Here is a 144,179-nt window from a genome sequence, read left to right as displayed (position 1 = left end):
GTGGCAGTGCACTAACTGCCTTATCTTCTTGTAAGGACAGAATCCCTTGGAGAGATAGTCTCCAGGCTCAGCTGGGATTATGCTAACTTCCCCAGGCAAATGGAGCTAGTTGCAATGCTCAACACATTAGCTTTGACTTTCTAAGTCTCACTTACTTTGGAATAGAGAGAACACAAGCAAGTTCAGGGGAGCAAATTAGCCAAGGGAAGTCTTCTTCTATCTGTCTTAATTAAGCATTAATAAAATCTGTCATTGACTCTCCCCTGCAGTTATCAGTCAGTCAGTGGTATGTAGTACTCCAGTCAATCATCTTTCCCCTCAGGGTCAGTGAAGGACTGTCCCAGTTGCACCAAAGGCAGTGGGAGCCACTTCATTGACATCAGTTGGGCTCTGTCTGGTGCTGTCTTGAGTATAAAATGCCTTATGATACGGAGGCAGAGGGCTTAGCCAGTAGTAAATCCACCCCATGTGCTGAGATTGATCAAAAGGTTTTCATGCACCTGGCCATCCACATTCCAAGGGGATTTGTGCCCAGAAACCAACCAACCAGACCTCTGTGTATGTACATAGACCTTGTACTTGGTTCGTCCTGCTGATGCTCGAGAAGATTGGTATCCCCTCTTGGGGAAATAAGGCTGGTTAGGGGTTAAATGAAGTGTGAGCCCATAAGAGCCAGAGGAAAGCTTCTGTCATGTCAGTTCTGCCACCAGACTTGAAGATTAGGGAGCTGAAGGGAAAACCAAAGTGATACATCCACAGACCCAGAGACTTCCAAATCAGAGTACTCAGACTGCAGCTCCAGGTCCAAAGGTGGAGATTTCCATGGCAGGTTTCTGTGTGGTATAGACCTGAGCCTCTGTTGAACCAGCTTAGGGAGTCAAAACTGTGTGCAGAAAGAGGTGGGGGACTGTGATAGTGCTTTTCTGTCTGGGCAGCTGCATATTAACAATTAAATATACATTGGACATTTCTCATTAGGCAACTCAGCCACATATAGCCAAGTATATAAGTACAGGAAGCCAAATTCTTCAGTGCAGTTTGAAAACAGTGAGTTTTGCACACCATAAGTTGTATGTAAATGAGTTTTTGCACATCCTTGTACCAGTTACATTAAAACATTGTGTGAGCTCAGGAAAAAAATCCACTATTCGGGAGATACCAGCGTGTGTGTTTGCCACATACAGAGTGTTTGCAAAACAGTGGCTGGAAGAACAGCTCTGGGTTTGGTTTCATGAATCAATGACAGCCTGAAGAAGTTCAGTCTCTTTAGTTCCCCACTCTCTGTACTGCGAGATGCAGGAAGGAGCAGCCTGGTCTTAAAGTGAGAGCCGAAACAAACAGGGTTGAAGCCTTTCAAATAGATGCTCACTTCCTAGCCATGGGAGCAAGCACATAAATCAGCCCTGCCTCTGGCTGCCTGTCACTGCGTCCCACAGCCTCTCTTTGTACCCTATCTTGGGCAGCCCAAGTGCTGTCTATGCTCGAGCTGCATGTGATTCTGCAGGGTCAGCATTCCTGGCAGACAGTGACACTGCATGTGTGATAACAGACCTCCTTTGGTTTGCACAAAAGGAGACTTCACCAGCAACCCAGTTGTAATTCAGTTCAAAACTGAAGCTAAAAGCTTTTCCATTACTCTAAGCTGTTTGTTTAATTCTCTGTATTAATGTTCTATTAAAAGTCTCTCTCCTTAAATGCCTATTGAAGCAAGCCAGAAGTGTGTAAAACTAATGTAATTAGCAATCAAAATAATTCTAAAACCCACTTGCTTCCTGAATATGGAAAGAAGTGCAAATTGCAAAGAAGCAAATTTGCTTACAGGTACAAAGCTGGTGCAGCACCATTAATGGTAACAGACTGTTAAGACCAGGGATATGGGCTCTTCTTGCTCCAACAGGGTCCACATCAGGAGAATGGCATCAGCTTCTGGCAGTGCTTTTGTCTGGTTTTGTTGCTCTTTTCTGTTTGTTTGGGGTTTTTTATTCGAGACTGGTGACATTCACAGGGCCTAGGACTTTTTACTGTTGTTTTTTAACCAAATCTAGAAGAGTGAAGTACCGGTAATATCTTTCTTTGATGTTACCCATCCTTCCCACCACATTATTGCCTGCTTTGTACCTGCAGCATCTCCAGGAGATAATTCCTTGCCCCTTTCCTCCCCATAAAGAACAAATTCCTTCTTGTCAACACTGCAAGCAGCGCTTTTCAGCTCTGGCAGCATCCAGTAGCTAAGCAACAAACAGCATCCCCAAACAAGAAATCAAGGTGTGGGGGAGGAAAAAGCCTGCTGTGCACATTAGAGTGCAATCCAGAGAAAATTGCTGCATCACGGTTACTTTTGCTTCGTGCTAAAAAGGAATCAGGCTGCCACATCTTGAAAACAACCAATGCTCTGAAGTGTAAAGGTGCCTGCTGCCTCCTTTTGCATTAGCCATCGGCAGGGTTTTGGTTCTCAGTCTAGAACAGCTTTCATAGGGGTCATCTGGACACACAGGGCTGAGAACATGGCCTTGATTCCCATCTTCTGCAGGTAGCAGAAATACTCAGGGACTATTGCTCCTAAATACCAACATATTCTACGTAAGAAAAATGTACCTGGTATACTTACAGTCGGGGGTCTTGCTGCTTGGTGGTTGGAAGAGTTCTTGGTTGGTTTTGGTTTTGACCCCTGCACTTCATAACTGCTCCTCACACTGCTTGGTTAAAGCCAAGAGACGATGCCAATCTAAGCAGCTGTGTCTTAAACATCCCCTTCCACTTGTTTCTTTATCCTCTTTCCATTTTCTTTTCCTTCTCCCACATACACTGCCTTGACTGGATAGACTGAAGAACAATTTCCTTTTAACAGGCAAGTTCAAGACCAGGTTGGACGAGGCCTTGGGTGACATGGTTTAGTGTGAGGTGTCCCTGCCCATGGCAGGAGGGTTGGAACTGGATGATCTTAAGGTCCTTTCCAACCCTAACTATTCTATGATTCTATAAGTGACTTTTAGCTGGTGCCTGAGTTATGGCCTAACGTGTTTCATTATGCAAGTCATATTAACCTTTCCAGATAGTGTACATTTTATTTTTAACACGTTTATTAATGAGAAAACAAAGTCCATCATGTAAACAGAGTAAAAGCACCTAATGGACAGAATCCCTTGCATAACTGACTGGATTGACAGCTCAGCAAGGCTGCTATAAGAAGCAAACAATAAATGTATAACTGAGCTGTTTCTGATTCTCAAATCAGGCTCCTTTGACTTATTCTGGAGAAGATATTAATAATATTATTAGTATGAGCTTGGTGCAAGGCTGTGTACGAAGAGAATTAGAGCTGAACGGTCTTCTGTGGTGTTATATTTAGAACTTCACTAGGAGTACATTATTGACTATAATCAATAAACAGGACGGCCAATACATCAGGAACATTTAAAGAGGATGCTCTGGATCAACAGAGTTCACAAGGTGTACTTGTTCACTTGTGAATCTGAGTGTGACAACAAAAATCCTTGCTAAGAAACGTGCTTGGGATGGAGTGCAGTCAACAGAGCACATTAAATACCAATACTCAGAGAGTGAAATACACACCTAGAAAGGGAAAATGCAAATGTTAAGAAATTGCATCTAATGCAAGTGTGCAGAGAGCAGAGAGCACCTGACAGCCACCAGCTGAATGCAGCATGATTCTGCTGCCGAGTGCTATTCCCTTTGGCATGTTTGTGGGGAGGGGAGAGGCAATCCAGAAGATATAAAGCAGGGAGCAAGGGTCGATCTAGATATCTGTCCTACTCCTGCATGAATTTAAAGGCAGCAAATTCCCATTCCTTCAATTGCTAGGGGCATCTCCACAGTCTCAGCAGAGACATCCACCCCAACGCGATTGCATTCTTAAACCAACAGAGGAAATGTGACCCTTTGGGCACAATGAGGTGATAAAAAAGGTGGCAGAAAGCTTTTATTGACAGGAATACACACACTCATACCTTCTAATGTAGTGATGATGATGATGATAATCCATGGCCTCATTCAAGAGCCACTAGGGTCATTGGAAACACAGGCTGGCCTTCAGGGATGGAGGTGATCCACATATCTGTGTTGTCTATTGAATCCTGTAATTAACAATAATAACAGATAAATAGCTGACAACCTTACTGTGAGGATCCCACACCACGTGTGAGACCCCTGAGCTGCCCTTCCTTCCCCAGGACAGCATATATGGTGTTTGAAGGGAGTTCAAAGCATTTTGTTGCCTGAAGTTATGGGTGGAGGGGACTTCTACTCCTTTTGGAGCTCAGACTTGGCACCAGCCAGTTCAGCAGTGCTGACTTATGCCAGCTTTTCATCTGGCTTCTATGTAGGAAACTTTTGAGAAGGAGCTAATTTCACTTCTGTCATCTTTACATAAGGTTTTTCCCCAGCTCTGGGAAGCTGCCATTCCTGACTTTCCCTGGTCCTCGCCAGAGAAAGAAGCTCATCCCTCACTTTCCAAGGTGCTAAATGGTATCTTAGAGCAGTATTGTGGAAATCATAAATCCTTCACCTCATCAGACCATTTGGAAGGCCGTCTGGGGATGGGTTGAGCAGTGTGGATGGCTCTGCCGACCTGATGTTCTCCATGGCTTGAGCCAAACCACATTGCCTATGCCCTAGGCCTGGCCATTACACTCTCATGGTGTTCTCCTGAGACTTTGGTGCCAGCATTTTGCAACTCCGAAGGTCAGGGGAACTGCTTGGAGTTAAAAAGGAGAGGGTTAATGCAGCAAATCACAGTGCAATGATAAAATACATAGAAAGAATGGCTGCTACTTCACTTGTACAATGCTGTATTTGCTTACTTACATTTTTCTGTGTTACGTGAAGCTGCCTTTCCTGTTCATGCATGTACTGAGACCTTTGATTTCTACAGCACTGTGATTTCATTCCTTTGCCCTTGGAAGCTTTTCCTTGATTGTTCCCTGCAGCTTAGCAACCTGAAACCACCTGTATAACATGAGTCTCTCTCAGGCATATAATTCTCCCCACAACCCTTTTGCTCATTTTTAACTCATAATATATGGGGGTTTTAAGTCTAAGCGCTGACCACTCCTTTGGACTGCTTTGAAATTGGCTTTGCTTTAGATTTACATTGGACTTAATGTATGTCAGGGGGTTAATAATGGAAGGCTGTGCTATGTACAGTTTTCCATAGAGGTTCACTGAAGTCAGATGGATCAGAAAGCTGGGGTGGGACCTGCATCACGTACAGCAGGTTACATCTCTGGGCCGAGATGTTCCTTTCAGGAAGGAAGAGTTGCCCTCGTGTGGTCCCAGTGTCTCCCAGTGACCGCAGAGGGATCCTGGCTTGTGCACCTAATTCCCAGACAGCTAAACTAGGGAGAACGGATCCCATTGCAAGCACCATGGCTAAGTTGAAGCAAGATATTCAATTGTGGGTTTGCTCTCGGGCACCATTGCCTTCAGTGCTGAAACACCTCGTTTTGTGCCCTCATCATGCTCTCAGCAGCAGAAACAAAGGGGAGAGAGGTTTAAGGCAACAGGCCCCAACCTGCAGGTGCAAAATGATGGAGTTATGTATTTCATCTTCAGAGATGTTCCTGGACCTTCACAGGGGCAGGGATGGCAGCACCAGGCACTGTGCATAGAGCTAAGGTAGAAAAGAGGTTGACTTCCCGCAGAGGGCAAGAAAGGTTCTGCACATGAGCAAACTCAAGCCACCTGTGCTTGGAAAATCTGTGCTGCTTCTAAACTTCTCCCTGTTCTCAGCCTGTTTAGGCACCAGCCACTGAAAATGGGCTTCTCTGGGGAGAATGCTGGGCTGAGAGGGCCTGACCTCATTGCTGGCACACATCAGGCTCAGCTATGAGCTATACAGCCATTCCCCCAGCTTTTCCCTAAACAAGAGTAAGAGCATAACTTGTCTCTAATAGCGCTTGGTGCAGCTGTATGTGCTGCTCAGCCCCTAGACTGCCCTGGCTCTCAAGAGCTGCTGTGGGCAGGGTGCCGTGTGGAGGCATTGTGCCAAGAACAAGGCTATTTTTCTTTCTGATCCTGCCTTGCTGACCATTTCTCTTTCTTATGAGGAGCATGTGCATGGGGCAGAAGGGGGAGTGATGATGCTGATCTGGCTGGGAGAGCTGCTGCTTCTCCTTTCACCATGGTAACGAGGAGGAATCTGTAGGCTTTTACTGGGCAGGGTGAAGACTTTTTATTGTGGAAAGTCTTTGGTCAAGGGGAGCAGAGGAGGAAATTGACTTTTCGGTAGATCCCTGCAATTCCTTGCTTGGCAAAAGCAGGATTGTGTTTCCCTCAGCCGGCGCAGGGTCCTGTCAGTGCTCAAATAATAACTCAGAGTCAGTAGCTGCCCCTGTGAGCCAGGGGAAATCCTTTCCCTCCTCTGCTGTCTCTAGGTCTTTATGAAGGAGCACACACATGCATAGGACCAGGGTGGTCAGACCCTATTTACTGCCCAGTGGAGTTTTCACCTAGTTTCCAGCCTATTCATTCTCCTCATCTTACAATTTTCCACTCTCCCCTTCTCATTTCCCTTCATTATTTGGAAAACTGTCCTCTAACCTGGCCCCATGCACTGCTGGAGCAAGGTTTGCCATCTGGAATAGCTGCCAGGGCTGTATGGTGGCCCAGGACACCTCATCCAAGAACCTTCACATTGAAGGAGAGAGGGAGGTTGCTCCCAGCACCTCTGGACTGGGATAACTGGGAAGCCTGGGCTTGGAGAGCCACAAGTGGGGCCAGGATGGTGGCAGCAAGCAAGTTCATAGCTGAGAACAACTGCTTTGGCTTTACTTTCAGCACTAAAAAATGGGGTACCCATGGAAGGGAGAATTAAAAGCAACATAACAAATGCTCTGTGGTGATCATCCCACTGGATTGTTGCATAAACAAGGCACTGATGCCAGAACCGCCCCATAGTTGTCCTTCAAACACTGGTGGCATCACCTGGGAGCATCGCAGCCAAGGCTGGAGCGCTGCTCCCACCAGGTTTGTGCCAGACCAGCTATCCCAGGTGAGTTTATTGTGCAATAAATCACAGCTTCTTCTTCAAAGTATCTCCTCCCCCTTCCCTTTTGCTTCCCTGGATTGCATCCCGCACAGTTCCGCTGCACTGGCAGAGTATCCAGCTGCAAAGGTTTACTAGCGCAAACACCTTCCACTATTAAGGATGCTTCATTGACTGGGACAGGACTCTGTGCTCGGGGAAGAACACTGCCAAGCAGTTAGACATGTTGTTCTACAAAAAAAATGAGAGCTAAAATATGAAGCAGTTTGGGTTTTTACCATTCAGCTGTAATCTCTGCTTTACACTATTTGTCCTTTGGAGCTGGATAGAAATCGACACTCTCCCTGATCTGCAGCCATTCTTTTGTGTTGGCAGCAGCTCTAATTATCCACCAATTAACCTTAATTAAACCAATTCCTGTGTAACTGCACATGCAGACAATGCACTGAACAAATGGCCTGACAAATATTGTCACTTAAAAGGCATAAAATCCTTAATTGGAAAGTCGGATTGTGAATTGCTGCAGATTTGTAGCTCTTTGTTCTTAAAATGGGAGTAGTGGCCAAACACCCCGAATGCTCCCAAAGCCTTGGCTGAATTCATTTTCTCAGGCTGTTGAGGCCAAAATATGTTATTTGCATAGGAAAAGGGAGAGATGGAGCATCCTTAGTTGTAGCAGCTGGTTCTAGAGGGCATCAGGATGTGATCCCAGGTAGAGAGCCACCAAGTTCTCCTCCTCAGAGCATGGATTATGTGGTGATCCCCACTGACCTCTGCCTGGCTGCTTGTCCACAAGGCGCTGCTTAAAGCTGGGACTGTCCCTTGTGGCTGTGTTGGAAATGGGATGCAGTTTGCCCCCTGTAAGTAGTAACAGCCAACAGATGGTGCTCGTACATACAGTTACAACAGGTTTAGTCCGCAAACGCCGCGCAAGTGTTCTAGATGCAATGTGTTTTGGGGGAAGCTGCTGCAAACAGCATAGGTTCTACCTTTATTTTCCCGAGCAGAACGAGCCCCTGAGTGCTGGTCTGTGGACAGAATCCTTGCCAAAGGGGTTGCATGCCTCCAGTTTAGCCCTTTTTCAAAGTTTGGTATAGGGGAAATAAGTTGGACTGAGAAAAGGTCTATTGTTAACTATGGATAAGTGAACACAAAAAGACTGCAAGGCCCCAAGACTGGTTTTAAGCAGCAAGGAAAAAAGAAGTCATAAACTAGCACTGAATTCAGAGTTTTGCTTCCCTGCTGTTCATTGGGAAACAAAAACCTTCAAATCATTTAATATGTATTGACTTGCTGGTGGTTCAGTTATACGCTACTGAAATGCTTTCCTTTCAGTAGTTAATCAAACAGGCTCTAGGCATAGCAGTTTGTGGTAAAATATTCTGCCTTGTGAATACTGCAAATAAAAGCAAAGCTAATTAAGCATGTAAATCATGCCCATATAAATTAGTTACTAACACATTCACTTGGCCACTGGCGCTGATTGCGATGGGGAGGGGGATTTGTACGATCCGTGTGCCTCTGCAGAGAGCCTGCTGCAAGGACCTGCTTGGGAAAGGAAGGTACAAGTAGAGCGGTGGGATGACAGTGGTGTATTGCAGTCAGACACAGCCGCGTTGATGAGGAGTTGAAGGTGGCAGTGGGTGCTAGAGCATCAAGTTGGGGATGAGGACAAAGATAAACCAGCCACTGTGCTCTGGGAGCAGAGCTAGGGATGAACGGCCTGATGTGAAGAAGAGAGAAAGAGGAATGAAAAACCTTTTGCAAATGAGGAAGCAGCAGAAAATGTGCTTTGGCATCTGGGCAGGTGTGTGAAAGCCCAGGCAAAATATAGATAAGGGGTAATAGGTTCAAACTGAAACAGGGGAAGTTTAGATTGGATATAAGGAGGAAGTTCTTTACTGTTAGGGTGGTGAGGCACTGGAATGGGTTGCCCAGGGAAGTGGTGAATTCTCCATTCCTGGCAGGGCTCAAGGCCAGGTTGGACAGGGCTTTGGGTGACACGGTTTTATGTGAGGCATCCCTTCCCATGGCAGGGGGGTGGAACTGGATGATCTTAAGGTCCTTTCCAACCCTAACTATTCTATGATTCTCCCCCAAAAGCACCTTCACTGGCTTCAGCATTGACTCATCCTCCTGCTTGGAGCTGCATCAGTGCATAATCACAAACAGGAGTAGCCACAAGATGAAGGAGAGGGAGGCTTGTAATCAAATGGTTGGTCCATTCCCCTGGCTGGCTCCAGTCTGTGCTGCCTGGACACTTCATTTGTCGTTTTACATTATCCTGGCAGGGGATGAAAAGTAATGGTCTTTACTAGGACATCGATGTGAACACTGGGGACAAACTGCACTACGGCTGTGAGTCTAAAACGAGTTTCGTCTCTTGTCTGCCGTCAGTGATGTATTTTCCTATGACAAACTGTTGAGTACTAATGGACTGTCTGGTAGCAGTGGAAGGAGTAGCACTGTAATTTCTAGTATCTGGGGGCAAATCCACTTACACTAAAACTAAACAGCCAACAGGAGCTAGTTCACAGATTTTTCCCAACTCAAGCGCAAAAGGCACAAGGAAGACGTTCCCTGGAAGCTTATTTCAGCCACAGGTCCTGATGGTGAGGATCCAGCTACAGTGACAAGATCCATGCATCTGGTTGGGATTCAAATGGAGTCAATCTAATCGCAGATCAAGTCATCAGGCAAGTCCCCCAGTATCACTTTCCCTCCCACAGCACAGTCTCAGCACTGTCATTACTGCAGGCGGTTCTACCATTTGCATCTCCTGCTGCAGTCATTACAGGAGCAGCAGACATGCCAGCCCAATGTGTCACCCTCACCCTGCCCCTCTTGATGTCCCAAAGAGAATTCCTGGTGCCTTCAGCAGAGGAGCAGAGAAAAGCAGCCTGGGGAAGACAATGGCACTGACTATGGGCTGTTTGGTGGTGTGTCCTAGGACATGGATCTGCAGTCCACAATTAGAAGCTGGAGGAAAACCCTGAGGAGCAAATGTACCCACTGTTCAGAGTGGGAGTGATGGTCCCCTGGCTATGCCGAGACCTGAAATTCTCCCATTCTGGAACAGATATTTTGGGTCACCTTGAGGAAAACACTTAATCTCCCTGTGTTTCCCAAGTGAAAGACAGAAATAGCAGCACTGCTTTTCTTCCAGCAGAGCAAGTGCATTAAAGATTGCAAGGTGATGGGAGCCCTGAAACTGCCTCGATGGAAGAGATTCATCTGAATACATTTGTTGTGCATTACTCACTCAGCCCTGAGTTTTAATCTTCTCCTCCTCTCCATCATTGTAATCTAAATTTCTTTGAGCTCAGTCTCAGTTTAATCCCTGCCTCGTTTGAGTGATTTCTCCAATTTCTCCTTTAGCAAATGGCAAGGCTTATGTAGCTCTCTTCTCTAAGTCTACCGCAGGAGAGCTGCTAACGCTTCCTTTGCAGGGAGCACCAGCAGTTCATTTGGGAGCTTGCAAACTCCTCTGTATAATTTCTCTTCTGTTTTTCCAGTCCAATGGCTCGTGTTGCACAGTCTTTTCCAGACCTGCTGAACCATCTCATGTCTGGGGGGGTTGGACATCTACTTTGCATCAAAGCAGCGGCATCCTGCCCTTCCTCTTCCATCCCATGGGATGTGTTGGTTTGGGCAGAGATGCATGGGGCAGGCAGAGGTGGTATGTTGCAGAGGTGCAGCTGGCAAGCACGGAAAGCAGCAGGACCAAGCCCTGGGGCCCTGTGTTGCACGCAGAAAGCTGTGCTGCTTTCCACTCCAATAGCCCTTCAGCAGGGATGAGTGCTCAGGATGCTCCCGGGGGGCAGCAAGTCTACATCTTATTTCTGTGGGTTTGTTACTGCTGCTGGGGCTGGAGCAGAGGTTCTGCTTTGCTAAAGGTGATTTTCTTTCACATACCCTGTGTGCAACTCTGCAGAAGTCAGCGTTCCTGCACAGGAGGTGCCACGTTTGGATGTTACTGGCTTGTTAACTTCCAGCCTTCTCAACTGTTTTTCCAGCAGGATTATTTGTTACTCTATTAGCAAACAGGTCCTCCCATGCAGGAGGCATATAATTCCTAATTTATTAGCTTGGTTCACATGATGTTATCAAGAATTGATCGTAATGCTTGGTGGCATTAGCAGTACCTTCCTATCATAACAATGGTATTTACCGTCAGGCACGCTATTTGGGCAGCAGTTGTGTTACACCACGAATAATTGTATTACTTACATCCAATTTGTATCATTACACATAACACAACTGCGCCTGCTGCACAGTATCATACCTCATTAACGCCCAAGGCAGAACAGCAGCTCATAAATACCCTCCTTGGCACTTTTCATTTGAAATGATATTCTACTAATTATTAAAATGTAGATCAAAAATGACATATCCCAACTATTAAAAATACAGAGAGAAAAGGCTCCGCTGTATTAACAGAGAAAGAACACCAATTAAAGTTCATTGCTCTGAAAATGATCGCTCTATAAAGTTAAGGAGATGCTGCCAAGTTTGGTAAACCCCAGAAATGACAGATCTTCTCTTCCTGCATTTCTCTACAATTCTGTGTGTCCTTGTCATGATAAAACGCTCAAGTGAGATTTTGAAAGCAATGAAAACTCAGTTATTTATATGTAGCTCTACAATACAAGGACACCACAATAGTGGCCTTAAGGGGCCAGTACTCTGCTGTTGGTGTGACCCTGACAGTGTGCCCTGGACAGGCTGTGAATGATGCTGCAAAGAAGGGACAGTCCATGTTAGAGTAACTTGGCCAACTGTCCCTTCAAGAGGGTCCTGGACTCCCAGAAACCCCACACAAGCCCTTCCATCCTGCAGCTTAGGGTGCTGCTGAGCTGTTAAGTAAGCTTCTGCCTTTGGGAGCAACTGCTACATGGCTATTGCTGGAATTCCCTTTAGGGCTCCTCTAGCTATTTAGGGCTTCTCATAAAGGCTGTTCAGAAAAGGACCTATGTAGCCAATCTCCATATGTGACAATACCTAATGGGGGCTTAGAAGAAGTCTGCAGAGGGACTTTTTACAAGGGCATGTAGCAATAGGACAAGGGAAGATGGATTTAAACTGACAGAAGGGATATTTAGATTAGACATTAGGAAGAAATTCTTCACTATGATGAGACACTATCCTCATGAAAATACATCTACGAAGTGCCAGATTAAAGTGAACTTGTTTTGGAAGCACTTAAGGGCACATTATGTCACCTGTGCCATGCTGTGGGAAGGAAGAGATTTCAAAGAGGCTATTTGTAAAATAAGGAACCAAGAGCTTAGGTCAGTTTTCATCCCAGCTCGTGGTGAGGAACTCCTCTTTATGTCAGTGGATACCGAATAGTGTCCAAGTGAACATGGATAACAAAGTCTAAACCGAAGCCAAGGGCTGAGGGTCAAGTCCACTTAGTCTTGTGAAACTGCTGTATCTGGCAGGTTTGGGGTACTTTAGAGGGGAGTGAGGTGGATTTCATTAAATTAAAGGACTTTTGAGCATTTCTAGGAAACAGGAGGATTTTCAACTTTAAGTGTAAGACAAGGTGAAGGCGGCAGAATGCAGATGGAAGATAATTGCATATATGATATTAAAGCACACGAGTTACCTTTATTTGTAAGACAGAACCCAAGTACACAGAGATAACACATAGCTCACCTCTAACTTGGGATATAGTTTAAAGATAATAGAGATTTTTAACACATTCCTTGAAGAACTCCCTAAAACTAATGGCAGTTGAAAGCCAGATGAAGTAGCTATATTATCTGGCAAGCTTCCATGCAAAATTTCCTGCTGATGCTGGCTCAGACAGATGGAGATTTGAGGGTGGAAGAACAAAGTGCTATAGGGCTTTATTGCATGAGGCTTGAAAGGTTTCTACAGGCTTCTATGATAAGATTTATGAGCCTTGGGCTTGTTAACGTCAACACTGTTTTGTTGGGTGTTTTAACCCTGCCTCGTTTCCTGTGGTCCAGATGACATATATACACATCCTAAGCAAATTTAGTAGGATGCTCTTCAAACCAAGTGTTTCTGCACAAGTAAGGACAGAAACTTGCTGGGTTCACCTGTCTATATAAAAAGGTTTTGAGTATCGCTATATAAAGTGCTTTTCTCTCTTCTTTGGTTAGATCATGCAAATTTAGTGCTGGCTGATGCTTCTGTGAGATGAAATGTATGAACAACTCATGAATATTTCATCACTTGTTTCTGCACTGGTCAGAAATGGTAATTTAAGCTCCAGACTGCAGAGATTTAGCAAAAAGAGTTGGACACTCAAGGGGATAAAGAGAGAAAAAAGCACTTTTGACAGGATTTTTCCTTGCCAGTGCTGGTATGTTGCGTAAAGGATGTGAAACTAGGGTCATCTACTGAGGGCACATATTTGGGCTATGCTACTGAAGCAATTCTTGATCTGCAATCCATTTAACACTATAGTATTCTTTTAACTTACCTTTTTTTCCCCTCAGAGAACAACCAAAAGCACCATGTCACCCAAGATCACAAGCAAAGCACCATACAGAAGACAGCCTTGGACAGGGTCCTCATGCACCAACATCTCCCTCAGGATGTGAGCACTGCCCTGAAAAGGCTGTGAAGAGGAAAGTGTCAGCCAAGGTGCTATAGCTAAATGTACATCATAGAATCATAGAATAGTTAGGGCTGGAAAGGACCTTAAGATCATCCAGTTCCAGCCTTCATTCTCCTCTTAAGACTTCCTTTATCTTTGCCTATAACGTCCATAGCCAACTAACTTGCTGTCTTTTATTCAGTTGACCATCCTATGAAAGACCTGAGGTGCTAGAATTCAAAGCAATGTTGTTCCTCATATCCAGTTGCACTAATCATATGAATGCCAGTTTCAACCTTTCATGAATATTAAGGGATGGGGCTTGGGTCACATTATTTTGGGAGCAGGAAATGCCATTGCCCCGTTTTCTGCCTTAGCAATAGCACTTGGAAAATTGCCCTTTTCACCATTTATCCAAATTCCCAGCTGGCTTCCTTTCTCTGGTGCATTCCTCTAGAAAGAGGAGAGGGGAGAGATTCTGCCATAAGCAGATGAAGCCTCTTTTCAGTAGCTCAGATGCTGACTCCCCATTTCCTCAGCATCCAGAGCAGGCGGTCCACGCTGGACTGGAATTTGTCTCCTCAGACTTGCATCTCGCCATTGCCACCTGATGTGTTGTGACAAGCCTTCAACTTTTGAGCAGAGGTGGATGGAAATGTGTCACTGCTGTGGGAGCAGCACAGCTCAGGTGCCAAGTACAGGTCATGCTGCAGCAGTGTCAGCCTCTCCAAAGCAGACACCTATTGAGCCATGGCACTCGATGGGTGAAGGACTCTTCTAGTGGCCTAAACATACCTGAGGTAAATAGTTCTCTGCATGAACTACAACAAGTAAGAGGTTGAGCATTAAGAAGGGAAGCTGGGAGGCATTTTACAAGAAATAGGTGTTTATAGGTTTGCAGTACCAAGACTGCCTGTGATAGAACCCTAAAAGCAGATGGTGGAACTGGAATCTTCTCATGGGAACCAGTTGGTTAATAAGCACCTGTCTGGGCTCTGCTAGTTCACCTGTGCTTATTGCTGCTGGTGGTGAAGGGGAAATAGAACATCAGTCTGAAAACATTCCCAGAGCTGAGAGCCTCTCCTTCAAAGGGCTAGAGCCACAGAGCAGGAACTGGTGCTGCTTTCAGGGCCTCTTAATGCCTTATTTTGTGTTCAGTCCCTTGCTGCTCTCTATCCATTTAGGCACATCTGAGTGTCACAGTAAAGAAAGCTCTTTGTGGTTGTTCCTGCTTTTCCAGCTGGCTGATGTGCGGCAGGTTTTTCTCTGCTTTGGTGCTGCAGTGGCTCTGTTGTGCCCTGAGGACATGGTCAGCTCTAAAAGAGATGGTTGCTGATGCTGCCAAGCACCCCTGGGTGCTGAGCCCATCCCACTTGCGTTGCATTGCTGCACTGAAAGAACTGATCACAGCAGGTAAGCAGCCTTTCAACCAGCTTTGTGAGTTCAGGATGCATTTGGAAGATGGCTTCAGTGTTGACAGTGGCCATACAAGTGTTTAGATACCCAGGCACTGAACAGCTGAAGCTCTCACTAATTTTCTGTGGAGTAATGAGCACTTGGGGCTTCTGAAAAACCCATTAATTAACCTGTCTGACACTTTAAACAACCTGTGCCTTGACCTGAGGGTACAGCTACACCAGTAAATACACCTTGCTAGCCCTCAGAGCAAACAGCGTGACCCAGCCTATGTCCCTACAGCTGAGAACTCTTCACCCCTCAACCAAGGTGGCTTTACTCATGTCTGACCACAGCCTGAAAGCAAGCTGGCATAAGCCAAATCCATGCCAGGGAGTGTGCTCAGCACAAAACCAGCATTGGATCATCCCTGGACAAGGCGCGGGTCCTGGCCATGTTCAGCACATGTTCTTGAAGATAAGGATGGGCTGTGTGGAATCTGTATGCTGAAAACCCCTCTATCCATAAGCAGCATGAGAAGCACAGGTTGGTCATGGCCACGTTTCAGCAATAGACCACAGGAAAAATCTCACTGTCTTCTTGCTTTCTGAATTCTTGGGAAGGAAAAGACCTTACTCTCAGCTGGAGGAGTGAGGGCTGGCATGGGAGCAACTCAGCTACTACAACAGCACCACCCCAGAGCATCTGGGGTTGATCCCAGCTTGCCGTTTCATGGGCATGGTGGGCAGATAAGATGCCGAAAAAGCAACAAGTGGCTTAGCTGCACCCCACTGGCACTGTCTGCATTGGCTCTCCTGCTCTTCTGCCCCACTTCCCTATTGTGTGGGCTCCGTACTGCTCCTTCCTTCAGGCCCTTAGCAGGAAGGGATGGCTGATCTTGCCAGATGGCTCACATGCATGTGCACCCGGAGCAATGGCGGGTGTTACCCAGGAGGAGAAATCATGTGGATAAGAAGGGAAAATGCATCCTTGGTCTCTCAGTGCTCCCAAAAGCAGCCTGCAGTGAGGGCTGCATCGCTGCAGCACTGCTGGCTTTATCACAGCCAAATGCCAGCAGCCGAGTTATCTTCATTTTGAGCTGTATGATAAGCTTTTCTGTGACTGCATCGTTTCGATTGAATGTTCCCTGGGACTGGTTCGATTTCCTACTGACAACAGGCCCAAGCTGGAGCTTGGAGTCTTCTAATGAGGTCAAAAAGCTACCGCAAAATTTAGAGCAAATGAGAGAAAAGAAACATCGGTGACAGGTCACTTACAATTTGAAAGAGCAAGAGCCAGCCTCCCTGGCAGGCTGCCCTTTTCTATTTGTAATCTGTCCTACAGTGTGGATGGGAGATAACTCACTGGTGGATCCCTCCCCTGGACTGATAAAAGGGGGTTTAATTTACAAGTGTGTTGGCTTGGCTCTGCAGAGCAGTATTAGAATGATGACTCCGCTCATGCTCAATGCACTTTCATACCCTGTTTATAAGCTTTAAAAGAAGGAGCTGAGGGTTCATTGTGCTTTCAATGAAGAAGAAGAAAAATGGCACACGTCTTGAAGTTTCCCTTGGTTTAATACCCATTTTGTTCTGATGCGTTGCCTTCAATCAAAACCAATGTGTAGTTTTCCTGGGGTTAACCTCTTGTTTTCTTAGACTATAAAAAGGAAAAGAAAATTATCACCTCTATAGAATGGAAAGCAGGGGCAAAAAGAGGGCAAGAGACCTGTTGTGCAGAGCTGGAGAAAGATCACATCGCTGATGATGAGAGTACTAATTTGATCACAAGTCCTGTAACTTTGAGGGCAGATTAGCTAATGATGCAATTCGCTAAGAAAATGCCCACACTGCTGCTTCCAATGTGCTGGGCTAATCTGTCACTTGTTAAATATCTGTCTACCTACAGCTGGAATCAACATATAATTTAGAAAACCCTTTCTGTCTACTGATAACCCTTTGAAGTCACAAAAAGACTTCACTGGGTCCTTCCCCAAGCCCCAGCGTTCAGGGCAGGGCAGGATGCTCTTTGTTCTCATCCCTATGCTAGTGTTTAATATGTATGTTAGAAAAATAGACATTTTTTAGTCTTATTTCCTGAAAGAAAACAACTGGCTTTTTCCATAAGGTTGTTCTGCCTCTCTGCCTGTCAGATCCTCCTTAAAGACTTGTGCATCCTTTAGCTAGTGTTAACCATGCTTGCTGGAAGCGTTGAGCTCTTGGCAGTGATTGCGTTCACATGAGCTTTGTGGAGTTTAATCACAAAGAGAGGGGAGGCAGAAGACAGTGCCTCCTGGAAGGCAAAAATCCCTCTGGAAAGGTGGAAAAGCTGGGAGGGTCTGGGCAAAAACCAAAACAAACCCCAAAACAATGAGACCCCATGGGGTCAGCATAGTGTTCATGGGTGGTTGGTACCCTTGCACTTGAATGAGAAGGACCCACCAGTAAGCACAGCCTGGCCTATTGGTGGGACATCTCCACCTACTTTTCCAGCCATACTAGATTTAAGAACCCATTAATGTTAGAAATCAGTCAAACTGAGGAAAAGACAAAACAGAAGTAATCCTTTTGTGTGACCCTGATAGCTTCAATTTCAGAGCTAGAAAAAGAGGGGGTTTGTACTTCTCTTTGAGGCCGGAGAGTTCTTTGTCTCAGTCTATGTCTCCTGCAGGACAGACTGGCTGGAGGGAGGCAAAGAGTAGTTTTTATTCTTACTGTTTTGCGTTTAACGATAATGAGAGGCAATATGAAGGAGGGTGGAGGCTCTTTGGTTTTGCTTGAAGCTTTCTGAAGGCTGCTAAAAACCCCCATAACTGGGATTTCTAATTGGGGCAGGGAAACAAATGCCTCTGTGCTAATCCTATTAGAGAGTGAAGTTTAAACCTGGGTATCTGTCAGCATGAACCTGTTCCCCCAGGCCGTGGTAGTGCTGGCTTCTGAGCCAGGGCTTCCTGCTGTGTATAAAGTATTGTATCATTAAGCCTACAGGCAGAGCAAGGCTGCAGTAGCTTTCCCATGGTGCTGCTGAGACCGGCTCCAAGCCATAGATGACACAATGGCAAACACAGCATCAGGTCACCAAGGTCAGCATCTCATCACTGCCAGCACTGGTATTAGTACAAGGAGAGAGCTTCACTATGTCCTCACCAGGGCCCTGCCTTGGACTGACTGCGAAGATGGAGCTGTACCATGCATGGCATCTCTCCTGCGTGTCATCACAGAGAGGACACAAAAACCCATTGAGGAAACTGCCATCTCCTGGTAAAGTTCTGCCTGGAAGCAACAGCATCAGCAGCCACTTTGAGAGACCACATTTGAGGTCCATCAGCTGCCCTTTGTCTTATGGGAATTGAAATGCACTGGATCTGGACTGATCCTGAGCAGAGTGCAGTGAAGAGAAAGGCAGTAACTTTCATTGCAGGCCACATGAATGCAGGCAAAGGTGATTTTGGGAGCAGACGTGTCTAACAACTACTAGAATTGTATGTCAACAGATTTCAAATATCTTCTTAAGTCCCAGTAGCCTGATTGAAAGTGGTATGTCTTTATCAGACCAGTTATGGCCCTTCTGAAATGCGAGTTTCACTGTCTGCATCCAAATCTTGTGCTTCGAGTATGTTCCCTATTAAAGCAGATTGGGCCTTTGGGGAGGGAGAAGCTGCAGAGCATTTCCTAAAGCACTTCCTACTTGAATTTCATTCTAGAGAAAATATACCTGAAGGATGGTGCAGGAAGTAGGACAGAGACAAATTTGGGGTTGGTGGGTCAATTATACTTTCATAGTGTGCTTCTGAGGGACAGTGAGAATCACAGGAAGCACAAGTGATGAGCCCAAGGTAGCCTAAGTGTTTGATACAGAGGTTTCATCTTCAGAAACTCAAGGCATGAACATAAAGCCACTGTTAATTTGCTGACATCTTTTTATTTCAGAAACCCCTTTGAGCTGTTTTCCACATTCATTTTGGGATGTGAGCTGGAAAAAAAAAAAGCCATTTGGGATAAACTGCCCATCTCCTCGGTAAGATAAGTGTCAGTTCAGACAAATGAAATCACCTCTCATCAGACAGGCCCTACAATGTTATGCCATAGCCTTTCTGCTGCCACCTACGCAAGAAACCATCAGGCAGGAAATAAGGACACGAAAAACAGGTTTCTGCAGTGGTAAAGCAGAGCTGGTTTGATGGCTGACGCAGGATGACGTGAGCTCATGAGGAGGAACATGTAGATGCATCTGAGTCACCTTCCTCCCGGCATCATCAGCCTTTGTTCGAACATCAAATAGTCATTTTGCAGTTGTTTCTACTGCTAAAATTCTTTGTCTGCAGAGATCTGGGCACATCTCATGGGCAAATGGTATCAGCTGGGTTTGCGATGCTGCTGGGTAAAGCACAGTCCTCACCACCCTCCAGGTGGGGCATTTGGCTTGCCCAGGTGATGCTGCTAATGAGCATAGGGAGAATGGATATAAAGAGGGGATAGAAGCATTCCCCCAGCAGTATGGCTTTGTGAGGTGCTGGTATGGGGTCTCTGGTTTCCTGTATAGTTAATTTTACTTGTAGAGAAACTCTTTGCTGTTCTTTTCCCCATCATCTCCAGGTACCCTTCAGAGTGTTTTGTGGTTTTCTGAGTGCAGTTCTAGAGCTAAGGATCCATCCCTGTCTGTGGGAGGGTAGTGAAGTTCAAGGTTATGGCCTGGCCTACCTAATGCCATGGGAGAACTTGGGCTTCTCAGCCTTCCCTGCAAAGCCCACTAGCAATGTGGTCCTTTAGCAGCACTTGCTGCCCCAGAGAGGAGTTTCCCAAAGGGTCCTTGGGCTTAGAGCAGTTCTTTGTTTTGTTGCCAGCTTCTTCCATGGCTTTTTTTGTATGCCACCTTGGGGAGGTGCTGCCTTGGAGAAATGTGATGTGCTGGGAAGAGAAAAGGCTGTGCTGTGGCTGGGTAAGTGTTTGCTTTCCCTTCTCCTCACCTTCCCTGCCTCAGGCTTGCCCACAATGCTATAACATGCAGCACCAGTTCTACCCCTGAGCACCTCCTCCTGTGTAACAGGAGTCTTGATAAACCTGCTCTATGATCATGTTGGGCCAGCAGCAAAAACTTGCTAGGAGGGTGGCTGTGGAGAGGTGGGAAGGGTGTGGATGGAGCATTAACAATTCCTTTGTCTTGGTGCAGATTTTCCTGAAAAAGGAGGGGGGCTCATACAGATTGGCTGGATTAGGCTGAATGCAGAAGGTAGTGGGGAAGCTAGAAGCCCTTTGGAATAGTCATTAGGGTAAAAACCTCAATTTAGTTGTTGAAATGTGGAGAATTTGCATGGGTAGCCTAAAATAACATGGTCATTATGGTCTGGGCTGAATTGGGTGGGTAAAGTGCAAAGCAGGTGGTGTAGCAAGGTGGAGGATCCCATGCTTATTTGCCCCACTGCAGTAATGATGGACAGGATGAAATGCAGTTTTCTGTGCTTCACTTATTCCTGTGTCTTCTGAATGCTCTAAGTAGATGCACAGCAAGCAGCTGCTGAGCAGAGCGTGCTCCTACCTGCCAGCAGCAGCAGATTTGTGAAGTTAGTGCCTTACGAATGCCAAATTACCCTGAACCAGGAGAATCTGCAGCAGATACAGAGCAGCATAGAGCAGAAATATGGCTGTGAAGCTCAGGGGTGAACAAACAGTAATAACTGTTGAATCGAGTCTGAATCATTCTCCAGCTCACTGCTTAAATCTTGGTTTTCCTAAGGTATTGTCTGCAGGTATTGCCACTGGTGGCAGTGTAATGGGATGTGCGTGGTGGGAAGGTTGCATTCCTGAAGGCTCCATTTTATCTCTTTGATCAAAAACATGATTCCGAAGGAAAAGTTAATTGGAACAACACAGTTTGTGCTATTCTGCTTGCAAACCATGACTCACATCAAGAGCTATCTCCTGTGGTCACTTTAAGGCATGCACTGTGTTAAGCAGACTGGGTTATAGTACTGACTCTGCAAAGAAGGGAGCTTGACAAAGGGTTTTCATCATGAAATGAATATTTCATCACTGCTTAAGAGATCTGGTGAAGAGAGAAATGTAATAATCTGAGGTATCAACTGTCCCTCTCTGCTGGCAATGTGACTCATGCCTCTCGCTTGTGATACCTTCCCTCATTGCTTCTCCTCTCAGGAGGAAGAGAATGTATGTAATGTTTTACTTTGGACAGCCCAGTTTTTCTCTAGGTTTGAAAAGGCTGTTTCTGGAGCCTGTCTTGCTGCCCTCTCATTTATTATGAGGTAAAAGCTAAAAACATCACAGTCACATCCCCATTGCCTTGGGATCCCTAATGCTTGTGTATGGATAGAAACAGTGGCAGATGGGGCACATTTCTATCATACTGCCTCAGAGTTGCTCTTGCAGCTCAAGATTGCAGGGAATGGATAGGTTTTGCAGTGCTTAACTGCTTATAAAGCCTAATGCTCCCCAAAAAGGCACATCTCTTGCTTTGGGCAGACTTGGCAGTGCCACCTCCAGCTCTTGGAAGTATGTAACAGCAGAGTCCATAAGTGATCTTTCTCTGCTGGCTCGGGAAAATGAGCTAGCATCTAGTTGAAAACCTGGGAATGATCCAGAGACAAGGCTGCCGATAGCCTTCCTTAGCCAGCTGCTTTCCAAAAACCAGTTGCAGGGATATCTCATGTGGGTGCTTTGGCTGATAACAAGGTTGTTTCTTTCCCAGTATTTTCATTCTGGTTTCATTTCAGACTCTTCCTCCATCTTGCTGTTTGTAGCTGAATTTCTAGCTCGGGATCATAGAGAAGCAGATTTTGAGCCCCCAAGATGGTACCTAATGAGGCAGGTTTGCTCTAGCAAAGTCAATCATCCAAGCATCACATCTTACTTCCTTGACCTAACCCTAAATGAACAGCCAGCACTCACCAGACCTAAAAGAAGATTATCTTGTGTTGGCTCCTACTAGATGCCAAACTGAATTGAACTGCTTGGCAGCGTTATGCTCTGGGGATGCACGCTGGTCTCATTTCTTGAGCCCTCAGCCCCTCGGGCTGTTTGGTCTGGCAAACCTTAAGCTAATCCTACAAATATCCTTGCATTTTAACAAGCAAAGTATGTGGCATTGAGATGGAAATTTAATGAGAGGAGGCTGAGGAGCAACGCTGACAAAGCAGTGACCTTTCCTCTGTGGCAAGCCCGACCGGGTCCATCCTGAGGTGCTGAGATTAATGAACACGTTGGTTCCAGCCAAGAGAAAATGGGTGTTATATATCGTAGTGCTATTTTATTGGGATGCAGATTTCATAGCACTGAACTCTTTGCTCAAGAGAAGCCTTGAGCTGAGCCAGCACAAAGAATTATCATTGAATTATCTACAATTCCTACTGCAAGCATGCTCCAGGGTCAGGGCTGGAGCAATCTGTTTGAGTGTGGGGTTGCCCATTTGATATGATTTAGCAAATAACTCATTGAAGAGGAGTAGAGGTTTGCTGTATGTATTTCAGTTTGCAACATGAAGTAATCTGCATGCATTTCAGCCAAAAGAAAGAGATAGCTTCTTTACTAGCATAGTTTTATTACCAGGAATTTTGAGTCATCCTTGTCCAGAACACTCAAATCTTTCCAATTATAAGACCCTTTTACCGTTGTTATGAAGTGCCAAGCTTTAGCCCTTTGGCCTGCAATTCTGGCCAGTTTTGTGTTTTAAAGGCTGACTTTTTGTCTGCTAAATCATTTGACCAAGCATGCTGTAACCTATGAAGCAGAAGATCTCTGTAAAGTTTATTTGATGCTCATATTTGTTGCAGTGACAAATAGTTCTGAACTGGGAAATTAGAGCAGGGGATAGCTCTGGTGGTTTCAGAGCTTCCTCAGTGGCAGTCGGCTCCCTGCAAGAGGAAGCAATGCCATCAGCAAACAAGGGTTGGGTGGAGAGGGGCACTGCATGGCAAAAATAATTAAAAATGCTATATATATATTTAAATACCAGTCTGGGATGTGATTCAGAGCAGCCCAAGGAGAAGGACTTGGGGGTGTTGGTTGATGAGAAAATGAACATGAGCCGGCTTCAGTGTGTGCTTGCAGCCCAGAAAGCAACCGTATCCTGGGCGGCATCAAAAGGAGCGTGACCAGCAGGTCGAAGGAGGTGATCCTGCCCCTCTACTCTGCTCTTGTGAGGCCTCACCTGGAGTATTGTGTGCAGTTCTTCTGGGGTCCTCAACATAAAAAGGACATGGAACTGTTGGAACAAGTACAGAGGAGGCCACGAGGATGATCAGGGGACTGGAGCACCTCCTGTATGAAGACAGGCTGAGGAAGTTGGGGCTGTTCAGCCTGGAGCAGAGAAGGCTGTGTGGAGACCTCATAGCAGCCTTCCAGTATCTGAAGGGGGCTATAGGGATGCTGGGGAGGGACTCCTCAGCAGGGACTGTAGTGATAGGACAAGGGGTAATGGGTTAAAACTTAAACAGGGGATGTTCAGGTTGGGTATAAGGAAGAAGTTCTTTACTGTGAGGGTGGTGAGGCACTGGAATGGGTTGCCCAGGGAAGTTGTGAATGCTCCATCCCTGGCAATGTTCAAGGCCAGGTTGGACAGAGCCTTGGTCTAGTCTGCGGTGTCCGGGCCCACGGCAGGGGGTGGGAACTGGATGATTTTAAGATCCCTTCCAACTCAAGCTATTCCATGATTCTATGAATAGAATCATGGGTCGACACTGTTGTTGAAGGGACAATACTGAAAACAAGATACAAGTGTGAGATTGGGGTAAGGAGGCAAGGTATGGTGCTGCAAGTAAAGGGGTGAAGGGGGAAAGAAATGTAAAAACTGGTTTCCATGCACTTAGTCTGGAAAACTAGTACAGGGACAAAAATGCTGGAGTGCCTGGGATAGAAAGGTGTTTACCAGAATGGACTCAGTAGCTCAGCCTATCTGTTCTCAGCTGTAATTGCTGTAACTCCATCAGCAATCTGGCCTTGGCTCCTGTTGTTCCTGCCTTCTTGTGGCCATTCAATGGCAGTTGGGATTAACTCTTTAAAACCAAAACCTAAATCTCTGAAACAAACTTAATGCATATGGAATGTTGGCTTTTCAAACCTACTAATATTTTAAAAGGAAATTAAAATGGAGACACTGCTGTTGTGGCACTGACTGCCATCCCTTGGGCATCCATACCGGAAAGGAGGTGAGCCCTTGTCAAGGTCCTGTCCTCTTAGGACAGACGCTCTTAGGAGTTAAGATTAGCCTTTATTTACTGCAGACTACTCAGACCTTATTGGAAGATGGCAAGAGATCAGACAAGAGGATCGGAATGGTCCTCTTATTTGTCTTCCTGTGTGAGTAGAGAGTAATTATCTTCTCCATAAGCTGCTCTTGGCTTTAGACTGGGTTTGGTAACAAGTAAATGGCTAAAGTGTCAAAGTTAATGATATTACTAATGCATTAAAGAAATAAAACTGCTCAGCACAGGGTCTAGTGAAGTCAGTCCTGTGTCCTGGTGGATGGGGAGGGAGGGAAGGTGGAGGTGGTGGTGCCCTGGCACACACTCATCCGGGCAATGCCCAGCCACAGTAATTGCTTCAGTATTTCTGAAAGGCACCAAAGCGCCTTGCACATGGCCTCATGTTCTCAACGCCTAATTAAGCGCAGGGTCCACGGTTTGCAGAGATGATCTATGGGTCTGTATGCATCACACCATGTGTCTGTTTTATTTTAGCAAGTTTTAGTTCCATAAATTAAGTCACTCGAGTTTTATAGTTGTTTGGTGCAGCAGGCGTCTGTGGCAGGAGCCAGGGGGGTGGTTTTGGCTCTCACAAAGATTAATCTGCTCTTTTAAAGCGCTAATCCTTTCATCTAAGTTGACGTGAGAATCCCAACCACCTTTCTATTACACCCCATTACCCACACACATCAATCTAACCAGGAAAAATCGGCTTCCAGCAGCTAGGAGTGATTCATTTTTGATGCAAGCAGAGTCCACGCAGGTTTGACATGAGGTTTTCAGCAAGGTAACAGGAATTAAAGGGCACATCTTAAGCCGATGAGACATTCGGATATCAGGATTCTTCATGTTGTAGTGTAAATAGTCTCTTACCACTCCATTAAATGAGAGGCTTTCAGGGTATGCAGCTATTGTTAATGACTACCTCCTAATCCTGACTTTCACCATGTGCTAATTCAAGGTCTCGCAGTGCTTTTTGGAGAACACAACTATTTGCAAGTTAAGACTGCGCACGGGAAGGAATGATAGGCTGAAATGGGAAATGAGAGGCCAGTGAGTGCAATGAATCCTTGCTGTCAGTGCTGCTTATTTATCCCACTCGAAGATAAAGCTGCTGCAGAGGGGGAGGAGGGAAGAATAATCCTTTCTCAGCTTTAATGAGAAAGGAAGAACAGATAGATGCTAACAGATAGAAACATCTCCACTACTGACACAAAGCCGAGCCCAGAAGACGCTGATTTTTGGAGAGATGTTGAACTGCCCCTATGAAGGCTTAATTTTAGGCACTATCAGCACTACCCAGTCAGGTTTTCTTTCTGTGAAGAAAGCAATTATGTAAAAGACAGTTAAACCCAGCAAATATTTGCAGTGCTGTAATGCCTTGGGTGGTGCTGTGACAGAAACAGTGAAACATGGGAAGAAAGCTGGTAAACAGCATCCATTTAAGCTTGCAATGAAAGAAAAATCTTTATTTGATGCTTGGGAGGGTTTCATGCAGATGGTCAGAACTGTCAGCATGTCTTGAGGGTATTCTCTGCCATACAATGATGATTGTGGGGTGCTTCCTCCTGCAGGAAGGTGGGATGACTTTATCCTCTCATTGTGCTATGCAGCAGCACCACTTTTCACCCTTCACCAAACCCAGCTCTTGGTGGGGTGTGATGTTAGGGCTGCAGAGCTCTGGCTCCAGAGGGGACCTCCCTGGTGACAGCAGTGCCGGGTGGGATGCTCCTGGGCACTGGGCTTTGCAGGGATGTGTAAGAAACCCCTTTCTCCTGAGCCCTGTTACTGGTTGAGAGGTTTTATTTGGATCTTGTCAGTTAGTTTCTGTGCTTTGTGTATTTTAATTACTCAGATGATAAAGCAAAGCTTTTATGGTGTTCTAATATGACAGCTAAAAGCCCTGTTTTAATGCAGAGATAATAGCAATTTGCCAGTCCAGTTGCTGTGGTCCATCTTGGGGCTTGTGTCGATGTGCCTGTGAGGTGTTTTGTTGCCTGTTGCTGGCAGAGAGACCCTGTCCTTTCCTGGGCATTTAATAGAAGCAGAGGCAAAAGAGCTCAGAGATGAAGGTCCTCTTTCATGGATACCAAAGGAAAGGGAATCTTCTGGCTACATCTGCAAAACACCAGATTGCTGAGGATGAAAATGGATGATGATGATGATGATGATTAATGAATGCTGAAGATGCAAAACCTGTCTCTTTCTGTGCTTTGAACAACAAGGAGGTATCCTGGCTGTACTTGCAAAATGCTAGCTCATCAAGTGCAGAAATGAAGCTTATTCAGGCATCAGTGTGTGAGAGAAAGTGGTACTAATGCTAAGCATTGCCACTCACTGCTGTTTTGTTTTGGAGGGCTTATATTCAGTGTTTCTATTAAAACATCAGTTCAGCCCAGCTTGCCTGGAGCCTGCAAATCCTGATGGATATACAGCCCCCTCTTCAGCTCTTCACTGGCTCTACCAGTGGCCAGACTGCTTATTCCTCCTCAGTCACACTGGGGAGGCACAAAACCTACCTTTGTCTATATGGTAACGTGGGGAGGTGGGTAGAGATTGCACTTGTGGCTTTTTTTCCACCACAAGATGCAGAAACGTCCTCTCATGAACTCCATAAATGGCAAATAGTTGAGGCTGGAGGAGTATCTGCAAGAAGTATAGATCTATGTTTACTCTAGTCTTATACCTTTCCCCAGGGGGGATCTGCTTTTGGCTTTGTTAGAGATTGGTATGCAGGGCTACGTGGATGCTTAAACAGCTTCAGCTCTCAAAGTCCTTGGAAAGTATCTGCTTTGGGTTTTGGTAAGGATCTGCAGGGCTCTTTCCGCCTTGCCCCAGCTCTGAGCTCTCCATCCTCCCAGAGCAGCCTCAACTGCTGTTTTAAAGTAAGCCTTGCTGATCAGGAACAGACCTAATGCCTTGTTTGTTCACTACTGACAAAACAACTGCACATAAATGCTCAAATCCCTCTGTAAACAGTTCCTTACTGAGATCTTGTACCTCAGGTTTTGGCTGTGGGGGAAAGGGTATGTAAAAATCCAGTAGCTCTGAAGCAGACAAGCGAACCTCTTGCCTGTTGAAGAGCTGGGTAAAGCAAAGCTATGTCCAAATTGTAACCAGTAACCTTAACTTTCTGTTTATTGGGTGAACTCTATGGACAAAGGCTTTGTGTAAAGCTTACTAGTCTAATCTATAGAAGTGTATATGGAAATTGGCCAATAGACTCACTGCGGAGGGAGTAAGAAAAACAGATTCAACAAGACCCAAGTACCATACCAGATGCTTGGGATGCTGTCTGTCTGCTGGTCTTCTATCCTAATGGGAGAGTCTAACTTGGGGGCCAAAGTAGTCCCATGATAGCAAAGATGGGCTCAATGAAAATCAGTGTGAACCAAGGTCACAGTGACCCAAGTGGCTATAGAAATGTATGTATAGTTTGTTATAAGCCTCCATTGGCAAGCAGGAAACCTGTCCTGTAAACCAAAGCTGCTTATGGGCATGGTCTACAGCCAGTTCAAGGTGTACTATTACTATTCATGGACAAGAAACCCCATTTAATAACATCAAGGCTGTGACTTGTAATTTACAAGTGACTGTAAGCAAGGAAGCTCATAGCTGAGGTTGGTACTCCATCCTGGACTGGTCACCAGGTATGAAGGTCTTGTTTGGGTGATGGAACTACAGGAATGGAGGTCACAGAGGCCCCTTTACCCTTTATGGCTCAATTTGAGGTGCTGCAGTGGGGTGTGCTTGGTCCCATGGATGCAGGCTGGCTGGAAAGATCAAAAGGTGCCTAAAACTAGTGAGGTCTTGTCTGGAACTGTGTGTGTGTGTGTGTCTGTAAACCCACATGGTGTGGTGTTCTACAGTAACCATGGGGACCTTGGTCAAAGGCATCGCTAGGTGCAGGGCAATTAGTCCAGGGGATGGCAGCCTGAAATATGGAGGTGGAAAAGCTTATCCTGTACCAGGACAGCACCAGGTGACTGCATCAGCAATGATGTTAAGCCTTAAACCCACGACAATGTCTTACCAATAGTTGCTGTTGAGGGGAGCTGTGTTTTGGCTTGTAAACTCCAATCCTTAGAGTCTGGCTTGGTTTTTATTCTGAAGATGCGTAACATTGCAGTGTGTCAGGACCAATTTCTTGGTGCCCTTGTTTGGATCAGACCATTGATACTGGCATTGTGTGTGAGGCAGCAAGTCTTATGTTTCCATTCTGTATTTACAGTATATTTAACTCAAAACCTGCAAAATATATAGCAGGGGAGTGAGGGGGGAGCCTTGCTGACCAATTTCTCTGCCTTAGTGATGCTCATCTGGAGTGAGCAGAAAGTCCATAATCAATAAGAGGCTTTATTTAGAAAGCTGAGGCAAGAGGAGAAGCAGTAAATACTCTGCAAAAGGCAAAAAGGGTTAGACAGAGCAATTATGAAATGCAGAACATTACTCTCAACCTTTAGAGACACAAATAGGGTGCTATGTCAGCTTTTTATCATCCATCCTATTTTCAGCACTGTGTTTGGATTGAAAAAAACCCTCAATTGGATGTCCTGGGTAAATCAAGCTGGGTCAGGGGCACATTTTCTGCTCAGCCAGTGAGTTAAATATAGAAACATGTTTTTCACCTATTGAGGAGAGCTTTTCCGCAGGAGAGGAGGAGGAGTGGGAGCGCTGACTCCGCTCGCGGGTGGTGCCCGTTGTGCATTTATCTCTCCCTCTGCCTTTTTCTCTCTTTTCCAAAGGGTTTTTGAGCTTTGCTGTGCCATTCTTTGGGTGTGAGGTCCCCTTTCATTAGGGGCTGCGCTGCAGCCTCCAGCTCCTGTGACGGGTTGGATAACTCATGGCAGCGTACAGGAGGCAAAGGCCATGTGAGGCTTGAGGGCTTCTAAAATCACCATGAAACACTTCCCCCCTCACCTCGCAAAATGCCCTCAGGTTTTCAGCTTGGTGAAAGGAGGCCAAAATGTTTTCCTGTAATGGGGTGCTGTACTTTATAGTCAGGGGGGAAAAACACATAGGTTGGGAGAGGAGCTGGGTATAGCCCTTCTAAAAGGTGTCCCATGCTCTGCTGCAGCCCTTTGCATGTGAAAGCAAGGAGCAAAGTGCTTCAGTGTAGGGAAACTTCATCTTCTGCCTCGCAATTCCAGACTGCCATTCCCTGGCTTAGTGGTGTATATCAAGCAGAAATGAAGGGTATCAAAGAGAGCAGACCCAGCTCAGCAGTCGGGGTTCTGGACTCTCGTTTTAATAATTACAGGATGAGGAACTTTGGGTTTAATTGTGTGCTGTGATTTACAGCACTGTCAAACTGGTCAGCAGTCGCTGAGGACAGGGAGCAGCGCCTTCAGTGTTAGGGACAGCATCAGCAACATTGCCTCTTGAACACTGCTTTTTGTTCTTCCATCTTCCTTAAAGCCCATGTGTATCAGCTCTGCACAGCTGATGGAACTAACCATGGGAATGCACCAAGCTGAAGAACGCAGCTTGCAGCTCACTATGGAGGACTTTCCTTTTGTAGCCCTCGCTGGGGCCCCATCGCTGGCTTATGCTGTTACGGTCTGGCACCCTTTGCACAGCAGGAGGTTTTATTGACTGGAGTGTAAATCCTCCCCAACTGCTGCAGACCTGTGAGATAAACAAAACAGAAGTGGATTTTGTTTAAATGAAATCTCCCAAGTGACTTTAGCTGTCACTCAAATCAGGGTCAGCTTTAATTGAATTAAAATCGACATGAAAATGTTTAAGAAACCAAGAGCAGTTTGTCCTGAGTAACTTGAAACCTGAGTTTCAAAACTAGTTTCTTCCTTCTTGATAAGTAGCTGCTCAGTGCAATAAAACCACTGGGATTCAGGTCACACACAGGTGATTGGTTCCCAAACATGCTCCTCAGTGATGCTCTTGCTGACTGTCACAGAAGAGCCTGGTACAGCCTTTCCTGTTTTAGAGGGGAAAAGAAAAGGTGCAGAGCCTGGAGGGCTGGATTGCTCGTTTCTCATCATCCTCAGCTTCTCTGTACTCTGCATCACACCAGATAAGACACCCCAGGAGTCGTGTTAAGTCCGAAGTCAGGTGCTGTCAGTGAGGAACAGTAGGGCAAAACTGTCTCTGCAAGCAACTGTGGAGTGGTGGTAGTGAGCCCCAGACTCTGTCGTTTCTGCTGCAGACTATGTAATACGCAAAAGCTTCAAATGATTCTGGAAGAGGCAAGTTTGGCAGAAAACGGATAGGAATGAGTATACATTAAAGAATAAAAATAAAAAATGGTCACGAAATCCTTAATTTGGATAGACACAAACTGGGCCAAGAGTGAGGCTGTAGACTCACACAAGGCAATTCAGACCATGTGGTGTTTGATGCTCTGAACTTTTCCCATCTCATCGACAGCATTTATTTTGTCTGTTCCATTTTGGCTGCTGTTTCACCTTGTATAAATACCCAAGGAATGTTTTAATGCACACAAGTAGGTGTTGGAGCCTAAGGATCCATAGGATGCGTGCAAAGGCTGAGCACCTGGGGAAATGATGTCAGCCCCCACCATGTGCCTGAGCAGTGGCTGGGTTGCCCCAGGCTATTGTGTCTTGTTTCATTTTTCTTACAGCCTTGACACCATATCCAGTAAGGAAATGATTGTATAGCCTCATGTTTTTTTCCACTCTATTAATTATAATACCATTACAATTAAAGGAAATGTCAGAGAATCTTATTGAGTCAAATTGAGCTTTTGCACTTTATAGTTACAAATTAGTATGTTATACATTAGGCCCCAATTTGGTTTATTATTAGATCTTTTGGGTTCCTGAACTTTTAAATTTCTTTTGCACATTTTCATTACAATAATACTTTTAAAAATCTAAACAGTTGTCTATAATAGACCTGGTGTTTTGCCCACTTTTTGGGTGTCCTGATTTATAAGCGGTATAGGCATATAGGTGTTCTTTCTGTGCTGAGGCTGACTGTTTTCCTCCAATGCAGTCAGCATGTTTTGTAGCTGTAGCTACAGCTTGTTGGATGGTGGTTGCTTTTGGTTACAGACCTGGAGAACAGCAGGAACATGAGCAAATAGGAATACTCTGGTATCAAGAGCCATTCAGACCAAGCTTCTTGTCCAGTTGCTGACGGTGAGCTGTGTTGGCAGCTGAAAACATCTGGGATGTATAGCTGAGACCAAGGACATCATACTCAAATAGCAAAGGTTAGGCTGAGGCTGGTGGCTTGTTACTTGGCAGACTTGTTGGCCACAGATGTAGAATAAGTCTTGGAAAAGTATTTTCTTGCACTTATTTCTAATTACAAAGGAACAAGCTTGTCTGCCTTTTAAACTAGCTGGAGTTTCCGGGAGCTGCTCCTTCCAGCTAGCAGCAAATCATGTGGCATTTGAAACCTCAGTTATGAAGCCTCTTCAACTTGGAGAAGAGCTTTGGTTTGGCTTAGCTGAAGTTCTGCTGTGTAAGGCTTTCTCTGCCTTCAGGATCCTTGCTTTGCCTGCTATAGGAATATGTCCTTAAGCAAGTCACCTTGGAGAAGGTGAGGTGGACTGGAGAACAGAGCAAAGCAGAAAGATGGCGTTAAGTGAGGATCAGGGTCAGCAAGTAAAAGTCCATTTCACTGTTAATGCTTTCCTATCTGGGAGTTTAATGGTGAAAGAAATGAGATATTCAGGAAAACTACTATTAGCCAGTGGAGCACTGCAGTGTTAAGGAAATTGAGTCACTTCAGTGCTGCAGCCTTTCAGGGTCTGAGCAAGGCTTTCCCATCCAGCTGACTACTGCAGCATCTTCCTCCAACAAGCATCCCAACCAGCATCATCCAACCTTCCTGGTCATAGTAACGTGAATTAGCAACTCACCACGTAGCTGCAAAGCCAAATAGAGCTGGGATTTATAACTCTGCCATGCTGACACCTAAAAGAAGCTGCAGTGGTGGGTGGCAGGTTAGCAAGACCCAAAGCATCAGGACTACCTGTATGGAGTGGTGCTGAGACATTGTGTGTGTCTTGTAAGCTGCTTTAATAACAGTATTTTTTAGAGAGCACAACCTAAATACTTACCACACAAATCCTTGCAATGAAGGACAACCAAAAAAAAATCTCAACAGCTGTTCCTTTATTATTCAACCAACAAGAAAAGAAAACCAAGCCACAAAGCAGCACCCCAAGGTCATGTTATTCATTTACAGTAGGGAAATGAAGAGGCATGAAGCCTTTTAGTGTGCTTGAGAATTGACTGTTGTGCATTTTGGTATGCGAGGCTTCAAGCCTTGAGATAAGGGTCTTGCTGAAAGACATGTAGCTTCACTATTGCTGCTTGAACTTCTCCATAGGAGTCTAAGAGTTACAGCCTGACCCACACAAGCTGCAGGGACTTCTACAGCCATGGAGGATCCTGCAGAAGATTCCAGGAAAGGGGGGAATCAGCCCCTCTGTCCCCTCTCTGCATACAGCAGAAAAGCTTGTCTTAATTATCTCCCCTTTAGAAATAGCTCACAAGCTGTTTTTCATACAAAGCAATGGTGCCTCTTTATCCTATCCATGCCAACGAGGAAATTCAGCCTCCCGATCACGGGAACAGCGGTGTGTGCTCATCTGGGCACCTCCTCAGGCACATGAGAGGTCCAAAAATGTTTCCCAGGTGTTCTAAAAACCTATCAGCCTTTCAGTGCCGGTTCTGAGAGCTACCAAAGGGAGAAGCTGCTCCAAGCAGTGGATTGCCAAGGTGAGAACGTGCACAGCTTAGATTTAGTCATCAGAATATGCTTCCTTGCAGTGAAGTGGGGAAACTGAAATCTGCAGTTTCACAAGCAGAGTCCAATCCTCTGGTGTCAGTCTGCTTTCCTACCACCACTGAGGTGCTCAAGAGATGCAGTGCCCTTGCACATCTCATTTTACCCTGCCTGCATCTCCCTCCAGGAGGGAAGGATCTGAGTCTACTGCTGCATCTGCGGTGAACAAATGGTGCTATCCCTACCTGATAATTTCCCTGCTTCAGCTGTTTGTGTCTTCTGGCTTTGGTTTTTTTATAAAACTAGGGTATCGGGTTGTTTCTGAATCATTTTTATGTTGTGTGTTTGCTTCCAACTCTTCTGGCTCGTCAGGAAGCCAGCCCTCCTAACATTCCTTAGTAACAGGGTAAAAACCTCTCTGCCTCTGTGGTCTCCTGTAGTTACCACAGTCAGACAAAAACACCACTTATTTGGTTTGCACAGATCAGAATTTCCCTTTGAGTAGCTGACAAGTTTGGTGTATCATTGAGATCTATTGGTTTTTATTGAGATCACAGAGTAAAGGTTGCTTTTGGGGTATACGTAGCTTTGAAGCTGCAGTGAGCCATGTCTGCAAACCTCGGTGTTTAACAGAGACATCCTCTGCAGTCCTTTAATCCTCCTGGGTTTCAGCTGCTGCCCATCTAAAAAGCATTAAAAGCTTTTGTGGTTCAGGGCAGAACCATGAGACACTTATTCTCCTGCTTTTGCCCACTTGTTACTTGAGGATTTGTCAAGTCAGAGGAGTACATGTAAAGTGCAGCTCACCTCCATGCTCAGTAATAGAATAGCCAAAACCATGTTCAATACTCCTCGGATCTAGACTCTTGCCATTGTTGGAGAAACCTGGGCTCTTCGGGAGCCTTCCCAGCACAGAGCAGAGGAGCACACTTTGCTCTTCTCGCTCTTGGACACTAATAGTATAACCACACACATAATTTGAAAGCATATGAAAATGTATGATCACAGAATGACAGAACCATAGAATAGTTAGGGTTGGAAAGGACCTTAAGATCATCCAGTTCCAACCCCCTGCCATGGACAGGGACACCTCACACTAAACCATGTCACCCAAGGCTCTGTCCAACCTGGCCTTGAACACTGCCAGGGATGGAGCATTCACAACTTCCCTGGGGAACCCATTCCACTGCCTCACTCACCCTAACAGGAAAGAATTTCCTCCTTATATCCAATCTAAACTTCCTTTGTTTAAGTTTTAACCCATTACCCCTTGTCCTATCACTACAGTCCCTAATGAAGAGTCCCTAATGAAGAGTCCCTCCCCAGCATCCCTATAGGCCCCCTTCAGATGCTGGAAGGCTGCTATGAGGTCTCCACGCAGCCTTCTCTTCTCCAGGCTGAACAGCCCCAACTTCCTCAGCCTGTCTTCACACAGGAGGTGCTCCAGTCCCCTGATCATCCTCGTGGCCTCCTCTGGACTTGTTCCAACAGTTCCATGTCCTTTTTATGTTGAGGACACCAGAACTGCACACAATACTCCAGGTGAGATCTCACAAGAGCAGAGTAGAGGGGCAGGATCACCTCCTTCTACCTGCTGGTCACGCTCCTTTTGATGCAGCCCAGGATACGGTTGGTTTCTGGGCTGCAAGCGCACACTGAAGCCGGCTCATGTTCATTTTCTCATCAACCAACACCCCCAAGTCCTTCTCTGCAGGGCTGCTCTGAATCTCTTCTCTGCCCAACCTGTAGCTGTGCCTGGGATTGCTCCGACCCAGGTGTAGGACCTTGCACTTGTCATGGTTAAACTTCATGAGGTTGGCATCAGCCCACCTCACAAGTGTGTCAAGGTCCCTCTGGATGGCATTCCTTCCCTCCAGAGTATCAACCGAACCACACAGCATGGTGATTGCAAACATAGCTTGTCATGTCAGCTTTGAGGAACCCCCCAAGGCCTCGTAGTTCTCAAAAGCTTTTTGGGTGAATTCAATTGGTACTAGATGTAATGGTGAGCATCTCCTAATAAATGTACCTGAATGGCTATGGATTTGCATGCAACTTCTCCATCAGAATAATGGTAGAGAAGGTTTCTGATGTTATTACCCTAATTACATTGTCAATGGTACTTTTTCAGTGTGGCTTGACAGCTCAACTTTTCACCCCTATGGATTGGGATTCATAAAAGGGACCTGAGTGTGAAGTTAAGCTGCATTGGTAAGTTAGATTTCTAGATAGGTGGTTGGAACTGCTACTGTACCTGTTCATGTCGACTCAAACATTAGAGGGGCTTGGATGGGAGAGTGAGAAATGCAGGTGCTCAGGCTGGATCTTATTATTCAGTCATTCTCCTATAGCTGCACATCCAAGGAGACTTTTTGGTCTCTCTTGTCCTGTTCATGAGGTGGAACATCATTTTCCCAAATCCTAAGATAAGTGTGCTATACGCTAAAGTGGAGACACTTATTTGTGCTAATTTAGAGCTGTTTTAGGGCGTCTGGACAGAAGAACAGTCAGTGTTTTCTGTGTGGGGGTATTGCAGGAACAAACCACATGCAGTAAGTGCAACATGCCTGAAACTCAACCTGTCCACAGACCAACTGTGAAATACCTCTGCAGTGAGCTTGACAGTTCTCAGAAGCAAAGTAACCTGTTTGCTGGAGGCTACTGGTGAATTTTCACACATATTCTGTCAATAATGTGTTAATAAGTGATTTTCATTGACTTGTCTGTAATGCCTAAGTCCTTGGACAAGTATATATCGATCTGTTAACTTTCTGGGTAAGAAGCATCCTTACGGGCCTGTGGGGTCCTTCTGTTTGAGTGGCATTCCTTCTGTTGACCAAATGGTGATACTTTGCACTGCAGAGCTGTGATTTGTGCAGCGATGGGGTCTCATTTCTGAATCCACTTGGGCATAGAGGCTCTTGCTGGAGAGGGCCTAATTGCTAAGGAGATCACAAGGGTTTACATTTGGAGCAGTGCCTCAGGAACTGATGGGGATCAGCAGAGCTTTACAGGGAAATCTGCCCAGTGCCCATTCCTGTTTCTCTGCCTTTAGCAAAAGCTATCAAGTTAATGCTAATTTAAATTCTCACTTAGGCATCTGTAGGTATAATTGCATAAAGCACTGTGCATTAAATTGATTCCAAATCCATGCGTGGATGTAGAGTGTTCAGAAAGATGTATGTTAGCCTATTTCCAAAATACATTGTCCACTTAAGATCCAAAGCTATTATGCACCCCATTTTTTGCTTGGAAGCATAATTTACCCAAGTAGCAGTTCAGCTCCCACAGCTGTCCCACCAATGTCATTGGGAATGGGAGCCTTTAATACTTTCATGAACCATTTTACTGATGGTTCCCAAATCCCTGGATTACACAAGTTGATTATGCTGGGTAAATAAAAGCTCACAAATTCAACAGAAGCTACTTAAATCTCAGTTGTAACATGCTGTAATTAATCACTACTGCTGCATAATGCCTGGAGCCAGGCAGGAATCTGAAGGCAAACCAGGTCAGCCTGAAACCTGCATGGAAAGCAAAGCCAGAGGGCGATTCTCACCTGTGTGCACCTTGTTCTTATGGTGTCAGCTGGGATTTTTGTTTCATTATGCAAATTGCAATCTTAAAAGTGCTCCTTTAAGGAGAAATTATTTCTATCACTTAGAACTGCTGGGGAGGACCCAGTGTGAATGTGTCCCTTGCTGTCCCTCTACAGTCACCCAACCAAGGGGGTGAGGAGCCCCTTCATACAACAGAGTTGTGTTGCAGGGGGCACAACATGTGTCCAGCGGGCCAATTTGCAAGGGGAATATTATAGTTGTCATTGGGAGCTTCACACCTTTGTCGTTGAAGAATTCCTAATACCTAGGTTTGGATATCACCATAACATCAGTGGCTTTCTGCAGTTCTGTGTTTTCTAGTTAAAAGCTTCTTTTCCCAGTTTTCCCCTCTCTATCAATGTCTGGGGTGCTGCTCTGCTGGAGAAAGCTGTCTCTCACCAAGCAGCACCTGGAGCAGCTCAGGCTGTGTGTGCTGCTCTCAGTGCTGAGCTGTCTTAACACTCTACGAATTTTTGCTCCTTTGTGCAGAGGTATAATTGAAGCCTCTCTTGGGGAGGAAGCTTAGTAGAAGTTCCTAAAAAGCCAGCTGAGAGAAACCTGAAATGTTCTTTCACTTGATACAATAATCCCTGCCAAATGCACATGTGATGGGTTTTTACCCTGGTATCAGAGCTGAGTCTTGAAGAATCTCTCTATAGAATCATAGAATGGTTTGGGTTGGAAAGGACCTTCAGATCATCTAGTGCCAACCACCCTGCCATGGGCAGGGGTGCATGCCTCTTGCTTCAGTTTTGGGACCAAGTGCTGATTTCAACAAGTCTACCTAGAGAGCAATAATGATAAATACAGCATACTTGAATGGTTTATGAAAAATAAAGGACAGGCTTAGCCCAAGGCAGGTGCTATGGTCCCAGTCAGATTCTGCCTGCTGAGCATGGGGACATGTGCTTTTGGGCTCTCTGGGAAACCCCCCGCCTGGGGCAGATCATGCCACCAGCATCTCCTGCTGGGCTTCACTCCCTGCTCCTCGTAACTGATTTTTAGAGGCTTACCTGGGTTCACTGGCCAAGGAACCTCTGCTGAGACACCTGCCCATTCAATTCATTCCAGGTCTCATCAGGTTTCACAGCCTTTATGTATTTTTAAATACCTCTGACATTTGAAACTGTTCCCCCGCAAGGCCTCCTTCTAAATCCCATCTCTTCAAGCTCCAAAGGGACAGTGTTTGCCGGAGTGAAGCTCTTCTGGGCTTGTAGGCGATGTTGTTTTGGCAATTAGCAGGTCCAGAGTCCCACTCTGCTGGTTCTCCTATTGCTTTTGCAGGGGAGGAGTGAATCGGGATGTGATAAATCAGTAAATCTTCACTTCCAAATGCTGCTTGGGATGGAAGCATCATGCACAAATCCCTAAATGGTATTAGCTTTGTCCCTCTATATTTCTTCCCTCCTACACCACCACTGCTGTTCGGGAGTGTGATCTGTCTCTTAGTAGTTCAGTCTTGTTCTATTTGGATATTTATACTCATTTTCCCCGTATCTTTGAGGATTCTTTTGTTAATTTTTGATACTGAATTATTTATCCTGAGTTTAGTATAAAAAAGAGGCAAATGGCTACATGTGGTACAGGAAGAGCAATGGCTGGTGCGTGGTGCTGGAGAAGGCCCTCTGCAAGGCTGAAGGGAGTATCCATTCTCCACAGGTGGCTTATTGATGGATTCTGGTACTGTGAAGATATGGAAAGAGAGCAAGTCCTTCATCCCAGGTTGGATGTCTTGTTCTTTAAAACGTTCCCTTTCAACTCTTCAGAGTATGGTTTTAAATTCATTCTCATGTTCTCCAGTCATGGTTCTTCTACAGTTTTCTTATTAAATCCCCCTCTTTTCCCCCCTTTTCGCCAGCCTTTCCCTGCTGACATTGCCCTGCTGGCATGATGGCTGCAGGTGATGCAGTTCAGGTGCTCTTCAGCTGAAGATGCAACTCTGACATGACAGCATTAAAACTGGCCATGTCTCTTTCCCTTCTCTGATAATGATGCAGAACAGCACACGGGGTGAGACGCATGGCGGGGCGAGGATTTCATCTGCTCACACAGTTTGATGTTTAATACATGAGGCAGAACCCCGAGCACTTGATCACAACGTCAGGGTAAGCCGCAACAGAGCATGTTGACAGCCACACAGTGGCTACATGACAACCAGAATCAATCTGATCTATGGAAGGGTTTAATACCTCTAGCAGTGACACTGCAACTGAGCTGAGCCCCAGCCTGGGCCTAACTTAATCCCTGCTCTGTGTAAAACATTTATGTATGCTTTCCGGAGGCTGGGGCAGTCAAAGAGGTTGCTCTTGACAAGCATGGTGTGTGCTAAAGCTTGCTGAGCTGCCTCTCCAGCAAGTGATGGGTTGATGAGGGATTTAGAAGAGAAATCATTGCAATGTCTTTGTTAGCTTTACTTAAATAACTCAGAAGAGAGGCTCGCCTAAGCTGGCTGCTGGTGATTTGGTTTTTTTAAGAAGAGCAAAATATTCTCACTTTATAAATAAATATGCTATGAAAAGGGTTTCAAAGGAAAGATGACTAGTTAATATTTGTCTTTCTGTCACTAAATTAATAGGTGGAAGGTGCACATACTGCCTTGTTTAATGTCGCTTATACCTGATACAGACCATTAAGAAGCCATTTGGTAATCCCTTATTGGCCATCTGCAGTAGGAGTGTATTTGATCAAATGACACCCCCAAAAGCAGGGATGAGAGAAAGGGGTTAAACTGTCAGCAGGAAGGGGGAAGGCAGACACCAAGCAGCAAACAATTGGCACCTGGGCTCCATTGAAGACTAAAAGTGGAAAAAAATGGCTTAATTGAAAAATCTGCCTATTGTGTGTGAGTGCTGGGCTCCAAGGGAAACAAACAAACCCACTCAAAGGAAAAGGGAAAAAAAGGCAAAGGACTGGAAAATCTGTGCTGTTGTGCAGCCTGGGGGTGTTTAACTCTTCCCAGCCCTGCGCTGCAGGTAGGAATATTCTTCATAACCAAACAGCATCTCCCTTTTAAAAACATTCACTTCATCATGGGCTATAGCAATAGAACAAGGGGTGATGTGTTCAAACTTAAACAGGGGAAGTTCAGGTTAGATGTAAGGAAGAAATTCTTTACTGTAAGGGTGGTGAGGCACTGGAATGGGTTGCCCAAAGAGGTGGTAAATGCTCCATCCCTGGCAGTGTTCAGGCCAGGTAGGACAGAGCCTTGGGTGACATGGTCTAGTGTTGAGGTGTCCCTGCCCATGTCAGGGGGGTTGGAACTGGATGACCTTAAGGTCCTTTCCGACCCCAAACCATTCTACAACAAGCCCTAGTCCTCAAAGAGGTTGGTTCTTCCCATAACACTACCCATGTCCCTTGTGCTGTTTATTCTGCCTCTTAACAATTTACATGATTGCTGAACCACTCTTTGTGCATTTTAATGAAGTTATGTTTGCATATGGCTGATTTTCAGGCTTTGCAAATGTGACTCTTTAGGGTGTCTCTCCATATTTAACCTTGCTGATGAAAAGAAGTCTGATGTGGACAGTGTCAAAGGCTAAGGATGGAGCTAACTTTAGCCTATTCATAATGGAAAACAGAAGACTTTCCCTTCCAAATCTGGCAAGAGGAACATAAGGCATTTGGGTTTGTGTAAGGTATCTCCAGTAATGACTTCATTAGGCAGCAAATTCCATTGGTCTTTATTTTCTGTAATTATTTTGAGGGCTTTTTAAGTACTTTAATATGCATTTTGGTAGCATAACTTATTGTTTTAGAGACTTTTTTATGATACAAACTTAGAAGAGATTTTGTTGCTTTCCTCCTTTATTTGTCCTTGGCACTCCTAAAGCAGTTATGCTGATTCTGAGGTCTTAATGCATGAAATGGTGGTGGAGGCTTCCTATTAAACCAAATTTCTCTAATTGTATTTGGAACTGCTGCAGCATTTTTGTGACAATCAGGTATTTGTCTTTATTCTATTTAAGCATGCAAACAATACTGTAATTTCAGAGCATCGGAAATGTCTGCTTAGGTATGTACCCCAAATTACTGCTGCCCTCAAGAGACTAAAAAAGGTCAATCCCATGTCTGAGCCCCAGCAAGACCTCCACATTTCTGTCCATGGGTGCTGCTTCCACATCCTGTTTTAACTTGTGATCTCCTGAGGTTTGAGCACTCCCCAGGAATTCAGAAGCTCTGGGTCTCAGGTTCACTCCATAAAAAGCACGTTGTATCATCATATTTTGGAGCTACCTCTGGTGCCCCAAAGGTGCAATATCTTGTACATACTTCCCCTCTCATTCTGGTCTAACAAACCCTTAATTATGCTATGAATCTTTAACAGGAGAGACTTCTAGCCCAAATGTTCTGCAGGTTGGGGTGGTGGATGCAAGTCCACTGGGGAGGGGGGTTCTGCTGGGGTCTGGCCTGCTGTGTTTGATACCCTGATAGCTGGGTTGGGTTGTGGGAGCTTTCTGTCCTATAAAGAGGCTTCTGAAAGTGTCCTGCTTAGTGAGGGACCCTGGTCCCTTTGCCTGGAGATCTCCATGCTGCTGAGATGCAGGTGTGGGAGCAAGGAACAAGCCCCAAGGAAGTCTGTAGAGAGGAAAAAAGGCTTTTCCACGGAGAGGAGCTTGGCTAACAAGATGACTGCTGATTCACAGCACTAGTTGCTGGCAGTCTGATGCCGAGGGGTCTTTTTCTCATCTTGCTTTAATAGAAAGAGCATCCGCCTGAAGTTTGACTTGCCACATTAGAGAGATAAGTCACCTGCAAGTGATTGCAGTGCTTTCCGCACACTCGCCCCGGGCCCTGCTCTAACATTATCGTCTTTCATATTGTTAACAAAAATAATGGTGCCAGTGTGTCAGGAGTTCAACCATCTGGCTAAAAGCAGCCCACAGAGCTATGGTATATGCCTGCCTTCTTACTATAATCTAAAGGCTTTTAGCAGCATTGAGTTATGAAAGTACTGCTGGCAAAGGTGGCAATGCCTGGCTGCCATGGAGCTGGAACTAAGCATGTGGGTTTAGTTGTTTGCTAACATCTGCTCACCCTATGCCTTGCTTATAGCATCAGTCCCTTATCAGCTAAGGTTTTACCTTGAACTTTCAGAAAGGCACCTCACCGGGAGGATGGTGTTATTAGAAAGGCTTTTAACTAATTATATTTCAGCTTTAAGAGTCCACAAGAAAGAAGAGGGCCATAAATTCACATCTGCTTTGGCATCAGACACAGCTCGCCCTGGTGCCACTTCATGAAATTGCTGTGCTGGCAGGGCAGTGCCACCTCCTTGAGGAGGAGGTCAGGGCAGGACTGAGCTCGGTGTGGAGTCAGCAGTGGCACTGTCAGCACAGCAGCCAATGAATATTTCAGAGGACATGAGTGAGCGGTGACTTCGTGGCAGATTAAACCAGCCAGTGTCCCATGTGCTCCCCTAAATGCTCCTGCATCTGCTTCCTTCGTGCACCCAAAAGGCAGCTCTAATCCATATTCCTCTCAAAATCGAAACAAATGGGGAAATATATCAATTTGATAACATACTTATTTGCATTAAAAGTAAAGGATTTCGCTGTTAGGATGCAGCAGCGGCATGCAACATGCAGTGCGAGCATGTATTATTAACACCATCTATTTGACTACCACTCTAGAAAATATGAAGAGGGAATTAGAGTTGAGTTTATGGGTAAAGCACACCATAGGGATGCTTCTGCCCCAAGAAAACGCACGCTCAGGAATTTAAATTCAAACCCGAATTTAAGTTACTAACTTCTTAAAGAGAAGCACAAAGATGTTAGGACATAGAAATGTAAAAATAAGCACCCAAGCCACTTTAACCCTGCCCTCAAGTAATGTTACAAGTGGAAATGTTAATTTGGGTTCATTCTCTTTCATTAGTTAGCTTCCAACTAAATTGACTTGGTCACGGTTCCTTGTCTAATTTGTCATGAAGGAAGAATTAAGGCTGTTGGCTTCAATCAGGAATTTAAAACAAAAGTTGTTTTCAGCCTCAAATATCTGAAAATAAGCTCACTTTCCAGATTGTGGGACTAACTTTCTATATCCCTTATGCTCTCTTTCACAATATTCTCTGGTGTGCCAATACTTATTAAAGAAAACATGAAAAATTCATACGCAGAGGATGGAGACATAAAAATGTTGTGGATAATGGTGCAATAGTTGTCTTTTTTCTGCTTTTGGCATTTTTATAACATTTAAAGGCTTAGGGAGCTGTTTTGTCTCTAGAGCATACAGTAGATGGTCAGAAGACTTATGTTGCCTGTGTTGCTTTGCAGAGCCTTTCAATTTGCTCTTTTGTCCTCCCAGTGTAGAATGATGGTCTGTTTGCTCTGCAAGGCCATGGTCTGAAGCATGTCATGACAAAGTGACCAGTCATAACCCTCCCCAGGCACTCTGCCAGGTGGCCATTGCTATGCTATCTGCAGTGCAATAGGAGCTGAGGGCAAAAGATACTCATTTGGTGGGGCTTAGGAAGCAGGCAAGAATCTGCCGTTGTGTAAGTAGAAAAGCCCCTTCATAGCAGGGAGCAGATACGACTGGCTTTTGGATCAGTCAGCGTCAATAACACAAGGTGGATATTCAGAACTTCCTTGGTAGAAGAAGGAGGAGTCTACTCCCATCTTGCAGTTCATCCCTACACTGAAGCCTGCAGGCAGGAACAAGCTCTTTTCCCCCCCTGCCCTAAGAGGTTTGAAGTGCTTTGCCTGTCCGTTAACCCTCTTGGGATTTCCAAGTGCTTGTGTAGCCCAAGTGCTGCTCCTGAATCAAAGTGAGCACCTGTATCTCAGCATCCTTGGGTAGGGAGGCCCCAGATCTTCTCCCCATCATGTGAAGAACCATCTTTTCTTCCCCCTTTTTGAATCTAGCTCTTACTAGTGTCATTCAAAGGCACCTCCTTCTTGTGTAGAAAGCAGAGTGAACAACCAATATCTCTTCACCTGCCACTTGGGGTTGTGCTCTTGTAATTGATGAGGGCTGGAGAAAGACTTAGCCCTTGGTGCAGGAAAATAAGCTGCTATTGCCTTTGACCTTTCATTGTTTTCTTCAAGGAGCTACAGCTGTGGAAATGAAGAACAGGCACAGCTATAGCATTTCAACAGCTGCTGTTGGCGGGGCTAATAAACATAGGTTTTAACTGCTTCCTGGGAAAAGTAAAGATGTGTTTCATACAGGATGTGATGCACAAAATGTGGTTTCCCTGCAAAACCCATGGCAGTAATACAGAAGTTAAACTTAGCAACACAGTTGTGAAATGGAAGGGGTTTACTCATGGTTTAAGTGCAAAACTTCAATACAGAATAAAGAAGAGAACTATTATGGTATCTCCCTGCAACCAATTACTAAAATAAAGACATCCAAGAACAAATTCTGAAATTGATTTTAAGATATTTAATAACTTCTGAGTAGGAGTATAGTATTTTAATTCCAAAATAAGGATTCTAGTATCAGTTCACATCTTCCTTACGGTAATAAGATGCTGGAACTACAGGTTTCATGAGACTCAACTTTCCTTCTATTTTTCCTTCTTCTTTTTATCCTTTCTTTTTAGTAAATAAAAGAGAAACACAAGTTTTGGGACTTGTGGGAGAAAAAAGCTGAAAATGTGACCCAAATGTACACTTGGAAGGCTGAAGCATGTCAGAACAAATAAAAGGCAACTGGATTGATTATTCCCATTTAAGTTGCAGCACTTTTGGAGGCTTGTTTTGGCACAATCAATTAGCTCCTCTGCGCTTTTCCATCTTGCACAGAAGCAGTGGGAGCTTTACAAGTACCATTTTATAATCCTCAAACAACCTACCAATGCTTTCATTTCCCATCCATTTGTTGCCAGGCACAAAGGGGTTTAATAACAAAATGATTGATGACTCTATTTAAACAGATCATTAGCCTAATGACGTATGAAACTAGCAGAGTTGTTAGCTTAGGTACAAATGTATTCCTTAAAGAGCGACTGAAGTTGCCTTGTCTGGTGTCCACATCCCTTCGCTAATCTCTGCAGATTTCTCCTTCACATTCATCTTCTGCTGGCGAACACTCATTAGGCACATTGCAAGAGCTCGCTTGGTGCTTATGGCTGTTCCCAGCATCCTGGCAGAGAGCTTGGCAGTGTGAGGAGAAACCCAGATGAAAGGTGACAACGGGATGTCCATGTTACAGGCTATGATAGACCATGCGTAGCCCCCACCATCAGCACAGCCCATGTTGCTCCATACTTTCTCTCGATGCAAGGCAGTTCCAACTCAGAGGTCGTGCATTTGAAGTCTTCCTGAACATTGTTGTTATCTGAATTGTGGGGTTTATTTCTTCAAACACTGGTAATTAAAAGCAAAAAGCACAGTGACAGCATTTTGGAATCTAGTCAGCAGCGCACTCTCCTGTAGATACCATACGTGCTCTGTATCAACCCAGTGTTCCCAGTAAATCCAGCTCCTGGGGAGTGGGCTAAATTTCCTTGCTGCAGCTGGGTTCTTGTCATGGTTTAAAACCACTCAGACAGCTTGTTCACTCATTCCACCCCTTCTTGCCCTCCCCCTACTCCTGGAGGGACGGAAAGGAGAATCAAAAAGAATGCACGGGTTGAGATAAGAACAGTTTAGTAACTAAGGTATAACACAAATCACTGCTGCTACCACCAATAATAATAATGATAAGGGAAATAGCAAGGGAAGAGAATACAACACCTCAGCACCAGCTGACTGATAACTTGCCCCCCCAGCCCAACCAAGCACTGACCGATACCTCGTCCAACCCCGCTGTCCTCCCTTCCGGCTAACTCCCAGTTACATCCTGGGCATGACGTGCTGTGGTATGGAATACCTCTTTGGTCAGTTTGGGTCAGGTGTCCTGTCTCTGCTTCCTCCTGGCTTCCCTCTTCCCTGGCAGAGCATGAGGCTCACAAAGTCCTTGGTCAGACTAAAACATCATTGTTATCGGCTCTGTTCCCAGGCCGAAAGTCAAAACACTGCACTGCACCTTCTCCTTCTCCACTTCTCCACTGCACTGCACTCTCCTTCTCCACTAAGAAGGAGAAAAATGACTGCTACTGCTGAACCCAGGACAGTTCTGATAAGCCCTGCAGAGCATCCATGTTACACCTAGGACTTCTTTTCTCCCAAAGGTTCAGGCTGCCAAAACTCATGGAGGGTGAGCAATACATGAAAATAATGGTGAGACATCTAATACCAGCACTTCAGTGACCACAGTGTTGTGCAGTATGATGTCCTCTACTTAAAAGCATGATTAGCATTGCAGTTGTGTTTTGCATACTTGGGGCTAGGCAATACAATGGATATCTGTCTCCCATGGCTATTACAAGTCAGTAGTTATTGACATATGCCTTGATCCTCCATGAAGCTTTGTTTTTCCCAGTGGTCTTAGACACACAGCTATCGCCTGGGAAGCAGCAGGATCATGGTGGCACCTTTTACCTTTCTCAGAACTTCCATCCCAGCAAGTTCTTTAGCAAATGCCTTGGCCACCAGGACTATGCTATTGCTGCAGATGTATCATGGGTTGTCTAAGGCTTTGCACCGCATGCCTGGGCTCATGTCTGAAGCAGTGAGGGTGACAAAACTTCTGCTGAGTCTAGCATCTGCCCTCTTTAATGGGAGATGCTTCATGAAATGCTCCCAGCTGTAACTGAGTTAATCTTTGCAGGAACTAGAACTCACCTACCCTTCATTTGAAACCTCTGGTACTTTTCCATTATCACACACTTAGAGGAAATCAGGTTTTTTTAGCCAGCACATTTATAAAGATTATGCAAGGTACATCACCATTTTAGAAAGGCTTTTCCCTGCACATTTCTTTTTCTTCATTCCTCCTAATTAGTATTTGGCAAAGGAAAGCTCCAGCTCCATTTCTGTTACTACTTGTCCCTGGGTGACCATTTAAGAAGTACTTCATATGTCATTACACAGTTATTCTCTGTCTTCACCCTAAGTGTCTTGTTTCTGAATGAAAGGGTCCTTCTTGGTAACTGATCCCCATGCATCCTGACAAGTCCATCAGTCCTGCTATACAGAGCATGTGTCCACCTCAGGTACCTGATGATAAATGAACTATGATTGATATTCCCTTTATACTCTGGAACAGCAGCCATTAAACCTGCTGGACTTGTTCTGTCACACTGAAGACTACCAGGAGGATGGTTTGCATGTCTTTTATACCTAAAACACAGCTATTTATATCCTGAATGCTGTACAGGAATGATGGGAAGTGAATCATCAGAGATGTTTTGATTATATGAATAAGATTCAATTTCAGGTTTATCCTGATGATGTGAATGTTTTCCCTGGAGATTCGTGTCTCCTGCTGAGCTGGCAGCTGTGCACAGTAGGGCTTTGCTCCTTTCAGATATGGCTAATTAAAGTGAAGGACCTGATTAGCAATCTGGTGGGAGACCTCTAAGCCGAATTTGTCACGAGGAAGCAGGTAGTCACTTTTACTCACTATGTCATAGACTTTTCCTATTTGAATTCATACCAGACCAGCAGACCACACAACCCGGGAAGGAAGTCACTGCTGGCCAGAGATGTCACCCTGGGCTTATGTTGGCAAGGCTTTAGTACTTCCTTCAGCTACACTTCTACCATCTTTTGTCATCTTCCACCTTGGTTTTCTGCTTACAAAACAACAGCTGAGCAGCCACAGCCCAGCCTGGGAAGGAAAACCCATGGCAAGGAGCTGGGATGGGGAACCCTGAGGACGCCCCAAGGTGCACCACACTGCCTTTTGCCTCAGGCACTGGAGATCTGGGTGGTTCTTCTGCAAGATGAGTGCTGATGCCCTGTTTTAAGTGTTCCTTTAGACAGGTATGTGCTGCCTCACTCCAGTCCTGCTTGCAATGAGACAAGACTTTTCTCCTCATATTGCAAAAGCTGATGAGAAGCTGAGATGTTTCAACCTGGAGCTGGTGACTGCAGGCATGGCTCCTGCACAGCAGATGCTAGCTGATGGCATTCATTGCTATTATTTATTGCACTCTTTTCATTAAATTAATAAGACCCCACTATCAGAAAAGATCAAAAATAGACTGCTTCAACATGCAGTAGGATGAACACTTGTGGGGAGATCTTGAGGGAAGTGAAAGAGATGCACAAGATTGCTACAGGAGCTTCTCCTTCCCCAACCATCTATAAATAGGCTCACACTGCGAGCTTGAGGAGAGTCTTTAACTAAACACAATGGTTTATAATATCAGAAAAAGCACAAGTCTGGAGATGATGATGCCCTTATCTGGTATTTCCTGCCATTGTACTGGATCTTGGTCATTTTTAAGCCTTAGAATATTTAAGGTACAGAAACAAGGAATGGCAGGTAACTCATTTTCCATGTGTTCCCAGGTGGGATGCACATATAGGGGCAAAGTAGCTTGAAATGAAGCCTCTTTCATGCAAGGAAAACACCAGTGATGGACCTTTTCCTATCAAGTCCCATGCTAGGTCCAAGATAGATGCAAATCAATGGCATTTCTACATATGAGGATACATTTCCAACCCTAACTATTCTATGATTCTATGATTTCCATTGAATGTGGGTTTTTTTCTCTCTTCTAATTTCACTCCTTTTGTCAGCACACTCACCTATACCAAATGGGTAATTTTATTCTTACAAACAGGCACCACTGCTTTCAAAGGGAACGGATGGTTCCTACAGCATAGCCATCTGCTGCTTGTTGCAGGCTGCTAGTGGCCCACTGTTTTTAAACACAACTACAGCTATGAGTATGTAATACCTGAAAGCGCTTTGACTGGCATCCCATCCCTTTTCCTTTTCTCTTTCTCTAACAATTTTTGGTATGTTCTTTCAAATCCATGCTTCCCCCCGGTCAGTTTTTCATAGAATCACAGAACTGATTGTAATTCTATAGAAAGGACATTAAGATCATCTAGTTCCAACCCCCTACCATGGGCAGGGACACCTTCCACTAGACCAGGTTGCTGAAGGCCTGGTCTTGAGCCTGTCAGAGATGGAGCATTCACAACTTCCTTCAGTAGCCTGTTCCAGTGCCTCACCACCCTCACAGTAAAGAACTTCCTCCTTATACATATATAAAACGAGATTTACCCCTTTGTAGACTAAGAAGTGTTGTCTCAAAATCTTTGCCGTGCTCATGCAGAAATGACTCGGCAACAGAGATGCAAAGGATACAGAGTGGTGATGCTGGGGGGATCAAAAACAGTAGCCCCCTGACTTGGGAGGAGAAATCCTGAACTGCCATGGGTGTTTTTATACCTATTTAGGACATTTGCTGCCCTTCATTGGGTGTTCTTTTGGTTTGTCTCTCTCCTACTATGATGGTCTAAATGCAAGTAATAATTTATTAAAGAGCTATATAAATTGTTATTTTTATTAAAAACAAAGCAAAGCAGAACAAATACTCATTTCTGTGGAAGCATGTTCTTTACCACACAGGTCGATTAGCCCAGTTTGATGCTAAGAAAAGATGTGCTGGTGGTAATGATCTTCTGCTTGCCTGCAAGGAAAAAAATAATCCTTTTTGTGTTACTTGGAGGATTGAAAATCAATGTTAGATTTACTGACTGGAGCTCAGCTATAGCAAAGCTTTGGCCAAAATCTCCATAGGTGTAAAGCAGTACAGCTGCTCTGGCTGGAGGGTGCTGGTGCCAGCTGAGCCAGCTGGATTTTATTGCTTATTAGATCAAATTAAAGGATGTTTGCGTCTCACATCAATTCTGACACAGAGATTTGCAAGTAGGAGCATTAAAGATGGCAAAATTCATGCATATGACCACTTTTTATTAAATCATGTATCAGGCTTGTGTTGTCAGCACAGCATCCCCAGGCTTTTACTGACCCTAAGACCTGTTCTGCTCCTAATGCAGTTAAATAGGGCTGTTATTTGTACAGTGTGAGCAGTGATCACCCTAAAAACTGAGAGGGACCTCACTGTCTGTACCAGTGAAGAACCTGCTCCATTGCCTCCTGCAGCCCTGTACAAACCTGGGGGCACATCCCTTATGGGGATTGGGTAGTGTAAGTGATGGGAGACCATCCTGAGCAAGGAGGGATATCTCCTCTGGGTATCAGTCCAGTTGAACACTGTGGGGGTTTTTATTCATGCAGTTTCTCATGCCTCTGCCACAAACCAGCTCAATTTCTTCCACTAAACCCCGATGAGCAAAACAGACTTTTCATCATCTCCTTGAAAAAAACAAATAAAAATTGCAATGTATCTGCCTGCAGGTGATGAAGACAATTACATCCCCCACCTGCTTTTTGCCCCCAATAAAGAAAAGCATCTTTCACTGAAATATCTGTCCTTCATTTAGCAAAGCCGGCAGCTGTCAGGAGAGAAAAGCTGCAGATTGACAGAGGAAAGAAACAGCAAAAGAGCTCCCAGAACAGTGCACAGAAAAAGTAATCTTAAGATGTTGACCTCGCATGGAAGCGTGCGTAGTTAAAACAAAACCAGCAATATAATGTCCTAGTTGTTTCCTAGATGGGAGTGCTGTACTCACTGCATGGTATCCCACCCTGAGAGCCTGCAGTTGTATTTTTCTTGTGTTTTTTTTTCCTACAGAACAGGAAATGTGGCATGCTTAGAGGTGGGTCCTCTTATTCCTGAAACACCAGCACTTCTTTTGTCCCATCACCATTACGGTCTGGTTTTATCAAATCACATCAGGGTTGGTGATTTGCAAGGGCACCGATGCAGTTGCATGAGATTTCTGACCTGTGAGAAATCACATACTGCATTATTAAAGCCCAAATTAGGTAAAAAAATAGTGATTTCTCCCATCTCCTCTCCTTGAGTTCATGTAGTCTTTGATCTTTTCCTCCACTTTAATATTCTGTCTATAAACCAGTTCGCTTCCAGATCCTGCTGTTCAGCTGTTACTGAAAAATCATCTTCAGAAACACTGAGCAGGGAAATGTTGATTTGTTTTGATCTCAGGGGAAATAACGTAACTCAGCAACAAGCCCACCAACAGCAGCTCTTAATACACAACCAGACAGCTCACAGAGAAATCACCTTGCTGTTAGGCTGCGTACACATATTTAATTGCATTTAATTCTTGAACGCTGATACAACTCGTTTCAGCTGTATGAATAATGGGGGGGTTTATTTGGTTCACTGGCTGAACCAAAGGAGAATAGAGGAGAAAAAACATAAAGTGGTTTCATTTTCAGGTTCTTTAATCCTCTTTGCATGAGGCCTTTTAAAACTATTTTTGTAGGTCTTATTATAAAATGGATAAAAAAAAATGTAGTTTCAGAAGGAAAAGCTGAAGTATTTAATTCCTAAAGCTAATCTGGAGGAGGGGGAAAAGGTTAAAATGCAGCATTTGGGCATACCTCCAGTTAGGCTTTTGGGTGACTTATGCCCAAACATGCACCATATCAGCTCTGAATATGCATTTTGCCAAGCAGAACCAGGGCAAACATAAATGTGAGGCCAACACACACCAAAACCACCATTTCCTCCCATAATTGTATTGAACTTGTCACAGTGGTATTCTTACAAGTGCTGGATTTTCAGACTCTGTGAGTTCTCTAATGTGACCATGCTGAAAACAGCTTTCCTACAAGCGATTACTTACTCACAAAACAAGACTGTTCTTTCCAGTCGTGACTCCTGGAAACACACAGGGTTTGGCTAGGATTGATGTGCCCTTTTCCAGCTTACCAGGCTACCTGCTGGTCAGCCAGCTTTCCTAAAGCCAAGTACTTATTCAGAACAAAAATATTTCAGAGGAAGAACTATTACAGCAGTGATGCTATGCCTGCCTTGCTCTAGTGGTGGTCACCCTGAGACCCAGCAAGCTGGTGGCACTATCATCTGCCATGCAGTGATGGGACCATCACATCCAAAGCTTTTGCCATCCTGTGGTTTCCCAGACTGGGTCAAAGCATCCTCTGCCATCAGGGAATAAATTTGTTGCTGGCATTTTTTCTGCATTTCAGGAATTGTAGTCATTATCATGTAGTATATTTAGTTGCCATTTGAAGCTTCTTCTAGACTACCTATTGAGCTTGTTAAATTGCTAACACAGACATCTCCAGTGATGGTTAATGTCAAAGGCTGACTGCCTCTTGCTTTCACAACACTTGTAGCTGAAACACTGGCACTTCAGTATAACATTCCTGAAATACCCCCACCAGGGTTTTCCCTGTACCTTACTGTCCCCACACTGCTCCCATTGCAGGCAACAACCCACCCTCCAGTGAGGGGCTGTGGGCTGTCAGGAAGGAGATACAGGAGCAGAGATGAGTGGAGGGATGAAGGAGAGGAATGTAGGGGGAAATCCAGTGTGGAGGATTTCAAGAGCTGTGTGACAAAGACATGAGCTGTCAGGCAGGTTCAGGGACCTTGGAGCAGCTTGCTACAAAACAAGCCTAACCGATAAACTGTGGATTTTAATTAACGTGTTCTTTCATTCATGCACAAAATTAAAAACCCATCCAGCCTCAATCACCATCATCTTTTTTCTATTTATTTTTTTCTTAAATTAGGAGGTTTTGCTATACTAATTGTTACATTTGTCCGTTTCCATCAAATCAAACTAATGACAACCAGATGGTTGCAGCTCTCAAGATGCCTCACTCAGGGCTAATCCATGCTCTCTGCTGTGCAGAAGCAAGGAGCAGAGGGAGTCAGTCCTCTTCCTCCAGGCACTGAAAGGACAGGATTAAAAAATACATAGTCAGCAGGAGGCAAAGCTGGTGAATACCACTGTGACCAGCTCTCCCCATGGAGCTGAGGTTGGATTATCCACCCTGTTCATACACTGTCATCAAAAACCATGCAGAGGGATGGATGCGGAAAAGTAATCAGAAAAGTAATCTGTCTGGAACAGAAACAATGTGTGTTTGATCTCTTCAGTCACTCTAAAGGATGTGAAGATTCATATATGCCCCCTGCCTGTGCACTCCCAGTGTGTATAGATGCTGTGTGCATCATCTTCTTGTACACCCTCTACCTGGTCCATCACCCATGCACAAAAAATTACCAAGGGTGAGATTTGTCCCCACATGTTTTGCTCCACAATAACAGACTTGAGATGTTGCTCCTGTCAGCTCCTGATAATACATGCATGTTAATAATTACAGCAGTTTAGTTAAGAAGCAGTAGGTCAAACCTGTTGTGATCACTTGGATGATACATGAAAATTATTACAGGGTGCACCTATTGTAAGTTAGGATGATTAAGGCTGCTGTTATTAACACTCTGCCCTTCCCTATTGCCAGTTTAATTTTCTCTAACATTTTTACATCCTACTCCTCATCGTGCCTTGGGGTTTTGTAGTAAAATTGAATAACCATTTTCCTTTCTAATTTTTCTACTAAAGCACCATCTTCTTTCACCATCAGAGCTGAGAAGCAGGTTAATCCCATGCAAACTCATCTGCTGTTAGCACTTCCCCCTGCTCAGGGGTGATAGACCAGTCAGAAAACAGTGGAACTTCTGCACCTCTTTCATCACTTCTCACAAGCAGCTGCTATCAGAGACCGTCCCAGTTAACAGAAGCCTCTGAGGACTTTCAGGTAGGTTTTAACACCCACAGATTGTGGGAGGCTTGACTAGTTGAGCAGTGGAGCAGACTTGTTGGAGTCATCTGTTGGCCTCCCCAGCACATAGGCACACCACCAGCTTACTGGGATGTGGGCACCCATGTACTGGGAAGCGTTCTGCCCGCAGCTGCGTTGCACATGTCCAGCACGGTGCCAACACATGGTGGTGCACAGGCAAAAATCAGAGTCACACCTCCACAGTGGAAAAGGTTTTATGATTCTTTGTGTTCCCCAAATCAGGAGGAAACTCACTGGTCTGACATAGCCACAAGCTGCAACCTGCCTTTAAAGAGAAACCCTTAGTTTTCCATCTTTCCCTTCTTCAATGGACAATCCTGTTAGGAAGAAAAACATGACCATGGACTGTGGTTCCTTGATTTTGTCTACAATAAAAATGTGGCTCTTATTTATATTCTTTACTGATGAAAGCAGAAGGTTCTCACCTGCAGCTGTCAGGCGATGCTGTCTTTCTGTAATTTGGACGGTTGAGCCAAAATTTCACGTTAAGAGAAACCTTCCTCCATGCCTTTCTGTCTCTGGGGATATCATGGCTCCCTCTGAAATAACCCTTGTGCTCTGCCTCCAAAAGACAATTTCAAACAGCAGCTTTGGGGGGGGGGGGGGTTGGATCCTTGGCTTACATCAAATGCCTTATTCTGGTGTGTTTCAGAAAAGCAGATATTCCTGCGGACACCCCAGGGGCTTCAGCTCCTTCTCAAGCTCTAAAGCTATGGCTAAAGTCAGCAGACTGTTTAAAAGCAGGTATTGCTGGTAAGGCTGTGATGGGATTTTATCTGCATTCAAGCTAGGCTCAGTTATCATCCAACATTAGGAAGGCTCCCAATCAAATGTTTTTCCATTTCTGAAACTGTTTTACAGTGGCAAACATTTTCACATCCAAGCACCAAAACAAGTGGCACTGCATACACAAAATAGAAACAGCACCAGTAGCTGCACTGGTATCACTAGCCCTTCTGAGACTGGCGAGGAAGGTTAAAAGACACCTAGGACTATTGCACCTGGGGCCTAATGATGATAAGCTCCAGCTATAAAAGGCTGCAGGAGGAGCACAGATTCTCGAAATGGAAACTTGGAGCTGGGTCCTAGGGTTTCCTTGACACATGGAATGCATGTGTCTAGTGGGAAAGAAGGTGTGAGAACTGCCTGTGCTGCTGAAAGTAAGTGATTTTTGGGGGGAAAGAGCTGACGTGCTGTTACTGGGGTATGGTGTTTGTGGTGTGAGAGGCTAGGCAGTCCTCGATAGGAGATGTTGGCTCTCAGGTAGAAGTCAAAGATCCCTCTGCTAATATAATATTTTCCTCCCTTGTGATAGACACTGGTATCCACTTGGCTATGTGTTTATTTCTTGGAAAGGTTAATAGTCATTTGGTTAAGCTTGAAAGGGTTTTCTGCCCCAACTCTTGGCAGAAGGGCAGAAATAGGAGAGATGAGGAAAACTGTCTGTGCCACTGGACTGGGAATCACAGTCTTCTAGCAGTAGTTTCATAGCCTGTGTGACATGACCTTGTAAGTCAAGGAGCAGACAAAATTCAACACTGTATACTATTATTTAGTTAATATTTAACCTAAAAGTTGGGGTTGGCAGCCTCAGTGAGCGACAACTGTGCTGGAGATAATGGGTTTAGCTTTGGGATGCATCCAAAGCCTGACTAAAACTCTGGGGATGTTTGGGATAGTGCTGAACTGACCCCCCCCCCCCCCCCCATCTCTGCTTCACATGAACCTTCCATGGCTTTGGGATGCTGATGCATCTCCCTCTGACTAGTCCCAGTTTGGGTGCTTGATTTGCAGCCTGTATAGCTGCAAAACGTGGGTGTTTTTAATGTGTTTCAAGGGTCTTGTCCTGCCTGCCAAAAGCTTGCAGCAGCTGCCCAGGCTAATTTTACAACTTGGGTGTTTGCTTCTGACAGGCAACTCCTCATATCTTTATGACTAGACATTATTATATTGTTCTTTCATTTGATAACTGTTTCAGTAATGGCTTCCATTTGCAGTAAATCTCTTGCGTTGCCTTTTTCCCCCCTATTAAACATAAGATGATAACCCTTTGCGGGAGGCTGTGTGCAGCAATTCAGTGAAGCTTTAAGAGGCTGGACAGGAGGGGAGATGTGGAAGGGAAATGTGGTCAGCGCTAGCAAAGTGCCTCGTGGGAAGATGCTTTTTGTGAAACTAATTATACCCTGGAGTACTTGGAAGAGCCTTCCCAGCATGCAAGTTGAACTGGAAAATTAATATTTAAATGGTTCTTCAAGTTAGTACATCTTTGGAAAGCACTGCTCAATACCTGGAAAATATGCCTGTGACACGAGAACAGACCAGTCTGAATCTGACTTGGCACACATTTGGCCACCACCACGGAGCAGAACCTATCCCAGTTAAATGGCTTTGCAAACACCAACTAAAATACTCTGAGCTCTCCACAACACACAGCCAGTTCAGCCTTACTTTCCCTGGTAGTGCAGCTCTTGGTTTGCAATAGGGAAGGCTGGAGCTTGCCCAGAAACGTGGGCTGGGAGCAAGTTTCTGAACCCCCAAAGGAGCATCTCCAAAGACCTTTTCAGCTGCTCTTAGGCTGTGGCTCCTCTTCCTCATGAGTTTTTTAATACGCACTTTATATATAGTTACCCTGGAGGGTGACAGCACGAGGACAGAGGACATCCCAGCAGCACCAGGAGCTTTGCACTTTTCATCTCCTGTTGCAAGATAGCTTTGGTGGCCCAGTACTGCAGCTCTGACCAGGTCTGGCTTATCTGACGGCTCATTTGCTCTGGAGTTGAGCTGAAACTTGTCAGTGAACTGCAGTGCTAGGCAACAAAACACATCCCTAAAAAATGCAGCGAGCTGCATGGATGTCTGTTTAACTAGGGTAACCACACCTCTGTGTGCTTAAAAGCAGGTAACTAATACTGGGTGTGCAATTGCAGGAGCAAGAGGAGAGACTACAGCTCTGAACACCAGTGCTCTGATGCCAAGTAGCTGAGCTGTGCTATTGAGTGTGTGTTTGAGCTGGACCATGCAGGCGAGGTGTAACCCATCATCCTGTGTCTGTAAGTCCCCACGAGTAAAGAGGGCTGAGGGTGAGGTGGGATGGGACTGATGCTCCAGTGCTGTGTGTGGCCTCCTGCACTACTAGCTGCAGTGGAGCAACATCTGCTGCAGGGTGGTGGTCACTGCTTCAGTTTAATTCTGTGTTGATATCGGAAGATCTTTGGGGGATAAAAGGTGGTCATGGTCCGAATCCCTGTGCACAGCTGAATGAGCCAGGCTCAAAATGCAGAAGAGCTTTAAGGAGCCCAAAACCCCCAAAGCAAATGTTGAATGGAGCCTCTAATTTGGGCAGCCCCTGCTGCCTCTCAGTCAGAAGTGCATGTGTGGGAGATATCAGAGGACTTGGTCTTCTAATTCCTGGATGTTTTGGGTTTCTGTCCAGATGATGCTTTCCCAGTATGGGATTTCAAATTCAGGTTGCAAAACAACCTCCTCTAAACTGGAGAAAAGGGTTTCTCCCCACCACTTGACCAAATAAATTACCCCAGTAGCAAAAGGGTCTTTTACCTTCAGTCTGAAAACAGGATGGAAAATTACAGTGGTTATATACAACACGCTGTAAGTACCCTCAGACAATGAGTATTTTGTTGGCTTCCCAAGTCCCAATTAAATCATTTATACATTACAATTTAAAGCATATACTCTGCCGCTAAAATCCATAACAGCTATAAAGTGTGTGTTGTGTATACAGTTATTATTGTTGCTATTTAGTTTCTTATCTATTTTAATAGCTAAAATATTAGAATGGGAAAAGAGAGTACTGATTATCCACAGATACGCCTAATTTAACACTGTGAAGGTATCTGCTAAAATAACATGTACATAATATAGGTAAATGAATGTTCATGGGAGGCTAAAGCTGGAACACAGCAGTGATCCCAGAAATAATTGTTTCTTCAGGAGAGACGAAAAACCGAACAACCCACCCTAAAGCTTCAAATAAAGCCTTTTGCTATGCTTTTAAAAATAAATGCTAGCAATGCATTTTAATTTCCCACGTGGTTCAACATACCAGCATTATGAGAAATCCCTTATTTATGAAGCTCCTGGATAAAACCAGGCTCTGATCCTGGAAGTGCCTCTATCCCTGTTAATTATTTCTTAAAAAATAAGAAGCATTTTGACTTTAACTCTGCAGGATGGAAACAGCTCACACAAGCAAGGATGTACAGAATTAATGGCTTATTTTGTGATTGGGTTTATTTCCAAATAAACCCCCAAAAATGTGAGGGGGGAAAGGTGCTTCTCCCTTAGGCTGCCTATTGCTGGCCTTGGGATGGACCCTGGATCCTGTGGATGAAGTTTCTGCTGTAGGGTTTGTTTTTATTGCTTTCCTTGCTTAGATGTGGGGGGGGAGTAACAGTGGATGAGCAAATAGTGTTTTATAAGGAAAAACATTTGGTCGTTGTAATTTTGCAAATCACAGGATCACAGAATGGTTTGGGTTGGAAAGGACCTTAAGATCATCCAGTTCCAACCCCCTGCCGTGGGCAGGGACACCTCACACTGAACCATGCCATCCAAGGCGCTGCCCAACCTGGCCTTGAACACTGCCAGGGATGGAGCATTCACAACTACTTTGGGCAACCCATTCCAGTGCCTCACCACCCTTACATTAAAGAACTTCTTCCTTATATCCAACCTGAACATCCCCTGTTTAAGTTTAAACCCATTACCCCTACCCTATCGCTGCAGTCCCTGATGCCGAGTCCCTCGCCAGCATCACTGTAGCCCCCTTCAGATACTGACATCAAAAAGCTGTTGTCTAAAGGAGCAGCCAACTATTGCTGCACACCAAAAATACAACTTCTTTCTTTTTTTAGAGGGCAAATCCTCAAACTGGTTGCATGCGGAAAGTCAAGAATATGCTTCTATTTCATAGAATAGGATTGGAAAGGACCTTAAAATCATCTAATTCCAATCCCCCTGCCATGGGCATTTTGGGCACTATGATTTTTAATTGAAGAAATCATTTTTAATTAAACGATTTTTAATTGAAGAAAAAGGCAATCATTTGTCTCCCACCTTTTCTAAACTTTCTTTCGGTGCCAAAGGCCTGGTTTTGGTGAGAACTGCAGCGTTCGCCCTCACGGACCCCCCAACACCGCAGCGGGCAGCGGGGCCTGGTAGTGCGGCGGGGGCCTTCTTTCTGAGGTAAAAACCCCACCCGATGGGAGGAAGGCGGCTGGCGGGGCCCATTGCGGGCACAGGACGGCCCCACGGGAAACGTGAACCGGGGGTGCGGGATTAACCCCGTCCCGTTGCTCCAGGGCCCATCCCCATCGCCGCCATGACCCGGGCCGAGGCGCTGGAGGGCTCAGCCCCGCCCGCACGGAGAGGGCGGTGTGAGGAGGGAGGGGGGGGAGTGTAAAGGCCGTGCGCGTGCGCGCGTGCGCGTCTGCGGGGCGGGGCCGCGGGTGCCGCTGCGAGGGGCCGAGCCGCCCCGGGAGCGGGGCCGTCCTCAGGTCGGTGGAGGGAGGGAGCGGGAGGCGGCCGTGGCCGGGCGGGGGGCACCGGGTGAGGGAGCCGCCGCTGAGCAGGGTGAAGGGGCGCGTTCGGGGCGGCGGCACCGCACGTTACCGCTGGCGGGCGGGCCGGGCCGCGCTGCGCTGAGGTGGTATCGGCGGGGGAAGCGGAGCCGGAGCAGGCAAGCGGCCGCTGGTCCCCGGCCTCCCTGAGGGGACGCCTCCGTGAGGGGCGGAGCGGAGCGGCCGCACCTGAGCGCTGCCCGCCGCGAAACTTGGGAAGCGCGAGTGAGAGCCGGGGGAGTTCGTGTGGGGAGCGGTGCCCCGGCACAAAGAGCCCCTTGGGTCAAAGTCCTTCTGTGGTGTGTCTGTGTGTGTGTCTGCAGCCGCTTGAGAGGGTTCCTTCTCGCCTCCCTCCCCTCCAAGTGTATGCAGCTGCCTTTTGTGCAGGAGCGGGTTGGCTTCGTCGCGGTGCCGGCGGTGATAAACCGCTTTGCTGGTGCGGTGTTACGGGGTCAGACGTGAGGTGCGAGGAGCGCCGGAGTTGGGACCTGGCAGTGCCAACGCGGCTAAGGGGGGGGGTGTGCGGGAGTGCTGCCTCTTGGACCTATTCGGAGTTACACAAAGCGAAAAACTGGGATTTAGGGCTTTTTTCCCCTCCCTCAAGTAATGCTGCTCTTAAAGGATAAGTAATTTAAGTACCAATTCAATAAACTTGCTAGAGGGACAATTAATAATTGCACCTGGTTTCACATAAATACCACCTCCTCTTCCCCACGTTGTTGGCCAAACTTCCTTCTGGAGTCAGAATAGTTTCAGTTAATGGTCCACACCTTTACAGTGTTTGTTTTGAGAAAGTCCACCTGTGGTAACCTTCAGGTTTATAAATTCATTTGCCTGTACTTTTTCCTGAGAGATCATGCATCTAAAACCATCAAGGAGTAGTGAGTCGTTGTCACTTGAAGTGAGGAAAAGTTTGAATTCAAGTTACCATAGAATCATAGAATAGTTAGGGTTGGAAAGGACCATAAGATCATCAAGTTCCAACCCCCCTGCCATGGGCAGGGACACCTCACACTAAACCATGTCACCCAAGGCTCTGTCCAATGTTTAAGTGTTCCTAAAATGATGATTACTAACATACCTAATTAAAATGACAGATTGTGTCTCACCTGAAGAGTGCTGGTGCAGGTTTTCTACATTGTTGTTGGTCTTCACCATACTTTGTTTTCAGCATGTAATCTATATGTCAACCTTCAGTCCCTGTCCTGGTCTTTTTGCTTGTCTTTTGTAGAGAGAGGTGATCATGGGTTATAGGTGTACAGTGCTATATTTGATGCTGCTCTAACATTTATGCTGGGGTCAAGCTCAAAATGGCTTTATTTTGGTTGGAAAGAGCTGGTCTGATCATTGTGCACAGAAAGTAAGTGCATACGTTGCAATGCATAGTATTAGTATTTTGGGTAATATAACTTGGCAAATCAAATGTCTCAGAGCCTTATTCATTTGAAATAAGTTCTGCAGGATTGCCAAAGTTGAATGTAGAGTGCAGGACTCATTCTTTTTTTTTACTCTTTAAATCCTCAGCAGTAAGTACCCTGCAGCTAAGCGCACAATAACTTCCCTTGTGTTTCCCTTCCAGAGATCCTCAGCTTTGCCCTGGAGGAAACACCTTTCAGAAGCAATATGTAGTTCCTTTAGCCTGCCCTTTAAGGCTGAGAAAAAAGGTGCAAGTTGCAACAGTAATTTTTATTATTTTGGACACTTACTTGTTAGAGCTTGTAAGCAAATATTTGTTTTTGAAGTTACCCAATAGTTGTTATTCATGGGATGAAAGCATCAGTGCTGGGTTAGGCTCAATGAAAGGCTGTATGTTATGTTGTCAGAAGAAGTTTAGGTATTCCCTTGTGGTGCGCAAATGACAATAGTTTTGCAGCAGAATATCATTTGTGCCCAGCATTAGCTTTCTCTGGTAATTCAAGGTAGTTCTCCTGTGATACTCTCTCCATTAACTCCTCACACCTTGCCAGCTATTACTTTGTTTCACATGAGCAAATGTTCAGATACCTGAGCTGGCGTGGAAGCCCTATCTTGTGAGGCACTATATAAATGAGTGATAAGCTACAGTTTCTATCTCAAAGAGCTGATAGGTAAGGAAGAGGAAGTAAATAAAAGATGGGAATCTTGGAAGGAAAAGATTAAAAGCTTTGTGTGGTGGAAGTTGTCTTCTATTTTCTGCCATAAAGCTGAATTCCAATCCTGCACCTTAATTACAAAACCACATTATGTGTATGTATGTCAGAGAACAGAGCTGGGGGGAAGCTGAAGTGAAGGATCATGTCATTTGCATTTGCACACTTCCCATTTGCTAGGTCTGGCTTCTCTGTTTTCTGATCCTGCTGCCTTGCCCGAGTTTGATAACTCCACAAGCTAGAGTAACAAAAAAACAAGTGAGTCCAATGTCTGGAAAGTGCATTTTTAAAACACTGGTGAATGATTGGTGATGGGTGAATGTGTGCTGCCTGTCCTGGGTAGGTAGGGTGTAGAATCGCAGAAAACAGATTTAGAAAGTATCTTGAGACATCACCTTGTCCATCCCTGTTACCTGTATCCTGAGATTACCTGATATCCTGAATAAATATTTCACCAGAGGATCATGTACCCTTCAGTGCAGAGCTGAATGGCTTGTTGATAACATCCTCCTGTGTCAGGATATTTGCGTACCGGGTTACACTCTGTATCCACCCTATCTGCAGTTTCTACTCTTCATATCGAAAGCAATTTGAAGGAGTAATTTTCTTCAGAAACTAACTCTGGAATTGTGACTTTGTTGCCTCCCTGTTTGTTCAGAGTGTACAAGGGGTTTCTGGGAGTATGAAAAGGAAACAACTCTTCAGTCAGGTCGTGTGTTTGCTTGTGCTTTGTAGGTGTGATATTTTATATGCAGGCTTGCAATAGTTGATGGAACAAAGTCCCTTTAAAATCTGATCCATAATATGCCACATTATTTAAAGGTTTGTCACTTTGCCCACTTAGCAGGGGAAGGGAAGTGCAAGGCATATTGTTTAATGCTGGGAAGGAGATGAAGCTAGCTATGTATTGCTTACAACAGAAATGTATGCAGTAGCTTACACTATCCCTTTGTTGCAGTATTTGCCTTCCTCTGGAGTTCTTAGCATACAGTTCAACTTGGAGATGAAAGAAAGCTCTGCCGTATTAGACAGCTTGCTCAGTTTCTGTGGAGGAATGTAGCACAGAGAAATACTGTGTAATGTTAGGGTGATACAGTACACTTATAGGTGTACAAAGTGCACCTACGGGTGTTCAATTTCCTAGTGCTGTTTGATTCTTATCTTCTGTAACACTCTCCTGTCAGACCAAGTTGATACTACTGCATGTATACCAAGAAAAAGTAAAGGTTTTCATTCTATATAAAACTTTGTAATACTAATACATAATGCTAATGTGTGTGTATGCTTACCTTGCCCGGTTTCTTTATTATGCCTTTATGCTTTATTACTGCACCTTCCTTGTTTTTTTTTTCTTTTTCTCTACTAAAATTCTAGCATATCCTAGGGTCTCTGAGACAGAGTTATTGTGAAGGAGATCAGGCATTTAGGGTATCCTAACATTTCTAGACAACTACATCTTAATGATTAAAATCATATTCTGAAAGAATTTCAGGAGTGTTTGTATGTTTGTCTTGAAAATTCATTGCTGCAAAGTAGCTGCCATTCACTTGTAAAAAGGAGGAGAAACTGGTTGAAATACTAAAGCACTATCAATGTAATAGGCATTATAATAGGCAATGTAGTAGGCATAGGTGTGACTGAAATGTCTTCAGCAAAGTAAATCTGTTTGTAAAACAGTTGATAAGATAAAAAATTTGGCAGCATCTTAATTCCCCTGTGGAATGGCCACTGAAACAGAGGCTGCATGTGCTGTGAGAGTCTGGAAACAAAGTTAAGGGCAGGCAACAAGATCCACAGCTTCCAACTTGTGGCAAAGGAAGATTAATTCAGAACAGTGCCATTTAATGGATTTATGTTTGGTTCCATTCCGTGAGCTATTTGGATGTAGCTTAGGTCAGCAGCAATCAGTCTCTCATATCTAAAAATTGCAGTTAGTAAACAATTGTAAAAGCACTGCAAGGGTTGTTACTCATGGGTTTTGATTCTCACTTTTAGAGAAGTGAAAGCCACTGTGTTTGAGAATGCATTTCTTATCAAATGCTTGGCTTGCCAATGGGCTGACCCATTCCTGTTTCACTGACTGGGGTAACGTTCCTCTTTTCTCACTTTAAATGCAGTGGGAACAAGAAATTATACCAGTTTTTTCCCATATAAGACGCCGACTGCTTCAAGGTACATTCTTCTGCTGTAAACACAAGGGTGCCAAGCTGCTGATCTGCTTTGTGGCTTTCAAGCCACATGTCCCATAAAGTTTACTGGATATAAAACTGTAGATGAGCACAATGTACTTTTCCCATGACAGACCCTAAGGACATTTACACTGCAACACCTAACCAAGCTTTCCAGTAGTTCCCCCCTGTTTTTCTGAATCTTGTTGGAAGGTGCTGGGAGCACAGCACTCCCAGGGGACTGAAGTTTGCAGGCCACAGAAGAGGCATGGTGTGGGTTGTAACAATATCCTTTCCTACTACTTTGTCCCACAGGGTGCATCAACACTCTGGTGGCGAATGTAGATCATCATGAAAAATGTAGTCCTTGAATTATATGCCAACATAATCAACTGTAATACAGTCTCCCTGTAGATCCTCATGGGGTAGTTACCCTTATAGTGTCATTGGCTCTCACAAGTGAGGACTCACTGGGAAAATGTCTTCTCTTTTGGGAGCAGGACCAGACTTTATAGACCCTTAGATTCTGAGCCAGGTTAGAATTAGAATAAAGGTTTGTCTACACAGGCAAGATCTGTCTGTAACATAGGAACTTCTGTCTGTAGTCATCTGATCCTGATCTCTCCCTTGAAATAGGCAGTATGTGAGTACTAATTGTAGCGGTGTTTTTTCTGAAGTGCACTAAGATCACTAGCTTCTTTCTCACAGGGCACTGAACGATCATTAAATGCTAATGACTTTTGATTACTGTTGACCTTGGTCAATTTAGAATTAGTGACCTAGAGACGAAAACCACTGTATCTCTTTACCAATTTCCTGAGCTATCTGATCTTTCCTTTGTAAGTCGGTTTTGGTAAGAGGCAGAGCAAAATTAAAGTTGACCTCTGTCTTTGAAAAACGGTTGAATGCTTTCAGGTTTGCAATATCATGTTTAGAAATAAATTTGGAAAAATGGCAACTACTAAGAAAGGACTTATTTTTTGACCCTACAGATTGTCAAGAGCAAAACTCAACATGAAATGAAATGGACAGGCAGGAGTAGTGGTGGTGGAGGACAAATGCATAATTTGTCCCTTTTAAATTAGAAGAAAAACAGTTTATCTCCTGTAACCTTGAACTGAATTCTCATTTTGTAGTTGCAGGTTTTCTCATCTCAGAGTAAGTTCATAATTCTTGGTTTTACTTTGAACTATCAAGAAGTGAATTTATGCTTATAGAATAAATAGCAAATTCTGCTCTGGGATATTTTCTACCTGCGGTTCCCAAACTATGAGACTGGAGAATATGTCTCAGCAGGCTGATAAAATCATATATTTCATGTTGTAATGAAGCATTTCACATTATTTCTTTCCATACACACAGAAAGGAACATTTGTGTGATAATTCACTGTAATGGGATCGAACACGTTCACTGTAGGCTGTTAAAACATAAGCCTTTCATTACATGGTTGTGGTTTATATGGACTACCATTTCTGCAGCAAGCATGGTATGGAAATAATAATGAAAATACAAGATAATTTTTAATATTTATTTTATTCCTCACTTTAGTACATTAGCTATATTTATTTTGACCCAACTGGGAACAAAACCTTTAACTTCAGTAGCAGAACTCAACAGTGTAGAGGAGTCATTTGTGGTACATTGTGTTTGGGGCATAAATAGAAAGTTACAAAACTCACTGGGGAAAAAAATAACAGTAGGAGTTGTTGCACTTGGTGTAGGAACAGGTTTGTGTAGAGCCAACTGAAATCCACACAAAAGTGAAGTGGATGTTTATTTGCAAGTAAACATAGGGCTAAATGTTACTCTTAAATATAATGTTTTGTTTTGGTTGCTTTGTCTCAAAAAGGATATTGCTGTAAAAAAAAAACAAAAAAACAAGTGAAAATGACCAGATTCAAAAAGGACATATTAGAAAGATTAAAGCTGCTTTGGTAAGGAGACTGAAAAAAGTGCCATGCAGAGATAGAGAATAATACAAGAATGAAAGAGTAAAAGACATCTGAATACTCGTTCATTAATGTTTGTATTTACCTGTTGATTTGGGCTATTTAGGGCTTTCTGCTTTAGCTTTCTTTAAAGCATTAAGGACATTTAGGAAAAAAATGTAAAAATTATCTTAGTGGATAATATAGTGCAAAGTGTTTAAATCCTCATAGCTTAAAAACTAAGCAGTTAAAAATATTTGCCAACACGTATGTTGCTAGTATAGAAATACTCAATTCAGCCAAGTTGAACTTCAGCTTAAAGTCTCTAGTGTCGGTTCAAGATGCAATTCTACTCTGATTCTCTGCTTTTGGCTCATACAGAAAATAAATATTTGGGGTTTTTATCCTATATTCTGGCTTGTCAAAGCTTACAATTTTGCCCCACTTTCTCCCTGCTTTAAGTTGTCTCATTTTTTTTTGATGGTTGGTTGGTTGGTTTTTGTTGCTGTTTGCTTTTGTTGCTTATGGTAGTTTTTGTTGCTTTTGTTTGATTGGTTGGTTTTTGTTTCCCCTATAGAAGACATTACCAAGTAAGACTTCAGGGCCAGCTTTCCCATGCAATAGCCAGAAGTGGATGCATTCTTAAGTTACTTTCAGTGCTGTCAATCAGGCTGGAAGATTTTGTCAACTGTAATGGATTTTTTACTTGTTAAAATCAAGAGTAGATCTATCAGTCCCCTTTCCAAATGAGTGTTTTGATAAACAGCAGGGTTGGAATGGTGATTGAGGATTCTTCCAAGTGACTAAATAATTCATAGATAGGTAAACAGACCGGAGCTTCTCAGCTGTGTGGGTTGGTTTTGTTGAGGGGTTTGCTTGTTTATTTGGTTTTGAACTTGTGCTTTCCATTTTAAAAGGACTGTTTAACATCAAATTCAGTGAAAATTAGCAGTGGACAGGTACGTTTGTTAAACAGTAACATGGCATGTTTATTTTGGTTAATCAAGTCGTATCATCTGAAATTTGCTTCCTTGTAAGGGTAAATTCAGAGTTTAAACAAAGAATTTTAATAATGCATAGGCGTAATAACTGCCAAGGGAGAGACTTGGCAACTTTACAGAAAAGAAATATATGCATTTTCTCATTGCCTACATGGAATTTACTCCTTTATTCATGATCTGGTTATAACAGACAATTGGGAATTTTGATGAAAACTTGTTGTCTATAGAATTGTCCAGTTCACATTTCCACATGAAGAACTGACCTGTAAATGAGAGAGAGAGAAAACCACAACTTACTAGAAGGGAAAAAAAATCGAATGAAAACTTGGGTATACTTGCTATTGCAGCAGGAGAGACTGATGTAGAATGAGGAAGAGTACTCCCATCAACCTGGAAATTAAATGATCTCTAGATTTGAACTTACCTTTAGAGAGGTGTAATTATAGTAGTACTGTACTGCTAAAAGTTGTACCAAGAATTGTGCTGTAATACTACTCCTATACCAACCCTCACAATGGTGTCAAGATATGTTACGGTCTTAAAGATTAAATGAAACTGGGATCACAGGTATATTGCACATATTTGGATTTGAACAGCAAAAATTGTGCTTTGGTTGTTCCCAGTGTTTAATCAAGAGCTAGTTTCCAAAGGCTTATAACTTGCTCCTGGTAATTTGAAAGGGGCATGTAACTTAATGTGTAGTATCTTGGCCTCAGTCTGCAGCACTTTGCTTAATTCTTCACCTCTGTCGTTTTGGATTTTCATTAGGCCAGTGTTAAGATTGAAGCATGGAATTTCCTATACCTTCTGAGTTAAAATATTTCTGGTTTGACTACATTGCATATGAAATAAAGATTAATGTTCCTTTGAAGACCTCTTTCCGTTTTTCTAAGTTGTGTATATCAAGTTTGGTTCCGTTAATATATAATTAATGAAGAAAAATGAGAATTGCTGAAGAAGATAAGAAACTCTTTGTAATAACCTTTCAGAAATGGATATTGGGTGAGAGAAGGTCAATTTCCTTGGTCTTTTTGCCTGAGATAAACTCATTTGAACTTGGGATTTTTCCTCGTCTTTCACCAGGGAGTAGCTCATAGTTTGCTTTTACTGACTGCTAACATTGATCTGTAAATTCATTAACAATGTTTGTAGAGTAAAAGAAGGAAATAGTGTTGTAAGAAAATTAATGGAAGTTGCTGCCAAAACGGGAAGAATAGTAAGTGCAACCAGCACTGTTTCTTTGGGGTTTTCTCCCATTTCACACATCTAAAGATTGGTTTAGGAGACCTGGTTTCTGAGCTGATAAAGTGCAGTGGAAGATGGTGGTATAAAGCCTGTAACAGGTTTGTAGTTTTCCAAAGGAACTTTCAGAATACGTTGTGGAATTGACGCTATTTTCTGGTTATAACAGACCACAGGTTTTGGTGGGTGGTGTAAGAACAGGCAGAGTTGGCAATCAGGCTTTTTGTTTACTGCGGTGGGTTTTTATCCTGTCACACAGATACTTCTTGTCTACTGGGGGTCTGTCTGACGTCTAGATTTAGGCAGAACATGCTTCAACTGCAGTTTCTCCCTCCCTTCCTTTTCCAGGAGAGCACAACATTCTATACATGCATTGTGTTTTACAGAAGTCAAAAGAATGGTGGACTCCCACAGGTTCATTACCATCTCTTTCCCAGCCTGAGCTGACCAGTCAGTCTCTGTCATTCTCTTCTGTAGCCTCCCAGTGATCTTTTTGTGCTGTGTGTATCATCTTTGGTTTTGTACTGGTCAAATGATTTGAAAAAGTGTTCAAGGACCTTGATTTTTATGTTCTTTGGTAGTCTATGAAATGGATTTATGGAATGAAAACCCAGTCTCTCGTATGAATCCCCTAACCCCTGTTATCTTTCACCTTTTGCCAACTGCAATGCTGAGAATCAAATTTTCTGAAGAGTGCATGGATTTTTGTATCTTTAAGGGGTTTTTTTTACAACTTCTTCCTTTGACATGTCTGTCCTGTGCAGTGGCAAAAGGGTTATTTTTGCAACTAGAAGGGCTGAGAAATTTACATAAGGAGAGGAAAAACGCTCATGTAAACTCAACAAGCTCAGATTTTGTGCAAAGAATACCTGCTGTGTTCCTGTTCTAAATTCTCAGTTACAAGCACTTATAAACTTCCCATCTGCGGGATGAGTTTTTTAATCTTGACCCCCTTCCTTTACCTCTCTACAGTTCAATGTGGCTGAGATTGTTAGTTTTCCTTCCAAATCAATCTGTTGCAGATAAAGAAGAAAAAAGGGATGTGTGAGGGGAGAAAAGCTTGTTAGAAATTAATTCTTTGGAGATTACATAACCTGCCTCTCAATGTGTTTAGGAATGTGTCTGCCTTTCAGCAACACCCACCATTTCCTATTAAATTACTAGTGAAGGCGATTCTGCACTAAGATGTTGGGTTGTGAAATGTAGCAGCTGAGGCATGGATGCATATCCTTCTGTTTCTCCCTTCCATAAGCAGAGACTTCAGGCAGAGAGGGCAGGTGTGTGTCTGGGAATGGTGTCATCTCAAACCACTGCAGCAAAGTCTCTAGATGGCCAACTGCCAGGGGGTTATGTTAGTGCTTAAATACAGAGTGTCTCCCAAGGAGACCTGATAATCTTTGAAATACCTGCACAGTTCATTTAAAGCTAAAGAGATTCTGAGACTGCATTACAAAGCCAAAGCAATTGCTTATTCAAGCCATTGTGGTGGTGTTTCAGTAAATAGCCCCAGTAACATTTCTGTGCTCCTGTTGAATGTGGGGACAGATTTCAGATGTCAGGGATTTCAGCAAGATCAACTGTTTCTCCACCAACCTTTGATCACTTTAATTTCACTATTGTGCTCTTGTCCAGCAAAAGTAATTATGGTTAAAAGTGGTTAAATTTGCTTTAAAAGCAAAGAGGATTGTTTTCTTAAAGACTTGAAGATAATTACATATTTGTATTTGAATTATCTGCCTCTGATATTTTAAGGTGTGAAATACTGACACCAAATACCTTATATTTTTATTCCTCTGCTGTGCTTGCGTGGGTGTTTTATACACTTGACCTACTATTAAGGAAATCTGATCTAAATTTAAGTTCTGAGCAAACTGATGATTGAAAATTAATCTTCTTTCCTATTTCTTTCCTATTTACACGGGTTTGGTTGGCATACCTTATATCCTGTTTATTTCAGAATGTGTGAATAAAATCAGAGTATGTTTGCAAGGCAAGGAGTGTTTTCTGCCTGAGACTAAATCATTCCGACTTCTTCATTTAATGCTTTGAAATATTGATTAAGTATATTCACCCACGTTTGCTTTAATCTGATTGCACATCTCGAAGTTTTCTTCTGATGTGGTGCAGCCATGGCTGGTGCAAGCTGGTTTAATTAGCACTGCTTAGTGATTTGGGACCCCTGTCAACGGCGATTGCGTTATCTAGAAACATAAGGAGTTAAAGCTAAAGCTGTGACCTCATCTCTATTCATGTTACACTAGACTAGAAGCTGTGCTGAAAGGGATTGTTTAACTGCCTCGCTGTCTTTACTGCTGCTAGTTGATTGCTTTAATTTGGTTCTGATATCTATAGCACGCTTTTGCTGAACAACTGTTATAGTAGGGCTTTGTGGGAATACTGGAAACAAATGAAGTCACGCTAACACCGACTGCATGTGGAAATAGCTCCCACGGAAATATTTAGACTCAAATACGTCTTTCTACCCGAGTTCAACTTTTTATTGCTTCCCCCGTGAAAATCCAAGCAGCATCAAGGAGAGCTAAAACGCACCCGCTTCTGGCCAGTCATGCACTTACGCAACTGTGTGTGCCATTTATTACTTTATTACTCAGCGCTGCGTATGAAACGAGGAGTGCAATTGCTGTCGCTTTAATGTCAGAGTGGCGTACGTTACAATAGGTGTCACTGTGCGGCTGGCTCCAATCCTTATCGGTGACTTCAGCTATTGGCTCCCACCGAATGCTGCCTGACTCCATCTGCAGGGCTGCAATACCTACTCTGCTCTGAGCAGTTCAAGGCACAAGTTCAGCTTGCCGAGCAGACTAGCAGTGCTGTTGTGCACGTCTGGCTTAGCCCCCTTCAGAAAGCCGGTGCTGCAGCCACGCACGAACCCTCTTCACAGGCTGTAGCTCTTTCCTGATCAGGAGATCTAGAGAGAAATAAAACTGGCTGGAATGATGGGGATGTATTTAACAATTCAAGTACTGGATCAAACTTAAAGCCAGTTCCTTACTCGGTGTGCTGAAAAGGTCACCTTGTCTTGCCGGAAAAGAAGTAAACTCTCAGCTCTGCTGCTCTCTGTTTAACAGCTTCTGTGTGCATTTCTTAATGTTCTTAGCTAGTTAGGCTGTCTAGCTTTACAGACAAGTATACTCATGGTAGATGAGAAAGGAAAGAACATGAAATGTCTCACCTTCTTCTTGATGCTTCCAGAGACGGTCAAGAACAGGTCCAAGAAGAGCTCTAAGAAGGGAAATAGCAGCAGCAGTAGCAGCAGCAAATTGCCTCCAGTTTGCTATGAAATCATTACTTTGAAGACCAAAAAGAAGAAGAAGATGGCTGCTGATATTTTCCCCCGAAAGAAACCAGCCAACACTAATACAACTGCTGTCCAGCAGTACCACCAGCAAAATCTCAATAACAACAACACTATTCCAGCACCTAATTGGCAAGGACTTTATCCAACCATCAGAGAGAGGTAAGTGCAAGGCAGTTGATTTTTACTGTTTAAATGGAGCGGTGAAAAAGTAGCAAAATGTTTGTAGTGCAAATATTTAGTTATTCCTTTATTTGCTGAAGAAAACATAGATTCTCTTTCTTTTCCTGTGTGTGTGAAACAAGCATTTTGGTAATGGAAAATATCTTAGTATCTCTTTTCCAGACAGTGCAGCTGTTTATCTTGAGTAAATAAAAATGCTGCTGGAAGCTGCAGCAGATTTGCTTTTAGACCTTTGTAGGGATTTTCAGTGATACGTGCTCCTGACTTTGAAAAGTTCTTATAAGTTTGGGTTCTTTGGGCGTTTTTTTTTTATTGCACAAACATACAACACACATTCTGCAGCCCCCTCTTAGTTTTTTCTCTAGTATATTTGTGTGATGATGTGTAAAGGAGCTTAAAACAAAGCGTGACCTGCTTGTCTTTACTCACATGCAACTTTAAGTTGTTAAGAAATTCAATGTCATGGGTCTGGGGAAAGCACGAAGTTACTGGATGCCATGAATTAACACGCTACCTCTGTTTGTAGAAATGCAGTGATGTTCAACAATGACTTGATGGCAGATGTTCATTTTGTGGTCGGGCCACCAGGTGGGACCCAGCGGCTGCCAGGACACAAAGTAAGCAACAGCTGCAGTATCAGCTTGGGCAGGGATAGTGGGGGAGAGCTCCCACGGTTACACCAGGACATAGCATGGAAGTCTGGCTCAGCCCTAATTCTGTATTTTAAGAAGCTACATGCAATGGAATAGTCTATCCCTTGCTTTTCTTTGTGTTTTCAGTTAAACAGTACAGTTGTTGGGCTAATGCAGTCATTGTAAAGTTAGGTGTGCTGCTGATTTGTATTACTCCTGAGATTTTCTAGAAATAGTTAACTTCTGTGGTGGATATGATGGTTTTCCAGTAGCTAATGCAGGGAAAACGTGTAATTCTGTTCTTAACTTTGACTTCATTACTTACTGAAGTGTGTCTATAGAGTCTGTCAGTGAAGCCCAGTATGCTCGGTGTGGCTCTCCCACATTGTTTTTGTTGGCAGTGCTTTCAGTTTAAAGCATGAAATAAGATTTCCCTTTCTCAACAGTATGTCCTGGCTGTTGGGAGCTCTGTATTCCACGCAATGTTTTACGGAGAGCTTGCTGAGGACAAAGATGAAATCCGTATACCAGATGTTGAGCCTGCTGCTTTTCTCGCAATGCTGAAGTAAGCATCATCCATCTCCTGGATGTGTTTTCCTTTCTGATGTATACATTCACTGGTAATATCGTAGCTAAACTATTAGACTTGCATGTAAACAAAAAGGAAACAGTTGTGTAAAAGATTCCTCTTTTTGTGTTTGAAGTGTTTTAAACTTTTACCTCATTTTGCTCTCCCCCTCTACTTCCAAGCACGCATATATTAGACTAATGTAGGCAGTTATAAATAATGACTTTGACAGGGGATCTTTGGGCACATTGTATACTGTAATGCCTATTGATCTGATTTGTCACTACACACGTTACACAAAGGAATGGAATTACTAAAAAGAATTGGCAGCTGTAACAAAAAAAAACCCTGTTCTACTTTGCAAGCATAGGGAGAAGTTAAAAACACACCAAAAACCGCTCTTCAAACCTAGAATTGCTGGGTTTGTCTATTGATGTTGTTCCAGCTCTAATATAAACTTGCTATGTTCAGGTCTTGTCTTAGAAAAATGACCTTAAGTTATTGAATATAGCCTCTGCAAATTAAATTTCTCCTCATCTATCATATTAATGCATTTGGAAAATGATAAAAAGGCTGTTTATATGAATAGGGTTTTTATTCTAATGGAAGAAGAACAGTCAGTTTACATGATCATTATTTTTCTTCTTGCAAAGATAAGAAATGCCATCATTTTCCTCAATGAGCATAATGAAGCAGCTCTCCTGCTGAATTGTCTTTGAATTTATCTATAAATTAATTATTAAAGTGAAATGCCCCATCACAGAAATGCTGTGGCTTTGAGAGTTTTTTGCCTTCAGCTTTAGCAACTGCCATTGCTTTCTGATAACGAATATACATTAGTATCTAATAATGATCCTTTTAATATGCTGCAGATTTTCTTGCAGGTAAAGGTGTAATCACTGTCTAGCAATTTTATGTATTTCATAGATTGTTTTGACTAGCTTGTGATTACAGAATGGTTTCCTTTTTTTCGTTTACATTTCAGTGGCACTGTAGATGAATGCTCAAAGTTGTATGAAGAGTTTGTTGTGCGGAGTTTTTATACATGAGCATCAGAAATGTGCTGTGCAAATGTCAGTAACTGCCATGAAAAGCTGAAGTCACACAGGTGTTCTATAGACCTGGAATATGAAGTTAGATGTGACATTATGTAGGTATCTGCATTATGGATCCTTGCTTTGGGCCTTTCTGGTTTTGCAGGTGTTTTCTGCAGAACTCAGACTTGAGCTTTACTTTCATGCAGAATTTTACAAAGGCATAAATCTAAGATACTTGGATTCCCCTGACCCCCCTTTCTTTTTGAACAGCAAATCTAGTTCTCTGTAGCTAAACATGATTTGCCATAGAAAACGTGAATGCTTTCTGAATTTATCATTAAAAAATGTGTTCAGAGAGGAAATCTAGAAAATTGAGTATCAGTACTGACATCTAGGTCTTGACATGTTACTTAGCCCATGGCAATTTAGGAAACTCTTTGAGAGCGTGGCTGGAACCATGGAAGTTTTCATCTTCTCAGCTTTTATTAAAAAAAAAACAAGAAACCAACAACCCAGTTTAAGGAAAAACGCAAAAAGTCTCTGTGGATGTTGAGTTGACCTTGCCAGTGCTAACTTCCACTGATGCAGTGTGCCTGAACCTGCAGAGTGCTCCCCTGTCTGCAAATGCCAGGGATGGTGCAGGGAAGGGAAAGGGATGTTGCTCAGCAGTGCAGCGTTCCTCTCATCACAGGAGCCAGTGCATGTGCTGCATTTTGGGGAGAGCCATGGTCCCCTTAACTTCTCAGCCCCATGAGTGTTGCTTGCAACTGCTGTGAGCAGTGGATGACAGAAGGCTCCTGATGCTCCTGCTATACAGAAGGAAAAGATTTTGTACCTATCCCAAAGCAGCCCTGTCCTTCATATGCTTCTTTCCTCAGTCAGGAGGGATGCATCATAATCTTTGTCAGAAAACACTTTGACTTTGGTTTTGGGGGTTTGGTTTTGAAGCTTTTTTGTTTAGTTTCCCTGGACAGTAAGTTCTTAATGTAAATGCTTTTTGACTTGTTCTATATAGTGGGCAGGCTGCCAACAAATACCAGATGAGGTATTGCCATGTTTAACATAGGAAACTGGTAGATACTTCGTATTCTCCCAGTAAAATTGCTTTGGCTGTTCTCTCCAGTTTTAAAAATAGGGTTAAAGACATAGTCTAGTTGACAGACTGAATTCCTGTCTTTATTGTATTTTACCCTAATCTTGACCGTTCAGGTTAGAACCATGGTCTCATCTGAGGATGAATGTGTTACTAAACCATCAAACCCTGTGGTCTGGCAGACTCTCCTTTAAGAACGGGGTGAAACTGGGATATCAGTAGTTGCAGACCAGAGTGGAGGTGCACTGGCAGAGTGAGAAGTGTGGGGTAGTGCTGACAGCCAATCTGTGCTGTGTCTGTTGTAAATCAGTGATATTAGTTCTTTGCTTTCATGAATATTAAACTAGCTACTTTTGTACTGTTTCAGTTTAAAACAGATGTCATCATTCTCCACTGTATTAGCAGGCAAAAAGAAGCAATAGAGAGGAGAAAAGAGCTGGAGAACAGTGAGGAGAATCATAAAAACGAATGAATTGTTACATTGAAATTTTTTTGGACTAAGGAACTAAGCCTGTAACCAGTGATATATAGATGTACTCTTTGTTATTACAATAGCCCAGCTGAAATGAAGTAATAAAGAAAAAAAAGAAGGTTTGGGTCTGTGCAAGTTTTTTTTTTTCTCTGAAACCTCTTAGATGTTATTCTATTGCTTGAGCAGTACCTGCTCAAGAATTATTGCTAACTGTGGCTCGGAGAATAGTACCCTACACCTGCAAAAATACAAAGATATTTACAACCAGAATAATAGAATCAACCAGGTTGTAACAGACCTTTAAGATAATCAAGTCCAACCGTTCCCCCGCACTGGCAAGGCCACCACTAAACCATGTCACTAAGGGTGTCATTTACATGGTTTGTGAACAGTGTGGGTACTAATTCCACTTTATAAGCTCATCTGTTCTGCACAAAATTCATTGTGTTGGGAAACCTGCTATCTAGAAAAATATAATTACTACAGGGTTGCATACAACTGCAGCTTTACTGGAGGAAGTCACTTTATCAACCATAACCATCAAGACTTGCTTATCCCTATGAAGAGGAAAATTGTATTTGGCATGGTTTTAGCACATTGCATTCACCAGCTGCAGAGGGGCCCTGGAGCATGAGCTATTAAAAAGAACAAACTGCACAATGCTTCATTTCTCTGAGCAGGAACCCCAGCAGTTTAGTCACATAAATAGAATTCCACCTTCATCTCTTCCACCGCAGTAGCAGAGCAGTAAAGCTTTTTTCCTCCTTATGCAATGAGATTGAGAGCACTTGGTTTCTAGACTGAGTGCTCTCAGACTCTAGCTCCACTGTGATAGTGGAGCTAGGATGCTGCAAGCATTAAGAAACCTAAAATTATAATTCTGTGCCTTTTCCTTTTCCTGTATGCTTCATCACCCTGTGTAAACCCTACCCTACCCTAAAAAGCCCCAACCCAGTAGTTATGCAAAATAGATCGCACCTAATATACTTTGATGGCATTTCTTTGCTTAGACTACCTAATTACTCCCAGCAAACTTCATTTATGTATTTATCTATACACCTCAATAAGTTTCCATTCACCATCACATGACACCCATTCAAGTACCCTTTGTAGCAGGTGTTACAGACTGTTGTGTTAGGCAAGTGAGGTAGCCCTTGAGGAGCTACTGCCTGGGGCAGGCAGCCTCTCATTAGCCAAAGCATGCATGGAAGGAATGAAGAGCTGGAGGGGCCACAGTTTGTAAACATTACCATACATAGCATGTACCCCAAATGTGAAGTGTTATTCACTGTAGATTTAAGCCTGTTTTTTTCCATGGTCTTACTCGTCCTAACATGAGTGATGAATTTGGTTTGTACTTTCTCTGTTGATTTAATCAATATTTACCAAAAGCACTGCTTAGTTTTCGTGTGGAGCCAGTTAAATATTCTTTGTTCCAAATTTTCAGATGTTGTTGACAAATTACGTGTTTGCATTAAGCAGCATTGTTACACCCATGTGTTTTATTTCAGATACATATATTGCGATGAAATTGATTTGGCTGCAGATACCGTACTGGCCACTCTTTATGCTGCCAAGAAGTATATCGTCCCTCATCTTGCCCGCGCCTGCGTCAACTTTCTAGAGACAAGTCTAAGTGCAAAGAATGCCTGTGTGCTGCTTTCCCAGAGCTGCTTATTCGAGGAACCTGACCTGACCCAGCGCTGTTGGGAAGTGATTGATGCCCAAGCCGAGCTAGCTTTGAAGTCTGAGGGTTTCTGTGACATTGATTTTCAGACACTTGAAAGCATTCTCCGAAGGGAAACTCTGAATGCCAAAGAAATTGTTGTTTTCGAAGCAGCTCTAAACTGGGCTGAAGTGGAGTGTCAGAGACAAGAGCTAACAGCTACCATAGAGAACAAGCGCAAAGTCCTCGGGAAGGCTCTGTACTTGATACGCATCCCTACCATGGCACTCGATGACTTTGCCAACGGTGCTGCTCAGTCTGGGATTCTGACTCTCAACGAAACCAATGATATCTTCCTCTGGTACACGGCTGCTAAGAAGCCAGAGCTGCAGTTTGTGAGCAAGCCCCGGAAAGGCCTCGTTCCCCAACGATGCCACCGTTTCCAGTCCTGCGCTTACCGCAGCAACCAGTGGCGCTACCGGGGCCGGTGTGACAGCATTCAGTTTGCTGTTGATAAGAGAGTGTTTATTGCTGGCTTTGGGCTGTACGGGTCCAGCTGTGGATCGGCAGAGTACAGTGCCAAGATTGAACTCAAACGACAAGGAGTTATCCTAGGCCAGAACTTGAGTAAATACTTCTCAGACGGTTCTAGTAACACTTTTCCTGTGTGGTTTGAATATCCAGTGCAGATTGAGCCTGACACCTTTTACACAGCCAGCGTGATTCTGGATGGCAATGAACTCAGCTATTTTGGACAAGAAGGAATGACAGAAGTTCAGTGTGGGAAGGTGACTGTTCAGTTTCAGTGTTCTTCGGACAGTACAAATGGCACTGGGGTACAGGGAGGGCAAATTCCCGAACTCATATTTTATGCTTGAATGAAAGCAAAAAGCATTTTGCTATGAAGAGCCTGTCTGGTTCAGGCCTACTGATGCTTAGCTTTTTATCTGCAGATACGTGGTCAGTACAGGTAATACATAACTAAACGCTGTGGGCAAGTAACTGGCTTGCTATACTTCTACCATTGTTGGTGATAAAGTTTAAGTGTAATATTAAAACTGGAAGCTCTTAAGCAAGTTTTATAGGCTTTGTAAAAGGGGTGCTTGTTTGCTGGTGATGCTGACCCTTTCTTTGATGCACCTGTGAATCACCAGAGGATGTCCTCTTGTGTCTCACTAAACATTGTCTTCATTGATCCATTTTCTCTTTCTCCATTTTCTGCTTGTAATTATTTGGGGAAGTTGGGGTAGAAGATTAAGAGCCTTGTTTTATAGTTCACTCTTCTGTCTGCTTTTCAATAAACTGAGCTGCTTTTGATCATGGGAGCTGAAAGAAGTGCTTCAGTTGTAAGCAGAAAAATCATACGTTTAAACCTTCATCTTGTGAGACTCTCCTGTGGCCAGCTGTTTGGGATGGCTGCAGGGGAAGATGGAGAGAAGCAAACAACTTTCAGGAAGCTATGCAGTATGTTGACTCCACAGTGCACAGGCGTTTTTACAGTGCGGTGGGGATGTGGGCTTGGCAAAATCCCTGAAAGTTCATTTTCTAGGAATCTCACCTCACAGGCAAGGAAGTACTTGCACATGTTCGAATTGTGTATGCAGCTCTTGAAATCCTACTCCCATGACCTAGTTTTTACTACATTTAAGTTGATTTGCTATTTAAATGGCTTTTCTTTGAACCCTTGCTAAGTAAATGAGAATTAATAGCTATCCTCTGATGCAGGGTAATTTTTTGTTTGTTTTGGGTGGGTTATTTTTCTTCCTCCTAAACATGGTAGAGATGGATTATAGAGGAGCAAAAGAATGCAGCAATCCTGACTTGGACTTTTTTCTGTAATATGAGATTGCTTCTTTTTCTTACCATACATTATGAGTGGAAATTTAAACAAAGACAAAAGATTCCCAACTGTGGTCATATTACACTTAATGTATCATCAGATAGAAGTGAGGAGGAGGAAGTCTTCTCTAATGTGTTAATGTTGGATCTCTTGCAACTGCTTATGGTTACACGTCAATCAGAGGATTATGTGGTACAGAGCCTTTTCCTATATTCTTTTATTTTTCCCAAGTTTCCTGTTATAAGTCTGTATCGTTTTTAGTAAAGTATTAGGGATCATGACTCCTTTTATCAGGGAAGGAAACCAGTATAAACAAGAAGTATAGGTACTGTAGAAACATAAATTCTTTCACCATTGTATTGGGACAGTTGCCTCTCAGAGAGAGGCACATTACCTGTTGTAAAGCATCTCATTCTTATTTCACCTCTGAAGTGGGTTCTGTTTGTTACATACGTTTTAATGAAATGAGAGGACCAAATGATTCTTTAGTCAGACTGAAGATTAATGTAACAGTATATCAACGCATTAATGTAGCATAACCTTAAATTCACTTGCCAGTTTTGTAATAAAAATGTTTTTTTCATATGATTTCTTACCATTTTAATACTATTACTCTGAGTGTTTCTTGACAGTTGGAAGCCTGGCCCCTGGCCATTGTAAAGTGCCAATACATCTTTGCAGTGTCCAAAATGCCATCTGAAGTAAGGAAAACTGGAGCATAGGCATCAAACACTTTATGGCCAAAGCCCAGATCTTCTCTCTAGGTAATAAAAGGAGAGCCAGGTAAAAAACTTCCCTGCAAGATCTATGCTTTTCACCCATGTTAGTGTTTAATGTTTTATATACATGCATAACACACGTGTGTGTATAAGTGACATTCTTTCTGAAATGTAAATACCCCCAAAATATATAGAAAAATGTATTGTTTTTTTTGTAACAGATGTACATAATCCAGACTGTTAGTGAGATCTAAACAGAATGCTCCATGAAAAATTCCCAGAGAGATTTAAAAAACCTCCAGTTAATTATATTTAGATCCGCAGCCTAAAATAGACAAAGAGTATAAATTGTATGGACTGCAGGAAAAGTTGCTGGAGAAACTGCTGAAAGGAATTTAAGATTGTGATGAGGTAATGGTCATCTGCTTTTAGGCAACCTCTGAGCAGCAGTTCCATTTATTTAAATACATTTGAAAGCAGAAAAAGATGCTAATCAACTGATTAAGTTTTCTTGCAGCGAGCAGTTGATGTAGATGTAATTACTCTGAGTGATGATCAGATTGACAAGTTGCTTGCAGTAGCAAGCTGCATTCTGAATTGTTTGGAAAAAAATCAGGTGCCTCAGCTGGTGAGATGAATTGGCGAGTAATGCATTCTAGAACTAGGCTTGGGTGCTCACTTTTAAGTTATCTTTTCGTTTTTACTTCTCTGCAAATAAAGGTGAGGTATCCACTGCATTCACTGGCTGCAGCGGAAGTTGGGAGATCAGAATCCTGTGTAGCTGTAATATGTAGAAAGTGAGCTGTTACTTAATTATTATTTTACCTGCTACTTTTCTGAAATCTTTTTGACGAAGTAGGATGAAAACGATTCCTCTGAATCCATTCCAGGTTTTAGGAGCTGGGGCATGTAAAGTTTTTCAATATGGGTGAATAAATGTAAGCCCCCAAAACACCTATCGATGTTTACAGCGTGACTTGATTCTAAGCACTGCTTGATGCTAACAAGTACTGGTATTTAAGAAGGTGCTAGCACCAGTCGCCTTGGCACATGAGGGCACTCAAGTAGGTGTCTAAATGTGGATTTGGTTGGTTTAGCATCAGCATCTAAGCTTGAATATGTTGATTGACGTTTTGAAAGCATCAGCTGTATCAACCTGGAATGTAAACATCGTGTCAATAGAGATCCTTTCATAGATTCTGTCTTAAACTGTTCCTGGCCATCTTTGCTACTTGTATGCTTGATTTTCCTGGTGAGGGGAATCTGTGATAAGAGAGTATAATGTAATATACTTTCTGCCTATCTAAAATAGTATTTAAGTAAACATTTTGATTTCTACATACTTATTGCACTGAAATGTTTGGGGGTTTTGTTTTTGTTGGGGTTTTTTGTGATAAACTCAGCTAACTTCAGGTCCCAACGCCCATTTGTGCTGGAGCAGTGTTTGACCATAGCAGGCTTACAGCATTATTTATAAAGGACAGATATATATAAATATGAAGTACCTCATGTTGAATGTTATTGTACTGTATCTTTAATGTCACAGTGCAGATCTTGTTGGACTCATGAATGTGTATAATTGCATTAAACATACAAATAAAAATGGTTCTTAAACTGTTGTTTCCTGCAGTATCTTTGAAGCATGAATTGTGAAAGCCTTTGCTTCATTATCCCTTTCATCCGATTTCTATTGTTGTACAGTTGTGCACAGATATTTGTTGAGCTTGTGTATTCAGAGATCTTTTGATCCCCAAAGAAGTAGAAGTCTAAGGAAAAAACAAGGAAGAACAATGAAAATGTTAATCAGTTACATTGTAAAAAGGTTGGCGATTAAGCTAATGAGCCAGAGTGAATGAATTCATTTATGTGCTTTATGAAAGACCTTGTCTATGAGCATTAATATTTCAATGTTCTATTAATATTATTAAGTATGTGAAGATGAAGGGGGAGGGTCTCATGTTTATTCCAGAAGACAGTTGGCACAGGAAAGGCCGTGGTTTTCAGTCTCTGATAGATCAGAATAAAGGACATGGTTAGTGCCAAGAGCCTGTTCTGTGCTGAAAAGTTAATTATGTAATATTATTCCAAATTCTGACTATTCTCTTACTTAATGATTTTATTCCAGGACATTTCAAACTTCATTTTAAATATGCTTCATGGTCAGTGAAGCTGAAGCCCCACTTCCATGATGTCCAGCTCCAGGACCTTTTGGGTATTACTAGCTAACGATAAGAAATACTTCACAGTGTGATATAGAAACATGGAAATTTAGTGATATAGAAACATGGAAATTTAATTGAGGAGGTCTTTCCCAGTACAAACAATACCTTCAGACTTCATCCAAGATTCTGATGAAAGTATGTTTACAGGCATCAGACTTGTCACTTCTGGTAAGTTGTTCTTCTAGAATTACTTGGTACCACATTGCTATGTTCTTGATCCAAATTCTCTTACGTGTCCAGTGCTTCTCATTAGCTGGAGCTGGCTTCAGACAGGAGCTGTGTATGCCTTGTTCTGTACTAATTATACCAGCTCATAAATGTGTGGTACCTATTGGTGTAATTTGGTGCAGGAAGGACCACAACGGCGTTAGTCTAGCTAGATGTCTTAGAGATGATTGGTGCTTAAGGTCCTATTACCTCTGGTAAATAAGTAAGAATTAAGTGGACAAGATTAACAAAGGATGGCAAATCTCATCCTAAGGGACATTCTTTATTTCTGGCTGAAATCTGACAGAAGCTCTATGACACTTACTCTGGAAACTGATGTTAGGTACAGCTGTCTCTTGCACTGTGTTCAGTGATGAGGAGAAGCATGTGTGTATTTACACCAGAAAAAGAATGGAGTTTGGAGTGGAAAGAAAAAGAGATAGTATATTTCTGGGTTTGGGAGGAAGACGACTTCAAGAGCTGAATTCAGTTGTCTCACAGGTAAAATCCTGCTTGGTGGAGAAGGGCTTTCTGGTCCCACGCAGTTGGAAAATCCTCAGGAGCTGACAGCCACTGCCTCTCACAAGGGCAAGGGCCCATCTGAAACAGGCTCCTTGCAAGTGCTCAGCTCTTGGGAGCAGGAACCCAAAATTTCTTGGCCTCTGATAGGCAAAACTGCTTACCCTGCAGCCCAGGACAAGTCTGTACCTCCTTAAGGAATCTGACTGGGACTGCTGTAAACAGGGGGGTCTTTTTGGACCTCCCAAGCTCTGCATTCCACGGAAGATCCTGGTGCAGGGGTGAGATGGGGACTTCAGCCCACCAGCAGGATTTGGCCCCTGGAAAGCAGTAGCTTTTAAGCCAGCCTATTCCACCATGCATGTAAGCAATCAGTGGGAGCAGGAATACCTGCTGGTTTCCTGGGGGCAATGAAAGGAGCTGCTTTCTCACACAGCAGTGTGACCGTGTTCAAAATAAAATTAAAAAGCCTTTTGGCATGCTGCTCTGTTTCCAGAAGTCTGGATTTATTTTCTCCCCAAGACTTCCCCATAAAGTGAGGCCCCGAGCCCAATTGAAATCAGTAGGAGTTGCCCCAGTGACCTCAGTAAACCCAGGATTTTCATTTGCAATGTTCCATTTGTGTGATTATTCCCAAAACACAACATAAAACTGCCCAAGAAAGGGAAATTAATTTTGAAATCCCTCTGTAATCTGATTATCTAAAATACAGGTGGAAACCTTTCTATTAAATCTTACCAAACTCCTGCTCATCAGGTTTTATATGCCTTCCCCTAAGCTTTTCTATGCTTTATCTTCAGCCATGAATCTATAGGCAGAACAGTAAATCTGTGTGAGGTTTTATGTAGATTTTTACAGTCTGTGTATGGAATTCATAGCACATAAAATGCATAGCATGGATAAAGTGTTTTTAAGATTAGAAAGTGTGTGTAAATTGTCCATTGTCTGTTCAGCACAAAGCAAAACCAGACACAGCTATTTTGCTTGAAGGCACTGGTATTTTGAAGGAGCTTCTTGAAGTCTTCGAGCTTGTTGATAGCATCAGAAACACATTTATATTAAGCCTTTAATTGTAGCATTTTAAAATCAGCTTTCTAATTGTTTTCTATGGGCAAAGATAACATAGTTGGCCTTCAGGGATCCTCTATCCTGCTCCAATGGGGTTTGCATTTCAGCAGATACTAGCAAATGCAATTTTCTAGATCTCGTTTTAAAGCTTCACAGTGACGTTAAGTGCTGCTTGGGGAGCATCAGCATTTCAAAAATAGTAGTGTCTGGTTTTAGCCTAACAACAAACAAGAGCTTGCATGGAGAGATACTGTCAGCAGTGATGCTGTGGTTGAGTACAGAGGAAGGGTTTCCATTTCCTTGAGGGGGAAACACCTTGTCTTGCCTTAATGTGATAGCAACCACATGCTGAGCATCATGTCTAACAATTCAGGCCCCATGTAGAATTTGAAGGCATAACATGCAATGAGGGACCACCGTGTGAAGGCAGCAGTGGAAGGTCCCAGGGCTGTTGTGAGTAAGCTGATTTCATGAGCCAAAGAACTGGGATCCTGTATCACAATGCTCTCAGTGATGGAAGGTTATAGCTGGGCTGCTGAATGGCATGTGGTTGTGATTTTTCCCAACTGTGAATCCCGTTCTGCATTTTATTGTTCTGGGAGACTGTCCACCTTTCCGGTACCCTGGGCTGTTTGCTCTTGCTCTGAGCCAGAGGTTTGCATGTGATCAAAGTCCCTGTGTGCTGAGAATGGGGGGACTTGGAGCACCTCATTGAAAGGACTGTCTGAGTGAGGGTGGATATCCTAGCAGTGCTTTGGTGAGCTGCTTGCAAGCTCTCCTGGACATGCTGAACTAGCATGGCAGGAGAGGGCAGGATAATTTTTACACATTTATGTGTGTATATGTATTTCAGTGTTCCCTAGCCTCACTTTCTCCAGCCAATTGTGCTTGAAATGGAAAATGAGCATTAATTCACTTTTTTTAGGGTATAAGAACTGAGATTCTGCGAAGACTAATTCATGCTTCTGTCTTTACAAAGTCAACAGTCCAAATGGGCTCAGGGGAGGTGGCAGGGGACAGGACTCAATGAATACCTTAAAAGCATACATGCAAACATCTGCTTTCTTCTCTAACACCTTGTTCTTAGGAAGTTGTGATGCACTAAAATAAATTCGTAGGGAGCTGGAGCTTGGCATGTCTGGCTTGTTTCTGTAAAGGGATTTTTTATGAACAAAAGAATCAAGGAGGTATCGCAAAGACACTTCCAGATTTCCCTTTGGTTGTAGTCTTAAGCTATGGTGTGACATGTTCTTGCTTTTCTTCTTCCCCACCAGGGCATGCTGGTAGTGGTACTTGCATGAGACGCCATTAGTGCTTAGGGAGAAGTGATGGTGAGGGAGAGAGATGAAGGTCAGAGATCTGGAATACAGAGGAAAATTGTCTAATCAGAAATCACAGCTCCCATCAGGCACAGACAATAGATGGTAAACTGGCTTCAGAACTATTCAGGCATCAAGGGAGACAAATCAACAGACCTCAGGTAGGAATACAGTCATGACAACTGTTTAAATGGGGTTTTAGATTTGCTTATGCTTGAGACTTTCCTCAGCCCTACAAAGGGAGAAGTTGTTTTGCTGCCTTAGAATAACGCCTGTACAAGTTTTTGCCTTTGTCCTTCATGCTTCATACAGTAGTTTCTTTACTATATGTGCTATATAAGCTGGTTTTCCTCCTCGGTGCTAGGGCATGAGCAGGCTGACTGACCCTGCTTAAGGAAACAGTTTTCAAATGTAACCTGTAATTGTCATATCAAGCATTCTCCTTCATCCCTCCATGCACTGTCTTTGTTGGCATGTAATAAGATGGCAGAGAGCAGGAGTCCTAAGACACATTTGGGTGAGGAAGCTTTCCCTGCACCCCTGTGTTTCCAAGGATGGCAGTAGCAGGGTGCTGTGTTTGCTTACCAAATACTCATACAGATTTAATGTGAATTGAGCGGGGGCTCAACATGATGCCTTTCTGGTGAATTAGCCTGGAGCACACAGGATGGCCTTTGCAAGTTCTGTGATTCCTGTGTCACCTTTCTGCCAGCTGTGGGGGGGAGATGGATGATCCCAGATCCGGCATGAAGCCTGTTGGTGTTCCGAGCAAATATGAAGTGGCAGGGTGAGTTCATACTGGGTCAGCATTTCATGGCATTTCTGAGCTGGTATTGGGAGCTTTAGAAATCATTGAAGTGCAACATGAGATATGTAAAAGTTGGGGTTCCTACCAGCTAATGGCAGTTACTTTTCTCCCCATTTTACAAGCAATGCTCCCCAACAGAGCAGTCACAGTAATCATGGGTATCACTAGCTCTGGGTACTGGGGAAAGGCAGAGCCCTGAAGGTGAGTTGTGGAATGGTCAGTATAATCAGCTGAAAGATACCGTGGTGTTCTGATTCCTTCCTAGCATTTTCTAGCAGTGCAGGCTGCACTGGCAGGCTTGTTGTCACTGGTTGGAGGGGTATTTTCAGGTGATGAAGCGTGACTCCCAGCGTTAGGAGGGCTGAGAGCAAACACCTCCTGTTCCCCATCAAGGAAAGCTGTCATTCAGTACTCCATGTCTGCCTTTGTAAGAAGCAACGCCAAAAAAGAGTGGAATTAAGTGACCTAGAGCTTGGAATGAGATGTGTGAGCTGATCTGGGAGGCAGGCTTACAGACTGCAATTTAAATATAGGCAGCACAGGAAGGAACTAGTGCATTGGATTACAGTAGGACTGATGAATTAGTAAGGATAAGCTATCCATAATGTCAATGTGTTGGCACAGGCAGGTAAGGGAGAGGAAGATGTGCGCATTGAAAGTACTCTCAGCACAGTCAGGATAAGATCAGGACCCTTCAAAGGAAGAAAAGTCAGCCAAGTTAAGGACGAAGAAATCTCCCTCCCTTGGTTTCTGCCGTTGTCATGCTGCTCAAGTGATTGTGTAGATTATGTGCTTTTGCCTAGCTCCTGCTAGGACACCAAAGTAAGAGAAAGGAGCGACCCCAGAAGGCCAGAACGAGGTCTTTCAAAGGTCATTAGCAGAACTGGTTTCTCATCAATATACTGCTTGATCGGAGGAAAAGACTTCAAATTGCAGGGCTTTGATTGCCGAGGGGGAAGCTTTTAACCGCTTCCTGCTGCTCTGTCATTTTGTGCTAACCCCAAATGGCCCCTTTAAATTGATGTCCTGTTTCCCATTCACTGCCCACAAATCACTCTTCTCCTGCTAATATAGGAAACATTTGCACGTGATAGGAATTGGAGCGGCTAAACAGTAAATCCCAAAACCAGTGAAGAACTCAAACGTATTTACCTAGAGATCAAGGTGTCGATTCCCCTTCCCCAGCACTTCATAGCATTCAGCTGTGAACTTCATTAAAAAATACAGACCCTCGTGTCTGCCTTAAGAGAATCTTTGCACAAATACTGGTCCCAAACAATGCAGTGTAAATTACATCAGAATCAGTCTGATTTCTGTGTGACAGCTGATTTCTTGCAGCTAATCAGAAGATAAAACAAAGGCTTGGGGTGATGCAGCTGTTCAGGCAATGGGGCGTCATTGCTGACACTGCGTGACACTGCTCTGGGCTAGATCAGCAATGAAAACAGCACAACAGCTCTGTCTTCTCAGGGCAGCAGTCCCGTGTGTGCCTGGAGCCTGGAAGCTCTTTGGGCTGAAGAGGAGCTGGTGGCTGAGCCCCAGAAAGGTTTTTGTTTGCTTTGATATATGTCTGAACTTAGAGTCTTACAGATTTGCACATACATGCACTTTTCCATCCAGAATTGAGTTGTTCTTGGTCCTTCTGTTGGCAGCGTTTTACTGAAGTCCATTTTTACTGTCAGTAAAAGATGCTGACTGTGCACTGGGGTGATGTGTAGTCTCCTTTTATATCTGATCTGCTACAGAGTTCCTCCAGCAGCAAAGGGAACTATAGGTAACTGGACAGTGAGTCCTGAAACAAGGCCAGGTAACATACAAATACCTTAAGAATGGTCTCAAAGTACTTTGACTTGACTGGAGAGGACAGTGAGTGAGCACCTTGTAATCTATGGTGTTTGTTTTGTGAGTAAAAAGGAAAAACAAGTACCCATTCTTCTGTTCCCCTTCAAACAGCACTTTTCCCTTCTCTCCTCCATATCTCCATTTCCCCTGCTGCAAAAATGGGAGGATAAAATCAAGCGCCTCTGCAAAGTGCTTTGATATCTGCTCATCAAAACTGCTCTATAGGCAGCAGGTATCAGGACAAGCTCAGTGAAGCCCCTGCTTTCCTCAGGCAGCTGAGATCGCTGGTGTGCTCTGTCACTGAAAGATTTCCAATAGCCTTAAATGTCACTAAACTGAGAAAAGTGGCATTGCTGAAAATGGGGATGAAAGTGGCCTCTGATGTAAATGCTTTCTAAAACCTGTGTAATCCTCAACTGCTTTAGTTCCAACAGCTCTTCCCGTGAAATGAACTGCCAGCCAAAAGGTAAATAAAAACGCAAAGTATCCCCAAAGCAAACATGTTACTGCCTTTTAAAACAAGTCCATTTAAATAACGTGGAAATATATTAAAGAAACAAAATCTATTCCGCTTTATGTTTAAAGATGAGTTAATGCAAATATCACAGGTTTATCCTGCATTACTCCCTTGAGAGGAGTCACTGGGGAAGCAATTTGTTTCTTGTTAGCTAAGACAGGATGCTTTGAAGTTAGTGAGTTGTCTGTCTGTGAGTGGCCTATTTAATCCTGAGGAAAAGTGTCAAATCTGAGCTGAAGTGATGTCTGCATTGTTTAAAGCTCTGGCAAGAAGAGTTCTTCAGGTGACACCAACCAGCACTATGAGGGACAGTGGAAATGGCACAAAGGATTCCTGGAAGGAATTTTTTATTGGCTATCAACGATGGACATGCAGCCCTGAGGAGTGTCATCAGGAGGGCCTCTATTATGCCTTCCCTTTGGGGTTTTTCCTTCTTTTAAACCGGTTATTACTACGCTAAAGGCTCTCGTCAATTGCTTCTTGGTGGCAGCAGTGAGGACTGGCTGCTGGGAAAACCACCCAAAGTGGTTTTTTTCCCCCAAAGACAGCCTGTAACTGGATTAACTAAATTACATAGAATAATTTCATTTCAGCTTGGAATATTTTACTGATTTCATGTACAGGATCACTCTATGATCCTGTTGGGTGGCCCAGCTCTGTAGGCAGTGAGTTGTGACTGGTTATGCGATGAAACATACCTCTCGCCAGCTGTTTCTCTGCACAGAAGATGTTAAAAGCTGTTGTCTGAAAGTCTAGAGCCATGGAGTTCATAGCAGGCTACACCTTCATCCCAGAACTGTGTTCAGAAGGCAAGTTTTGTACTCTTTAATTACAATCAGACCCTCAGCCCAGCTCCTCTTAGCTACTATACTTGAGCTCTGCACAGTGTCAGCTTTTAGCCTGAAGATACCAGCCATGGGGTATCAGCTGCGAAGAAAATCTCTGCAGTGTGAACAGCCTATAAAACGATTCAGGGAGGTCAACATGCATCTGAAGGTAGCTCAAAACAACACCTAAAGGAGGAATATAAACTGTTTACTACAACTGGATTTGCACTGAAAGCTACTGATGCAAAATTCATAGCCAACATGAATTAATTTGCTCCTGATCATTCCTTACAAAACCCTCCACCTTCTTCCCCCTTTCCCTAATGACTTGTATTTGACAGCTGTGGATTTGCAAAGCAAACTGCAGTAGCAGAACAGACAGCAGCATTCTGAAACAGCACTAAAAAACTGTGAATTGAATTGCTCTCGAAACTTTAAAGTTGCAGCCAATTTATACCAAATTAAACTGTTTTTATGGACCATATGTAATCTTTGAGATCTTTCTTCTCATTATCACCTGTGAGTGAGGGAGAAGAATTAGCCCTATTTTAGAGATAGGGAAATGGGGCACAGGACATCTGAGACAGTCCTGGAAATGACTGCTACATAGTCTTACTCACAAGAAGGCACTACCTCAGCTTTTCATGTTAGCTGGATTAGCTGCAAGATCTCAAATTGGTTTTCCTGGTGTGCCACAGAATTTAGGTCAAGTTCCCACTGGGGACCAGGCAGGGAGTGACATGTGCAATGTTTCTGCAGGTTCGTACCAGCATCTCTGCCGGAGCGGAGAGGAAGGTGTTGGTGTTTCAGCATTTCATCCCCATTCCTCCTCTGAAGGGTGAGCAGAAGGCTGTAGCTGAGTTAATGGCCTCTGCAAATGCACTATAAAGCTGGTTTATGTAATGACCTGGAATTTATATCTTTGGTCATGAAACAGGACCTGGTGGCTGTTTTAATGACTAGCATGTAGTGTAAATACTGATGTGAATTCTTTACTTGGATAGTCCATGCATGCCGGTGGAGTCAAGGAGAACTGGGCTGCTATCCAAGGACAGAAGCTGGTTGCTTTTCTGTTTAGGATACATTGAAAGCATTAGGTATGAGATGTGAGAAGAATAAATAAGCCTGTTCACCACGTGGAAGCGAGCTGCCTTACAGAGGGTTTAGCTGCAAAATGACTAGTTCAGGGCTGCAGCCCATTGCCCATCCCAAAACTGCAGGCTCACCTGCTTTCTCTTCCCTCACCAACCCAGGAGTGAGCCCAAAAAAATACTTTAAAAGGACAACCCTGCAGTAAGGAGTCCTAGTGCAATGTGCTCTGTTGAAAGGGTCCTTTTGTCTGAGGAGCTAGAAGCTAGGAATAGTGATATTCATGCAAAAAAAAAAAAAGAGAGTAAGAAAAATGCTCTAACAATATTCTATAGCTGCAATAAACAAGGATTAACTAGCTCATAATGTTTGCTGGAGAAACCTCTAAAACAAGTCAGAAGGAAATGAGGTAAAAAGATGTTTTACTGATATGGATTTTTATGTTCTTATAGCCTGCCTTGCTATATCAGCTTATGTAAGCAGTGGTTGTAGTAGAGCATCCTGGCTCTACGCTCTGACTTTGGTTTGGCTCCTCTGGTGCTACTGCAAGAGGACCAGCTGGATTCAACATTGAATTCGGGAAGCTGAAAGGAAATCTCGTATCTGGCTGTGTAAGGCCTGCAGGATGGGGATAGGAAAGCAGGGTAATGTCAGTGGTTCCTTGTTTCTGTGCAGGATGTGAACAAAAACGGGGGCTGGCTCTTCTCAGGCTAATTGCAATGAGTCAGTGCAGAGGAAGATCACCTGCAAACAGGATTAGAATTGAGGAGGATGTATAATATACAGAATCTTATACTCCAGAAATAGGGTATCAGATATGAAGTAAGTTATGGGGCTAGTTCAGGACTGAAAACTGTCTACAAAGCCCAGGGGATTTCAGATTGTCACTAGTGATAGAAGGCTAATTCAGGTAAGAAATCTGTGTAGCATGAATTGGGTAGCTGCAGTTTAACCTTTAATAGTTAAGAAAGCCACCACATGAATAGTATAAATCAGGGACTGTGCAGAATGGGTGGGAAAAGGCTCATTTCTCTTGCCTAAAAGAGATTCCTCAGAATTGAGATTGAGATTACTGTAGCTGTAAGGGGAAGAAAGGAGAGCAGTACAAAGCCACAGCTGGGTGGAAGGCCTTGTTACCCAAAGCAGCATCTTCTGTAAGTAAGGCCTTAGCAGCAGAATTACAAACGCATCAGGTCAAAGACCTTAATAAGTGGTGTGTAAAGAAGATGTGGCAAAAAGGTCTCAACAGAGCAGGCAGATCCTGCTGGCCCAAGTGGCCAGGAGCTGGGGGGGAACATGGGTCTGCACTTCTGCTGGAAAATTACAAATACAGTGGGAAAGGGAAAGTGTAAGTCAGGAAACAGCCAGAATTTGTTTAATGTTTCTCAGGATTTAGAGCTAATCACAAGCGAAGTTTGCCCACATCATTCCTCCTCCCACCCCACACCTCCAGGATCTTCTAATTTATATCCCACCAGATTCCTGTCCTTCTCATGTACGTGAATAGAGCAGTCTAATATCCCAGTAGCTCCAGAAGCCTGACTGTTTTCACATTGCCTCTCACTCCAATAAATCAGAGTGTTCCGAACTGCAGACTGCATACCCAGTGAAAGCTCTGTGGTAGGGAACGATGGCTGTTTATGCATTCTTACAGCTGTGAATCTCCTGGATGGCATTCCTGCTGACTGGAATGCCTTGCAGCACTTATATAATTGCAAGTAAAAATTTCACTGGTTTGCCAAATTACTGAACCAGAAGGCTTTGCTTACTAAAGGACCAGAGGGAGCAAACTGGAAAAGAGACATAAAGGCAAGAGGCTGGATAAACTGTTGGGCTGTGAGCAGCAATTTGATCATTTGTAAGGGGAGAGGGAGAAACTTGTGTGGTGAGGGATGGGTGAATAATTGACCACGTATAATTTAGTCAATCAATTTTGCTGATTGGGCATTATCTACAAATAGTTTTGTGTGCGTATCGAATGCTATTTACCAGCTCTTTTCAGTGAATCATTTTGGAGTTGTAGCTGTATCCTGAGGAGTTCATTTGGGCATTTGATGATTGAATTCTGAGGAAGAAGTGGTACTAGCACACCAAAAAGTTATCCCATAAATTGTGTGTGTATGGTCTCATTGACTCTGAAAGATGTAAGACTGGGAAAGCTTGTTAGAGTTGATCTTCCTTCACTGCCTCTGAAGAGGTCACTTTAAATCCTGAAAGCAATGAAATTTTAGGCATTTGGAGTGAATTACCTAGTCCTATCATTACTGGATAAACCCAGCTTTTGGGGATCTGAACGCCTATCTGCCTGCACGTGATTATATGTGTAAAACCCTCATCTGCAAATCTTCTACAGACAGCTAAGCCTATTTCATTGACTTATTACTACTCTTACTTCCTTCCCATCCCTTCATTAAACTGTGCTCCTCCTAGATTGCCTTAGAGCTCATTCAAAAAGGCAGTTCCAATAAAATATTTGCAATAGAGCCTAGGCATCATTCTCATATTTAAAGATCTTAATAATGATCTTTAGTATTAATTTCCAAGGCTCTCACGAAGATGCTGATACTCTTTAACCTCCCCACTTCTGTAACCTGAGGCAGATCAATTGCTTAGAGAAGTTTTATCTCCATCTTGCAGCTAAAGCCTGCTTGGATGATATCACTTGTAGTCATGAAGTGAACCTCTGGAGAGCCCCATTGACCTTGAGCCAGGGCAGAAATAGTCCTGAATTCAGAGAACTTGGCTTTGCTTTCTTTTATTAGTAGTGAAATAGATGGTACCTCCATTTATGAAGGCAGTTTAAAATAAAACAGAATTCTATGTTCTAATTCCATACTGCCATGTAGCTTTCTTCTGCAGGGTTCACACTCCAAGAAGCACAAGTGGCCTTTCAGACAAGCTCAGCTTCGGTGCCTGTGTTTGCAGCTCAAAAGCAGATTGCTGATGCTCCTGGTTTGTTTGTTTCAGTGCTTTCTCTTAGTAGGCAATGCTCATGAGAGTTTACTTGGAATTTGAGGTGAAAATGCCCAGCCAAAGAGACCAGTTGAGAGAGAGAAAAATCAGCAGCGCATTAAAATAAGAGAATCGGGCTTTTTGTGAGAGACACAATTGCTTGTTCGCTGTTGTTGCTGAAACGCAAAAGTACTTTTAATAACTCCTTAAACCTCAGCTTTCTATTTAATAATCTTCATAATCCTCACCCAGGATTGCCAGGGAGTAATTTGTGGTTGCAGTGTGTGTGATGGGGAGAAAAGCAAAGCTGCCTGACAGAACATCAAAGGTTTGTGCCACTAAAGTTTTATGCAGCCATTGCTAAATCTTTCATGCTCGAAACAATGATGAAAAATGATTGTCAGCTATGAAACCAAAATTACATCAATCTACTCCAGGGTTGTGGGTTTTTTGTCTTCATTTGAAAACATGACCCAGCCTAGCACAGTTCACTTGCCAACCTCAAGTGTTCTGTCAGGATTGAAACAGAATAGAACTCAGTCAGGAAGGGTGAACGCATTTCATGCTTCACAAATGTATGTTCGGGGTGGGAAGGAGAGGATGCCCAAAAATAATCAGGCAGGTCAGTGCCCAAATATCTCATTCTGATTGTCTCTATATAACACATGTACCAGGCAATGTAACTGCTCTCTGAATTTCCAAAGGGAATATTCAGTGTCAGAGTAGCTGAAATGGAAACTAAACGTTACTGTAGGCTTTCGTTCTCCAGCAATACTGCTGCAGGTGATTTTTCTAGCTGTAAATAAAGTGATTCTTAGAGCTGGATGCTGAGAAACAGAAGTGTAGGGGTGATTTGGCTTGTCATCTCTATCAAAATCTGGTCTTAATGAATATCTTATTACAACTTGCACACCTGCTCTTTCCTATGCAGAGGCCTCCAGGCTGTATATCAAAGAAAGGGAGCAAATGGAGAGAACCAATGTGAGGTTTAAATGATCATCATTAACTCTGTTTTTGTCATGTAAGGCATGCACGTGTGAGAGAGGCTGCATACAGCTGCTGTTGCAAACAGAGCCCGAACAACATGCATGCACTTGTATCTGTGTTGTTGTATGCCCATGGCACGGTGGGCTGCTGGAGGCAAGAAGTCCTCAGGCCTAGAGGTGGAGAAGACAGACTGATGCCCCTCTGTTAGGACTGAAGCACACTGACCTGCTGTTGTTGTGCAGAAGAGCTGAATCACTCAGCACCTTGCTGCTTTCTAAGGCTACTTGTACGGTTCAATGCAATCCTCTCACCAGCCGTGGCAAGGAGGCTTAATCTAGACAACATCCATTCTGCATTGCAGGTAATTCTTTGCATTGTTATTGGAGAGAAACAGGAGAGACATGGCCTAGCTACTACACTCCTTGGACATGAGGGTGGTCCCCCTGCAAGGGCTCTTTCCCTCCCCAGGCTGTGCACTGATCAGCCAGAAGCTGACAGGAATCAGATTTTCCCCTTCAAAGCTCTGTTTTCTTCTCACCGAGGAAAATTTGCTGATCTTCTCAGCCATTGCCTTAGCAAAGTTGTGTTCTAATACCTTGATTATAATTTGAAGCTGATTAGCATACATGCACACAGTCAGCCTCCAACATATGGGAACCTTTCAGAGATTATGTTAATTCTGAAGAGATGCTACTCAGCAGTTAGTCACAAAGTCTGGTATAAATTGCTAACTTCTCTCTGCTCTCTTTCTCATTGCTGCTGCTTATTTTCTGGCAGAGGAGTTGGAGGTCAGACAAAGAAAGAAATGAAATACAGTCTAGCAAGAAAAGGGTATAAAGATAAATGGTACCACTGAAATGTGATGCACTTGCAAGTCTGCCGCATGGTAAGAAGTGCTGCATGTTGATGAGCTGCGTCATCTTGCCTGGTCGTGATGCTTTTTCATCTTCCATTGTTTTGCTGTAGAGCCAATGACAAAGATGACATTAAGCCATTTTATCCCCAAAATCCAAACTCTTAATTTAGACAAGGGTTGTTCTGCTATTGAGCAAAAGAGGACAGCTCTGTGCCAGAGCTTCACAGAATTCCCCTTTGAGAAGGAGAATCACTTCAAGCACCTAGATAGGTGGATACTGTCCATGTTAACTTACCTGTTCACAAAAAAACCTAAACCCACAACACCCTCTGCGTTATCAGAGGACCTCTTTGCTCAGGAGGGTCCCTCAGTAAGATCTGGCCCTATGAAGCCCTACTGCTCCTTCAGGGGCACTGGATCTTGGATGTTAGGGAGAAAAGAATCAGCTAATCAGCTTGTTCCTGCAGCTAGCATCCTTCAAGATGGGCTCTATGCACTGGGGGTGTGCTTTATGGTATCGGGAGAAGTAAAGGGGTAAAGCAACATGACAAGACCAGAAGCCAGCAGTTGGTATTGTTTTACTTGTGCATCTGTATTATAAGACTTTATAGGATTGAATGGCTCCACAAGGTAGCTTTAATGAAGTTATAAAAAGGCTCATCAATGTTCCAGCTGGCAGGTAGCAGAATGTGAGATGCAACTGATTGTCAAATGTACCCTCTAATCAGTCATGAAAAATTACATGTAATTCACTTAGGTTTACTTGAGAGAGACTTTAAACTAACGGTTCAGTCAAAATACCCTCTAATCTTGAAACTTTCTTTTGGCCTAATTCCTAAAATCTGAATACTCAAGACCTTCACATTTGACCTTTCTAGTCAGAGCATGGCTGATCCTCATGGCTTAAACTTCTAATTATATAAATGAACTAATAAAATTCTCTTTACAGTGATACTCCTTTTTTTCTCCATGGCTTTCCTTGGAAAGCACCAGAACTTTAAGAAGAAAGGCCTCAGTATAAGCTTACACCAGAAGGTTTAAGTCTCAGAGGACTTATTTCTTTCCTTAGGTAAGCTTTATGGAAAATGTGACTCTGAGATTCTACTTATTTATACATTTATTTAATGTTCCTTACAAGAAGGCTTATTTTAGAGATGTCCTACTTCTGTAGCACTGAACATTGGTGTTTTGGACAACTTAGTCTGCTGAATTTACTCTTAGTGAGAAATAGGTTGTCTCTATTGGCACCATATTATGAATAAAATTAGGGGGTTTGGGGGTGTTTTTTAGTAGCTGGAAGCATCCAGAGGAATAGTTGCCCTTCAGAATCTAAGTTTACCATGTTGTGGTTATGTTTCTACTTATCTCCTAACAGTTTTAAAGGGTCTTGCATTCTGCCCTCCCCAAATGTATTGCATCCCCCTGATTGCTTCTGCTTGTCCTGCAGTTCAGGTCCTGGTTTTCACAGCTGCCTTTATGCCATATATACAAAGGTGGTGGAACATCTTTGGGACATGTGCAGAATAACTGGTCTCCACCTCATTCTCAGTGAAAGTAATAAACCACAGAGAAGGTGCATTCTCACTGCTGGTTTCCTCTTCATCTGGGTTTGGTTTTGCTGCAGGTGGAAATCAGGGTGAGGGCAGAAGAGTGCACCTAGAGATGTGACCCAACCTCATTTTGAATCAAGATGTTGCTCTGAACATCCTAATGTTACCTGGATACCAATGGTACAAGCCCCACAATAATGAGTTTCAAGCCACTCAGCGGTGATGAAAGAAGGGAGTGGGGAGAAAACCACAACAAACCCACAACAAATAAGCACAAGATTGCCTTGTGGATTTTCTGGTTCTGTTAATTTCTGTGGGGCTGGGGTGTCCCATCCTCAATTTCTCTCCCATCTGCCCTTACCATGGAAACTCCTTACTCACCTTTAGCTGTGCCTAGCAAGTCCTGAAGTGCAGCAGAAGTATTTGGGTGGAGTGAGACTGTGGCAGTGCTGGGAACCCCATATCCGTGATGCTGGGATTTGCAGTGGTTTCCTGTAGGCTAGTTGGTATTTTGCATTGAATGTCTGTTCACGGTTGGGGCACGTGAGCCACTCTGCTGGAGTGTGCCAGGAAAAACTCACATTGATTTATTCTTCACCAAAAATTGTTTTCTTTATAATGCTTTTTATTTTTGGAAAGAGCTACATTTTAAAACTGTTCAAGTTTGCAGAGAAAATCAAATCTATTTTTCACTTTCTTTTTTTCTCAGCACTCTCATGCAAAAAGTACTCAGTTTTCTGTCCCAACAAAAGTACAAAAGAAGAGTAACATAACAGAATATGTGCCTGGTACAGTATCTGCAAACACCATCGACATCCACCATCATCAGGATGGTCAGATACTTTTCCATATTTAATAGTGTATTTTCTCTGTTACTTTCACAGGAACAGACTTCCAGATCTTAGGTCTTCTCATACCACTGGACAGGTAAACATGCCTGAAGTGATTGTGCAGAACACTTCATAAAAAGAAAGAAATGAGGTAATCTGTCCTAATTGGGTCTTGTCCTGAATGCATTGTCAAGTCCTCCTATGAAATAAGTTTTCTTTCCTTCCCCTTATACTTCTCTTTATCATTAGCTATTGTAACTAAATGTTGTTTCTTTTATAAAGCCAAGTATTCCTTCGAATCTGGCTGAGCCTTTGACCACAATTACATTGCAGCAATGAGTTCTACTTAAGGTTTCTCCCTCAATTTTTCTATAATCACCAAAAATACTTTTTTTTTTTGAAAAAGAAAAGTTTGCATTTTTAAACAGCTTTTTCATTTAAGAAAAATGGATTAAAAATTCCAGGATAGACTTCTTTTCTATCTTTTCAAATGAACTCACATTCAGGAAAGGCTTAGTTTGGAAGATGTCATACAGAAAGATAAATGTTTGAAGAGCTATTGCTCTTTTTATTAGAACCTTAGGTTGTTAGAGAAGCAAACAAAAATAAATCACCAAAGACAGAGCTTGCTTGTTGAAGACCTCATCATCATCCAAGTTGCCAAACTGGGACAGGAGTGAAAAATATTGCCCCATCACTGTTGCATCCAATTCAAGGTCAGTGATCTTCAAAGGAATTGCAATAATAAGGAAAACTACCTCAAAGAAAGGAAATTGGGCAACAGAGGATACAGAAAGATTGGAAGCTCCATATCTGATAGACCTATGCATTTTCTAATTCATTATCCTCTCTTTCAGCAAGGCCCATTCCAGCCATATCAGAAGATGGTTCAAGAAACTTTACAGCAGGGTAATCTATAGAAAAATGTGCCTGCACAGAGTTTATGGCCCTTATTCTATAAAGCTTGCTTTCTGCTGTTCTACCTGTTACACTGGATACATATGCATGCGTGCACGCACAAAACCCCCTCTAGGTGTTTTGGCTTGCAGTACACTATTGGGTATTTTTCAGGCTTTTTGGAAGGCAGCTAAGCTGCTGACCTGTTTGCTCCTGTGCAGCATAAAATCCTCAGGCTAATAATAAACACACTGTTGAAAAGAGCCTCTCCTTCAGTGTTTTCTAAAGCAGTTGCCTTTCATTTTATCGAGTGCCTTCTACTTACTGTAGTAGAGGATGACTTAGACCTGATCGTGTGACCTTCATGAAATTTTCATATTCGCTTCTATTTCCAAGGCATTTTAAGAAACCTTTATTTTACTTTTAAGTTTTTCATTTCCAAATTTTCTGTCTTGAGTACTTCAACAACTGATTGAAATTGTATTGAGAGGCAGGAAAGGAAGAAAACAAAATTGATTTATTCATATCAGGGAGAAACAAATTCATTTTCTCAACCCAGAGAGCTGCCTTTAAGCTCACCCGTGGTGGAAGGTCCATGAGTTTCAGCACTGCAGGTGAATGCTTCTGGCCCAGAACTATTTCATCCACCTGAAAGGGGAGTTAAGTGTCTGTCAGTGTATCTAAACTGCCAGGTTTTCCTTTAAATAGTGTTCCAGGTTTTCATAAGCCTCGAGACATTTTTGTCATTTCAACCTCTTTTAGCTTATTATGTCCTGCCAACCATGTCTAGATAAGCCGCAATGAAGGCTGCTGCCTCCATTATAAGCCACATCTACTCTATCAACAAGCCTTCAGTACCATGACCATTCTAGAAGCCCTAAGATCTGATCTGCCATTGATGATAGGCAAGTTTCAATTTGGAGTTGCTAGCCTGCAAAAATGATCTGTAAATGGCATGTTGCAGGCTGTTATTTTGTATCCTGCATGATGGTGTTCAAGTCTTCTCTCTTCCCTTCAATGTGAAGGTCATTCCTCCAGATCAGAAATTACTATCACTCTAAGTGACACAGGGAACCATACCAAAGGCTTTATGTAGAATAAAAATACAGGCAGTGGAATAATGTTCCGTGTCAATCCTTTTCCTGTGATGTTAATTTCTTACTGAGCTGGAGTTACAACCAGTTCTTAAGAAAACAGCGTGTTCCAGAATATGTTTCTTCATTGTTCAAATTGGGGGATCATTCCTCAAATGATTTTTGCTTTATTTTTAGTAGGAACTATTCTCTCATTTCTTCCACTGCCTTTTTTAAAGCAGCAAAGTGCTTACCAACCACCTTTTTACAGCTTTCATTTTCACCAAGCTTTCCCGAGACTGTAAGTGTTCAATATTGCAAATCCATGTTTCCTAGTATTGATGAATCTGGCTCTTGGAAAGTGTGAGCTACAATGATTAGCTATCTGATTAAAGCAAGAAAAAGAGCTGCCTTGAGGGTTTAAAAGAGGTGCCCTTTGCAAGATTTAATTTCATGATCTCCCTAATCAGTGTTTTGTAGGTTCAATGTACATCCTATGCACATCTTTTAAATCAGTGCAGATTGCATATTGGTTTATATTGTTATCACAAATTAGCAGTACAATATCACTTTCTCTGATGTGGGAAACTTTGAATGGGAATCGTTTGCATTTTTATTTGAGCGTCCTGGAGACAAATGTAATGAAATGAATAGCCTTTTAATTTAATTGGCTTCCAATGTGAGTCTGAGAATAGAAAGCACAATACATCGTGCAGTTACTGTAGAAACGGCTGAGGTCAAAAGCTCAGCAGGCAGACCCTACATCAGCTACCACTGCTCTTGTGCAGTCATCTTTTTTAATTCTCCCTGCATCTCCATCAGGCCCCAGGAAGCCAGATAATTCGGTGTTAGTATTCCAAGGGGAAGTACTGGGTCATTTCTCACTGGTCAGATCATGCAATGGAATCCATCTTTAAAAAGGTGCCCAAATGAAAAACTACATTGTACCAGTGCTCTTACACATCAGCTACAAGAATAAGATCAGGCCAAAGAATAAAAAGAAAGGGAAAAATCTCTGTTTCCTTCTCATAGAAGAAAAAAGAGAGAGAACAAGGGAAGAAAAAGTGGTACAAAATGGATAGTAGTCTGCCAAGGAATCCTTTTAAAAAAACATCTTTCTATTACAAATTACAGACAATTAAGATTTATGTGCTATTTAGTGGAGCCAGCCTTGCTGAATGCAGTGAAAGCAAAAAGGAAGATAATATCATGCTAATATTCAAAAGTCCTACATACTTTTGACTGTAGAAATAAAGAGCTATAGCTCTTATGAAAGTTTAGCTCACCAATGAACACACAAACCCTTCCACACAGAGGTAAATGTAGAAAACTGGTTTCTTTACCATTTTGAGGCTGGCTAGGGCAAGATCTGTGCTGCTGCTTCAGCTTGAATTCATTCATCTGTCTGCAGGACAGGTCAGAACTCCTCATCTGTGCCTGATGCCATATGCTGATGCTGCTACGGAAAGCTGACACACAGCACTTGCATATGGACCAAACACAACTGCACAGAGAGGATCACAGTAACATCCCATTTAGTTTTTGGGTTGTTGATTTTTAAAAGCACAGGAGTTCTTTTTAGGAGGTGTTGCATGAGCAGGGGTTGGCAGGTTTAATGTTTCCTGTTACAACACTAAATTATTACATGTAACTGCATTATTATTTGCTAAGGGTGATGGAGGGGGTAGTACTTCCAAATAAAATATCCTGGTGCTCAGTGTTCTTTCCAAGGAGATAGAGGACCTGCGTTCAGCTCCCTTCCTGTCTAGAGGAACTTCAGTCTCTTGCCTTATGCCTGTGAGTCAGGTGCCCAGGCTGTGTGCAAGCTCTGGCCTCCTCTTGTGCAAGCTCAGTTCCTGTACAGGAAAGCCAGGTACGCCAGGCCAAAACTAGGGCACAAGCTGGTGTGTGATTTTGTAACCTGGCAGCTAAGACGCTTACTGGGGCAGGACAGGATGTGTAAGCAGTCTGCTCATGTTGTCTGCATCGCTCAGCACTAGCAGGGAAGCAGTGCTGTGAGCGGAGCCTGAAAGCCAAGTTCCTTAGGGAAGGAAACAGTCGATGGGGTGTTTGTAACAGGGTGGTCTGCAAAGACCAGCTACAGCGGGCAGGGATGAAGCCCCCACCAGTAAAGGGAAGAAAGTGTGATGGTTGGAAGACACCTTATATATAGTCTTCATGAGTTCATATGGTCATCATATGAGTAACCTGGTCTAGTGGGAGGTGTCCCTGCCCATGGCAGGGTGGTTGGAACTAGATGATCTTAAAGGTCCTTTCCAATCCAAAGTGTTCTGTGATCTGTGGCACTGGAATGTCCCAAAAGCAGAACTGTGCAGGAAAGCTTTAGATAGTGCATGTTATTTTGGTTCCTCTGTGCAAATAATGGAGTGGCATTTTGAAACAGTTTGTGAGGGCTTTTTTGTGGTCAAGGAAAACAGACCAGCAGCTTAAATCTGTCCTTTAAAACACACACACACTTATTTCCCTTCTTAGCCCTGTCAATTCAAGAGGACAGTGAACTTCTAGATCAGTTTGCACTCACAGCCTGTGTCCTTGCTTAGGAGAATGAGGAGCAGCAGTTTGCAACCCAGCTGCTCCTGATCGCATTAGGTAGTGACACCTGAGAGCATAGCCTGGCTGCTCAGAGATGCTTTGTCTGAAGTCTTACACTGTAGTAAAGCAGAGCTCCGCGTAGATGCTCATTGGGAGCTAAAGTAATTGCAGTTTGATTTAGGTATAGAAGTAATTGAAGTGTGTGCCTGCATTGAGTGCACAAAGCAGTGGTTGGAGGGGTTTTGTGTTATCACTGGGAGGATGTCCTGAGCTGACATGTTATTTCAGGTTTCATGGAAGTTTGACAGCTAATGCACCCGGACGAATTGGATGCATCCTACATACACAGCCTACATCATCCACTGTGGAAACAAACTGCTTAATTGTGGTGAGGCTGCTGTGAGCAGGTATCCATAAGGTGGACTCATGGAGGTTGACTCTGCTGCCTTCAATTTAAACGCTTAATTAGTTTGAATTGATTGCTCTCAAGTACCCTCATGTAGACAACCTTCAAATTGAAGGGATTAGCCTCCAGTTTAACTCTCTTGAAAAAGCTAACTGGGGACTAAATGAAAGGAAAACGTGAAAAAGTGGGTTTTGAAGGGAAAAGCTTCTGAGCCTTGGTGAAAAGGAGATGGCATCTAAGGTGAATTTGGTATGGGTGGGGTAATACTGTGCCTGCATAGTAACATTGCATAGTATCGCCTACCATCCAAATGGTTTCTGTATCTGCTATGTTTCACCAAGTCCCTCCTCCCAACAAAAAAAAGGAAGTATTTGTCACTTTAAAACACATCATCACTCCTGGTAAAATTGTCTATTTCTCCTTTTTTGATAGTCAATATTCCTCAGATAGTGTTGGAACTGAAATCAAAGCTTTTCCTTTTCTCAGTGTTCAGCTCTATTGAGAAATTCTGATCTTCCAAGCTTCACATATGACTCTTTCCCCTAATTTTGACTAGCCCCCTATTTCTAAGGGCTCTGCCTTTTAGAGGAAATCCTGGTGTGGTGACCTTTGTTGGAGTATGGAGTAACACAAGGTGAGTGAGCGTTATAGCGTATGTGTGGAGAAAAGCTCTCTGTAGAAGCAGATTTGGTAATTATACAGCAAAGAGAACTTGTTTTCCTGCAATGTCAAATGATTCACACCTGGCCTACCCTCACTCTGCAGCATGCTAAATAATGCATGCATTTTTGAAAGGATATTAAAAAATGGCTGTAAAAAAAATGAAACTGAGAGAGGAGCTCATATAATGCAGCGCATCAGGGGGAAAAAATATCAGTAAGTATAGATGGAAAAAATGGCTGTGTCAGCCCTCATGGCAATAACACATTTTCTTCATAATCTCCTGATACATGGAACAGGCAGTTCCAAAGAGCAGCTGTCCTGATACTGCCTTGGAAATGAAAAGAGGCTGAAAAACGATAGAGCCTGCTAGCTGTTATCTGCACAATACCTAAGCACTAGGAGATTATTTCAAGGCATGTAATGCAGCAGTGTGTGTGTGTTAGGGTGGTGAAACAGCCAGCAAGGAGATGGCACCAAGAGGGACTGGGGGAATACTGGTGCTGCAAGGGTTAAGAGCAGAGTGGTGTATTTCCACAAGGACCTACTGCAGAGTAATGGGTCCAAATCTCCCCTCACCATCACCTGAGTGAGGAATTCTTCACCACCCCTTCCTTTAAGTCACGGGGGTTTCTTTGCCTTGTGATTTCAGACTCCTAAGTGCAGTAAAGCTGCCCCTCTTGGAAAAGCATATGGGCAGGGAAACACCTCCTTCCAAAACCAGCTTTAAACAGGAAGGCAGCACATCTACTTAATCGTGGTAAGTCTCAAAGCGTGGCGAGAACTACGATGGGATCTCTTTCAGGCAGTGTGAGGTATACCTCCAAAATCTTTGCTTTATGTGTTGATACTTATTTCTGCTTTTTCCTCTTCTCAGCTTTGCCCTTGCTAAGGTCTTGGCTAACCAAACTCTGTTTTTAGGATGCCTCTGCAGCATCATGGTCCTTGGAATGATTTGTACCTCTCATTTCCCAGAGAGTAAAGAGATTCCTCAGGGGTGCTCTTGCTTCTGCAGCAAGTTTAATACAGGCTGACTGGCCTTACCAGCAGGTATTGTGATGGTAATGCTTGATTGTTAAGGACTCTGATGGCTACATAGAAGTGGGGCTGCAGGAGAAGATATTAAGCTTAGGGCTTTTAAGGGCATGTGAGGTGGAGAATGCTTGTAAATAGGGCAATATATGGGTGGCTTTGTCAAGAGTAGCTGGTTTAGGAGGCTGGATCAATGCATTTAGTCAATAGCTGCTATGCATCTTTTATGAGCAATGCCTTCCAACTAACAGGTAGGTTTGTAGGCTACTGTTTCAGTTTTTTAAGAAACTGCTATCCTGTCAGGTATGATCCCCTCATGCCTGGAGCTGTAAAACCATAATCATATCAGCTCCTAAGAAGTCTCTGGTCATGCTCTGTCTCACAGCAGGGCTGTAAGAGAAGGAGCAATGAAAAGAGAAAGAGGGCTTCTTACACACCACCCTGTAACACTGAGGCTGCCTCTCACAATTCCAACATAATGATTTGCTAAATAGGACAAATTCTGCCTTCCTGCTTTTGGTACCAATCCTGGGAACAGCTGCTGCTCTCCACTGAATGAATGCCAGTGTGTCTGTTTGCTAAGTATACCATGTCCTGTATGGCATATATGCATCCTATAGAGTTTATCCTGGAAAGGAGTTGAAAAATGTAACTGGTCTAGTCTGTAGTGTAGTCAAAGTTTTATAAGTAGCTATGCATTTTTAATGTATATGAAGTAATAAGAGCTGTACATAAAGGTAGAAACATGACACTAAATGGTTGCTCTTCCCAGTGTTCCACAGGGTATTATCAAAGCACCATTTCAGTAGCAGGGTTACAAGACTTCATCTTTCAATGGAAGACAATGATTTGCCTTTGGTCTAGTTGAGGCCACAAGCATCCTGTGCTTGAGGCCCTGCTCAGCTTCTCTTGCCTAACTTTAGAAGAAGCTCAGCTGGTCAGACCAAATGGCTAATCACAAGATGTTTTGTAACAAATCCTTTTATTTCATTCCCATAGCCAACAACTTCAAAGCCAGTAGTTAAAACAAATACAAAAATCAAGGTGGTCGTGATCAAAGCAGAAAGGAAGCATCAGCAGAGGAGGGATCTGTAACCCTCTGGCCTGGGGTACTGCTTGGCAGAGAAGAATTCTTCTGCCCTTTCTCTTCCTAAATAGTTTCTAGTGTATTAAATCTTGTTTTCAGAGTCTGCTTTTTCCTGAGCATCCCCCTTTCTCCTTTTGTAGTGAGTTGCTGAGAAATGACTTCGTCCTTAGTAGCTGCATCAGAATATCCTAAGGTCAGGGAAACCGGTGCTTCTGGGGAATTATTGAATTCCAGTTACTTGGTGATTCTTCTTCCTGCTTCTGCAAGCCTTGCAGGATGGCTAAGGCATATATTGCTTTGTTTTCTAGAACATTTAGGTCACCAATTTGCCTGCTAGCCTGGCAGTGTTTTACTTTCAAATTGTATATGAACAAGTGCAAAGAGCTGCAGTATAATAAAATCAGTGTGAAAGAGACTAAGGTTCATCACAGCATTTCTTGCAAGTTAATTGTTGGAAGCACTGGCATACAATCTGGCTTGCTTATCAAATTAAAATGGTTGGAGCAAGAGACATCATGGTCTCTTAATTCAGTCAGATTTGTCTTAAGAAGAAGTTTGTGTTACAAAAGTAAGTAGAAAGAAGTAAATGCAAACAGCTGGTACCTTGCCATTTTGTGACCTGCCTTAAATGATCCGTTTGGAGAATCCTGTTGATGTTGATGGGAAAGGTCTGGAATGTGTTGCTTTGTTGAATGCATCCCTTGTGGTGCCTCCTGTGGCTTAAATGAAGTTTTGGTGCAGCAGTTACAATTTGGGGAACAAATCTTGATTCTTTGATGGCCAAAACATGTCAAATACTTCTGGTCTTGCCCTGATTTCTGCGATTCTCTTCTTCTCCTTTATGTAGTCAGCGATATGTGTTTCAGAGTAGCTGCAGTATCAAAACTGTTAATTTTCTGCCACTCAGCACGTGTGCTGGTACGCACTCCAGCTTCTCCCCTTTGGAGCCCTGGCATCCTGCTTCACTCAAGTGTTTCCTGTGAGAGAACTAAGCCTGCCTGCGTGGCCCTGGCTTGTTTCTATTTGGCCTGAGAAGCTAATCTTCACCATTATTGTCACCAATTCAAGCCCATCCAAGTAGCTGGCTTTGAGACTATTTGAAATACTGCTGCCACTGTTTCAGGGACCCAGATGTACCAGCCTGAAACATTTATGCTATTAAAAGAGCTGTGAGAAATTCTGTATGAGGCTCATGTTGACTTTGCAGCCAAGATTTCACCCTTTCATTAGAAGACTAGCTTTCAAACTTCTGATCAAACCATGAACTAACAGATTTATTTCCCCCACCCCCCAAAATCGAATTTGCAAATATAATCTTCAACCCAAGACCCAGACTGCAATTGCTGCAGATTGGAGTGGTACGAGGGAAATCAAGCGGTATCATTCTTTATTTGATATCATTAAAGGAAATGCCAGCATTGGTTCAAATAGCCCCCAAATGCCACAGGTTATTCACTAACTGTTCTTTGGTATTTCCCTGAGGGTGGAAAGGACTTTAGTCAGAGGAGAAGGAACAATGGTCTGATCAATCACAGACTTCTTGAATTGCAAATAAGAATCAGCAACCAGCTCGGAAAAATATGTTCCCACAAACCTCTAATGCTGGTCTGTTGAGCTTCCTGCAGCCCTCTAATGTCATTCTCATGTGACTCTTTTCATAATGTACATGCTGAAATCTTTCTCACTTTTAGTTTTTTATTGGGTTTTTCTATACTGCTTGTAAGCAAATGTGAGAATGTGTGAAACTGTATGTAATTCATCCAGTAAAATGGTGCTTTTTGACTTGTAGACGCTCTGGAAACAGATGCTCTGCTTTCCTATCAGCACAATCACTGATGGCAAGTCTCCATTGCACCTGAATACAACCAGTTACTATCTTTTATATTATGATAAGAAACTAGTAGTGGTCTAAGGAATGGTGCTAAGCTGCTGGTGTAGTCAAGTGCTTACTGTTTTTACAACTATCTTATGAGAACATGAATATGCAGCTGGGTATCATCTCCCCTCATCTACTGATGAATACCAGTGCAGCTTAACTAGGATCTTAACGCTTTAGTATTACTGAGGCCTCTGTGACATAGCTGTCATGCTGGGAGCTGCCAGAAGGGACTGCCTTTGCTGCTGCAGAGAGATGCTGCTGGGAACATCTGCAGCTCCCCATGGTCTCCTCTTCCATTACAGGGAATTCTCAGATGTTCCAGGCACAGAGCAACAAATAATGCCTTGATCCCCCAAGGTTTTCTTTTTGCCATCTGAGAAATCATTTAACAAGTTTCTGCCATGCGTTTGAAACAGGAGCACTCAGTGAGTTGTGGGAATGTTTCCTCTTTGGCCTCACTCTCACGATCACATTGAGACTGAATGCTTTCTTTAAAAACAGGCTTCAGACAAACCAAAGCCATTGAAGTCCTACCTGGATTCCTGGTGGGAATGTAAGGGACTGGAAGAGACAGGATAACCTAATCTTTTCTTCTGTCTGCAAGCTGAAAAACTTGATGTAATGTTGTGTGAGCTGCTGCTCCTGAGCAAGGCAAGCTTTGTTCCACGGTGCTTTTTAGTTAGAGATGTGCTGCTGATGGTTTCAATTCTGTTGAGACCTGGCTGTTGGAAAGGGCTAACGTGTTTTATTACCCTGGCCTGGAAAAAATCATGTCTAAATAGGAAGCCATTTGGGAAAAGACTGTCCCATGTCCTGTATTTTTTGTTTAAAATGCTTGACAAAATTGGATTTTATTGATTCATTATATCTTTATTTATTGCTGAGATAGCAGCAAGTAAGTTATGTGTAAAGTGATTTTAGTTGCCTCTCCTTAAGACTGTTTCCGTACAGGTGGTCTGCTGAATGCAAACTTAGAAGAGCTTGCAAGATGCTAAGCTTTCCAAAAGGTTAATGTAAATGTGCTACATATGTAGGGCTAGTGGACATTTTCCAGGCCAAATGCATATCTGAATGTCATTAACTGGTTAATTAGGTAAGAATCAATTGCTATTGGTCTTAGGCAAGTGTGTGCCATGCGTGTTTGGTTTGCAGGCGATATTTTGGCATGGCACTTCTACCCTTTGTATGGAAGTATCTCCATATGAACTGGTAGCTGGTGTTCTGTTTTCAGATATGGGCCATAAGCACTTGCAAGGAGCAATTTCCCAGATCAATTTTAGGCAATTACCTTAGAAAAATACTCCATGATCCAGTAGCCCCTATCCCTACGTAAAGCAAACCCAGACTTCCAGTTCACACAGCAAAACCTCTATGGATGGATTCTGCCTCTGACATCTGGTGAGACAAGTAGCTCTAATCTTTTGCCCAGGAGCACAAGAGATTATGCCCAGAGAAGGAGTCAGGTTCCCAAGGAATGTGTTTTTTATATGGAAATAGCAACAATGCTGGTGCCAAGAGGCTTGTTTCAGGCTGGGTTAACTTGCTTTTTTTCCGCAGTTCATTCATGGTTGAGACCAAAAATGGTGATATCTGGGACGGTTTTGTGTAGTTTGAGCTCTGTCCCTCTTATCCATCTTGCTCAAATGTCAAACTGTGCAGCAGTTCTTTCTGAGTGGGAAAAAGGCATCTGGTTGTGTTGTGTATAGTGATCGCTTGACACTTAGCTCCTTGCCAAGTAACGTAATCAGTCATTGCAAGCAAAGCTGCATTGGTATGTGCTCATTCATGCAGTTTACTTCAGTGCTCAGTTGAAGAAAACAAAGGGTAATATGCTATTAGGGAAATCATGTAACCTGGCAATTAATGCTACTGCTCATACAACTATCTTGTGTCTTAAACTTAACACGTCTTTTAGATTATATAGCAAGCCCCAAACTTTGAGTTCTATTTTAATGGTCTTTAACTTGTGTAAATGCAGCTCTTAAATGATCACAATAAGAACATACTGAGAGAGGATTGAAACTTCTGCATTAACACCAAGTTTTGGTACAACACAGTGTAGTATTAATGTCATTTATAATCATGTACTGTAGTCAGGGCCCTGACATATCTGGACATAACAGCATGACTTTTATAACCTTTCTACAAAAAGCAATTAGGGGCAACATCCAGCTCTGCAGCTATGCATCACGTGGAGATGTAAGGAGCTTCCAACAGTGAATTTAATTAGCAGCAAACACGGAGCACTCGGTGACCTGCCGTGCAGATAACACGGTTCCTGTCCAGCAATATCGGTCTCTTTCTGTGAAAGGGTGCCTAAACTGCTCCGATGTTGGACCCATGCGTAACTGACAGGCTTCCAAGGCGCTGCGGCTGGAAACTTCCAACCTGGAAAGCTGAGTTGGGAAATGCAGTGCTTGTAAATCCAATCTTGTACCAGACAGCACCATGGGCAGCTTTAAAATGCTGAGGAATAATCCAGGAGGAACGTTACTGGATGTTTCTCAAGAATGGATAGAACAGATTTGGGTAATCAAAGCTGCACTGCACGGGGTAATAAAATGAGCTGATGCTTCATATGTGTTAGTGGATAAGGGTAAGGAGAGTCATGACCTACAACTTTGTATGAAAGGGAGCCTTGAGGACTTGTGTTGGCTGTGATGATGGAATTCCTTATTTGACATTGAGCGAATATTAATAGTGAATTAAGCCAGACCTTGTTTTGTTAAGGTTTGCAGGGCTGAATTCCAATCCTCTGAAGTGTCTGAGGTTACAGAAGAAAGCTTGTTACTTACTCTACACCTCTCAAACCAAAAGAGCTAATAATTGAAGTCATGCTCAACTGTGAAGTAAATGAAGAGGTGAGACATACTTTTGCAGGATGGGAAAAGTGTGAGCATCAGTAATAGAGTGTTATAGCAGCTGGCCTTTACTGCAGACATGGAGCTGGTGAAAGTGCACTAATCCTGATCTAGCTGAGGTGGAAGAGCCCCAAGCTTTTCCCGAGTGTCCCCAGCCAGCACAAACCCAACTGAGAACATCTGGGATGCTGAACAGGCACTGTCTTCTAACAGGTAGGGTCTCTGGAGTTGCAAGTTGTGTTATCTATCCCCAGAGAATTGCTGGCTCTGGGACTGCTTTGGAGAGCTTCATGGCATCTCCACTGCATAAAGCAGCCTAATGGTGCTCTACAAGGGGCTGGGCAGCCGCACAAGAAAATGTCTCTTGGCGTTTTTGTGGTCCTATGGAAGAGCAATACCTCTCATGAGAAGGGCTGCTTTCATTTTGCTGCTGGCTTTCTCTCCTGCTATGTGCTGTATACTTGTACTGAATGCCTATTGGGCTTCACAGTGTTTTCTGCCTACTTAAATCTGCTTACATCCCTGTCCCCACCCGGGTGTGCCTAGTGCATGACTTAAGGAGCAATTTCGGCCGTGATGATCTTGAGACACTTGCAGGGGATTACTTGCAGGTAGCTAACTTTAACCTGAGTTTGACCTAGGATAAGAGCAGAGATTCTGAGGATTGTTCTTCAGTGTGACCTAAAATGTTCAAGCAAGAGGTACAGGAGTAGCTAGAACTGAGCTATATGTGCACAAGAACCAAAGGAACAGGTTTTCAAACAATGTATTATTAATTTACTGTTTAACGAATATTTTGGTAATAAGTGGGTTCCCTAATTCTCACCTAAGCTGACTTTCATCAGAATTACTACCAAGAATAGCTACCTCTCATAAATGTAATTTGTCTTACTAGTATGATGATGTTCATTCATTCTGAGGCTTGGACCTCTCCATCAGCCTGAGAACAAAGCAGCTGTGTTTGAGGCCATAGCCTGTTTTAGGGCACTTCAGATCTATCAGTTCACCTCCATCCTTTTTGCACCACGTCAGGAAAACAAAACAATTGCAAACTTCTCAGTGTAATTTTTAGCTCTGCGCTGCAGCCAGCAAGTGAAAAGTATGAGACAGCCTTGCAGAATGCTGCCAGGTCCTAACTAAACACAAGAAGAACTAAATACAAGGGCACCAGCACGTTTATAGAAGCTTTCTCTTTGAATCTTTGTCCTCAGTAGGTTTGTTCTGTGACGTTGAGTGAATAACTTCAGTTCTTTGGCTTCATTTTCATCTGTAAAGGCACAGTCACAAGCCTTCATCTGCTTAACATGTCTGGGGTGAATATTGCAGTTCTAAAGCTTGCTCTGTGCTCTGAGCTGCCCTTGGGGAAGATGTATGGGTACCTGGCAGAGGAGAAACGGGCAGCGAGGCATCTCTTGTTTGGTTTTAGTGGCACTTGGCTGGACTCATCTGTCTCCCAGTGGCAGGAGGTGTTTGCAAATACATATGTGTGTGAGTGCTGGGATAAGGTGTGTCCTGCACCATATGGTGTGTGCAGATGTATGTTGGCAGGTGTGAACCGTGTAACTATATTTGCGCGCAATGAGGATGGGTTTGGAAGAAGAAGGAGGGTGCTGAGAACTCTGGCTAGGTACCCGCTTTTCTTGTAATGTATTACTTTAATTTAAATTCACTTTACAGTCAGTGCACATGAGAATTATTTTGAAGGTTTAATTTGCTAGCTGCTGAAAGCAATAAGGTGGCTATCAACATAGAAGAAATAGCTTGGCTGTTTGTTAATGCTCTTGGGCTGTCCTGTAAGTACTCCGGGCAGCTGTAATGCTAAAGGAGCAAATAAAGCCTTGTTGCTTTTAGAATCGTTTGTTTTATTGTACCAATAGTTTCTGGATATTTACACATAAGGTATTTTCTGCAGCAGATAGTTGGGGGAATTGCTGAGGTTTCTCAAACATTCAGGTGGAAAAGCTGTTAAATCACCTAGAAAACATAACGTTTGGTCTCTTATTAGTGTCAAAAACTTCATTACATTTATTATGTTTGGATTAGTGATAATTTTCTGGCCATTTTGGTCAGCAGAAACTGTACTCAATTGCCTATATTTGTACTGGGAATTTAATTTCTTAGGATGGCAAGATTTGATTTTATCTGCTCTAAGCAACCATCTGGAGTAAGTTTATTTGTGTTACGTGGCTTGCATGTATTTATACTTCAGCCTGAGATCCCTTGAATCCTCTGCGTTTTTACATATCGTATAAATGACATTTGCTTGCAACACAGTGGAGTGATTACAGCGAATGCTAAAATGGCAACATTCTGCAGTAAAAAGAAATTACAATATAAAATGAACATTCATTTCCAACAAAGTGTAAATTTATACTATTTAATGAAATGCATTCACTGTGCAGCAAAATATTTCTTGTGCCTATTGAAATAGAATTACGAAGCACCAAAACTTATAATATTTAACAGAGGCATTCTGTTACATGGTAAAAATTGTGTCATGTTTGTTAAAATGATATTTGATAGAGTGAAATAAACATGGTCTGTGCATATGTTTATTTCTCTATAGAGCTAAAATTAAAAAATGGTATCACGACATCAATCTGCCATAGACCAGAAGTCCCATACCTGGGCTTATTCAGTATCAGACATGTTCAACCATGCAGTCATTAACTGTTTTCCTGTGGCTGAGAAGCTGCCTTCCTCAGGAGGGATATGTGGGGACACGGCTTGTCAGTGACTGTGATTTGGGGTAGGAATTTCTGGAGCAGGTCCCATGTGGCAGATGAGCAAATGCTGTTAGCTGGTAGATTAACCTTCTTACCCATCAACATGAGGTTGGTGGGGACAGGAGACATTGATATCACAAGCAGAGAGATTGACCAAGAGGGTGCTTTACAGGCAAAGTGGCCCTGTGTGAGCAGGTATGCACAAGGTCTCCCTAAGCAGTAACAGAGATCTCTGGATAGGCATTATTTCACCAGTATCTGAATAGAATGTGTTCAGGGTGCTTGGCAATAAAACCTTATTTAAGAATGGTTGTGGTGAAAATACAGCTGCGAACTACGTTATTCACACAGGTGCTGGAGATGTTGAAAGCAGAAGAAAAAGCATTTGTTCCAAGCCCAGTACCATTCACTGCCATGAGAGAAGCCTGATGACACAAATGCATTTGTTGTCTCACAACTCTGCTTTCTGTGGACATATACTGAGAAAGTGTGTATATTTTTCTGGACAGATTCGGGAATATCTGTAATAGTATTATGCCTGGCAATTGCGCTGATTCATTAGGCCATCATTGTGCTAATGAAATACAGGGTTTCTGGCTTGGGGTTGATCTGGACAGCCATCAACCATATCAAAAGTAATTTTCTCTTTGTTTGCATGCAATTTTCCTTTGACTGTCCTCAGCTTTCCTGTAAAGATTGGGGAAAAAGTCTGGAGATAGCCCCAGCCATCAGGCTGTGCTGGCATCACAGCTCTGCCACCCATTTGGGTGACATGGTTTAGTGTGAGGTGACCATGCCCACAGCAGTGGGGTTGGAACTGGATGGTCTTAAGTTCCTTTCCAACCCAAACCATTCCTTGAATCTATATTCACCCCTCATTGGTGCTGGTGCTGAGACTCCCCGGTGCAATCTGGCGTCTTCCTGGGGGAGGCATGGATTACTGCAGTCCTGGTGCCATTCTGACTGATTGCAAAACCTGAGCACCTCAGAGCAATGCACCTCAGGCTCTAGAGAGCACTGGAGGGTGATTTAAGGTCTCATTAGCAGGTGGTGGTAGGCAGACATTTGCTCATGTTGTTGGGGTGAAGGGCTGTGCTCTGGAATTGCTGGTGCTAAATTAATATATTTATTTGCCGATTACCAATGTGACAATCTTCCACAGACCCCAAAGAATAGGCAGGCTCTCACTCCAAGAAAACACATTGAACACCCCAAATTATGATGCTGATCATCAGATAGTGCAAGATGCCTTTTATCATTGCAGATACTGACCTGCTTTTGCTTTGTAGCTGGCTGGAGATAACCACTTATCATGGTTTACACGCCTGTTTCTGTTCCATAAGCGTAAGGAGACATAACTCTCTTGGGCTAATAATTGATCTGTCCTTTTCTGTCTTCTTCTCAGCCAAGGAAGTTGTTACATAAAATAAATGCGGTAAAGATGAAGCTGGCCATTCCCTCTCTCCTTTTTGAAGGCCATGAGCTCATTATGTTGACAAATAAAATGTTAAGGCTTGATATTATGAAAGAACAAACTCTGATTCCCTGATGCCCTTTTCATTTCAGAAGAGGAAAACTTGCTATTTATTCCCAGCAAAACGATGGTTCAAATTGAACACGCAAGAGGTTCCTAAAGCTGCCTGGGTTAACATGTGGATTTGCCATTACTGATTTTCTCCAAGCTGCCTGTATGCTGCGCAGAGCAGCTTGCCAGGGTTCCCCCAGGTAGCCTTTAGGCCCAGATGCACAAAGGTATTTGCTCTCTGCTTTCAGTTAATTTTCATCTCATCTCAGTCCCTAGTTGTTTTCCTGGGTGCCCCTGGCGTGTATGTTCATTATCTAGTCTCAATAGTGCTGGTCTTAAGGCTCAGTGACTTTGTTGGCTTCCTCCTTGTATAGAGCATGAGCAATGTGTAGCAAGGGACAAGTGGAGGAGTCTGGGGAGGCAACTGGGATGGAGGTAATAAATGGGAAATAAAGGGTCTAGGGGAAACCAATAGGAAGTGAAGGAGCTGTGCCTGAAGAGGAGCAGGGGAGGGAAGAGGATGGGCTGGGAGGAAGGCACAGGGTGCCAAAGGAGGGTGAGAGACCCCAAGAGGGTGTGTGGCATCCAGGGAACTGAGAGCTGGAAAGAGGAAAGGAGTGGGGAGGAACAAAAACACACGAGAAAAAGCTAATTTGAAGAAAGGCAAATCTATGAGGAAAGTGGGGAGAAGGGAGGAAGAGAAACTGATGAAGAGTCTGTGCATGGATTTGGCATTCCCAACCTGAGTGTCTGCAGCTGGCAAAGATAAGGCTGCAGAAGGAGGGCAGGGGCATGATGAAACCCGCCCACAGGGCAATGGGAGAAGAGCAGCCCCATTGCAGAGCCCCTCTGTGCTTCACCCTCTCTGGCTCTGCCGTCCCCCACCCTGCTTGCAGCTAAATTTATTCTGTTCCTAGTACTGTCTCTGTGCTGAACAAACCAGCACTGTACAAATTAAGAGGACAAGATGTTCAGAAGTGGCAAATTCACACTTTTTTTTGTTGTTTTCCTAGCACATAAAAGCAAATTTAGATTGGTGGTGGGGAGGGCAACCAAACTTGGAGGGGAGCTGCACAAAAAAGCATTTCAGTACTCAAAGAGCCAAGCTCAACATATCAAAGCGGCTTATAAATGAATCCTAGAATTAACAAGGTGGGTTGCAGCGGTACGGATGCTAATAATAAATGGCAAGTTTCGTCCTGTAGAGATCGAGCAAAAAACACACATTGTCTTGGGACAGGTCCCTTTGTTAAGGTATTACTATTTCTACAAATACAGACCAGAGTTTCCTAGCAATATTTGACCACTGTGCCCTCAGTTCCTCTGGGTCAGATGACATTTAGCATCCTCTGTGTCCCTGTTGTTTCGGTCCTCTGTTGAAACGGGTTTTCTGGCATGGGTGCAATAGCTGCCAAAGAGAAGCGATGCAATGGGAAACCTGACAGCAACTCAGGGCTTGGTGGTTGCTTTTCAAACCAGGGAGCTGGCTCTCGTTTGTGAGCAGTTTTGTGGAAATGAAGAACAGAAGCAAATGTGTTCTTTAACCTAAGCTCTCCTCAAAGAGGTGCCAAGGAGAACACATCTGGTTGTTTCCTACAGGGCCCGGGTTTCTGAAGTTATGCAAGAGCCTCAAGATACAGATTGGAAAGAAAATCTCCTCTAGGCTGGAAGTGCCTGGTTTCCTAATTCCTCAAGCCAAAAGGACTTCTGCTTCTAACTGCTGCTGTAAATTCAGGCTTTGAGATCAGACTCCTGCAGCTGCGCCAAAGCTGTGGAGGGCTCTGCTCCCCTCTTCCCTTCTCTGTGCCTCAGTAAGAGTTGGTTTTCTTTCTTTTGGTGCAAAGGTTAGCAATTCAAAGAGAGGGGAAATGAGCCTGAGTATGTTACTGCCAATAGCTAGGTTTAATAAAAATATACTTTTGACCTTATTTTTCCAAGGAAAGTGGCTTCTCAGAGGAGATGGTTTAGAGTTCTTTTAAGGGGGAGGAAGGGAGTGGAAGCCCAAACCCATTTACCATGTCAAATCCAGCGAGGTTCACTGAAGAAGGGGGGAAAAATCGAAACCTCAAAGTTTCACATTAAGACTTGAAATTCAGTTCTGTTTAAACTGGAAGCACTACCTTTTTTCCACCCATTCCAAACGTGTGCAAGGGTTCACTCTGCACTACCAAGGTGCTGCTCTCTTGGCTTTTCCTGCCACATCCAGTGACATCTTTCCTTAGATCAAAAAGAAGCTGAAAAGAAAGAGGACCTGGAATTAGAATTTCCATCCAAGGGAAGCGGTGAGCATCGATACTCTCCCTGTGATGAACAAAATCTCTCGTCTGTGTCGTAAGTGCAGAGATGCAATACAGTGTCAGAAACCCAGCCCGAGACTCTCCTGCAAAATAATTACACTTCACAGAAATGCTAATCTCATGTTAAGGAGACCCCCTGCAATCTTTGTGCTCTCAGTCATATTAGAAACTGATTTATAATTAATGACAACTGTAATTCCACTGCCTTTGCATAAGAGAGATCTTTAGCTAACTCCTAAGAAGGGTGCGAAAAAAATGAGAGACAGATTTAATGGCTGCTTTGCCATGTTAATAATAAGGGCCTCTCACTCCTAAGTACCTGGAAGCACAGAATATATGAGCAAGAAAATAATCTTTGTACATAGAACATTCATATTAAACTAGAAAAAGATCTTATTTGTGTAAAGCCAAGAGCGTATTCCAGGTGGCATAATGTTTTATATCTGTATTTTGCCTTTAGAGAGGTACTGAAGTTAATGCTTTGACCAGGATTTGACAGTTTACAGAGTGCATATTTAATACAGGGATGTCTGCAGGATGGATGTTGTTAAAGAGCCTGTTAGATGTAGGTTAGTTTAACATAGAATTCTTTTTTGTTGTTATTCTTGCTGCCTTCTGCCCTTTTTTTCCCTCCAAGAGTTACCAAATAAATAGGTCCCTAATGTATCTCCATTCTTCAACAGCATTAAAAAATCTGGGCCTGATTAATTAAAATCTCATTATCCATCATAATTGCAGTAGGTATGCAAAACTCTAAGATTTATTATTCAAGGAATTAATGCATTTCTAGAACTCTTTGGGGTTCGTACAAGACTTGGAAATGAGCACTGTATAATAATTTGTTTCAGGAGAGCTAATTAAGTCAGTTCATTTATTCAGTTATCTAAGCCTGGTCTAATCCCATATACCACTAAAACCCTGTGATGCTCCCAACTTCATTATTGATTTGAATTCATATGAAGATGCAAACAGAAAATGGTCCTTCCATAGTAATGCATGGGAGGTGCCAGGCCTAAGGTCCAGAGGGTAAATCTGTGCTTGCTGAACTGCCCTTTGCTTCCAACCAACAGTTTGGACTCCTTATAACAGGAAAGTATCTTTGGTCCTGCTGGAGTCTCTTAGGATAAACACAGCTAAAGCTACCTATATTGCAGCTTGCCTTTGTACCCAAAGGGGTCTGGGAGGGAAGAAGAGGGTTTGCAGGCAAGCTGCAATCATAACTGTTGTTACAGTTGGCATTTACTTTGCACAAAGGGTCTATGTTGTGGGAAAAGAATGGCCCTTGTGGTCATCTGTATCCCTTTCTGCTTCTCTGCCTCATGGCAAATATTGGTGAGTATACATGAAGAAGAAAAGACTCCACTTGTCAATAAACAAAGGGTATTTGTTCAAGATGAGGGTTAAATTTGAGTCCATCTGACAGCTCTCTGTTTGAGGATGCTTACTGTGAGGGTGGGGAAAAGGCCATGATATCTGTTGTCTGCTGTCTCTTGTTGAAAAGGCTATTGGTTACTTTTAAAACATAAAATAGTTTTTCAAAAAGCAAAGAAACAAATGATTCTGATTGATTGTCTCACTCTAATTATGGGGGCTCTTTTGCTTTGTGAATATTATGAGATAGTAAAGATGAGAGGATGACTACTTCATGTTTACAAGACAAGATTGTCCATCATGGGCAATCTCATGGGAAAGGCGAAGTGGTTGAATTTATTGTTTTTTTTAGGTCAGGTGTTTTAATAGGCTGGTTTAATAGATCTAAGAATTATGTACAACATATATGAGTTTTTATTCCTTCCATTATGGTCCCACAGTTTTCCCCCAAAACTTACTACTCCAGTTGAATAAGGGCTAAATTCTCCTTGCCTGGCAGTGCCACAACAGACTGGCAGCTTTCCATGCCTACAGACTCTTTTAACTTCCCACTTGGAAATGGAGGTTGACTGAAACTGAGCTCCAGGAAGCCAGTCTTGCTATATACCATTTGGAGTTGATACTGGGTATCCGAGTTGGACACGTATGGGGAAAGCTCTGAAGACCTCAGACCTCATGCAAAGTGGCTATACTAGGCACCCACTTGATTTCTTTTCAGGAAAACATGCCATAAGATTAATACTTAGGTGTGTAGCTTTTTAAGTGTGTTGTATGGTGCTGCTTAAGGAAATCAAAAGGAAAAGCAAGTAGCAGTTCCAGAGAAATAGCATGAATATGTTGCATTAGGTAAAGGAGATCTACAAAGAGCGTCTGTTTTGCCAAGGAGGACTGAAAAAGCATTTCAGTCCTTGTACTGGTGTAGTAGGGGAATTATTTACTAGCAAGCTGATATAATAGAGCAGTTGGTGTTCTGAGTAAACGGAGTTATTTTATGGTTTCATGTGAGTCTGCAGAGCTCTTTTCTGAAGGCACAGCCTCACCAGATAGACAAAGTGATGATGGCCTTCTAAAATTCTTAATGTTTCTTTTTGGCTGTGCATAACTTCTTCACAAATTCTACATCCAGTTCCTTTTTTGCAGCCCTGGATGCTATAGCTTTTGATGAACCAGGTTTTGGGATTTTTCCTCTTCCATTTTGTAAAGAATCTCCATTATTAGATGCTGGCACCAATTGATTATCCTGCTTTATTGCATCTTCTAAGAATACACAGCCAATTAATCCCCTCTGCCTTTCTAAGGGTGAACAAGCCATGTAGGCTCCTAATAGTCCCACCACAGCATGTTGTTCCTTTGTTACTAAGGCAGCAATTAACAAGTTTCTAATGGAACAAAAGCTCCCAGAGACAAGCACAGCATGATAATAGGAAGGTGTCTACCTCTTTTCTTCTCAACGTGGCAGGATCTTCTATAACCCTTCCTCCCTTCCCCCTTGGGTTGAGCAGCCCTGTCAGGGGACTCACTGGGGTATTTTTATTCCCTCACTATCTGCTGCAGCGCACTAAAAATCATGATGTTTACACATGTTCAGTTATGATTCAGGTTCCAAAACATAAATCTGAGCCGCACTCCTATCAAAAGCAAGAGATGTTTTAGCGGTAGTAAAAGGGAAAAATGATCTTTTCTTACCAAGATGATCTCTGTGGTGCCATTGATTTCTGCACTGTCAGGTTTTGCCGATGGAGTCATTGTTTCAGAAAGTGATTCAGTTTCTAATGTCATGTTTATGCAAATGAAAACACAACAAGAGAAAGGGAGGCCAAGAAGGAGACTTGTCGTCTTTCCAAAATAATCTAGATGAGTATTTTCTTATATAAAGGTCTCAGCTGGAAAATAATTGCATCTGTGCATAAGATTAATAATAGCTGAGTAATTTGCTATTGGTTTTCATTAAGAGAGCTGGTTTTCAGTTGAGCTATTTAAAAATCCATAAAGGTGCCTCCTGAAATTCAGGCTGTTTGAAAGGTAAAGGAGATGTCCTTTGATATGTTATGGAATGCAAAACACATTTTTTCCACCAGTTGACTTCAACCTCTCTGGGCTTAGTTTTGTGTTTTGGTGCATGCTAGGTATTTTTTTTAGGTCTGAAAGGAGCAGGGCTTGAATCTGCGTTGCTGGGGAGCCCTAGTGTCCTGATCTACTCTTAAATACCCCTTCTGCATGGGGAAAGGATGGGCTGGTGGGTGGCTGGGTGGGAGAAAGGCTGGTACAGGGGTTAGTTCTCCAGAGTGATGGGTAGATCACCAAACTGCTCTGTATAAACCATGAAAGATAATACTGTTGTCCCTTGTCCTTTTCGGAAATGCAAACTTAAGAAGGCTTGATCTGTCTCCCACCGAGTGGCTGGACAATGTCTGCCTTGGTCTCAGGAGGTAGGACTAAGAAGGAAGAGAGCCTGTCAGAGAAAATGGATGCATTTGTGGTCATTAACTTTCCCAGTGGAAAGTAGTGTTTCTTCTAGGAAATGCTGTGCTTCAATTTTTAAGGATAAGATGTCACAGGAGATGCATGTAGGTGTTCCTGGTATAGCCCATAATCTGTGTCCTTCGGAAGAGCCTGTAACTGTGAGAGACCTGCACTAAAACTGGAAACCACGTCAAATGTGACTGATTTTAGGCTGTGCTGAACTTAGATCATGTTGGGAAGTTGTGAAAAGAGTCTGTCCTGAGCTTTGAGGAGAGATTTCAGATTAAAGGTTTGCATGAACGTGTGCTGAATTCACGCATCTCCACTTATACCTGCATCTGAAAAGGTGCTGCTTTGGTGGTGTCTGGTTTATTTCTCCAGGAAGTCCTGTTATGAGCTGGTGTAGATCCTCAGTTCCCATGGTTTCCTTTCTTTCTTTAAAAAATATTTTAAGCTAGATAATAATAATCGACTCTAAAGGATTTGGCAAAAAGTTTGGCTTGCAGACTTTGATGAGATTTAGGTTCATTATAGAAGCTTGCGACTTGAAACTCCTTTCTTACAGTTCATTAAAATTGGAATGGGTGAGCTGGTATCTGTCAATACAGCTAGTCCAGTGGCAGGGGGAAAACAGGGACTCATTTCTTTCGGATAGTAATGCCCTCTGCGTTGGACTCTTGTCTTCATAAGCAAGTGCTGTATCAGTATATGTCAGTATCAGTTATGCCATCCAGAGGGACCTTGACACACTTGTGAGGTGACTGATGCCAACCTCAGGAAGTTTAACCATGCCAAGTGCAAGGTCCTACACCTGGGTTGGAGCAATCCCAGGCACAGCTGCAGGTTGGGCAGAGAAGAGATTCAGAGCAGCCCTGTGGAGAAGGACTTGGGGGTGTTGGTTGATGAGAAAATGAACATGAACCGGCTTCAGTGTGTGCTTGCAGCCCAGAAAGCCAACTGTATCCTGGGCTGCATCAAAAGGAACGTGACCAGCAGGTCGAAGGAGGTGATCCTGCCCCTCTACTCTGCTCTTGTGAGACCTCACCTGCAGTATTGTGTGCAGTTCTGGTGTCCTCAACATAAAAAGGACATGGAACTGTTGGAACAAGTCCAGAGGAGGCCACGAGGATGATCAGGGGACTGGAGCACCTCCTGTATGAAGACAGGCTGAGAAATTTGGGGCTGTTCAGCCCGGAGAAGAGAAGGCTGTGTGGAGACCTCATAGCAGCCTTCCAGTATCTGAAGGGGGCTATAGGGATGCTGGGGAGGGACTCTTCATTAGGGACTGTAGTGATAGGACAAGGGGTAACAGGTTAAAACTTAAACAGGGGAAGTTCAGGTTGGATATAAGAAGGAAATTCTTTCCTGTTAGGGTGGTGAGGCACTGGAATGGGTTGCCCAAGGAACTTGTGAATGCTCCATTCCTGGCAGTGTTCAAGGCCAGGTTGGACAGAGCCTTGGGTGAGATGGTTTAGTGTGAGGTGTCCCTGCCCATGGCAGGGGGGTTGGACCTAGATGATCTTAAGGTCTTTTCCAACCCTAGCTATTCTATGATTCTATAAAGGGAATAAAGTGGAAGAATAAGTAAGTCTTGCACTTAAGTGCTGTCACATTGAAGTAGTGCTTGAAATGCTTTAGCAGTCATGTAGCTGCAGCAAACAAAATGTTAGTACAGTGAGAGACTAGAAGAAAACAGAAGGTATAATCACACCCTTGTAAAACAACTCATAATACGTCTTCATTGGGAACTCAAGCTATTTATCTCCAAAATAGCATAGTACTACAGAATGAGAGAGATGTGAATTTTAAATGGAAATTTTCTGCTTGTCTTTAGCCTTAGGGGTGGAAAAGTCAATTTTAAGCCGGAGATGTATCAGAGGGTGTGAGTAGATATATGAGTAATGGAGAACACGGGCTTCTGCCTGCCCTTGCTCGTAAGGTATTAAGAGGGAGTCAATTATCCTGGAGGACAACAAATTGAAATGGAGAGGAACAGTCTGCACTATTAATCAGTGTGACTCTCCAGGACTCTGTATGCAAGTCTGAAAGGGAGTAACCTTTTATATAGGTGAGCAGATTTATCTGGCCATGTAAACTGATTATTCTGTGATGCTAAGTACCCATGTTTCTCAGCCCTAAGAGCTCGGTCCCCCTGCAGTAATTGAGTCTTCTTGTTCCTGTGCTGGTCTAGAGTGTAAAGTGGAAGTATAACTTCAGGCCATCATGGTGACAGGGCAGCAAGAGCCTGTGATCAGGCTAGCCCTCCCCTTAAGCTCATGTGAGATGTATGGAAGTCAATCAAGCTGACTTGCCATGAAACATGCATGCCAACGCATGCTCTGCAATTAAACACATCTCCTTGAGTGTCTCCTTGAGAATCCCCTTGTCTCCTGTGCAAGGAGAATTGAATTGGGTCCCACATCCACAAATCCAACAGACCTTTGCTGACCTCCTGAGCTATGCAGGTGGGAGGTGTGAGCCCATGGGTCATTTGAATCGGATGTTTCCCTTTCAGTAGCAGTGTTTGAGGTCATTTCAATAGCTTGATACACCTGTGCTTTCCTTTATAGGCTGTCAAACCATTTCAAACTGTCCAACTCTTCTCTTGTGTACAATGGTAATGCCATTTCTGAGAGGAACAAACTGCTGTCAGATTCCCCTCCATATCCTCAAAGAGCGAGTGTACAATTGCAGATCCATTGAACTGCACTCCATTATCTCTTATTAATGGGAAATTGTCCATAAATTGCTGAGGCGTGACTGTTTTTTCTCCCCAACACAGCTGCAGTCTCTTTATCCTGTGATATTCCAGCCTCTCACAAATAGAAAGTGGTGTATAGGGGTGGGAGAGATGGGAAGGGGGGGGGGGCTTGAAACCACTCGTGGCAGCATCTTCCAGCAGTCACTGGCAAGAGGAACTTCTTCTTGGCTGCTGAGCTGGCCCAACGTAGGACCATGGCTCAGAATGGCTTCCCAGTAAAGGGGTGGAAAAGGAAGGTGAGCAACTAGTAGGGAAATACAAAAGTAGAAGCAGGACAAAGGAAAGAATTTAATGTGGAATGGTGAATGTGAGGTCATGTGAAGAGACACTGTTCTGTTCACTGCTTGGTGGTGGACCACAAACACAGTGGTGGGATGCCCTTTTGGTAAGACCATCTCTCCTTCCTCCCGACAGACCTTCTCTGCAGAAGGAACAATAGGTGTGGATGAGCTCAGAGTGACCTAGTGCTTGCCACAGGCTGTGGAAAGCTCCCTCTCAGTTTTTATATCAGCTCTTGTAGCAGCTGGGAAACCAGTTTGATGGTTGGGTTCTGAAAAGGACTCAGTGCTCCTTGGTACAGAACAGAAATCTGCCACAAACACCACAGAAGGAGATGCTGAAAACTGAGAGTATCTAAATCTGGCCCAGGGCTGTGGTTATTGATGGCTCAGTGCTGCTTTTGAAGGGGGAGGATCTTATAAGGTACAGTAGAGGTCTCTTAAATAGGGACTGCTGCACCAAGATATGTTGAAGTTGGGTTTAGCAGTGATCAGCTTTGCAATCCCTTTTCCTCCTGTTTTAGAGCCCCATGAGTTATCTGTCTAGACATTGTGCATCTATACAAGCAACACAAATGCTTCTGAATAGCAGGGGGTACGAGACAGGGCAGAGGTCCAGGCGCATTCAGTGGCTGTCCCATCCACATGGTCCCTGTCCTCCTGTCACATTAGGATGAGGAAATGAGCCATCTTGTGTAGCAAGCTACAAAAGGCCATACCATTTTCCCTGTGTTAATTATACTACAGACTGCTTAATTCTGTAAATGAGCTGCTTGGCAGACTTTCAGAACAATTACACAACTCCCTCTCCTTCTCTCTGGGATACTGTCAAGAGCAGCTCTGCTGTGAAGCTGATGAGTCTCAACAGCATCCACCTCACCTCATGGTGGATGTCTGATGGGAGCCTCTGTCCTGCCAGTGTGCAAAGCAGGGGCACCCTGCATGGCCCCTGAGCTTATGTACCAGATTGGTAGGACTGAATTGTGTGGAGGAAGGAGGAGAGAGGGGAGCTGTGCAAAGCAGGCCATAGTCAAGACAGGGAATAAATAAGAGATGATTGATGGGATGCATGGGCTAGATATTTTTAAAGCAAGATGTTTAATGCCCCATCCCTGGCAGTATTCAAGGACAGGTTGGATGGGGCTTGCAGGTGTCCCTGCCCACAGCAGGGGGTTGAACTACATGAGTTTTAAGGTCCCTCCCAACCCAAACCATTCTGTAAGTCTGTAATTAAAGGCATACATGCCAAAGCCATTAGAGAAAGCCCCTGTCATTGTCCCAATGGGCTTTGGGGTGGATATCTAAACCTTTGAAGGACTTGAGTTCCACGTCTCCCTTGGTCATCAGCATGTGGCAGAACACGGCCAAGTTATCTGTTTGTGACTCAGCCTCTTCACATGTTGAAAGGAAATAATGATCCCAACCTCCTTGCAGAGTGCTTTGGGGTCAGCTACAGAGAAGACCAGCAGGTATCATCAAACTTAAGTAGGGAGAAAAGACAGCAGCCTCTGGGAGTAACACAGAAAGAACCTCAGGTCTTGACTAGGCTTGACAGGGAATGACCTCTCTTAAATAACAGGTCTGTGATGTTCAAGGGTAGAGCCAATGCAGCAAATTAGCATTTGTGTAATTGCATAGTGAAATGCGATCAGGGATGTGAGTGGAACTACTACCTCCAGGTTCCCATGATGACTTTTCACTACAATGAATGTTACAGAACAAAAGGTACTGTAAGCGTAAGGTTGCTCACAAACTAATTGCTGTGCTCTGCACTTCCTGCCCAAGGTCTGCAATGCAAAACATACTGCAAAAAATTACTTTATCTTTTTAGGTGACAAATACAACTTTGTGTATACTGGGCACCAGATCTTTCTGACAGAAAGGTCCAGTGCAATTTATGAGCTAGCAAAATAGGTCCAGTGTCCTGGGTTCAGCAGTAGCAGTCATTTTTCTCCTTCTTAGAAGCTGGTGCAGTGCTGTGGTTTTGACTTTCAGCCTGGGAACAGCACTGATAACACCGATGTTTTTAGTTGCTGCTCAGTAACGTTTACCCTGACCAAGGACTTTCTGAGTCTCATGCTCTGCCAGGGAGGAGGGGAAGCCGGGAGGAAGCAGAGACAGGACGCCTGACCCAAACTAGCCAGAGAGGTATTCCATACCACAGCACGTCATGCCCAGGATGTAAAACTGGGTGCAGTTACCCTCTGGAAGCTGGGGGGGAAGGAGGGGAGTGAGGGAGAGACTGCGTGGTTCTGATTTACGGCTGGGCTTAAACCACGACAGTCCAGTCATCCAAATTATGGTAGAAAACATTAGTCTTTTATGAGGATGTTCAATAGCAATGAAAGGATTCTAGAATTTGTTGAAGAAAATTATGGCCATGAAGAGAGAAGTGGCTTTTAGTCTTTTGATACATAAGGGTTTATAATGTGGTGTAATAGAGGCCTTTTTCCCCAAAGGATACATGAATTCCTCTTACTTCCTTAACTTTAATATAAGAAGTCCTTTATTTAGAATGACATGTAGAGATGGATATTTATGAGCCAGATTCTTGGTTGATTTATATCAACATTGCAGCAGCTGGAAGTTTGGCCCTTAAGTGCTACTTTTTGATTTATTTATTTCTTATTATAATTTCCCTCTCGTTGTCTGTTTTCTTCCATATTACATTCAGACTTACCCTGTCTTCAAGTCTGGCTGAAGAGTGATTGTGGGGAGATACTGAATAATTTAGTGCCTGTGAATCTGGAAATGGGGACTTGGGATGAGCCCAGCCTTTCAAAGACAACTGTCACTTCCCGCTTGCGTTATGTGACATATTAGAGAACACTACTTCTCTGTGCAGCAATTTTGTCATTATTCAAGATAGAAAGAAAATGGGAAATCCATTACAAGTCAGACTTTGTTATGACACAAGGGAAGAATCCCCTGGGAAGTTAGATTAAATTTTCTTTGAAAATAAAATAAAAATGCCACCACGCTTGACAACATTAGATTTATTATATATTTATATCAGAAACTCTAGGTATGTTCCTTGTCAAAGCTTCTTTAGATGCTGCGATATGTGAGACAAAGCAAATCATTCCTGGAGTCACTGAAAGGGAAGTTTATTACTGATTTGGAATTAAAAGATTTGAATAAGAACAGAAATCAGCAGTTTTATCACCTAGTTAGAGCCTGACTGCTTGCTGCCTATGTGAGCCATTTAAAACTGCTCAGCTGTGAAGCTGTGTATACAGGCAGAGGTGCATGCTCTGAACTTGTGTTTTACAGTGATTTGAGCACAGATGGTTTATTGTACAACTCAAAGGGCAGCTCAGTTAGCAGGTATGGCTCATCTACAGGTGGTGACTTGCTACACTTTCCTAACTAAACGGGTCTTGGTTGTATACCCATATCTTGAAACGGAAAAATGCCATTTTGTATGGTTACATCCCAGGGACATCGTGCGTGTTCAAAGATGTCTCTACAGTTAGTCCCAGTTCTACAAGGGTCTGGGTATGCTCACCTCTGATTAACTCATGTCATAGGTACTTGGCATGTTGTAAGATAACAGTGCAGGCCTAAGAAATTAATGTAAAGGGCTTGCTCTCCTCAACCGTACATTGACCTAGACTGCATCTCAGAAGTACTGGCTCTTTCATTTTCCATGATCTGCTCTCGGAGGTAGGTGCATGAGGAAGCTGGAGTTGTTGCCATGAATGTCTGCATTTTCTGCAGGAAAACTTGCAGAAGGAATGGGGAATCGGTTGCAAATGGTTAAAGGGGAAAACCAAGTAGTCTAAGAGGAGTAAACACCACCTGGAGAAGGATTCATTCATGTTGGATCCTTGGTCTTTCCCAGGGTGCTGGGCATGGTGGGGATGGATGTGCAGGAAGTAGCTGCCTATGTAAAATATACCTGCAAAAAATTAGGTTGTTTGCAACAAACACACAAATAAATGCTGGCTGCTATGATTGTCTTTGTAGTCAGCAGTATTAGAGCAGATCATGTCTTTAGACCTGTGGGAAATCTTTGTGAGATTGTCAATCTGACCTGCTTCAGGGTACAGAAGTGTGAGCCTCAGAAAGCAGGGGAGCAAGAAAGTTTTTCTTGCTTTTATGGCATTTTCACTATTCAGGGCAATAATGCCAGAAAACAAGACCATGTTATTTTATGATTCCCAGATGTGTCAATAAACGGCCTGTGGGGGAATACAAGACATGAAAATATACAAACAGTAAGCTCCTGAGAGACAGTTCTGAAACAGGAGGGGAAGAAAACTGTGTATGTTCATTGCAGGAGCTGGTATGTTGGCCAGAAGGGAAGAGGAACAGGGGGAGAGGAGGAGGAGAGTAAGGAGGTTTAAGAGAAACTTGGAGACAGAGAAAGCAGGAAAGGTGAAAGAGGCTACCTGTGTAAATAAAAGAAGAAAGGAGACTTCAAGCTTGTTAAAGTAGAATACTTCTATCCCCAAAGTTTTCCTTCTGTACATTAAAAGCTTATGAAAGAATCTGGTTCTAGCTGTGAATTTAGCTTGAAGTCCCTGACTCTAGCACTTTGAGAGAGCATAAAGATTAATTTAAAATCTTTGATTCCTTTTGATGCAATAAAACCTATATAGTACTTTCCTAAATGAGTACCCATTAAAGGGACAAGGCTATGAAAGAGTCATTTCCCACAAGACATGAAATCCAATAAGGTTTATTACCTACCATTTAGTGAATAGCAGAAGCCTATGAAGTATATGAATATGTTTCCTATCACCAATTCATTTGTCTCCTAGAAGATGTACAGCAGGAGGTATATCCAGCTCTTCCCCTCCTCCACAGGTCAAACATAGCATCAGATTTGTTTATGCACCATTTAACTTTCTTATCTCTTATACAATGTTATAACTTTGCCTTTTATCTTCCCACCACTACTGAAAGATAAATTCAAAATACAGCTTGACCCTGTGATGTACTTGACAACCCTCTGCGGTCCCTAGCTCCATAGGCACTCAAGGAGGGCAGCAAGCCAGTTTCTTCCTCTCTTGCTTCTGTTTATTCAGCACCGTTGATTAAAAAGCTATTTCCTGTTTACAAAGCTCTGCAGGAACTGGCAAATATGAAATACTGATGAATTCGATCCGTACAGTATATCAAATGATACAGGGGTAGGGGAGTGCTGCTGCTTTTGATCATACAAGGGAAGGGAGCTGCTGAGGTGGTGTTTGGTGGGGTGGCTGCCACGCCACAGCTTGACTGACTTGGTCAAGATGAGTGCTCACAGGGATGGATCAGAGGAAGGCCGTGAATTTTTGCTCGGGGCAGTTCTGCTCCTAGTCCTGCTTAGGTGGAGATGGTCCCTGTTGAAAGGCTGATGCTGATTGTGACACACATGTGTGGCCAGGGCTGTTTGGAGGAGGAGGAGGTGATGGGCTAAGAGTGGTTGTGGGACTCCCTCAGCTAAGATCAGTTTCCAAACGCATTTCTGCTGTGATGGTGGAGGCCAGAGTTTTGGGAAACAGAGGAATCTCAGGCTAAATCCCTTGGAGGCTTTTTCAAAAGCACGAAGCAGATAACTGCCGGTGCACTTCCCTTTTTGCCTTTGTAAAACAGGGAGAATATTACTTCCCTGAGCTGCATCACTGTGGTGAAGATATACGCAAGGTCTGAGAAACTATAGCATCAAGAGCTGCACAAAACTTGCTTGGGGCAAGCCATTTTAAGAACCACCTGTCAGTGCAGCTAGTGGCATATTTCCCATGGTGTTTGTAGGTACGTGAAATCTTTGTAACCAGTTATAACTGATGTTGGCACTTAGCACTAGAAGCTGTATTCCTGGGAAACCAACCCCACTTTTTATCTGCTTTTATGGTCTAGAGAGTGGAAAGTAGTGTAGGATTGGATCTTGCTGTCATCTTGAATGAGATTAAGTGAAATTGAAGCTTCTTTCTTCAGACTGAAGTTTGTCGATCTTCTTTTGGGTCTCCAGTAGTGGCAAAGGGTAGGAAAACCCTGGACCATGAAAAAGTGACAGTAGTTTTCTTTAAAACAAAGGCAGAGGATCTCTAGGGTTGATGTTTTATATCATATTTGACTGATGGGGGTTAATGCTGACAGGCATTCTTTAAGAAGGAAAGAAGTTATAAGGATTTCTGGATAGATAGAAAGAAAGAAAAACCCACAAATAGCCTTTACCTCTGAAGCTACTTGGAGCTGACTGATTCTAATTTAAATACAGAATTCAGAAGAAATCTGGTTCATGCAAGCTTGTACTGGAGGAAAAGATTTCCAATTTTTCATCAGGAAATGACATTTTTGAGGAAATTAAATTTTCTGGAAAAAAGAATGAATGCAATTTTCTAATATTTTCAAGCATATTCAACCCGCAAGCTGCAGCTCTGTCCTGCTGCCCAGATGTGGGCTGATGGGCGCCTTCTAAGAGCCACAGGGCATAGAGAAGTGGGAGGTTTGTGTCTCACTAATTCAAAAAGCAAGCAAATCCCTAATTCTGCACCTTTATTTTGTCAAATTATCCTGATTCTTGGGATTTAATCCCTTTTATTGCTGACTTGCTGCTTTGATCCCTCAGGGCAACAGAATACATAGGCAGCAATTCACAACTTGGTGCGCTGAGCAGGGGAGATGGGTGGGCAGTCCATTCTCACCTTGGCAGGCCCCTGCAGAGAAACTCCCACTGCTGTTAATGGGAGCTGGTGACACGCATGAAAGAAGGAATTTATTTCCAGGTTGTTAGGTTTTTTTCCTGTTTTTTTTTTATTTGAAATGCTGTTGTCAGACAATGCAGTAAGAGGATTTGCATGGTAATATGATGGCTGATGGATTTCTTGCAATAAAATCCAACAAGCTGCTTTATGAGGTACTTTATATGTTTCTTATTTGTATTATAGGAGCAGCAAGGAGCCCGGGGATATGTCTCTGCTGTATGAAACTCTTTGCATATATGTTACAAATAGCCATGCTCTGTATATTTTTCTGTCTGTTTGGGTTGGTTTTTGCTCTCTCCTCAGTGCGTAGTAAGCACATATAAAGGCAACACATTTGGATGGATGCTATTCGTCACTGTTTGTCCTGTGATAATTCGTAGAATAAAACCACATCAAAGATACATGTGGGCACGTTTCGCTCCTGCCAGGAAAGACTCACAGGAATGGATGTCATGTCACGAATTGACATGAAAAAGGAATCGATTTGAATAATAAAATACAGTATTTTTTTCCCCAAAGCACACTAGTTTTCACACTAATGCAAGTCAGCCACATGTGCAAGCATTCAGCCCTCATTCTGCTTGCCAGTACCAGGGAAGGTGTGATAATTTTGTCATCTGTGCTGCTTGGTTTTAATGTGCGTTAGCTTTGCTTCTAAATTAGACTGCACACTATTAATGGCTCAAAAAATAATGTGATAAGTCAGTTAGCTCATAATTTGAAGAGAAAGAAAGAAAAACGGCCTCAAAGAACAGATTTAAAGGTAGCCCTGAGTCCTCTATCTGCACAGCTCCAGTGAGCTCCTTAAAATTTGCTTTGTTGCTAGAAAGTGATGCATTTTCTCTGAAGACAATTGATCTATTCTGATTTACATCGGCTCCTGATCTGGCTCTGGCTCACTTGTATTTTGCCATAAAGCAATGTCTGCTTTATTTTGTGTTAGAAATGTCATCCCTGTTGAATTAGATGAACAGGGTTTGGTTCTGGGAAAAGGGGGGGGAAGTAAGGAGAAGGAAATGTGGGTTTGAAGCATGAACTGCTGTCTTCTACCTTCCTGCCCCAAGTATGTATCTTTCTATATATAATTACCAGGAAGGAGAGAATAACAACAGATGTAAACAAAGTGCTACATAAGATTGTGTGATTATCCTGGTAGAAAAAAAGAAGCCATTTATGAATGAATTATGCACATAGCACTACATTTAAGAAAGTAAATTATAGGGAATTATAAAATTGAGTGGGCCAGGTCCACTGGGAGGAAGCAGGGAAAATGAAAGGGGTTGGAAGAAGACTGGAGGATGCGAAGTGGAGCAGTAATTAAAGCAGAACAGGTCTAAGTTCCTGTTGGTAAAAATGGAAATTAGAAAAAGAAAATAAACCCTGAAGAAGAAGAAAATCCACAAGAGAGGAGAGCTACATTTCACAGGGGAGCATGCAAGAGTTGAAAGAGAAAGCAAGTGCTGGGAATTGGGAGAAGTTGGCAAGGAAATAGGGGAAGCAACGCAGTAGAAAGCTTGAGTAGCCCCATTCAAACTGCCCCCCAAATCTGACTTTGTCCTGCCTCTTTCCTGGTTGAAGGAGGTGGTAAAGGAGCTGAGGGGCATAAGCAATCTGCTGTTATATATGAAACACAGAGGGAAAGGAGAGGGTGCTGGCTGTAAAGGGGCAATCAGGGACCGAACCGATATGAAGCGAGCATCTAATGGGCCAACAAGGACTTCTGTAGAAAAATGAAGCATTGGAGCTGCGTGCAGCAGTGTTCCTCCTGAGGCTCCTTTGAGGGCTTAAACTGGAGAGGTTTGTGAGATACTGTAGTTATATCAAGTGAGCCCCTCCTGAGGGATTGCCCAGCAAGTTATTGCACTGTTTCTCTTTGGGAGGGAGAGCTGGACTGGGAAGAGAAGTAGCCTTTAGTCTTCTCTTTATTATTTTTAATTGAAACTATAAATGAGGGGAAAAATGCACTACAAAGGAAGCTGATACTCATCGAGTAACACAAATCAGGATGTACAAAAAAATCCAGAAAGATCAGCAAATATATACAAGCTATTAAGGAACTTCTTGACCTGGAAAATGGGAAGCAATGAATTTTTTAGGGGCAATTCAGTGATAGAAAAAGAGGGGCCTAGAGAGACATGTTGTTTCTGTGTAGCCCAAGTGTGAATTTGTAATGCAGGAGCCTTTCTCTAACACAAGTGAATACGCCAGATGCTAAAGGATGTTTGAGAGGCCTTAAGCTTCAGCAGTGAAGACAGCCTTTTCCAAGGAGCTGTGTGGAAGCAGGGACAGCGGCTGTGGAAGTGACAGTTTGTGCTGTGCTTCAGTCCGTCTGCTGGGAGAGCTCTCAGCACTGTCTGGAAGCTCCTCATGTTGGGACTTACACGTGTTTGTTTTGCGGCAGGATATGGAGGAAAACTGGTGAGGAATGAAAGCTGGAAGGGTTTCAAAGAGGAATAAAAAAGGATTAGGTGCAATTGGATGTTACTGAGAGAAAATCTGATCTGCAGGTGAGAATAAAGAAGTCTTAATTCTCTAAATTGTCATAATTCGTAAGGATGGTGTGATGTAAGGGAGTAGGAGGACATATGGAAGCTATTAAATGGAAATGACCATATCATTCAGAATTAGTATGGACAAAGCTCTTATAAATATTCATGCACTTCATGGGTCAGGTCTGGGCAGAAAAAGGACAGGTTATGATCTACCAGATGCCTGTATTTTTCTTTATTACCTAAAGATATATCTTTACCTGCTACAGGCTTTAATCTTTTCTATTAATAACAACATGGATAGGTGTCCTCAACCCTTGGCCACCCTTGGCCATCCTTCCAATGCTCTCTGGCAGGCAGGAAATGGAGTGTGTCCTTCTTCATCCTAGTGGCCAGATAAAACCCTACCTAAACCCACCACGGTGCACAGGGCTTCTTCGGAGGAGGACATTAGACATGTCTTATGCAGCACTGGTGTGGTAGAATGGTTCTTGGCCAAGCCACCCAGTGCCTTCTATTGGCTGTGATATAGCTAAGGAGCTTATGAGTTTGGGGGGAAAGCAGGAAGGATGACACTGGGGATAATGCACCCTGAAGGTGGATCAGACCAGCAACCAAGTCATGCTGTACTGCTTTTGGCATGCCTGAGGACAAGGATGGGATGCTCTGAACCACAAGCTGTCATAGGTGAAACTGAGAAAATGAGAGATTTTCACCTTGAGCGGTCTGCTCTGCTCTTCTGTTGCACTGATTTCTGCTGTGTCCATGTGCAGGACTGTGAGCAGCAAGGGTTGAAGGCTCAGACGTGCCACTCAACCTGCCTGTGGATTTAGCTGCAGCAACTAAAGAGGTGGTAGCTCCTACTGCCGCTGACCGGCAACCTCCTTATCCTTGCTGGTTAAGCTTCCAGGGGCTGCAACTCTATCTAATCCCTGGGCAGGAAAGTGTTGGAGATGAATAGCGCTGCTCTTGCCTTTCTCTGTATGCTCTCAGGCAGCCCTGGTTACCATCTCCTCCTTGCAGTGCTAACATGCCTACTTTCTGTTGGGAAAGAAACACCTGCTTGCCCACTTCCCTGTGTCCTGGGAAGCCTCAGGGATTTTTGTTTTGCTGAGTTGTTTGCCTGCTTCTTCTGACCTTTAAGTAATATGAAATCATTGCTGTTGGGAACTAGGACTGGATGCTACAGGTGGTTCACTTTGTGAGATAAAGGTCTGGAACTCTGTATTCTTCACTTTGATATTTAAGTATTTCAATAAGGTATTTTGGTTCTGGGAAGTGGGAAGCATTGCTGTGCCTATATGTGCATACAAATCTGTGTAACTATGTATGGATGTACACAGAGATAACTGACATTCCTTGAGTCAAGCTTTTAGAAGCTTTCAGTGTTTGGTATGAACAGTAGCGCTCACTGATAAAAACTTCGAAAATCAGTATTGAAAGTAAAAACATAGACCAGGTTTTAGGTTTTGAGTGTGCTTTGGATCTGACTGAGCTGTTCTGAGCAAGGTACATCTGAGTAAAAGGAATTTCTTTGGGGAAAAAAGAAAACAGCTTGACATGTATATATTACTAAAAAAAAATACATATAGGCAGGAGGATACAGAAAAAGTGGTTATAAAACTTTCTTATAAATCAGCCAAAGCCCTATGAAGACAACTGTGCAATTAATTGTTCTTCCACACATCCAACAGTGTTGTGCTGCTTTTGATGTTTACCTCAATTTCTTCTTCACCTTTTATTTGAGTCTGCAATTAACACCTGTAATGAAAAAGGAGATGACGTGCTGTTGAAAAATTCTGGTGTTAATTAAAATTATTAACAGAAAGGAATAAGCAAGGAAAAGGAGGAAATAAATCATGTTTCATATATTTCTTTATAACTAAGTTGGACTAAAGCACTGATTCTGTGTTTCTCAAGAGCTCACTTCAAAATTCATCGTGAAACTTGGCCAAAAGAAGTCACAGTGAAATTCCCTCTTTAGGAAGGCTGGCACCTCCCATTCTCTCTTCAAGAGCATCTGGGTTTGCCAGGGCCTTTGTATCAGGCTGAATTTCATTTCTGAATGAATTACCCTGATTTATAGAAGAACAATAGGGGAAATGAGCTCTGTCAACAATGGAGAAGGAATGGGAGTGTGATTCATCTCAGTGGAGTGAACATTTGGGATTGGATGAAAGTCTTATTCAAAGAGGAGTAATGCAAAATAGCCCTGGGTTTCTTATGAGAGCTATTCATCCACCAAGCTGCAGCAACGTGCTCGTCGAGAACATTGCAGTGACAGAGTTAGCCCACGTCTGTGATCCTTTGGGAGCACTCAGGGCTATCGCTGCACTTACAGCCTCAAGCACAAAGATACTTGCCTACAGCTTCCACCAAATGGGTGTTTGGCACCTAGATATCTCCTTGGATGAGGGCCCAAATCTGCTTTGGAAATGAGTGCTGGCTCCTGACATCAGTGCAGTACTTCCGAAAGGTTTACCTGTGTTGCATAAAGCTAACCCTGGGGAGTTTTTCAAGAACATGCTTGAAAAAGGTACGATGAACAGTGCTGAAGAAGACAGCAGCAGCAGTGAGGTGGGTGCACAAAGACAGTGGCAACCTCTGCCGTGTCCTTCTGTGTGCCATGGAGTGCTGTGAGCCAAACAATAAAGTAGCTGTCGCTTGGTGGTATTTGTGGGTGCGCAAATCCATTACGCACAGGGTAGAAAGCTAAGAAACACACGGAGGCCAGTTCAGTACCTTGGGATATACAAGGAAATGCCTTGGAGCAATATTTCTCTATTCAATTTCTTATCAAAGTTATTACATTTGCAATATTAGAGAGTATGACTAATTCCCATCTAGAGAAGCTATTCAAGAAGAGTCATTAGTTTCCTGTTCAGTGTGGATGCTCGAGCATGACATGGGAGAAAGGGATATTTCTTGGGCTCAGACATCCTCCATTGGCTTTCATGATGTTACCTGCAGTTAGACTTTCCAAGGGAAATCCCATAAAACAAGCATTCTTGAGCTGAACAATGGGCTTAGAAGAGGCTGTTGAGAAACCCCTGAGAGGTTCCAGGTCTCTGATTTTAAGTAATCTCTGCAGATTCAAACCAGTCAAGCTAGTGATGAAACCCATGCTGCTTTCCCAGAGAGGGCTACTCATTACTGTGTTAAAGCCTCTCAGGGGCTGAAGATCATTACCCAGCCTTATAACTTTCAGGCTCTTGGGGATCAAGTGAAATCAGCCTGATGCAAACCATCTGACCAAAAATTAATTGCAGTGGATGGAAGCAGAAAATCTATCAGAGAAATGAATCCCACACATCTGTGACTTCAGGGTTTTTTTCTTTCTTAGCTGCTGGGTTTGTTCCTACTTTATAACATGTCGGCTTTTTTACCCACCTATTTAAGCTATTCTTTTTGACAAATTTTAGGCTTGTTTTTAATTGAAGTAACTGATTTCCTTCTTTCGGTGTCATAGCATCTTTCACAGAGGAATTAGATGTGACTGCTGAGAATTAAAACCCTAAATGTCCTTCCCTCGAGACCTATAATGTGGTTGTGAATCAATCATTACTCAGTTGAAAAACTTCTCTTCTGTGAGAGTTTAGGCGAGGACAAGAAAAATCCTCTGAACTTCAACATTTCTCACATCAGCAAGTAAATTAGTCACCTAATCTTGCCAGATCTTGATGATGAAGGACATTACTGAAGAACTGAATAATCTCCAGCGTCTTAATCCTCATGACTGCAAGAGAAGTAGAAAGTTACCTTTTTCCCCTTTTAACTTCCCAGAGCCTGAGTAATGCTTTTGAGGTCTCTTGGAGAACCGGCATTTAAATTTAAGGTAGTTTAAGCCTAGGATCAAGGTCAGTCCCACTGCTTCCTTCTTAAGATAATGCTTTAGCTTCAAATGAGTAAGTATGGCTGTGGAAAAAGAAGAAAGAAGTTGTTTCCATGACATTTTAGAGCTGAGTAATGAGAGGAGGAGGAGGAGGGAAAAAAGCCCCAAGAAAACGCAGAGCTTAGTGTATGGAGTTTTCTCCCTACTCTTGAAGACCTAATCATGATATCTTTTATATTTTTTTATATACTTTTAATTTCTCTAACTTGGAGGTGTAGGGAAGGTCAAATGTTTTCACTCCTGGTGAAACACACTGTTAGGTGTGTTTTTAAGTATCTTCTCTGAGCATCCTTTCTGGGAAAACCACAGGGATTGTGCTCTGTGCTACTCTCCATCTTCTTAGACTCACTTGGGGGTGAGTGATAGTGAAGACTATAAGAGTATTGGCCAGGTAAAGGGTGACTGCTGGACCTGATGTAGCTTTACACTGTCCTGTAGTATCTTGCTGGACCTCTTCTGGACCTCATGGTTCTGGTTGAGGTGATTACCTGGAGGCTTCAGCCTCATAGTTTTGGGGCAGAAAGCAATATATAGTGACTTCCTGGCCTGTCCCAGTGCAAATGTAACCCAAGGCTGGCTCTGCTGGGTCACTCTGGGTGAGAAAGACAGTATTTTGCATCTGTAACTGCATGCACATCAAGGCGCTGCTCTGGATGTGTGCCAGATGTGCTTCACATATATTCTCATTTAACCCTATATAAATATAGAGAAATAGTGGGAAGGAGCTGTCAGTTGCAAACAAAAGGGGGTAGATGTAGTGGGGGTTGATGGCCCTGTTGACAGCCCAGCTAAAGAGCTCATCTGCATTTCCCCCCTGCTCTGATTTAATACCGTTTCTGAGCCCTGCCTCCAAAGGATGATTTTGCTTCAGAGGCAGAAGCAGGAGAAGGCTTCAGTTTGCTTTGCATCATATTCTGAGCCAAGAAAATGAAGGAAGGGGAGTGCTGTCAAGCTAAAACCTTTGTGCATTATTAGGGATGAACTAGCAGATGCTGTGTGGGAAAAGTACCTCAGATAATAGAATTTGGGTGGGCTACAAGGAAGTGTGGGAGTCCACAGACTCAGTAAAACATCATAATAACCGTAATTAGGGATGTTCATGGGCTAGCCTGTCCTATATTTGTACAATAACAGCTTTTTCTACCTAGTCCATCACATAAGCGAGCTCAAATTCATTGCTGCAGATGCTGATAAATGAAATTCATCCTGACAACATATGGAAATCTGTTTGTGATTTCTGGTCCTGGGCTGACATCCTTCCAAGGAAGTTACTTGCAGTTGCCATGAGCTGCCAGTGTAGCCCAGTCCTGTGGTAACACTAATGTGCCAAAATTGTCCTTGGGGTGGGTTGTCCTCATGGGTGGGCTCTGGGAAGCTCAGCCTCCCCCTCAGGAGCTGGGAGGGTTTGTCACAGCAGCAAACTCTTTCCCAAGAAGTCCCAGGTTGTATTCCCTTCTTGCCCCAAATGGAGGAGTCCAGAAGGGATGAAAGACCGTGACCCTAGTTCTGCAGGTTAGCCTGTGCTACCCTGGAAAGCTGAGAAGTGAGAGTTAGGAAAGGTCAGTCAGCTGAGGTACACCATACATATGGTCTTCCCCCTAAACGGTGTCTATAAGTCAGGTTATTGTGCTGAAAGGGGTAATCCCACTGGCTTTTGGGTTCATGTGGGGAAAATCAGTCCCAAATGAAGTTGATGGTAGGGGCAATGGCTGAATGAGTGTAGCCATGGGGGGTGAGTTCACAGGCTGTAGCATGCTTCCAGACTCTGGAAAAGAGCCAGTGCACTCTGACCAGGCTTTATACCTGCTCTACTGCTATTAAAGGACTGGATCAGGTCATCCTTGATCAGTTTTGATTGAAATACCATTCCAGTAAAAACTGCTTTTCATGGGGCAGGAGAAACCCTTCAGAATCTGGCTCACTGCTTGAATTGTGAATGTCTGATTTCCTTAGAAGTGTCCTGAAAACCCAAGGGGTTGTGACAGAGCTAAAGGGAAGGTCCCCCAACCTAACCCCTGCCCGTGCAGAGCCATAGCAGACAGAATTGCTATTGGCTCAAGGAGGTTGTGCATTAGTGAAATGTAACGTCAGTTCAGATTTCATCACGTCATGCCATAAAAAAGTCAGTAAGTTACTCAGGTCTAATAAAAGCAAAACCAAAGCAATAGCAGAAAGCCATTCAGGCATGAGCCATGTGGAGGGGAGAGGAAGTAACGCAGGTATTGTTTGCTTTCAATCTCCAGAACAGCTTCTCTTTCATTTTTCTACAGTTGTAGTCTCTGCACTTTGCTCCTTTTGCAGTAGCAATTACAGTATATCTAGTAAGAATTCAGGACAGCTTAGGACCTTGCTTAATTATTTATTGGGGTTATTGGGGGGGGGGGGGTATTGACAAGGCAACAAAAAGATATTGAGATAACTTTAGATCTCCTGCCAAATCCTAGAAGAGGTCCAAGCTATTAATATAGGTATGTGTGTAAGACGTGGTACACTGGTCTGAACCTGTTGTTGTTATCACAAGGGCTCGTAGGGATACCTGTATCTGTCTAACAGTCTCCATCCCTTATTATTCATCTTGTAACAAGTTTACTGTTCAAACAGACATTTCAGTTCCAAATGTTTGCTTCATGTTGTTGGGTCATTTTGGAGGAGGAATGAGGTACAGGAGGGCTCAGCAAGAATAGCCTGTTGCTTTACAAAAGTAGATACCCACTAGTGAGATTGCACTGAAGTCGGAGACCCTGCAGTGGTCTTGTTGGGTAGTGTTAGTGTTTCTGCCTTTGAGCAGTACCAGTGGTGTGGGATGCAACATCCAGAGTGTGTCCATGTCATCCCACCAGCCCCACTTGGCTGAAGAACACACCTCTGAGACACATTTTACACATGAGCATCAGCTGGCACACAAATCTCAGTGACGTCTCCTCTGTTCTGAGCTTGCTGCTGGGTTCAGGTATCTGTTCACCTGCTATGTTACCCAAAACACTGCTATTAAGTGGTTTGGATAACAGCACCCCTCAGTGTGAGGTGCCTGAACTCAAATAGCCTGCTTACCCCACTTAGTTGTATGGTAGGACATCTCCATGCTTAGCCTTGTCCCCCGGGCTGATATGCTGCTAAAGGAGAGTCATTGCTATGGCAGAAGGCATCAGATGTGATGAAAACCTCAGCATGAGTATTTTGTTTCTTATCTGAAGCCCAGAAGCTGACAGTTCTGTTGACAATATCTGAGAGTCAGAAGGGCAGCTGGAGCTGGGGAGGCAGGGGAAGGAGGCTAAGCCTTGCATCTTGCCATAAGGATGTATTATTATTCTGCTCATCCCGGATCTGTGGTCACTTTGTATTGCTCACTTGGCTGAACTTCTGAATAGAAAAATGCAAAAGCTTGCAATGAGGCTAAGGGGGGTTTAATTGCTTTTTCCTTTCCCCTTCTTTATGTAATTTCAAGGCTGGACTGTTTTAACAAGCCCTGAAAGCTCTGAGCACTTACTCTGTCAGCTTGCTTCAATTGGAAGTCACACCTGTGAAAAATCAGATGCCTTTTATGTATTGAGATGTACACTTGCAAGTCCCAGGAACAGACCAGTGGTGCCCCAAACATCAGCAAGTCTTGGATTGTGACTAGATCATAAGCCTGCATTCAGTGCCAAGCCAGTTTTAATTAATAATAATTTGGCTTTTCCATCAGAGGAGCTGAAAGCTGTTAACCTATGAGCTGGCTGATGCATCCTCCCACTTACAGGCTGAGATATAAGGGATGCATAGGCTGTGAAATGTGGTCCCTGCAGAGCAGAACACCCAACAGCATTGCAGGATGGTTTGTGGCACAGGGCAAGCAAAGCCTGTGCTCATACCCTATGGAAAACTCCATGTGAATTTGCAGGAGCAGAACAAGCAAAATAAATCCTTCAGCTGGCTCCATCTCAGCAGAGCTACGTCGCTGTTCATAAACTGATGGAGCTGCTGTTTGACCAGGGCACCGAGTCCCAGACCTCACTGCTTGCCATATCTTCCTGTTAATTGAGAAATCCCATCTCCAGACCAACACTGCAGAGCCTGGAAAGTCTTTGAGGCCTCTGAGGATAGCCTCAACAATTAGGAAAGTAGCAATGCTTAATTAAATCCCCTTGTGCCTTTACAAGCGGTAGGGAACCAAGCTTTGGGTGGGATTCCTCTCTTCCAAGAGCCAACTTCATTTTCACGTTCCCCACAGTACATTGTCCTATGAAAGGAGTCTTCCCTTACCATTTATCTGGCTTTCTCATCGCTCTGTTTTCTCCCTGCTCCAGCATTCCTGATTCTGCCTTCGCTAGTTACCATGGAGGAGGTTTTCCACTTTATTTTCTGGCACTGGTGCAGATTTCTGAAAATACTTATTATCTTGGTAACCTCAGACAGCCAATTTCCTGGGATATTTCTCCCCATCCTTTTGAGAAGCCGCTTATGCAATTAGAGGCAGCAGAGTTGGTATTTCAGTATGTTTCTGCCATCACATGTGCTCCACAACCTGCCACTCTCATACCCCCAGCCCCCTTTACTTGCAGCCTCAACCATAGCTCAGCTAAATTATCTGCAATGCCTGAAGTATGTAGCCTTTCCAAGCCCAGTTTTCCAGCTGTGCTTTGAGGGAAGTAAGACTCCTTGGAAGCTCCCTTTGAGAGGTTGGTGTTTACTTCTTTGCTGATAACAGAAGTTTATCCAGAGCAGGGACACAGCCAACTTTGACCTGATACTGTCAGTGAAAAATCCAGTGTAACTTCTATTAGACTTACTATCAGGAAAGGCAATCATATATTAATGCCTGAATGATCTAATTTCACTTTCCTCTTCCAAGAAGGCAGATATGGTGATTTCCTGACGGATCCCTTGGGATTCACTTTCTGCCCTCCCAAACCTTTCCAGCTCCCCAGCTGCTGAGCCACCAGCAGGAAAGCAAGGAGATATTGCCCTTTCTTGTTCTTGCCATCCACAGTTGGGCCATGTTTGCTATTCTCCTGCGTGTTCTACAGAGCACAGCAGGGGCCCTTTTCCATCCCTCTTTCTCCATTATTTTAAAGGTGCTGGTTGATGTCCCCAAACAGGCTCCTATTTCTGACCCACTGCTGTGTTACACCATGGGAAAGGCCGTGAAGACTGAGCTGCCCATTTTCTATACATGTTTGTTTGGAAGGGTGCTGGGTTTTCAGTGTATTTTCCTCTGCCCGTCTCTCCATCACACGCTGCCTCTGTTACTTGATCTCTGTGCACCTCATGGATATTTTAGGCAGTGTAAAACAGGAACGTTTTATTCCTTTCCAGGTACCTCCCAAGAGCAAACTCTTCCTCTTTCTTATGAGTTTTGGAAGTGGATCTTCCTCCTGACTGGGGTGATTACTGAATGTGCACTTGCCCTTTCTCAACAAGCTCAATGATTTCAAGTTGTGGATGGCTAAATAAACACATTTCCGTTACCTGTACCTTGGCCAGGCTGTTTGTCACCGCAGCCCAGCATCCTCATGAACCCCAGGCAGCTACAAATCCCTCTTTTGATCGTCAGGCAGACACGGGAAAGCTCTCACAAGAGTCATCTCTGTCCGTCCCTGTAATAGTGAATGAACAGCTGGAAAAGTGAGGTTCATTGCTGCAGTGAATAGAAGGAATTGCAGCCCTACCTGCCTGTACCCAGAGCTGTGTTGCTTTTGCACACAGTGTAGCTATCAGTGACATAATCTCTGTAGAAACAACAGGGAAGAGCTGGGGATGGCTCACACAGGCACATCAGCACAGATTCACTGTGAAAGGAAAGCAGCATCAGCTGAGAAGCTCCTTCAAAGGAAGAAATTGATCAAATTTCATCATTCTTATTCATTTAAGGGCAAATAATTGTGCCTTTTTTTTTGTTTTCCTTTTTCATTTAGGTAGCAATTACTGTTCTCTTTAAAACAGTGTGCACTGATAAGAACCCAGACAGAAATAGTGCTGTGTAGAAGCATAACATGGAAAGGAAAGATCTGAAGGTCATGATTTGCCTGTCTTCAAATAGGAGAAACTCAAGCACATGCAAACTATGCAAAACATTATGCATATGAGCACATTGTAATTTTTGAGTAATATTTACTCTTGAATGTAAGCATTTGCATGGTAGTGGATTTCTGTGGGAAGTTTATTTCAGTGGATTTACCAGTAATGTGTTTCAAGCCCATCTCTTCCTGTGCTAACCAAAGGACAAACACCTCACTACCTTTTAAGGGAGGATGACCAGTTTCTCATCCTTTTGTTGATGAGAATTGTTATTTCCCACACATGGAGCTGTTTTGTCTCTCACGCAGAAGCTCAATTTATTTCTGTTTTGAAAATCTGATCATGTGCAGGAATCATAGAATAGTTGGGGTTGGAAAGGACCTTAAGATCATCCAGTTCCAACCCCCTGCCATGGGCAGGGACACCTCACACTAAACCATGTCACCCAAGGCTCTGTCCAACCTGGCCTTGAACACTGCCAGGGATGGAGCATTCACAACTTCCCTGGGCAACCCATTCCAGTGCCTCACCACCCTTACAATAAAGAACTTCTTCCTTGTATCTAACCTGAACTTCCCCTATTTAAGTTTGAACCCATCACCCCTTGTCCTGTCACTGCAGTCCCTAATGAAGAGTCTCTCTCCAGCATCCTTGTAGCCCTCTTCAAACCCTGGAAGCTAATCTGAGGTCTCCACGCAGCCTTCTCTTCTCCAGGCTGAGCAGCCCCAACTTTCTCAGCCTGTCTTCACACAGGAGGTGCTCCAGTCCCCTGATCATCCTCGTGGCCTCCTCTGGACTTGTTCCAACAGTTCCATGTCCTTTTTATGTTGAGGACACCAGAACTGCACACAATGCTCCAGGTGAGGTCTCACGAGAGCAGAGTAGAGGGGCAGGATCACCTCCTTCTTTCTCTAACTGAAAAGATACTCACCAGACTTCATCTTTAGGAGTGGCAGAAAGCATCATATGAGAGAACTGAGGGATTCAAAGAGAAGGGTAATACAGCCAGTAAAGCAAAATGCCCATATGTAATGAGGACAAAACAGAGACATAAGACATGAAGCCAGCCTTACATGCAGAAGGCCAGAAGTCCCGCACCCAGGGAATACAGCAGCAACTCAATGCAATCATTTATACAGCTTTATGCGACAGAAGCTGGGATTTTGTGACCAGAACGCTGCATGTGCTATTTGCTGCTGGATGTGTCAGCACACTGCGCATCACTGCGGTGGATGACAGACCCCTTCAGGGGAGTTTCCTGATTAGCCTTCTACATGCTGCCGAAACAAAATCCAGCAGTTCAGCATCAGGATTCACAGGACTTTTAAAGCTGTGGTCTGTAAGATACAAATAAGTGTTCGAGGTCGGTTGGATTTGATTTATGGCTTATAAATGTGATCCCGCTGACCCAAATACTGCTTATTTGTAGGTTTTCTTCTTTTGCTAAGAAATAGGAAGCCAAATTCTCTCCTGCTTCAGAGAAGGTGGCCTAAAAAGCAGTAATTGTGGCAGGGACAGACATTGTTCACAGGTAAGAGAAGCCCTTTTCCTCCTACCTCCGTAACAGAAAAGGCAGAGGAAAAGCCAGTCTTGCCCGCTGTCCCAGCAGATTCATCACTCAGTCCCTTCCTGCCCCAGGGGTAGGAAGGAGGAAGCAGGGGAGCTTCAAACTATCACCCCTGTTGAACCATGCTGGTGCTGCCCATGTCTGAGCAACCCCAAAACCCTGCTGGTCCCCCAGCTATACTAAATAAGCATGTAAATAGCTCTGTGCTACATATAACTAGTAAAAAACAGACTGATTCGAGCAAAACAGTTGGATTTGAGATTTCTGTTTAAAAAGAGCCCATAATGAGCTAATCTATTCCCAGTGCTGTGAAGTGCTTGCGTCTGGAAGGTTTGAGGTGGATTTAGTATGTATTCCTTTACTGCTGAATCAGGCTGTTGGAAATTAACCTCCCACCTGCAGATCTGCGGCTTTTGCAGGTTCCTAAGCAAGCTGGATTCCTCTCCACAGCAAAGGAGCACCTCTTCATCAGGTCACAACCTTTATTGAGCTTGAATTCATTTCAGGACGGTCTAGATCAATTATCATTACTTTGGAAGAAAGAAGTATGGGCTTATTTCAAACGGGGTTAGGTTGTAAGAGAAACCCAGCATAACAAAGGAATGGTCTGCTGCTTGAGCTGGCTGTATGTGCTGGAGGTTACATGTCAATGCCTCATTACAATTCTCCTGCCTATGTGTTTAAAGCAACATCCAAATGGCAATGACTTCCAGCTTGGCTGTAACACTGAAATGAGGATGTCCAACTGCACGGGAGCAACCAGCAGGCTCAGTTAAGCTGCATGAAGTGGGTAGCACAAGGGATGGCAAAGCCCACACTAGCTAAAATGCAGCATGGTCTGAACATGTGATATAAGGGGGAAACTAATGCACAAAGAAGGACTGTATATAGAAGTTGCTGATGCATACCTATAGCTCTGTTTAGGGGACATGTGGGGCTGGCAGGCTCTGCTCTGCTCTCCTCAGGTGATCTTCCTGCAGGCAGTGAAGCAGAAATGTATTTGGCCAGGAACTGAAGAATACATACACAGTCGAAATCACCAGGTGTCCAAAAATTACTCCCTTAGGATCTGCTGATTGAATACACCTTCAGGTATTGTTAAAAGCAAAACTACTAAAGTGGGGAATTGAATACACCATTTTTTTATTTTGGGATTGTTTGGTTGTTGTTTTTTTTTGCCAGGTGCAGCACAATGAATGAAAATACAGCTGATGAGTTCCTTTTCTGTCATTATTGCATGCTGCTCTTCCTTTCATCTCTGGATGAGGTCTCTGTATTCCACCCTAACAACTCTCTGGAGCATTGATCTGCTGCTCTTAAATACATTCCTTAATGCAAGTAAGTTTGCACAGAGAATCCATGTGGCTGCAAGTACCAAATGCTGAGGAGCTTTTAGCTGACCCAGCCTATGAAAGTGCAGTAGTAGCCTATTTGAGAACAGAGAATCATCAGCAA

General features: G+C 43.4%; 1 protein-coding gene and 1 long non-coding RNA gene across 4 annotated transcripts; both read left to right on the top strand.

The window, feature by feature from the left end:
* The first annotated feature begins 58,458 nt into the window (after positions 1-58,458).
* BTBD3 (BTB domain containing 3) lies at positions 58,459-80,236 on the top strand. Of its 3 annotated transcripts, none has more exons than XM_057423355.1 (5): positions 58,459-58,564; positions 70,310-70,574; positions 71,122-71,212; positions 71,674-71,792; positions 75,909-80,236. In XM_057423355.1, the coding sequence occupies exons 2-5, from the start codon at positions 70,432-70,434 to the stop codon at positions 76,939-76,941; spliced, it is 1,386 nt and encodes a 461-aa protein (XP_057279338.1). In that variant the 5' UTR covers positions 58,459-58,564; positions 70,310-70,431; the 3' UTR covers positions 76,942-80,236. The 3 variants fall into 3 exon arrangements, with proteins under 3 accessions (XP_057279338.1, XP_057279339.1, XP_057279337.1); XM_057423356.1 differs by lacking the exon at positions 58,459-58,564 and adding an exon at positions 60,207-60,345; XM_057423354.1 differs by lacking the exon at positions 58,459-58,564 and having other exon boundaries at positions 69,093-70,574.
* Positions 80,237-80,893: 657 nt separating this feature from the next.
* LOC130606809 (uncharacterized) lies at positions 80,894-97,375 on the top strand. The gene is made up of 4 exons (XR_008974060.1): positions 80,894-81,012; positions 83,913-84,118; positions 96,270-96,366; positions 97,073-97,375. It is a non-coding gene; the product is annotated as an uncharacterized LOC130606809 (long non-coding RNA).
* The last annotated feature ends 46,804 nt before the right edge of the window (positions 97,376-144,179 follow it).

This window comes from Pezoporus wallicus, unplaced genomic scaffold (genome assembly GCF_028554395.1).
Source record: "Pezoporus wallicus isolate ANWC-B61680 ecotype Strahan unplaced genomic scaffold, APGP_CSIRO_Pwel_v1 contig_4191, whole genome shotgun sequence".
Lineage (NCBI taxonomy): Eukaryota > Metazoa > Chordata > Aves > Psittaciformes > Psittacidae > Pezoporus > Pezoporus wallicus.
This window is presented reverse-complemented; position numbering and strand designations above follow the sequence as displayed.

Bases quoted from the DNA above. Each gene is read 5' to 3' on its own strand.
- BTBD3 (XM_057423354.1), top strand. From the start codon at position 70,252: ATGGTAGATGAGAAAGGAAAGAACATGAAATGTCTCACCTTCTTCTTG. The intron at 71,213-71,673 runs GTAAGCAACAGC...CTTTCTCAACAG, and splicing joins AGCGGCTGCCAGGACACAAA to TATGTCCTGGCTGTTGGGAG. The intron at 71,793-75,908 runs GTAAGCATCATC...GTTTTATTTCAG, and splicing joins GCTTTTCTCGCAATGCTGAA to ATACATATATTGCGATGAAA.